This window comes from Aulostomus chinensis, chromosome 6 (genome assembly GCF_037954235.1).
Source record: "Aulostomus chinensis isolate RoL2024-O1b breed Wild chromosome 6, RoL_Achi_v1.0, whole genome shotgun sequence".
NCBI classification, from domain to species: Eukaryota; Metazoa; Chordata; class Actinopteri; order Syngnathiformes; family Aulostomidae; genus Aulostomus; species Aulostomus chinensis.
In genome coordinates this window covers 13,172,181-13,292,220 of record NC_141325.1, presented here as the reverse complement: position 1 = coordinate 13,292,220, position 120,040 = coordinate 13,172,181, and the positions used below count along the sequence as shown (strand labels likewise).

Sequence of the window (120,040 nt, the reverse complement as noted above, 5' to 3'; positions counted from 1 at the left end):
GCACACAGACACACTGGTAATGTGGGCGAGGTTACCGTCCTGTCACATGACCAAAGATAATTCTGTTACACAGGTGTGTTTCCACACGGCTGACCAGCTGCTCTCAGCTAAAATGATGAAAAATGATTTAGATCAAATCAGTTTTATACAGCACAAAATCAAGATTCTCATTAAGAGGTCTGAACCACTCAGAGTCTCAGCAACCCCCCATGAGTCAGCAAACACTACCGTCTATGTAAACATGACCAGGGAGTAAGATGTTTGGTTATTTTCTACAAGTCATGAATTAGCAAAAAGTGGTTTACGGTTAATCAGTTATGTGCAGTGTGTTTCCTCTTAAACTCACAACACACACACACACACACACACACACACACACACACACACACACACGGGGGTTGCACATCTGTGCCCTTATTAGGACATTCCATTGACTTCCGTTCATGTACGCAGCCTAACTTTAACCCTAATCCTTATCCTAATTTTACCTCAGTTGACACTTTAACTCTAATTTTATTCAGGAAAACAGAAATAAGATTGCACAGCATCATGAGGAGAGGGACTACAAAGTAAAGCAAAATAAGGGCTGCACGGTGGTGCAGTGGCTAGCACTGTCGCCTCACAGCAAGAAGGTTCCAGGTTTGAGCCTCGGATCAAGCCCAGGGTCTTTCTGTGTGGAGTATGGATGTTCTCCCTGTGCTTCAGGAAGTGGGCTTCCTTCCACGAGGTTAATCTGAGTCTCTATATTGTCTGTAGGCGTGGCTGTGAGTGTGAACGGTTGTCTGTCTCTATGTGTTGGCCCTGCAATGGACTGGCGACCCGTCCAGGGTGAACCCTGCCCCTCACCCGAAGGCAGCTGGGATAGGCTCCAGCCCCCCCATGACCTTTAACAGGATAAGCAGTAGAAAATTGATGCATGGATGAAAAGTAAAGTTTATTTTGTTCATTCACACAAGTACAGGTGAGGTATTTACCTTTTAATTAGAACCACATTCAAAAGATATACAAAAGTTGAAAATTTTAACTTAAATAAATCTTCAAACTAATATTGATGTTCAAAAGTATAGCTATAAATTGAGAGTGGGATGATATAGTTATAGAAAGGGAAAAGGAACAAACTATGGCTGCAGCTTGATAGTAAGACAAAAAGAAAAAAGAAGAGTCCGCACACATCAGCTCCCTTCTGTGCATATATTTTAGCACATCAACAACACGGCGACGTTTAACGCTCGAAACGTCGCCGTGTTGTTGATGTGCTAAAATATATGCACAGAAGGGAGCTGATGTGTGCGGACTCTTCTTTTTTCTTTTTGTCTTACTGTATTGATTTTGAGTCCAGCACCTGTTTATGGGATGTGCTTGACTTCTCTACTTTTGCAGTTTGATAGTAATAATTTCTGCTTGATAAAGTGGAGGCAAATGTGCAACGTATGCATTATAAAACAAACTTGCGATTACAGTAGTATCTGTTACACTAGACTTTCAGTAAAGCTCAGTGAACAGCAGTTGAAAGTAACGAGAAGGTATCAAATCAAGATATATCAAGCAGAGTTATACTTAAGTATGCTCGCTGCAACTGCTATCAAGTTTTTAACAGCTGTAATGCAGAGAGGAATAGATGGGGCGTCTGTGAGGTTGAAGGAATGTGATGATTGTAGTGAAGCACACTAGTTTACAAGGCCACTGTGAACATGTGACACATATCTGTCATGGCAACAACATGGCAACAGAGAACTTCCCTCTTTTTTATGAATATGGAAAAGGTGGTTGTGTGAATCAAGGGACTCTCGTAAACTGGGAGAATCAACCATGATCATGATATTCCTGCTACACTCATCCATCCATTTTCTTCCGTTTATCCTGTTCAGGGTCACGGGGAAAGCCACTGGGATAGGCTAAAGCCCCCCCCCCCCCCCCCCCCCCCGCCCAGCGACAGGATAAGCAGTAGAGAAATTGGATGAATATATACACCTGAGTAAAATGAACAAATATTCTCTGACATTTTCACATGAAAAATACTGAAAACTATGATCATAGTTTAACTTTAAAGGTTTGTCTGGTTTGATAAAACCATTCAAATAAACTTACATAAACAATTACTTTCAGTTAACCTTAACTGAACCCCTTATACGCTCATAATCAGATATTTCTGGAGGCAAATTTTAATGGCTTTTCCTTCATTTCTCTAGCTTTATCTTCAAAACTTCTTCCAGGCCTGGAAATTGACAACTTTTCCAGGCTTTCCATGACACCATGATTCCTGTGTGTTGCAGGAACACAAAGTTACCAGATGATGGCAGAGTTTGTTCAGATACATGAAGTAGAGAAGGACGTGCAGTGTTTTTTAGTCCTTTTATTTCTTTTTCTTCCAGAAATACAGCTTCCATTATCTTTTTTTCACGTAACACTCAAATTCAGTAAACTATAAAATGACAAAGTTGTTTTTTTCAAAATAAACCTCTGGGTATATTTATTTCAGATAGGTGAAAGTATCTGGATCAGATACGAAGGACATTTCTGCGACTGCGCCTGATAAAAGCTCAGTCACATCAAAAATCTGGAGTTGACTATTTCAAACACAAGACAAAAAAGTTAAACAAAATCTCAAATTATAAAGAATTTATTGCAGGCAACCAATACTATAAATAATATGTACACACTATAAAACAACATTCCTTTTTGTGAGTTCTGTGGATTGCTGGTAAGTCTTTCCGATAACATAACATCACACTGACTGATGCCAACGGTAAGATGTGTAAATTTAAAGCTAAATCAAGGAAATTTACTTCATTTAGATGCATGTCATTCTCTGAAATTGTAATTTACTTAAAATTTTGATTTGAACCTCTCTAAGGAATAATAATAAAAAAAGGCCTGCAATTATGCATGTGGCAATTATTAGTATTTAACAAAATTATTCACACATATGATGAAACATATCTGTCACTCAGGAAATAAAACTCCACAGCAACAATTCCACAGCACACTATGTCCCTCTTGGCATTTAGTTACCGCGCAAAAAAGAAGTTGCAGCCGAAGAAAAGTTTCTGAAAGCATTTAAAAACAATGAGATCTTTCACATCTAAAGTAATTATTAATACCTCAACATTTGAAACAATTGATTGTCACAATTTTCTGAACTACAATGCCTGAAAAAAAGTGTCAGAAGTGCAACTAAAAACAGCGTTGTTAAAATGCTTGTTTGCAGTAAAATAAACCTTTTTTTTTCACCTTTATGAGACTATTTCCTTTGCATTTCAACATGAGAGTAAGATCAGGGCAAAAAAAAAAAAAAGTACAATATGTGCCTGTTAAGTCTGTAAAGTTCTGTCTCCAACATCATTGTTGTCGTTTCCTCTCCGATTCTAAACAAAAACTCTCATAAGCTTCTTCTATCTCGGAATCCATCTCATCTTCAAAGTCATATCTGTGAACACAAAATAAGCAGGGATTCAGTCTCATATTTTACTTTGTGGAATAAATGTATACTGGCATTTTTTTAAACAAATAAAACAAACAACACACACACGCACACACAATTCTGAGAGAGGATCGTGTGAGCTTAGCCTTCTTTCACACCCAACTGCTGACTAAACTGAATCAGAGGCCCTGGTCGACCCTGTTGCATTGTGGGACAGTCAAACGAATTTGCAAAACTCAGGGGCCCACAAATCAGTGTTGGTCATATGATCTGTTTGCATCAGTTATCCAGTCACGTGACTGAAAACTCGTCAGCATGGTGGCACTGTTGAACCACTAAGGATTTAAATGAAATCATGAACTGTGTGTCTGCAGGAATTTCAGCTGCACCACGTCAGACAGGTGCCTCAATGGGGCTGGTGACTGAAGGGTTGACACGTGGGGGGGGGTGATGACAGTATCGATGCCTCATCATCATCCCTGGTTTATGGTCATATTTGCAGTTGTGATCATTTGTCCAAACTGAGTTAAAACTATTTTTTTTTACAAAAATGTCCGGTGCAAGAATGTCCTCCTGGATTATTATTGTTTTGGAATAAGATTTATTGTATTTGTCTGCATCAAAGGAAAAAAAGTGCTTGATTTGATCAGACAGGCTCAGATTGTTATTACAAGTGTCTCACAGAGAAATCTCATACGAAGTGAGTTCAAATTGTATGTTTTCCTATTTAATTCTGGGTTAGGATGTAAGCAAATCTGGTCATCAGAAAGTAATTGTGTGGTGGATCAATACAATCATGAAGTATTAAAGATTTCGTCATACACCGAATTAATCAATAAATAAAACTCGGGTAACAAGGCAGCGGTATGAGTGAAAGAGCAAAATAGACTGTAGTTTTGGTGACAGTCTAACCTAAAAAAAGAAAAAAGAATAGTACCAATTCATGTCAAACTTATCGTTTTACATCAAAAAGCCACTTATTACCTTCCAATTATCTAATTGAAACAGCAATGGGTGTACTTACACATCAGTGCCATTTTCTCCACAGTCGTTGAAATAGTCCTGCTTGTCCAGGATCTCTTGGTACTTCTCAGCGTACTCTGTAAAAACAGCGAGCCCAACATTCAGCAGCAAAATAGATGAAACTGTGGTGCCGCACACATCCGTTGGTAGTAGAAGACTGCTTTTCTCCAATATGTCAGTGACTCACTCATTTCTGTTATGCGTTTGCAATCAGTATGATTTACACAGTAAAATCAAATGAGGAATCCATTTATTCTAACGCTAGTTCTATAATGACTTCAGGCTAGTATTAGAAGTACATAGATTCAAAATAACACTGATCATTTAGGGCTGAAAATTTCCAACAAGCGTAGTTGGTTGAGATTTTGATTAGGTGCAGTCGAGTTGCACGCTGTAACTCGCCAACAGCCAATCAAAATGCTGATGAAGTGTCAGATGACGGTGACATCATCTGATAATGATCATTTCCACTGGAACATTTCAACTGTACAACATAAATAAACTGAACTCCTCAGGACAGTCTTCTCACAGACATCATGCATATACTGAGCAACAATATCATAGTGAAGTCTCAAGGTGGCAGTAAAGAGACGCTGATTTATTTATTTTCCTTGACTCAAGACACCTGAGGCTCATTGGGTCAAACATTAAGCCTTTGCTGGGCTGTGTTATTTCCATCAGCATGTCAAAGAGCATTTACGTACAGATAGCAGTCTTCCTAGTCTCCAGAACAGACATCATGCAATACAATTGCACCCTGCAACCTTGACCAGCAAAATGTTTGTCACAAAAATTGAATACAGTTCTTTAAAATATTTCTGAGACTTCACCTTGACAAGAACGGGATTTAGAGTGGATATGTATGTGTGTACAACCAGAAAGCACAATGCCCCCAACCCACAGCTGTTGCTGGAACAGAGGCATGAAAAAAGTCAAACTTCTAAGTGAGGCTTCATAACAATCAAAAGCAGAAGAGACTAGAAAGAGCTGCTTATAAATGAACAGCACTGGCTATATAAAGTTGTATATGCTTTAGCAACAGTTCAACACAGTCATTAATTGTGTTTGCGATATTTCTGCAGTTCCACAGTTATGTTCTCCAAACCAGTTTGCTGAACATAACTGTATTTCTAGTAGAGGACTCTCCAAACTCTCATCAATCATTTTCATTTTCTTACCTGGATCTGCTGCTGTAAAGGGAGTTCCATCTTCTGTGTAGAATGTGGGCTCGTTCTGGGAGGAAATCGATTGTTAGTAAAGTCAGGATTAAAAACAAAAGGCTGAGACAGGAGTATTTTCATATTTCAAAGTCACCATGTAGTAGTTGGGGTCATTGTCCGGTGTGGCGTTGCTGGCAGCTGCAGCACACACTCTTCCCCAGTCACTGGACCTCAGCTCCACTAGTTTCAGAAGCATCTGTCTGACATCTCTGAGGGGAAAAATAAGTGTAAGATTGATAAATGGAGGGATAGATTAGATTCTCAATAGATGTTGGCACTTCAGGCTTGTTTATACCTGACCTTTGACAGGTAAGTGTGTTAATGATTCAGTGAGTGAGTGTGAAAAAGTGTAACTGAATGCCCTTATAGTACACATCTTCCTCTTCATATCAGGGTTTTTTTAAACTACAAAAAGCTCATTAAAAAAAAGCACAAGATCAATTTCATTTCATCTTTGTCAAGAAGCATTTGTCCTTCCAGACCTTCTTGATGCTGGGTGACGACCTTCACTGTCACCTTGACAACATGACACAACTAAGTTGTCGTATACCCCCATAAATGTGTCTGTTCTCTTCACAGACTCCCAGCTGCAGAAGGCTTCATCAGCTAAACCCCCCCCCCCCCCCCCACCTTTAGAAGCATATACCTGCTGCAGGTTGCATCCAGCAGAACGGTTTCTATTCTTTGGATCAGCTGCTCCATGTGTGGTTTTCCTCTTTCCTTCCATGCATCATCCAGGACAGACCCTGTCAGCTACAGAGAGAAAGTCCATTCTTAATGTGTTTCAATAAAAACAATTATTGTGTATGTGAATGTTGCTGCTCCAGCTGATAAGATCTGCAACCTTCAGGAGCTTCACAGCACAAATGAGGTTTGCATCCACAGGGTTGGACAGCAGGCTGATCAGCAGTTCATTTAAACCAGACAGCAGGATCTCTGCTCGATTCGGAGTTCCTTTCCCACTCTTTATCTACACAAAAAAAGACAATGACAAAAATGTAAACAAACGACTGACAGAAATAATGAAAAAATGTTTTGATTTAACTGAACGGTACAGACACTGTAGAATTAGCCGACTGTCTCTGGAGGCAGTTCAGGCAGCATGTAGCAAAACAGCAAGAACAAAAAAGTAAACCTTGCCATTTCAAACAACGTCCCTGTCCTTGAGTGAATAGACTTCTGAGTTTATGAGGTGTGACTGTAACGTACCTGTCAAATGTAGATGGTGTGAGATGTCCTGCAGGGTGAAAGTGTTTTAGTGAGGTGGGCTGAGAACGAGTCTCAGTGCTGAGCGTGTTCCACAGGGATTGCGGTGCAAAGCTCCAAAAACACAAAACGACTGGAGCCTAGAGACCGCTGTGGCTGGAGTGATCATTACTAATGTTGCATTATATTCATATTTTTCAGACGTTTACCTGCCACTGTGGAAATGCGAAAGCTATCTGCATTTGGTGCTTGGTGGGTGTGAATTTCAGACCCTGTGCTCATCAGACTGACGTCACATTTGGTGTGTGCGTTGCTGATGCCTGAGGTCTAAGGCTCCAGGATCTGAGACCACATACTCATTAAGATTTTGGATCATTTACACAACCATGGCCCCTAAAAAATGGAGACATTTAGAATGAAAACTTAATGGGGTCGTCAACTAAATGAGGCAAATGAGTTTACCTCCAGGTGAAGGTAAAGCTCTCCAAGAAAGAGCACAAAGGAATGGAATTTCCTCTGAGTCTCTAGGTCTCCTCGAACAGCTACATCCCTCTGCTCATATTCAGTCCGACACCTACAACAGATTATATTCTGTGATTTAAAGGCAATTTGACTGAATAATGTAAATTCTTATCATCTTTCAGAATCTTTATAAATATAATTGTCAAGAAAGGGCTGACATACATGTCTGATACATAAGAGAATACACTCACCTTTGTAGGAGAAGCTGCCGAAAGTTACCACTGGATGGGCTAACAATGAGGTGATGGGACAGGTAGTTACAGAGCCTCGCCCCCGTGTAAGAGAAGTTTGGAATGGCTGTGGACTGCAATGAAAAGGACAGTTAACAGTCAGTGGGGTGCATCAATCAACTCCACTTGTTAATAATATTTCTGTATACCACAAACTCACTTAAAAGGACTTAAATGAGCGTATCCATACCTCTGTGTAGATCAGCTCCACCAGCTCCTGCAATAACTCTTCTGTATTAACTCTGGAATTGAGCATGCTGGCTATGTACTCGACATCCGAATCAAAAGTCCCAGGTGAGGAGCTCAGGTGGAAAAGAAAGTCTGTGACCATATCAGCCAGGGTTGGCTCACTATAACCATCTTCATAGTCATCATAAATTGGTGGATCCTAGAAAGAAAGAAAAAGCAATAAAATACTCCAGTACAAATGTTCAGAGCGCTTTGACAAACACATTTAAAGTAAAATCTAAAAGTATATGGGAAATGTGGGAGGCCAAAAGCATAAAAACATATTATACTAAGAATTATAAATCTGCAGGTGAAGTGTGACCATAAAATATCTGATTCAGAGCTAATGGATGAAAGGAGAACATAGAAAAGTGCAAATGTACATTGTTATCTTAGGAGTTAAGAAGTGCTCTCCCCATAAGGCGTCGCAAAAAATTCCAGTCAAATTTTCTTGGACCATTTTACATTTTACGACAACCTAACAATTTTTGTTCTTGCTTTTTTTAGGGCCAGCATACTGCGTGAGAACCCTCTTGTTTTATTCTTTATTTATAAAATCAGAGTGGGAAATCATATTTTTGTGGAACAGTTAACATTTCCATGGTAAAAACAATGCTCCACTCATCAGAGACCATCTGATCACGATAAGATTGTGCATGGTGGTGTAGGAGTTGTGTATGAGGTGTACAAACTCAGGGCTTCTACTGTACAGGAGCATACTCCACTGTTCCACAATCTGCTTACTTCAGACAAGTCTGCCCTTGATAATCCAGCTTCAGAACTACACGGTTGAGCCCTTTCTTCTCACCTCATACTGGTTGATTCCAGTGGGGACAAACTCTGGAGCACTGGCTGAAAGCTTTGATGATTTGACCAAGGTGTCCACATCATTACATCCTATGGAGGCAGGAGGACTGTTGGCATTTGCACTTTGTTGGGGTTTGTTCTGTCTTTTCTCTGACATTGAGAGAACAGAACATGTATAAGAAATGACACTTTTGAACCTAAAAAAACTAAATTCTCTTCTCTCTTTAAATTCTCTTTTCTCTATCTGATTTACATTAGTACTGGATGGTATTGGCCATGGGCCCAAGATCTAAGAATGTGACAAATATCAATGTCAAAGAATTTACGCTGATGCTGGTGCAGACTTTTTATTTGGAGATATCCGGTAGTTAAGACCATGACTAACAGGTGCGTTTGATGACATAGTCCTCATTAACATAAAAATAATTGTAAAAACGGAAAAATGTTTAAGTTAAGACTCAATACATCAATACTGAATTCACTAACAGTTGCTGAACAGAGTTAGTATAATACACGTGATTCTACCCTGCGTTCAGTTTCCTGCTCTTGATGAACGTATGCTAATTGGCTAACGTTAGCTCGACAAGCAAATGCCAGCTGGGTAAAACAGTCTTCAGAGAGTCCCGTTAACAACATAGTTAACTATCTGACATTCGAGTGCGAGTTTTATTTAGACGCTGCGTCACCTCAGGAAACAATAATCCAGGAGCATGGTGCAATGCCAGAAAGCTAGCTAAAAGTTAGCTCGCGTTAATGGCACTTAACAGCTAATGTGGCTAATGACAGCTCCAGATTTGGACGTGACTATCAATCTGTGCGTGACAGAGGAAGTGAAACAAATGAAGATGTTGTGGGTACTTTTCCACTGAGATAAACGTAGATTTTGCCTTTCAATAACTTCCAATGTCAGCGGGTGAAATGTGCGGGTTACTCTAAATTTCGTAACCGAATGTGCTAGCTAACTTAGCTGTCGTGTTTGTCAGTTGACAAGACCCCCTACCTCCACCAATGCCCGTCTCAATGGCCGTGCTACTGTTGTTCTCGGGAAAAGACGGGTATGCCCTTGGCTGTCTCAAAGGTTCCCTTTGGTTGAAAAGCGTTATATTTGTGTCACTGTCCCCGACGGGGCGCAGGAGCCCGGGGTCTGTTGGAAGATTACGGGTTCTCCCCGCTCCTGGAGCTCGGTCGAAATTCTCGTTCATAACTGCTCGCTTTCCAGTTAGTAGTCTCAAGACAGCATCTGCAAAAGATAGAAAATCGCCACTTTCGGTCCCAAGGTTTCTGACGTTGCTTAATGATAACTTCTTGTGTTTTTACCACAGCAAAACACGCCCCTATCTATCTTTCATGTTGGTTTTCTTTTTTTCCTTATACACACCTTTTTTGGCCTCTTCCTTTGACAACAAACCCGCTGATTATCCGTGACGGTGTTAAATGTCACTGTGGGACTGTCTCCGTCTAGTGGCTCGGAGTAGAACTTCAGCCATAGAGTGGCAGTCCAAAACACAACATAGAATATAAAAACACGACTATATCTTACATTCATAATTTTAAGACAACTACAGAAAGTAGTTGTTGTTATATTAGCAAGCATTATAATTTGGGATTATTTTGCATCATGTAAGTACTCTGGTTTGTGGTGGAGTTTGATAGTTTTTACAAGATGATCATAAATTTGCTGGGAAGAATTCTTTGTCCAATTTTGTGTTTTTGCTGAACTTTATAGATATTGACTTGAAGCAGTGGCAAACATAATAAAACCAATTTCATGTAACTTGTTTGTAATTCTACTCGTTAAGTTGCTAAGATCAATGACTGTATGATCCACGTCATGACCTCAGTGTAAGTTCTGATCCAGGGAAGTCTGTGGTAAAGCTGGTTGAACTTGTTCCAATAATCTTCAGTTCCTCTGCTTCAAATTAATCTTGAATATTTGAGTTAGTAATTATATGTTATTATGTGATATATCAAACAAATATTTTTGCATTACAGGACAGCTTTTTCTGAAGTGCGGCTCTGTCCGAGCTCATTCAGTAGCTGCCCACTATAAACATTTGTTGCCCCAGACTTCTCTGTGTAAGTATTCATTAGTTGTTTTAGCCTCCAGCCATTTTCCACTTGTTTCCCCAAAGCTGGATCACATTATGCCACAGAGAATTCCCATGCCAGAAATGTGGAAACCCACTTTGATAGAAGATTACAGCCCCTATTTTCTACTATCGCCACCCCCCCTCTCCCCCCAACCACCACCAATGCAACAAAATTATATCTGGATCTGGTTTGTCATCTTGATATGAAGCGCTTCGTAACCCCATGTGTTTTGTGGCACACAAATAAACTTATTATTATAATTACTATTATTATTATGTTGACCAGTGAGAGTGATCCATTGCATTAGTCAATAAAAGTCCTCTCCGCTCTTGTTTTCGCCGTCCAGTCCACCGTCAGTTCCTTGTTGTGAATCAAGGCAACAGCTAGAGCCTCTTACGATCCTTCTTTGACCCTTCTTTCTTCGTCTACCCTCCCAATGTTTCATGGCTTTGCTCAGATAGATGTTCAGAGAGACAGGATAAGAGGACATGAGGCAGGGAAGCCTGTGGTGTTAATGTTCTCCCCGTGGTCTTTTGATCTGGCATCAAGACAGCTGTCATTGATTAGTGCGTTTGTGCATGATTACTGAGGGAAGTGGTTGGTCAGACACAGGTCATATCTCTTTTTTTCCCCTCCTCATTCACATCTCTGCACCCCCCTCACAGATTATCTTCCAAGGCCCCTGCTGAAAGCCCCCAGGCACGCTCTGATGCAGATGACAAAAAGCTGTGTTCATATTTTGTTATATTTCTAGCAGGTGCTTTAGAGGCTACCTTTACGACACAAGCATCACCGAGGTAACAGAGTGATTGTTTGAAATGATGTCAGCATCTAAAGACCATACCAGCAAAGTCCCCCCCTCCACCCCCCCACGTTTTTGTTGTGGTCGGCTTGTATGTTTCCGGTTTGTTTGGGACCTAATCATTAGTGCAATGGTTGCCACATGGAATATCTGGCGAGGCATTAAGTGTTGCCTTTTGTCCCTTCCTACCTCAGAGAGGCAGATAAGGATACCATGACTTTAAAGTTCACCAGGGTTTCTTACTAAAAAATACATATTTTCTTCCTGCAATTCAAGCTACGTCAGTATTTGCATGTTACGGAAGTAAGACAGTCGTGATGCAGGAGAAAACTTTTTATTTTCACATAATAGAGAACCTATAAAAAGTAAAGAATGCAAAGGAAGGCTTTCCTCTTAAGTGTTCCCCTCCTGTTAAATATTTTCACAAAATAAATAAATCAATACAATACAAACAAAACACAGTGGTTAAGTATCAAACGTTTGCTTTAAATGTGTTGAATTCTCTATTATTGAAATGCTGTCATGATAAACTGACCGTCTCTGTCGCCATATCCAGTTTCTATCCCTCCCTCTATGTTATCTGGTGTCTCACTGGAGAACATGAATTATAAATAACACCTTGACGTATCTCTGCATCTACTACCATTCATTATCTGGGACAGTAGCTTCTGTGTTGCTCGTTTATACTCCAGTTGTAAACTGTTTGGCACGCATAAAGGATCAATATTGCCTCCTGTGCCTCAGAAAACACAGATATCATCTTCTCACCCCCAGCGCCCCAGCCCCCGATGCCTCCGAAACAAAGTAACAGTGTTAGTGCCTTATTTCCAAAATGAGATTTCTCAGTGAATGTCTTTATTTTACAGCTTTTTCAGTATTTAAAACCTTGCTGTCCAGTGCTGCGTATTGTCCTCCAGTTGAGGCCTTGGGCTCACACCATAATTGGAAGGAAGTGGGTGGCCGTGTTCCTCCTGCGGGTTTTCTTCCCTCTCAGTGGCTTCCCGTGGATATTTAGACCCACAAACATCTGTCGCTTCTTGTTCTTCCACTCGGCTGATGCATACGTGTTGTAGCCGTTCTCCTCAATCCGCTCCTTCAGGGTACAGTCAACGCCAAACTCTCTCTAGAAAAAAACAAAACAAAACAACAACAAAAGAAAGGGCGTCACGATTCAGTTCTATATCCCTGACATGTGTGGTTAAAGACAAAACACAGATTATGTCCTTGTTTATCGCTTGCTCCTGCATCAGAAACTAGTGTGCATGAGTGAAAATTGCACCCATACACACTGGCCTGCTCGTACTTGTGATTGACCCAGCAGCAGCAAGAGAAGTAATCATAAGATCTCCTATGATGAGCCCAGTTAGAATATCTCTCTGGTGCATCCAAATTGACCTCTGACCCAGATACTGACCGCTCCGTACAGTTCTCCCTTCCTGCTGATAGCCAGATAATAGTTGCTGTTCAGCCCTTTGATTGCCACCACTCCCACGTCCACCGATGTGATCTCCAAAATACCTATTGTTCAGTTAAAAAAAAAAAGCACAGTGAATTAATATGCGCGAACGCTCCGAATTTTCACGAGAGCTCCAACATCTTTTCTTTTTTTTTCTTTGTACACAAATGTAAAACTTAGACAACAGAAGGAAGCAGAGGTGATTAAATGTCTTCCCAACTCATTTTTGCTATAGATAAGAATCGACAATGTACACCTGTACAACTGTGACGTGCCGACCACCAGTGAGCAGATAACCACTCGGATAAATCCATGCATTTCTTCACTGTATAATGAAAAGCAGGATAGTATTCTCAGTTCAGACACACTCACTGACACATGGGAACACTCAGTGTGGGAAAATTTCTGTAAGGTCACAATTATTCTCTGAACACATTTATCATTTCAGCAAGTGATATTATAAAGTTACTTTACAACCTACACCTGTGTAACAGATTCCAGCTGCGCAGGCCATTTAGTCTGAAAATTAATAGGTGGATACCACAGAGATTCTCGAGTTGTTTATGTTCTGTTTGGTAGGTTAGGTTCCCAAGTCCCGATGCAAATAATTCAACGTTCTCATAGGCTATTAGAGGGGCTAATTTATACCCCAGTTAACAAGGGCATCCTTTTGGTGCAGACAGTTGTGGTTATTTGTGTGGTCTCGGTATCAGAGGTCAGAGAGATATAACTTCCTAACATGTCCTTTGACCACAGAACCTACTCGTCTCTTCTTCTGTCTACGTGTGCGTGTGTTTTTCATGTTTTGAGGATATACCCTTGTTATTGCCTGTCCCACCTTTTTAGGTAGTAAAGCAGAAATAATTAGATTTCTTTAAAATCTTGAAGTTAAGGTGATAAAAGTTTGGGGAAGATTTATTCAGGGTAATTTTCCTGGAAAGTATCAAAAGTCAGCGTAATGTCCTTCAAAAGAGTGTTAATTTCATAGATGAGAACTGTGTTAAAAATGTTACTCAAACACAGTTTGGCAGATTTTGTTCGCTAGAAATTAATAATAATCAAATAGAATAACAAAAAGAAGAGATGTGAATATTTTTCAGACTGAGACTAAAACAAATCTAAATCAGCTGCCTGAAAATCCCAAAGAAGCACATCAAGGCTCACAGCAAAGCAATCCACGTCCCTCTGACTACAATTAGGCTACTATCATCATAGAATTTTCTTTTTCTAGAATAAAATTCTGTTTTAATTAACCACACCTTGATTACAAAAAAATGTATGAGGATGACAAACATGATGAAAGCTCAAATTTAACAAATACCTGTCAAGGTTAACTCTGATGCGGCTGAGTGAGCCTCCCTGGTTCTCATGGGACTGTGTTTGATTTCATGCTTCCCTTCCTCACTTCCATTCCCCGCTTCCTGTGAGCTGTCATTATTTATTCCCGAACCGCACACATATGTGAATGCAAGCACATACGGACGCACACTATGGCATGGGGTGTCAACTACAGAGAGCCGAGTTCTCACTACTCCTTTGTCTGATGGCGGTTCGTGTGGCACCCTGATCTACAGTCATACCCACTTTCCAAAGGCTTTGGGGGGGGGGGGGGGGTGCTCTGAAGCTGCTAGCCACTGTCATGGGTGGACAGTGGAGGATGCAGGTGTGCTCCGAATGAACAATCCCTCTCTTAAAAATACCACAGCTTCTCTCCTTGTCCACAAGGTCTTGACTGTATCAGTTTCTAGTTCAAACAGTGGCACCTCAGGGCAGTGAGGTCTGAGGAGACAAGGCGGTGGTGGGGACTGTGACACAACGGCCATTGAAGATCTGAGAGGAGCTGGTTTCTCTATGGGATCAGATGTCGTGTATGGAGTGAGGATGTAAGACAATCTATGGCAGAGTCTGGCTGCTCTGTAAACATGGGAGGGATGAAAGGAAGGAGAACAGAGGAGGACAGAGGAGCCATGACAGTGAGACTGGGGGTGGAGGGAGGATTAGAAAGGCTGTAATGATCACTGATCAAAGTCAGCCACCGGAGGCAGGGGCGAGACAGGTCATATATACACTCACCAGGGTGAGCACATACAAATGCACGCACACGCACACTCACACACACATACAGTTATTAATGCAGCAGGTGAAGGTGCACTTGCAGAAAACTTACAAACTAAACATGACCGCACTGATATACTTTCCTTCCTCCAGATAGCAACAATAACGTGTGCCAACAATACCATGTGTATGTACATTTTGTAAATCATGTGTGAAATGTTGCCTAAAGTCAGCCAGGTACAGCTGTTGCGGGGAGGCAGCAGTTTTTCGTCTTCATGCTGGTTGCTTTTTCCTAATGTGTGGCTTATTTGATACGCTCTGTTTGGAGTTACAACAGTAAATGGTGCATTGGTTGTGGAATGGAGGCACATAATGCCAGTGAGAATTAAAGGTGTTTTTTTCCACAGTGGGATGCCAAAAACATGTGTTTTGCAGCTTGCACCATTACATGTTCTCACTCTGGATTTGCACCCTTTTTAAAAATGCATTTTCAAGGGCTGCAGAAAATAACATTAGGACAGATATAATAAATGTGCATTTTAATTGATGCCATTATTATCCATGGAGTAAGGTGTACATCCAGATATATAGCAATAACACTTGATAAGGACCACACTGGGTGAATTTACATACAGGGGATATCAATCCTGTCCTTGACGTCTGGTAAAGTTATGCATATGTCTCTCCAATCCTTCGGAGGAACACCATGTTTTTTTCCAGGACAAAAGGCTTTGATTAAAGAAGATGAATGTGTTCAAAAACACACAATTACACATGTCTACTATATATGTATATGCTTGGACTATGTCCAGGAGCATCTCGCGCAAATGGCCTGCACCCAACAGATCAGAAAGGGTGGCATGCACAATCATGGAGTGTTTACACAGACTAACATTAATTTCATGGAGACTTTCCTAACCCTAACCCAAAATTTAACCACGGACCCAAAAATCAGCATTTTATCAAATGGGGGCATGTTTTTGCCCTTGATTGCACATGTTGGTTTGTGGCCCTGGAAGTGGCTTAAGTCAGACTCACACGCTGCTGACAGACTCATCCTCTCGCACCCTCCATGCCGTGGCAAATTAACCAAACTCCAAATCTTCCCTGATATTTTGCAATATTTCATTGCTCATTCAGAGCTGTTAGTTTATTAATCACAGATATCTTAGTTACATACTTTGACCATGGAGATGCTACTAAGTTGACAATAAAAAAATCTCCCTCTCTTTGCCTCTCAGTAATCTCAGCACAGACTCCCTGTGGGTTGGAAAGCCATGTGGGACAGTTTTGTGCTGGCATCCCCATAAATCTGTGGGAGGTTGCATACTGGTTCTTTACAGACAGTGAACTGGGTCCTCACAGGGCCACAGGCAGCACCCCCCCCCCCCCCCAAAAAAAAAATCAGTGTTTCCAAATCTTACACTCCTCTTAGACAAAGCATAATAAATCTATCAATCGAGCTGTCATACTTTAAAAAGCAGGACATCTTTAGCTTACATCTTCTGGCTCAGGATGAGGCAAGTCATCCTCCACTCACTGGGACAAAAACTTGATATTTTGTCACTTCAAGGTACTATGAGGAGTCTACAAAAGACGTCAGCTTTGGGATCATGTCTAGCCCCAGGGGTCAGAGCAAAGACTGAAGCTGCTGTTGTGTAGTATCCTTTACCGTGTGAACCTGATACAAGGGCACATAATCCACACACCGTGTCCCCATACCTCTCAGGACCCAGCTTTTTGATGGCAACACAATTGATACTGAAGACGCATGGCTTTGATGTGGTCCACAATGATGTTCAGCCATGTCATTCATGAACTTGTACCTCCAGAGAGTCCTCCTCTGTTCCCTGCTCAATCCACGCTAACTGCATCTGACATTTGAAAAAGGCGCCACTCTCTTTTAAATGAGAACTTATGAGTCAGACAGAAGACAGAGGGGGTAAATCAGCTTCCCAACATACATAAACTTTAGAGTGAATGCGCACGCACACACAAAAGCACACACACCGTTATTATGATAAACTGAGTCAGACTCCCTTACGCCACTACAGTTTAACAACTTAAAAGAAACCACTAACAAATATGGCAGTAAAAGCATCACAGTATAACACGGTCAGTAAATAAAGTTGCTTCTGTCATGACCTTGTCAAAACAAAAATCTCCCCTGACATTCTGCCTCCCCATGCCATTTCCCCCTAAGTCACTTTGATTGAATGTGTGGGTTTAGCTCTCCCAAGAGAACATTAAAAGGTTCCATATACACTCACTATGGGGTTGCAGCTAGGACAAAAAGAGAGAGGGAAGGAGTGTGTGCGTGCGTGTGCGTGTGTGTGTGTATGTGTATGTGTGTGTGTGTGTGTGTAAGTAATAAGCGGGGCACATGTGTCGTTGTTGGCTGCTATATGATCACACACCCACTGGAGCATGTGATTGCATGGTGTCTGATCGGCACACACACGTAGCTCAATGGGAATGTAGGGAGACTAATGAGAACGCTATCTTACTCGACTGATACGCCGAAACATACAACATGTAATCACTTTAATCACTGAGTGAGCAAGTCAAATTGTTCTAAACAAATGTCTCATTGGTGACTGAGGGTATGTAATTTACTTGACGCTGGCTGGCAATGTGAGTGGGAGACACAGACGCAGAGAGACAGAAAGGCATCAATGACACTGACATCCATATACCCCCCCCCCACGCGCGCACACACACACACACACACACACACACACACACACACACAGAGGTCCTGTTCTTCTGTGGTTATCACTGTTGTTTACTCTAGGCTGTGAAGTCCACCTGATAATGGTTGAGTTATCTGCCCCTGCTCCTTTTTAAGCCATCTGAGAGCTACTAACATTGTGCTGAGTGTTTGGACAGGACAGATATCACTGGGATGTCTGGTTTAAAACAAAAAAGACCGGGAATGCTTCATCTAGTCTGCGCCAATGCATTACATAGGTGCAATGTTTGTTTTCTCTCAAAGAAACCAAGACCTCATTTATCAAATTACAAATAACCCAACGTGTATGGAGATTTCTTGGTCCCAGAAACGTCCCTGCCGTAAAATAAAAGTCAGATGTTTCTTGTCAGAAGAAATTTGTAAATGTCTCAAAATTGAATTACATTCAAGGAAATATCAACAGTTTAGATTGCAGGGTCTGTCAATGTCACTGTCAGCACAAAAAAAAAATCCTTCATCATGTTGCTTCTGAGCCCAAAACCCTGACTCCCATCTCATTTATATGCTTTTTTTGTTTAACGAACCATGAATTGAGTTACTTACTGAGGGGGTCATCCTTGCTCTTGGTTCCATTGACCTTTCCATTCCTATCGATCCTCAGGAAAAACTTCTGGAAAGAGAAAAGCTTCCTCCTTCGTATGTCCCCTTGGAGATGATTGTAACTGCGCACATGCCTACCCTGTGGTCCCCCAGTCCGACCCAGGGGGCCCACACCGGCCCTGGGCCAAGAGACACCCTCACTCTCAGAAATGTTCAGTGAAACCCTGAGGGTTCGCGGGTTGGTGAGCCTCAGTCTGTCTCTGTGAACCTGGTGGCACGCTGCCCCGGGTAAGCAGAAGGAGACAATTACCAGGGTCAGCAGGAGAGGCAAAGTCAGGGAGGAAAACAGTTTTGATGACCTAAACCCGGTCCCAGAGCAAGAATAAGCCCCTAACCCAGCCCTGGAGCAGGACGAGGCAGAGGCAGCCTTACTCCCTCCAGCAGCCCATCTGATCATGGTAGTGTGCTGTGTGGAGGACTAGAGGCAACCTCAGAGCCTGGGACATGCTGCTGGGGGCGAAAATAGTCTGGGAGGGCAGGGAGGGGAGCCCTCCACAGTCCAGGTTGGGTGAGATCTTCCCCCTGCAGAGTCCAAATTATTTAGCACCTGTACAAAATCCTCAGATGTCCTTCAGCCTTATGATGGATTCTTCAATGAGTCACTGTGTTTCCAGATGATATTCCTTTGAGCTCCTTTCACTGTTTAGTAGCTGATAATTATACAGTCAAAATATCTCTTTGAAAAGAAGTCAGTCTAAACAAACAGCGCTTACATAAAAAAAAACTTACGCCAATTAATAAGAGATTCTTGTCACATTACAGTCCTGTTCTCTAATCCTGGATAAAATGTGAAAACATTCACTCTTGGCTGCTGCAAGCTGTTTCTTGAAATTCCAGGCAGCTGCTACCAGAATTAAGAAAAAATTCAGAACATATATTTGCAGATATCCAGGTTTGCCATGAGTAAAATATCTCAAATCCAGTATATAAATATATATATATATGTAGAATAAGACCAAATAATATATGCAATACAAGTTGGTTACTACCTGTCAAATTCTCCACATGTGCAGTCAGACATTGTTAGATTTCACTCTGAGAAGAAGAAACGAGAACCAGGACTATGAGGAACATTGGCCAATCCAAGCATGTGTCAGATAATCCAGTTGTCTTCTGTTGCCTTCCTCCTCATCTCACTGTCTTGAGTCCTCCTTCATATAACACTGAGGTCTTGGAAGCGAAGTTGAGTCTCTCTCTCTCTCTGTCTCTCTCTCTCTCTCTCTCTCTCTCTCTCTCTCTCTCTCTCCCTCCCTCCTCTCAGAGTTGTCCACCTCTTCTTAGGTTTAGGTCCTTGATATGAGCTGATATCCTCACCTGAAGGGTGATCACAGAAAATGACTTTGGTGTGTGTAGCTGAGTGACTGTTAGTTATTTGATCCCTCCCTCCTTTACTCAACTTCCCCTCTCACATATGGGAGCAAGTACTGCTCTGCATGTGTGTATGTGTGTGTGGGTGTGTGGGTGATTAAGTGTGTGCGTGCCTACATGCAAGAAACTGTCGTACGAGTGTGGATGAGAGGTGAAAGATGGTTAATCTTAGTTGATATTGCAGGACAGGAAGAGGTCTGCTAGGGTTGGATCAGACACATTACACTAATTTATCGCAAGAAGTACTTGTATATTTACTGCGAAAGGTTGATGTCTGAATGTATTACTCCAAATATCTTTCTTTCAGCTCTTCTCTGACACATGCAACTACATCCATGAGTGCAAAGAGGTGCATTCTGAAATGGACCCACTTGTTACTCATTAAGATGTTATTATCCTGACAAGTAGCCATCTTCCTCTTGCTCCTCTGATAAAAATCATATTAAGTTACTATTACTGGTTCCAGTCTGGTTGCTGGCTTATCACAACCATCTTACCAAGACCTCTCTCTTTCCCTACAAGGCACTTTATCGTAGTGTTATCTCTCCTGCAGCGCTGTAATGCAATGAAGCTCTCCAGTTTCACTCAGCAGACTTCCTCTGTGACTCAGGTGTCTGAGCGGCCCTCAGCCAACTTCATTTTATTTATTAATTTATTTGAAAAGAGACAATAATCGATATTCAAATATGCTTTTGTGTATCTGAATTTGCTTGAATGATAGTTTTCATCAGTCCCTTTGGATGTATTGTTAGGCAATTATGATAAAAAATAATAATTTTCGATAGAAATAAAGCATTTATGTGTGTAGGTTAAATACAGAATAATACTACAGTGTGAGGAAATGAGATCTTTTTTTTTTAACAAAACATGCATTATTTGCTCCTCAAGGCAAGACAGACACAGGATGTAATAGGGGACTAGACAACAATGTGCAGTATGTACTGTGAATGTGCAAACTATTAGACATGGTTACTGCTCTCTCACGAGGTACACTGACCTGATAGATCCAAATAAATATATATAATTAGTTTCACTTCTTAAACATTTACAAACACACAGGAGAAGGTGCAAAGGATAGCAACTTGATGGCAGTAAGAAAAAAAATTATACCCTTGCTGTTTGAAATATTTCAGGTTTGGTAAGTTGGCAACACTAATAAGGGATAGTGACATTTTTACCCTTTAAGTGTGATAAACAAAACTGGCACAGGGAGTCTTATCAATTCTCCCTAATCCTTCTGTCTTTAATGTTGGAGTCTGTTCTCTTCCTGCTTTCCTTCCCTTAAGTCCTCTCTTTTTACTGCCTGCTTTAATGTCTGTCAGCGATCTACGGCCAGAGCAGCGGTCTGGTCTTAACTGTGCTCTTGGCGTGGTTTTATCTGAGGATACAAACAAAGCAATCTTATCAGCGCTTCCTTTGTGGTGGCCCCCCCACTCCACCCCACCCCCACCGTGATAATGTGGATCACTACTGAGGAAACAGAGTTGGGAAGAGCAGGCATCATATTGATCATGTTTGCAGCCATCACAAAGAAATACTGTAGCTTTTCTAGACGTAGTGATAATAAATGACCTTGATTAACCTTCAACAACGATGATTGGCCCTTTACCCATTCACCAAGAATGATTCAATGTTGTGGTTTCAGCGACACTAACAGGGGTTCTTTCTCTTTTACTGTTTTACAGTTTGCTATCTGTCTTCAATTGTTACTGTGAAAACACAGCGAGGCCCAATCAGCAGCTATCAATTTGAATTTATTGGACAGATCAGGTTACATGTTTTCCACATCAGCCAGTTTCAAGTAATTCAAGGGACACGTTAAGTCATGGTTGAACACAATATCTGGGGATACATAAACTTTTTGAATGTGATTCTGGTGAAGTTTTGAAAGTATACAATCGCTTTAAATCTTTCCGTCTTCCATATCTCCACTGACAGCTCGCACAAGTGTGTTGCACTTAGTGAAATACAACATGATTGCTTTTAAATTGATTTTACATTGAGAAGATTTGTCCCATCCCACATCACAACTCAGGGGAGACTGAAGTGTCCATTATTCAAACAGAAACCTGAACAGATGCATCTTTTTTCTATTCCACTAAGACAGTAATGTCTTCCGTAGCTGCCTCACAGGGATGGCCCGCGACGATGTAGACAGACTTGCTCAGATTTTTAGGGATTTCTTCAGAAGCCAAGGAGCAAATTCTTTGCAATGTAACCATACTTGTGTGGTTCTTCTAAATGCAATATAAGTGAGATTTTCTTCTTCTCTGCTCCACAGCCTTAGCATTTAGCGTATCTCTATCTCCCTGAATTGCATTTCAAACTCCAGATAAAATGTGCTTGTGATCCCTCCCTACAGGCTGTGGCTCTAGAAGGGTTCTTACAATACTCCCACAAATAAAAACATAATTATAATAAAGGCGATGAAAAGTCAAATACCGGATATTTATATGCGTCAGCGGATATTTGATTTCATACAGCTCCAATTGCCAAAAAGGAAAAATGAACCAAGGCAAAGCACATGGAAAGATTCTTTTTTTATTCATTTCAGTGTGTGATGTAAGTGAATTTCATAAAAGCAAACATTTGTTTTTCCACATCTGTTTTGGGGAAAAAGGGAGTTTGTTTGGTGTATATTCTGGTTATTGAGCAGTTACATTGCTGAAATTGATTTTAGCATGTTCCCATTTGCATTATTGGATCCTGTTCAAAACACAGAAGCAAGTTAGGAACACACATAAAGCAAACAGTTGATCAATCAAAAAATATGAGTGGAAATTTGTAATTAGATGCATGGATTACATCTTAATTACAGAACAACTGTAAAAAAAAAATTGATTGTACTATAGGTTTTGCCAAAGCCTTTGAACTTACAAGGTGAATTCCATCTTTATTTGTCCTTCTATCCTTTTTAGATTTTGTTTTCCTCTTTATATTTTAGCCATTCCCTGAGTTTCTCTCGTAGTTAAGTGGTTAATTCATTCGTTTAACAATGTCACAAAAACAAATAGAAATTTCCAGTATGATCTCAAGTGATATTGTTGAAGTCCCTCTGGTTTTATTTTAACCATTTCCTGTGTGACACACTTTTATTTTCTTGGTCAACATCTGCCCAAACCCAGATGTTTAAGAAGAAGACTGGTGTTGTGAATTTTATTACCAAGGACGGTCACATGTCCAAAGCTGTATCTCGAGTGTGACATACTGAGTAAATCCATATCAAACTTACTTTCGCTCTGTTTCTGGCTCGTTGTCCTGGGTTTGCCTAATCCTGGCAGCAGGTGGATCCGGGGCCGGGTGTCATGCAATCTGTTGTTCTGTCTGCTGAACATACTGCATCACATTAGCAAGCTGAACTGTGGAAATTCACCTTATTCCTGTCATGTGTCTCTGATTTTACTTGGCCTCGTTGTGAGCGTGTTAGCCCTCCCTTTCGTACACTATCATTAAGCAGATGTTTTACGAAGGAAAGCACCTCACTCCAAGTTGCTTTAACTCAAATCCATATGTGGTCTATGAGGGAATCAAACACACAAACAACTAAACTGACCTATGGGAACCATGTGTGAGTCTCTGTCTGTGTTCCCTGGGGCTCGTTCTGTGTGTGCTGGGTCAGAGGAGGCTGGGGCTTTAATAAAGGAGCAGGCCTGGTACAGGGATGCCAGTCTGACCGCCTGAGGACATGCAACCTGATGGGGTCCAGATGAGAGCCACCAGACTGGACTCCAAAACTTGTCGGTGCACAGACTGTATTCCGCTGCCTTCTTCTCTTGCCTCCTTCTGGGATTACACTTGGATTTAAGTGGTAAGCAATCAGATTAAAGTTACATTCTACTTTAATTATACTTCAGGAAAATGTGTCAAATGAGATAACATTCAAACATGGGGTGAGCTCATACCTTTCTTTTCTGCTGGTCATCAAATCTAAATATTTCATGAGTTCCTGGCTGTTGTGTTCGGAGGTGTCTGGTATCCTACAACACGAGGTTGCTGTTTCCTGCTTTACAGTGATCAATAGATGTTTGTCATGTTATCTTCCCTGTCCTGGACAGGCTTACATCATCCTTCTCTGCTGAGTGTCAGCTTCCGCAGGGCAGAGGAATTTACTTACAGGTCAGACATTGGATCAGCTGATCCGCACTGAACTGTCCTCTGTCTTCCTCTGTCACATGAGGTGACAATTGAGTAAACTGTACAATCAAATTTTTACAGAATATTATAATACAAAATATTGCATCCAAGACTAGTAGTAGTAGTACAAACCGTTTGCTTACCGTGATATAAACTCCTTTAATGCCTAGCAGACCATCCATGCTCAAACACTGGGTCGGGGTCCAACAGTGGGTCGCAGGCGATGTTATTTGGATCACCACGTAAATTTCAGGAGGAGACAGTAGGAGCTTGTTAGATTTCTCTTCTCTTGTTCATCAAACTGGGATGCAACATCAAAAACAACAACACTTAAAGACAAGCCATGGTTGACGTGATAATAGATGAGATTTTTTTTTTTTAAATCAATGAGAGATCAAAGGTTTCCATTAAACAGGTAGTTTCACTTATGATACTGAATCCAGTATGAAATGTTAGCATTCTGGGTTTTTATATTGATAAGAGCGAAGTAAACTGCCCCCCATATGTATTTACTTTCATGTTTTCATTAATACTAACACAAAATGGAGTACTGACTTTATGCTTATAAATACAGCCTGATGTGAAGCACCAGCTTGATTTCTCAGGTGTATCATTTACTTGATTAGCCTGTGACAGAACTCACAGGTCAAACCTACAGAATCAGCCTGCATGTAGGTGTTATGATATCTGGTCAATCACAGGATTTCTTTCATGCAGTAAAATTACTGCAAACCAGGCATGCAATGAACATTATTTCCTAATCATTGTATTTGTTCGCTAATGTGCCCTGTGTCGAGCAAGCTCAATAGAAAAAAGAAATAATGAAGTCAAGGTTCAGCTTTGGATCGAAACCCACAATTATTTGGCTTAAGAATGCAACATTAATCGAGGGCTCAATTAGTGAATGGATTTGGTTTCTAGAACCCAGATGGAGAAATTAAAAATAATAAATAGGCTGTAAAGGAATAAGATTTCTATGACCTCACCACTCGTGTGCTTAATGCCACTGCAAAGTCTTGAGATGTTCTGGGATTTAAAATAACTTCCTGATTCTGATTTCCATTCCTTCTTTCCGTTGTGCAACTCGTCAAATGAGGCAACACCTTGGTGACATAACAGAATGAGAGATGAGGTTAGGTAATTCAACTGGATGGTGTTTGCTTGGTCATAATAACACACAAACACACACTGATTGTTTTAGGACATGACACTCCACATTGACCCAGTATCGTGTTACTCCTTGCAATACTACTGACTAACTCCTGGTCTGTGGCTTGAATGACAGCAGCAGGGTGATGGAGCAGGGCCATGTCCCTCCGTGTCAGGTTATCTGGTCCAGAGCATCCTGGCAAATCTGGGCCAGGTGAACCCGATCCCTGAAACAGAGCCCGGTGCTGCTGATTCTGGTGTTACACAGCCTACAGCATCTGGCACTCCTGAGTCCAGAATGATCTTGTTGAAATCAAAGGTCGTAAAGTTTAAAAAAAAGTGATGCCATGACAAGTCATTATTGTGATATTTAAGCAAAGTAGTGTCCATGAAACTGATGGATTTTATACAACCGCAGTCAAATCATGAACAGATCGTACTAACACATCACATGTATTAAAAGACTTTTTTTAATTTCATGTCCAAACTACAAAGCAGTCACAAACATTTTTTATTATCACATTTATTAATGGAGACATGCAAAGAACAAATCAAGTTGCCGTACAGTGTGCCTGACAATGGTAATGTACTGTATGTACAACATCATACAACCACAGCAGCCATCCATATAGAGGACCTGAGAGGGATGACCTGCAACACCTCTGTGTCATTGCTCAGTCTCGCACCAGAAGAGGAGCACCGCCACAGGTTCCACTGCAGAGCGTGTGAACAGTTCTGCAGTGTTTGCTCAACAATATTTAAAGGATCCGGATCATGTAAACACACACAGTGCCAGCTATGAGTTCAAAAGCACAGCTCAAGCACATCGAAAATATATAAGCAGAGGACAAAGGGTACCTTTAACAATTTAATAAAAAGGTAACAAATATATTTATTTACATTCTGTTTTCACTTTGAAATAAAATATAGATTTTTAAAAAAAACTGTAAATGCAGTGCTGCAAATCTTCAGCACCTCATTTAAAAAGCACCTTTGGCCCATGAAGAGATGTACAGTAGGTTATGAATTATTGTAATGAATAAAAAAGGTGTACAGTGCACAAGGTCGGAGAATGTACTCGCTTGAATTGCTGTAAGATTCCAATTGAACTTTGATTATTTTCTTAAAATCAGTGATTGCATCTTCTCTACTCAAGAAGATGTTATTCATTAAAAAAATATTTAAAAATTGTGACAAAATCCAAATGTGTATTTTTGGCTTTTTTTTTTTTTAATTCAACAAAGGATTTAAACATAAAGACAGTTCTCATAATTCTAATCGACCCAGTTTGATTTGTACTCATTAAAGCAGAACAATGAATTGCAGGTGGGGCGTGTTCATTGTTGCACGAGTGGTCCGCACGTGATACAACACTGTTTTTGGATCGACCTGAGCGAGCAACGACCCAACAGCTTCAGCTTGTCACAGAAGCGAGAGGACATGGTGTTCTTCCTGCACACTGGACCTGCTGGAGAGGAAACAGTTTTAAACCCACTGATTATTGCCGGACATACAGACTGAACTCGGGTACAAACCTGTGTTGGTCTGGCATGCCTGCATATTGCATTTCCTGAGTGTTTCTGGTTTGGAAATCTTCTCACAGAGGCTGTTAGGCATCACAGCTAAATCCCCCTCACTCACACAGTTGACTTCACGCAGTTGTTGACCCCGTCCACAACTAACAGAGCACTAAAGGCAAAAAAACCAAAAAAACAAAAACTCATTCCGCTTTAATAAATATTACAGTCAGCATTGTGATTTATAGTAAGGAAATCTTGATCATGTGACCAACCTGTTCCCATTCCTCAGACTTCCAGCGAGTGCAGGGTTTTAGAGTGCATATGTCTGTGCTGTTTGGCCTCAGTGGCGTGCTACAACGATGAGGTTCTGGGCAGTACACCAGCCGCTCCCTGATGCCCTCACCACAACTCCCAGAGCACTGATGTAGACAGAGGCATTCAAGGAATTATCTACTTTTTGCAATTGAAAAGTAAAACAATTCAGTCCCCTTGCATTTATTTGTCCTTCTGTCTGTCTCTGTCTGTCTGCAGGATAGCATACAACAAAACCTGAAAGCAAAACTCACAGCAGATCCAGGAAAATGTGAAACAGGATAATTTAGAAATAGATTTATTAATTTCTGAGGAAATATTGAGAAGAATATGGTAAATGAAACATCAATTGAAAACCACAAGACTCATGAAAAGTACTAATTTAAAATGTTTTCTGTGTATAAATCTCCTACCGGCCCCCAGGGTGATGTCCTCCAGGGGACACAGGGCTTATGGGGACATGTCAAAGTGCTGATTGGCCTGTTGGACACGGCTTGACAGTGAAAAGGTCGAAGTGGACGTTTACTCTGAGAATCAAAACACTGGACTTCACGGTGCCTCCTTCCCACCACTGCGCAGTTATCTGAGCACTGTGGACAACATCAAAAAATATAAATGATGAGTAAAAACTGCAAATGAAACCAATGCAGTTCCTTCATGTGGAAAACCCACAACTATTTCTGATGATAAATAACACAACAGAATGTTACTCACCTTGCTCCAGCTGCCAGTCTGCCAGGTGGCACAGGGCTGTAGATGACATGTTCGTGCAGGCTCGGGTCTCTTCATGTTGGCGCAGTCGTCGTCCCTCTGGGAGCTGCACACTACGGCCCTCCATATTGCTCCAATCCCACATGTTGTTGAGCACTATTGAGAGAAAGGGGCACTTTTGAATAACTCTCCGTCGAGGGTTTCATGTTCATCCTTTCTAAACAGAATAATGAAAGGAGATGTGACAAAATAAAATCCTTCTGTGAAAAATCCCATGTAATATTTGATTTGTAACGGTTCAATGCGTAATTCTGCTGCTGCTCCTGATCATAATTTTCAAACATAAAACATTTTCATTTATCTTTTCAAAAGGCCATCAGAAATGTTTCTTTTCAGTGGATCATAGTACTAAAACTGCATGAGTTCTTCCTTCTTTTATTTATTATCTAAGTTAATACAGTAGGACGTGGGTCCTGGGGTGCTCCAACATTGGAGATATCTGCCAAATACCACTTTTTCTTAAGCAAAAAATGTCAATATATATATTTCTTTATTTCAAAGTATGTGTGTACCTACTTGCGAACATCCTGTATCTCCTGAATATGACTGTGTGGTATCATAACTCAAGAATTATTTGGATCTTTTGAACTTCCTAAGACAATTTTCAGTCCCCATTGATAAACTCACCTCTATGCAACATTAATAAAACTTAATGGTAGTAATATGTAAATGGTGATTGATAATAAAACCTCTATTTGCCTGGGGGTTGGAAAAAAATTGTCAAGCTTTACAAAATTACCAGAATTATCAGTAAGTTTATGACATTTGTACTCAAAAGGCTACAATTATATAACAATGGAAAAGCACTTTATAAGGCCATGTATTGTCCTCACTCACCTCACTCCAGTTCCCCACCACCCAGAATACATCCATACTGCCTGATGGCTCTTTGGTTATCGGGTTGCTGTGGTCACTGGTGGGGCTGCTCCGGGAAATCTCAGGCGGCTGGTTCTGGCTCTTGGAACGATCGTTTTTGGAGCGGGGAGATGTTTTTTTGGCATGAGTGGCAGCATTGCTTTTTTTCTGTGTCACAGCAGGTTTCTTCAGTTTAATAACCTTTACTGTGGTCCGAGATGATGTTGAGGTGGTCGATGGTTTTCTCGCAGTTGTAGATGGAGCTTTTGTTGAGTGTAAGTCAGTTTTTGGTAGCACGGGAGTGGTTAGCGGAACCCTACGTGTCCAGGGGCTGTAGGGGTTGCTTTGAGGGGTCGTGTGAGGCTTGGTGAAGGAGTAATGAGTGGTCTTTTCCCACATTTTAGTACGAGTCTGTGGGGCAGAGGAAGAGGGAGTTGTGGTGGGAGCTTTGGTAGTAAGTGTAGATGGAGAACTTGTTCGTGAAGTGGGTGTAATAATTACATGTGGCTTTGGTGTGGTTAATTTACGAGGATTTTTGAGTATTGGGGCAATAGTACTAACATCCAGGTCAATGATCTCCTCTTGTTCTCCTTCCCTGTCCTCAGTAACATAATCATATCCTGGAGTATACATCACCATGTTTGGTGTGCTCCCTTCCTCTCCATCGTCCTTTTCCTCAATCCTTTTCTTTTCTATATCATGTGATTTGTTGTAATTTTTAGCAGAAGTGGATTTAGTTGGGAAAACCTTCTTTCCCTTATCCTCTGCATCCCCGTTTTTTACGATATTGAAGCCATAATCATCTTTATCGATGATTTCTTTTGCTGTTGTTTTGGGGGTTGAAGTTGATGTTGGGATGAGAGCTGTGGTCTTCCTCACAGTGACTGTACTTGAGGGTGTAGTTTTAGTGGCGGTACTCATGGGAGGCCTGGTAGTAGAAACAGTATGAATGGTGGTATTGCTCTTGGGCGGGAAGATGCGGCGATATTTAGGGGGAGGGCCCGGTCGTCGACGAAGACTTGAGTTAGGGCAACTCTGCAGGGCACACAGCGATCGGGACCGTGGTTTGGTTGTGAGGTCGCAGGTTTTTGGGGGCGGTATTGCACATGTGACTGTACGTGAGCGCACACCTCCTCCGCATGACACAGAACACTGCAAAAAAAGTAAAACAACACAAAATACACATGAACAAATCCAAAAATTTGAATAAAGAGATTGGTAGGAAAAAGATGGATGGAAAAACAAAACACAGGCTTACCTCCTCCCAGGGACCAACAGCCCAGTCCCGTCCACAGGGTACATCTCTGTTACACGGCACTACAGGTTTGGGTTTAAGGAGATGTTTGCACTCCACTGGATGAAGAACCCTTTCCTCCCCTGAAACTGTGCGGACACAGAGAACTGTTCGCTTCCGTACCCCGTCTGACCCACAGGTGGTCGAGCACTGCTGCCAGCCTCCCACCCACCACCTGGGGAGGAGGACCACCAGGGGAAAGTATATGTGAAAAAATATCAGGAACACATTATAAAGATTACTAAGATTTTTGCTATCATAGCCAATTGGCTATGATGTGTGTTTGTGTGTGTGTGTGTGTGTGTGTGTGTGTGTGTGTGTGTGTGTGTGTGTGTGAGAGAGAGCTGAAGAGGTATTAAACTAAGACTCTACACTCGCTCCACATAGTTTTATCTTACTTGTAAATTAATGGATAGATAAACAATTTGTGCCTTTTGACATTTCGGGGTATATTTCCTCTTGTACACTAATGTAGCATCTTATATCTATAGCTAGATACGAGATTGTATCGTGTTATTATCATGGGCAAAACATCGAAAAAGTATCTTCCCCTAATTTGTGATTCCCACTTAAACTGTCATTGTACTACGCAAGTTTTGCACGGACACTAAAAAAAATATTTTCAATTCCTTGATTGTTTATTTGACAAAACAGCATTTTTTTGGCTTAAAGAACAGTGCCAAAATAAAACTGAACAAAATAGGCAGATACTGAGTCTCTCGCAAGACATTCAAAGACAATTTTGGACAATTGACAGCTTTTGGTATGAGCTGGAGACACATGTTGGTCAGTACCAAAAAAAGTCTCAATTAGCTACGATGGCTGATTTCCACTTTGTATTCATGTCATTATAGCAGCTAGCTAGATAGTGGGGCTTTTCAATATGAAGACTGCTCACTATTATATTGTATGTTTATACTTACACAAAAACAAAGTACATCCATTTAAAGTTATATTAATGGTAGAAACAAAATAGCATTTGGATGTACATACCTTGCAGGACAATCAATAGTCTTACACTTGCGATGTCTGTCTTCTGGGCGGATCTCTGGGTCACAAAGCGACTCATCCACCACCCCCACATCCATCTCAAAACAGAGCACAGGCTGATGCTGCTCACCTGAAACATACCGAGAGTAGATAAGATTATACTCAAACCTACAAGAATAAAGCACAATAAAACCAAATGAAATATAAAAATCTCTACTAACCCACTCCGCAGGTGGTGCTGCAGTCTGTCCATGCCCCGTGTCTCCACATATAAATGGGTTCCATGACCTCATTTCCTGTCTCCTTGGTCTTTTTGACTGTGTACTCATACTTTAAACCTGGGTTCTTCTCCTGAAACAACAACTGACAAAAACAAATGACTTATTATGCAATGAATCCCTGCTGAACTGTTACTATTATATATTTGAAAACTGTCAAGTAATATTTTTCTGTTTCATCTAATCTTGTGTTTTGTCTATTTTTGAGAAACAGTCTACACACGAGAAATTTCTGAATTGGTGGTGCAAAAAAACCCATGTTCTGTATTTTTAATTTATCCATGAACGTTCACCTCGTAAAATGGTGTAAAAATGGATGTCCATCACATCGCTTTGACCTCAACAGTATGCAGACCTACCTGGAGCATAACTGGCTCTTTGGTGGGCCCAGGAGCAGTGAGGTTCTCCATGTTCCCAGTACGCTCATAGTAGAACGTCGTCCCACCAGCCTCATACTCCCCATTCCACTGGATAATAAAGTTTCCATTTAGGAAATACTCCTCCGATCCCTCGCTCCTGAGAGCCAGGAAGTTACCTGCCTCCTCCATTTCCGTCACCAGGATATCTCGTGCCCCCTCAGGTATCACACCCACGTCCACATACCCTGGGAGAGACAGGAGGGGAGTCAGCGAGGTAATGGATGGCCCACCATGTATGGCTGCTGCTGCACTCATATCCAGACTACCACAGTTTCTCTCTGATCTTTAATAGAGGGTGGGTTCAGTCTGCGGGGCTGGTTGGCATGTGTGTGTGTGTGTGTGTGTGTGTGTGTGTGTGTGTGTGTGTGTGTGTGTGTGTGTGCATGTGCGATCGGTGTGGGGGGCAATGCCCTGTCTGTGTTTTTTATTGTGTGTGGATGGGGGGCTGAATGGGGGAGGAGCATGCAACTATGAGGGGGTTTCTGGAGTTTAATGATGTTTGTCAGAAGGTGTGTGTGTTTCTGTGTTTGTGCAGAGAAACCTCTGTGTGCTTGTGTGTGTGTGTGTGTATGTGTGTTTGTGGGGCGGGGGGGTATGCCCCTGATCTAGGCCTTTTGAAGTCTTACACATCTGGGCTGGTTATCTGGAAAGGATACACATACACACACACATATACACACACACACACATACAATGGTGGGATGACACAGGGTAGAATGTTTCTTATAATTTCAGTGCCTCATTTCTAAGAATCTATCAGCGCCGTTTGTTTACTCTGCTGAGTGAGTTCCATTCTTCCAAGGACAGTATAATCAGCCAAAGCCAACAATATTTTTTTAACATGAGCCTCCAGACACACACACACACACACACACACACACACACACACACACACACACACACACACGCACATTACACCAGCCAAGTAAAGCAGGACAAACAGCTGTGCTGTGTGGACAACAGGGTTGCCATGACAACAAAGAAACATAATGATGGTGTAATGCTGATGAAGTGTCCTGCAATGACTTAATGCCTCAAGGCATACATTTGTATTTTTCACACTCTTGATAGGTGCATTAAAACTTGTCTGTTTTGTGTTAGGACAATTTTATTTTCATAATTTATAAAATTCAGATTAAGTGTCGTTTTTATAGCCATGAACATCCTTTGTGCTGGACTTACCAAAACCTTCTCCCTCATCAAATGACTTATAGACCGTCTCACAGCTAGTGCCATCACCCAGACAGACTCCACAACGATCCTCTACTGCGTTTGAGTCAATGCCGTAGTCACAGCCTACCTCCTGCAGACAAACAGGAAGAAAAACACATTAAACTCTCACAACAGATACATTACAATAAAACAAAAATAAAAGCAACACTCCTCCCTCCCTCCATTATACTGTAGTAACTCTGCAACATCTCACATGCCCCCAGTCTCTTACCCAGCCACACTACCTTGCACACTCCGTTGACACAGATGTTTCTGGACTTGTTGTTCATGAAGCACGGCGTTCCATCAGTCACGGTGTCAAGCATCTTCTCCGAGAAGTATTCATTTACCGGTCGACAGTGCAGCTCACAGGGATTTACTGAAGATGGTGGGTAACAAGCAGAAGGGAGACTCAAATCTGTCAGTGCCAATATGTATAAGGAATTGAAAATACCAAATTATCTCGCACAAATTTACCTCATGAGTCCAAGACATTAAAATCTATTTGACAGAAATAAATGTCTAGACTTGAAAAAAATGTCTTGACTTCAAAAATAACAATTACAGCATGGAAGTGATGTTGAATGTTGCACTCTTTACGCCTACTAAAGGCTTTCCATTGCGAATGCTGCCCCCTGTTGGCAGACAAATGCAATACATCGACTTGTCTTTCTGTGGTATCTAACTGTGCAATTGAGCTTTTGACCACTTACAGGGGTTAGCCACAGGAATCCACTTGTAGAGCTCATTTTGGTAAGGCACAGTGTCAAACTCGCTGCACAGCATCTCTCTGAAGCTCGGTGTATTCATCTGGCAGGGCTTGGTGTTACAAGTACGATAACGCTTCCTTTCCCCAGTGCAGTACTTGCCACCGAACTCAGGTCTATGGAAAAAAAAAACAAAAGAAAGTAGTGCACTTTAAATCAAACCGGTGATCAGATTTGTTGATGCCAAACATGAAAAGGTTGAATTTATATGAAAGAAAGGAAATATTTGCATTTCATGGCGTAAATTCTTACTTGGGGTTGTTACATTCCCTCTCAGCTGACTGGACTCCAGTTCCACAGGTCCTGGAGCAATAAGACCAGGTGCTCCATTGTCCCCAGCCTCCATTCACTGTCTCTGGGAGTTTGCCCACAATCACACACTCTCCGGAGATACACCACTGTAAGATCAACCAAATAACACATGTAATGTGACACATATGGTATTGAAGTCTCCACCAGTGTCATCTAGTGTCGCAACCCAATACCCCTAACATGACTAAAAACCCTGGCACCTACCTTCTCTGGACCACAGCGAGTGCCATCTATAGGGGAGTCCAGTTTGGAACGACAAGAGCCATTGACTGAACACCAAAGAATCTGGCAAACGTTCTGAAAGACAGAATATAAATCAACAACAGTGAGAGAATGAACTGCCTTCTTAAAGAATTCCAACTTTAGTTTTACATGGGTGTTTATTACTTACATCCACCTCGGGGCAGAAAGTAGCATTTGGACCATACTGGAGTTGGCACTGGTGGTGTGTGGTGTAGCGAACACCAAGGCGTGCCAGAGGCGTGGTTAGATCTCTCTTGGAGGGGCGATCATCCAGACAGAAACCCCAACCACGACTAAGGGAGAGAGGCAAAGAGCTGTAAAATTTCTACAGATCGAGAAACGATGAGCGAAGACCTCAGAGAGGAGGGATGCTTGACTGAGATGGGTAAAGATAATATTTCTAGGAAAAACAATCCAATAAGAAGTGGCAAGTTTGTGGAAGATCTTAAAAGCTTAAAACTGCTTTAAACTCATGCTCTGCCGATATTATCACATATTGCCACAAATCCTCATGATCAGAATTTTTCTTATTGTCAACATTTAATGAAACTCTTTGTTTAATCTAAACATTCCCTCCATTTTACCAGAGGACATTACATTTCCTTTTGTTTAATCCTGGATTCTGAATCATGTCACCATTGGTTTTTGTATCTTCACTGACAATTCTTTTTTTTTTTTTTGTCAAATAATGATAGCTAGGATTAAGTATTATGTCGTTGCATGGCTCTCACGAGGGCTGTACGTTGCTGATTAAGGATTTTAAAGGATAGTACATTGATTCTTTGAACAAAACAAAACTTTCTTATGTCACAAAGCCTGTCAAAATAATATTTTGATTTGATTCAGAAGTCTGAGTTGGTATGAGATGATAAATGTTGGTTGACACACTTACCTGGACGCGCCATGGGAATTTTAAATATCACAATATGGATCAATACAGGGCTTTTGCAGCACTTAGGTTGGATCCTTGGAGTTGATTTATTGATACAGATAGATGTATTGTTAAAGTCCTAATGCATAAATATACGCGCTTTAAGGCATTGTTTTCATATTGCCATTCATGCCGTTATCACAGAAGATACCAAGGAATAGCGGTCCAGTTAAAAATCTACTGCACTCACCTCTACTTTCCTCTACAAATACAGGATGTACATAAAGTTTAATCTTGTGTTTTGAAGGCACCTACAGTATAGCAGTCTTGAAAGGAGACGGAAAAACCAGAGAAGCCTCATTTTAAAAGATAATACTTGAGAAATCAGTTGTGTCTGTTTGCAGGAGCTTTGGTTGGAATTCTTGACTTAATGGCTGTCAGTGTCAGCAAAGAGAAATTACAAAAGCTAAAGCAAACATAGGTGCATAGGTCCTCTTAAGGCTTGTCTGACACGTGTACAGGAATGTCTGGCTTCGTCTGAACTGCGCTTGTTAACCGCATTTGTACCTACAATCTTTCTAACTTAAGTTTGACACAGTTTGATAAACATCAGTGTTTATATAACCAGTAGATTCCACACCCATTGTGTTTTTTTGGACAATTTGCAATGTTTCCATTCACATCTGTACCACTATATCCACTTATCTACCTCCAGGAGGAGTCACTCTAATGTGGAATTACTCTTATCTTCACAGCAATTTCCCAACCATTCGCAAATCCCACAACTTGTGTGTTCCACAGAAAGAAAGAAAAAACCAAATCTGAACAAAACTGTGTTATTATTTCAAGATTAACAGCCTTAGAATGAAGCATGAATTCAGGCTTACTCGAGGAAGCGAGTGATGTATTCCTTGGAGCAGGACGACCATGTGAGAGGTGAGCTGTCATACATCAGCTGTCTGGACATGATGAACGGGTGCCTCCCTTCCAGCTCACAGTCATTCCCCTGGCCGTCATGATGGATTCCAAAGCTGCATTCAAACACAACCAACATGACTGAATGTAACATTTTTATTATATTTCATGCTGCGACAATCAGTTCTAATTTCTGCAGAAAGCTGAAAAAAGAAAAAAAAATGGAGTCCCGTGGTTGGAATACATGTGAAACTCTTATATTGATTACACATTGGTGCATACTGCATTTTTTATAGGTTAAATAGGCTACCAGAAATGCTATTTAGCCACTTACAAATGCTACCTTCATCTTGCTAAATAGTGGCCCCACACTGATGTATAGGGAAAAAGTTATGTCATTTATAATTGTCAATTAATTTTTAGAATGTGTTAAAATTCAACTAATAACACACTTACAACCATGAATTAGTACTTTACAAGAGGAGAGTTGTTGTAAAGCTGTACCATTGCTTGTCATTAGCAACATGTAGTGAAAAATTTGATGTCAGGCTTCTTTTGTTAAATTAAATAGTGGAATTTCAATCAGGCAAGTTTATCTATTGTTTTGCTTCTTTTATTATGTATTTTTTAAATTTGATACAAAATACACCACTTGCTTCTATTCAATGAAATCATACGATCCTTATAAGTCAGGGGTGTCAAACTGATCCAGTGAAGGGCCGTACAGCTTCAGGTTTTCATTCCAACCAAGCAAAAGCAACGCCTGATCCCACAAACACAGCTTGATTGATTGAAGTAGAATCAGGTGTTGCTTTTGCTTGGTTGGAATGAAAACCTGGAGCCGCACAGCCCTTCACTGGATCAGTTTGACACCCCTGACTTATAAGAGATAACCAGCATTCGCCCAAACTCTAGACAGACACTGAAGCTGCAGAGCACCATTTCTCCAGAGCAGAGGTGGAAAACCTAAAGACAATAGTTTCCAGTGTCACTTTAACCTATAGTTGAAAACATGCCTAACTCTATATTCTAGTCCTTTTGCTTTTTTTTTTTTTTTTTTTACAAAATCACATCAATCCTCTCAGGTATCTATTATTTCTAGGTCTGGTTACAAGATACTTAGCCATTATTTGTTTACAACCAATTCAGTGACAGGCCAGTGAGCTTATGCTAGGAGATTTTATGACACAACTATAGTAACTGATCATGGCACAATACGTTTTCTCTTTCAGGAAACCTTTTGTTGTATAATTCCTTTATTCCAAGTTTCAAAACAATTCCAAATTAAAACACACACCATCACCCCCTCACGCACACGGACCTGTGACCCATCTCATGGGCGATGGTGAAGGCGACGGGCAGGCCTGAGTCCTCGTTGATGTTGCAGCTGCGGTGTGGTTGGCACATCCCAGACAGATGGGACAGACCAAGGGTCTCGCAGGGCTGGTTCATTCCAGCACAGATGTCTTTTCTGGGCGAGAAACACAAACAACATATCATGCAACTTTTTTTCCTTCATACTGTAAGCAGCACATCAGCGAGTGTTACTTCCACACCATAAAAACCTGGTTAAATCGCAGACAACCTTGATAAAGCAGGTGTGTTACTTGCCTGGTGACCAGTACAGCCACGTCATGATGAGCTGGATGGGTGTCACTCTGTGGATTTAAGTTTTTCTGCCAGGCACAGAAACTGGCCAAAGTGGTGTCTGCATGGTGCACAATCTTCAATCCTTTCTGCAGTAATTAGCAGAATTAAATACAGAACAACACACATTTTTGGCACAGTTTTGACCTTTTCACATACAGTCACATCGGAACAATTTGTAATATTTCGAACCTTAAAAGAAAAATCTTTCGTTTTCGTCCTTTCACACAGAGTTTGTGACTTGGTGTGCAAAGATACCCAAAGTACTGAACATCAATACACGTAAAGGGAAGTGTTAAGTCCTTGTCACAGAATTTACCTGAGTCATTCTCACGTGCATTTAAGTAGAAAACATCGATGTCTAATTTGCTTGTAAGTTTGGCACCAAAAATCCAATTTGAAAGAACATTATAATTCGCCCAAAAATGGTTACATGGCATGTACTTGCATACTCATTCATATTTGTACAATCTCCTATTTTTCAAATTGCATTCACATTTTCACATACTTTTTGACCATAAAAGTATGTGAAGGGGTATTCCAGTAAAAGAATACTATTGAAACAAAGGTTTGCAGCAAATGTAGAAGGAACAGTTCCTCCATGTAAAATGGAATGAGATGAGCAGTTAATGGCCCGCAGCCGACTGTGATGCATCTTCTTCTGTCTGAGTGTATTTCTGACATTGACTGACTTGCATAACTTACCTCCTCTGCCTGCAGCAGAATCAGACGAACCAAGATGACATGAATAGCGTTCCCAATACTGGCATCATGAAAGATGCCGGCCACCTGTCAACATAAATATAATTTACTCCTGAAAAGTAGTTACACATGTGCAAAATTGTTATCAGTGTCTAAAAAAGTAGGAACAAAATCAACACTCACCATGTTCATTATTGTGAAGATGTAGGACTCCACATTGTCGCTGCCATGATATTCGATCAGTTTGGAATCTGCCACCACCATGGTCTCCACCCAGCGCTCTCTGCTGACCGAACGCTGGGAGCGGGATTGTGTCTGATCATCCCCCCTCTGCTGTTCCCGCTCCCATTCCTCCCTCTCCCTCTCCAAACGCACAGAGTCGGCATCTAAAGCAGAGAAAGACATTGACAAGAGGGAATAGCAGCCTGTCAAAAACCAAGACGGAGAAAAGTGCTCATTTGTATATGGGGGGGGGGGGGGTAGTGCCATTTTGGATTCGGACAGTAAAATAAACCTGGGTTTGTTCAGCTCTAAAACTATCAAATCTCCTATGAAATCTTGTCCATCTCTGGAGCCTCTTAAACATAAACCGGGTATTTAGGAGCGGTTCATTTGATCAAACTTGATTTGATTGAGCGTTTTCATGTAGAGGGCCGGTTACAACGCTATGAAGTGGGTTTACCGGTACAACTTAATAGTATATTAGTAAAAGTGGAGGAAAAGGCAAAAGACAACATGACATACAACAGTAGTGACTCTCTGAGGTTGCCTCTCCACTCGCTGCACCCATCAGCTTGATTTGGGAGAAGATTGTAATGACACTGACTTAATCAAGCAAGTGAAACTTATCATCAGACGAAACAAACCTGCAATTATTAGCTTCTGGAAATCATATCATACTGCTAGAACATTCACCTCAGGGCGACTGGTTTTTTTTTGGCAGCCCCTAAATCATCTCGACCACCTGCGTTGAAGTACTGCTCTCAACAAGTGAATACGTCATATATGTTTGATCAACATTTCATACGGTTACGCTGCTCATCTCATTTCATTTTCAGATTGGATGATCAGGCAACACCTTTTGTTTCTTATGTTACTCTTTTGTAACTTAAAAATGTTTGCGAATCATTCAGATTTGACGAATGTATAATTACAGTGTTAAAATGATTATTCATCATTAAAACCCAACCCTCCGTGTGAACATTTACATAAAAGTATGTACTTAAACTCAGAGATACACACCTTGAACTCCACAAGGGCTGGGTTTCTCTTTGCCCTCAAGACTGCGTTTCTTCCTGTGAATTTCTGTGGTTGCTCTTGGAACGATGATGTGGGGCTCTGGAGTCCCTGCAGGATCCCCAGGAGATGTCTGGACTGGCTCAATAAAATACTGTCCTTCAGGCAGGGTAAAGAAACCTCTCTGTTGAAAAAAAAATCCAAACAAACAGATTAAAAGGTGTTAAATGGATATGAGGCTTTATTAATTAATTAATTCATCGATCAATTCCGTTTCAACATTTTACTGCATCTAAAAATCTCCTCTAAAGCTGATTCAAGTCCACCTTTAATGTCGAGCATTCACAGACTGTTACCAGAATAGGAATGCAACAGCCTGATAACTAGCATGCTAGTTGTTGTTTTTACTGGCAATCATAAGCAGTGGCCTATGACTGCAGCGCTTCATTGATTATCACACTGTAAAGTTTTGACGTTCTCCCGAATAGCCGGCTGACACAGTCATTCCTCAGTTATTTCCATCATGGTGTGGTATCCATCATTAGTCAACAGATCAGTATAGGAAGTAGCAGGATCCCTCCCTTTCTCCTTCCCTTAGGCACATTCTCAGTCTGCTGCTCCAGCAGCAGCAATAAAGAGACTTTTTTGACAAAGTATGCCATGCATGTTCTTACTGGTGCAGCGCTGGCTGATCAGTGGTGAACACACACACACACACACACACACACACACACACACACACACACACACACACACACACACACACACACACACACACGGAAAAGTGCATAGACATACATACAAGTACATGAAAACAAACAAACATTTATGCACACCAAAAAGGAGTTCTGACACAACTGTGAGTTTTCTTGGTAAAAACAAATAGTATGAAGGTCCCAGCTCGAATTCTCTTCATTAAGATGATTGTGTGTGCATGTGTGTGGGTGTCAAGCTGAGTCCAAACAAGCCTAGACTGTTCTGGGATAAATCCCTCCCTCTCTCTAAACCAACCAAAAAAAAAAAAAATGACATGAAAGAAGGATGAATAATTCTTTCAAGAGGCAAACTGATTGAATGGAAAGAGTTAGTACAACTGAGCAAAGGAAGAAAATATTCACAATCTTTTTGGTTAGATATATAAATATTTATCACGCATTCAATTTTAGTAAAGCAAAAAGGACATAGTTATGAATGTTGTGCCCAGTTCTTGGATTTCTCCCCAGTTTGAGGAGTTAAAAGCAGATGTGAAAAATTAGGCCAGTAGTGCTCACTGTTGTTCACTGGCCAGTTGTGGTTCCAAGGGTCCATCCTGCTGTTAACAGCAGTTATGTACTGTTCAGTTTTCTAGGTCACCCTGGCCAGTCTTGCATGTGGCTGCTTATTGAAAGAGAGAAAAAAAAAAGTTCATTCATCACTTTGCAGAGATCTAACAGGGTGTCCTGTTTCTCCATTCAGTGGGTTCAAAACGTAGAGGCGCAGTCCCTCAGATGAAAAACTACAAAAAAACAACATGGTTGGTATTTTTCATGCAAAAAAAAAAAAGTTGAACATAGCCAGTTCTAATCATAAGTCTCTCTATACTAGAGGTATTTGATACAAACGCAGATTAAATAAAATAATAAGGAGAGGATTCTCTGCTGATTTAGAGTGTAGCCTTTGGCTACAAGCTGTGATGGACTCATCCAAAAAGCCTGTAAGCTAATCTATCTGCAGTCAGCTGGGGAAGCATCCCAGGGGCCCTGCACTGATTCTGATTTCTGCTTTGCTTCAAATTATCATTCACACTCTGTTTGACAAGCGTCTCCTGTTATCAGATAAAGGTTTGTTTAAGACACGGGGACTCAAGTCGCACTTAACTTGCAAGCGATTGACATAAAACTTGACTTGGACTCGTCCCCAAGAGACTTATCTGACTCCTCTCAGCCTTTGGGACTCATAAACAATCTTTATTTGGCACATCCTTATGGGGCTATCTGATGAACTGAATGCCATTCCCTTCCGTCAGACATAAACTGCAAACAAACTGGTGGTATTTCTCATAGCTTTTGGTTTCAAAAGTTTTTCTGCAAACAAACTAAAGATTTTTTATGTGCAAGATTTGTGAGGGCAAAATAAAAGTTATAGGATTAAGTACATCAAACTTTTTTTTGGAAATATGACAGTTAAGGTAAAGGTTAGCAACCATGTTAACGATTAGCTCAGCTGCATCAGCTACATGAGCTCGCTGCTAGCTGAGTGTGAAACTACTTCTGGAGATGTAAATTGTTTGTAGCTTAATGTTAGCTTTGCACCTCTAAAGACTGTGTTTAAACTTCAAAAAACACAAATGCGGTATTCATCTGTGGCAATTATTTTGCAGCACAAAATGTATTAGCCTCATAAAATTTAGTTACCCATAGAGCTCATGGATGCTTATTTCCTGGGTTAGCCTACAAAAATATGTCATCTATAGTCATAACTGCTAAATTAATTAAATAAACCTGACTTGAACGGCAAACTACAGACATGAGACATAAAACACATCAAATGTACTGTGAAGTTTAAGTCCAATTTCTCTGTATTTTCTGCGATCGAACCTCCTTGCCGTTTTCTCTACATGTTCCTCAATGCCTAACTTCCAAATTTGTCTCAGCAGAGAAAAGCAGGTGGTGGAGTGAGGATCAGAGAGGAAGGAATGCTACCGAGAGGCCCATCCAAACATACAGACCATAGCTCTGCTTGATCTGTATGATCTGCATAGCAAATGCAACCTACTGTGCAACACAGCCAGCAAGGATTTGCTTGTACAGCGTGGTTATGGGGTTATCTGTGATTTTCAAATTACCATGTACAGATACTGTGTGGTTATCAACAGAGACAGGCAACTTGAAAGGATATCAACTTGGTTATAAGAGCAAAAATGGGCAATTATATATCCGGGTTTTGCTCTAAATCCTGAGTGCCAGCCAATCCGTCCCCCCCCCCCCCCCCCACCACCTTCAGCCCTTCACCTCCTCCACATTAATCCCCTCCATCTTACCTAGAGGAAGCATGTTTGGGTGTGAGGTGCCAGGGCCAAGGGAGGTTACCATAACACAGGTTTGTGTTCTAAATAGAGCGGCCATGTGGAACTGCTTTACTTCTGTTTCCTGCTTCTGTGTAGTGCAGGCCAACTGGGCCTGGACTGGAATAAAGTCTCTGCTGTTTCACGAAACCTGTGACCTTTGCAATTATTAGTGGGACAAAAGAGGTGGGGGCAGGGGGTGGTCATTACTGCAATAAGATTAATCGCAACTATTTTCTCCCACACAGACTTGCATTTAAACTCATAAAACTGTTCCTTGATCATAACAGGTTTCACTACATTTACACGCCGACATCACTTTTTTCCTACACAGGATGATTCTGCCTGGGAGCAATTTTCCTCCTCAGAGGTCAAAAACATTATCATTTTTCAGCTGCATAGTGTGAGGAGACACGCATTTAAATGATGGAAATAAAGGCATAATAGGTCTGAACCTGCTTGTTCTTGTTTTGCGTTGTGCCTCAGGGATTAGCGAAGCCTATGCTGAGAAAACTTTACGTTTTCATGTATTGAGGGTTTTCCCAGAGAAACAAAAAGGGACAGTGACGCCATCCTTCACTGCACAACCCTGGTAGTTTCACACGTACAGTCAACAACAAAAGTGATGGTAATTTGAACTGCAGTGCTACAACTCATGAATGTATCAGTGCAACCATTCACCTGCCAACAAGAGTAGCTCAAGGCCAACAAGTTCCATAAGAATATTACGGGATGATTATCTTCTATATCAAGGCATCACTTCAAAATCAGCTATTTAATTTATAAATGCGTGGGGACTTCATCTCACCACTTCTACTCTTGGAGTCTTTCAGTAACTTATTACACCATCTTGAAAATAATGTGCTCAACAGCATGTCTGTTTGTGAGCAGGATATCTCAAAAAGGGAATGTTGATGAAAATGTGGCGGAAACATATGACATGGAACACGTAATTAAAATGAGAAAGATCTGGATCAAACTGTAGATCCTGGATCCTGAACCCTGTTCGTGGCCATGATCGTTAGCGGTATATAGTTATTAACTGTATTCTTCTATCTTGAACTAATTCTGATCAAATTCTTTGAGTCTATTTGAAGCAGTTGAAAGAAAAATGTTTTCATCTTCAAGAAATGATATTGATGGTAACCTTTTTTCAATGTAATGATCATATCCTTGGAGAAAAACAAATTGGCATATTTGGATCACATTTCAGGTGATGTGGTTTCATTCGATAAGCATCGTGCTACTATGTGGGTAGTGTTCTGGATCGGTGATATGGAAGACTATTTTGGTGGTTTGGAAGAATATTTTTTTTCTGTATCCACATAGCTACTTGGCTTGTGCTACTCTCTGAGAGCTCTCTATTTACCTGCGCCAAGGAGTTAATATTTTCTGTGGCGTTTGTTTGCATGTCTGGCAACAGGATTACGTAAAAGCTATGAGGCGTATCCATTAAATTTTGGGGCAGATTAATGATAGCGCCACCTCGTGCCGACAGGAAATGAATTTCTTTTTTTCCAGTCTGAAGTGGATCCACTAGATCCATCTCAAACTTGATCAAAAAGGCCAGAAGAGCTTGCTGATGGGTTTCTGTAAAGACTGAGATTTTCCATTAAACTGTGTTATGTGGCAAGGTGGCCAATTTTGGTATTTCACCATATAACAGTAAATTGTTATAAATGGACTCCACATGGTCACGTTTTCTAAACTTCATACATTTGATGAGAGTCCAAGCCTGAAGAAACGTGCAAGTTGAATTTAAGTCGAAGTGTCACCTGGTGGTCACAGCCTGATGTAGTGAACAGATTTCCATCAAAATTACACTACATCGTTTTAACGTGAAGGGGCAGCATGGCTCGGAGGTAGCGTGGCTCGGAGGTAACGTGGCTCGGAGGTAGCGTGGCCCTCACTATACCCCATGACCATGTCAAAGTGTCCTTGATCAAGATAGACTGGCGACCCATCCAGGGTGAACCCCACCTCTCACCCAATGTCCCAATGCCAGCTAGGATAGGTTCAAGCCCCCCCATCACCACCACCACCATGTCCCCTAATGGATAAGTGGTATAGAAAATGGATGGATGGATGTTTTAATGGATGTGCAGCTACCTAATTTACTGTAGCACCACCTAGTGAAAGTACAAAGAGGTACCAATTGGCACCATATTTGCATTGATCTTCCCCCAAATGCAAAATCCAAATATCATCAAGTTTCTACAACATGCAGTGTGTGCAGGGGTGCGAGGGCCCGCTCATCACTGCTGCAGCTTTCATGAGGGCCCAAGCAGTAAAGCACCAGGGGCCAAAAGTTTGCCTGGGTGGAGTAACACACTCTCGAGTGCTTTCTGGTTCTTTGTGTGTGTGTGTGTTTTATTATTTTAGATTACAATTTAGAACTTGCCAACATTTGCAGAGCAGTGGTAAATGCCTCATAATTCTATGCTTTAAATGAAACCTAATAGCCACATTTTACGGTCCTCATTTTTAACACTTCACAGTTTTTCTTATGTATCCTGTTAGTTTAGTGTTTAACACAGCTACATAAACAAGCTATTGGACATCTTTTTAAAGCACTCTATCTCTCTGTGTTTCCTGAGGGTGAATGACCTCCACTGCAGCTGGCAGGGCTTCCCTCCCACATCTGTCTGGCTGCTCATGCTGTTTAGTGGTCTCTTTGTGGTTTTGGTTGCTATAAACCGTCTTCCACTGAAGAAGAAAAAAAAATCAGTGAAATATATCGGAGTGATTTCCCTGTAAGGTTGGAGAGAAAGGACAAACTGGAGCTGCAAAGATAGTTGTAGCTGAAGGGGGGGGGGGGGCACACACATTTTTGCGTTGGGAATTACTCGAGAGCACGTAAAGTGGGTCAGATATAAATTATAGCACTGCAGGAATGACCGTCATTTTAATTCTCCTTGTTATGAGTCAGATGTAACAAATGAACTTAGTGGAAAAAAGGCAGTTTGACCCACACAAACATGACACAGAGGCAGGACGCAAGACTGTGCATGAGAGTCATTCCCGCATTCAAACAGAGAAACAAGACATCCCATCATTTAAAAGGGGAAAACACCCCTCTTTTTTGGTTTTACTACTTTTTTCACATACTCTTCCTATTTGATTGTTTTGAAAGTTATTATTCTATGTGCAGCTTGTCCTGTGCAGTAAGAGAACCAGGAAAATTCTCCTGGAAATGTCCATATGGTGCACATCTCTTTATTATTAAAACTTCATACATTGAGTTGCTTGCTTGTCTTTTTGCTGCCTGGTTGTCCTTTGTAGTTAAAATCATGTCTTATTAAAAACATTGGCGACCAAGTACAAAAGAAAGTTTCTCAGAGCCTAACGTATGACCATATTTCCTGCCTCTCCATCTGTCAAACTTTACTGTTCCAATCTATAAAAATGTGTCATAATCTATTACTGCGGCCATGTCTCGGAGTATATCAAAGTATATGAGGGGGGGGGGGTGCTGGGAAGGATTTCCTCTGCAAATATAGAAGGCGAATGACTGGGTGGGGGGGGGGCAGTTGAACAAAAAAGGAAAAACATTCAAGAGACAAAGAAAGAAGACAGAAAAGGTTTCATGGTTGGCCGAGAGGCAGCAGCCGTCAGCGGGTCTGCAGCACAGTCAGTCTGCAAATAGTGTCAGGAAGTCTTTGAAGGGCAAACTAACAGACAGGGCACTGTCAGATGGAGGGGTTTGCTTAACAATCTATGACTCCCTCAACCACATACCAGCTTTCCTAGAATAATCCCCCTCCTCATCTCTCCTGTGCCCTTAAAAACATCCTCCGGCCAAAAGAAATATGATAAAGGTTTACGGAGGAGGACCAAAAGATGAATGAGTTCAATTTAGTTTTTGTGCGTGTAAGACAGTGTCGGTCCTTACCAGTCCTTTGCATGTACTGATGGCAGCAGTTCCTCTCACATCAGAGGCCACCACAGAGCCAAGGAGGTGGCAGGTATTCCCCTCAGAGAGACGATGCTCGGTCCTCTTGGCGCTACCGTTCCGCCTCTCCAGGATGTAGTCATTTGAAACCAGATGATTATTGGCAGTCAAATTGAACATGAAAGTGCGACCCATGTAGTTGACATTGTAGTAAACCTGTCCCTGCTGACCAAGAGGTCGCAGGTCACGCCTGACTCGCCCACCCTTGAAATGGTGAGACAGAGAATGGGAGATGAATTCTCCATCAGCATTGGTTTTGACCGGGTGGATAACGGACAGATCTGTCTGACCTGTGGAATAGAGTTGAATATTACAATGTGGAATTAGGTGGCTGCATGGTTGAAAATGATTGCACAAACCTGAAGGGAACAGTGACGTGCATTTGCAGATCTGCAGAGAAAAGAAGCAGCGCACTGACCTTCTGCAAAGAGGGAGAGGAGTCTGCCAGAGTCGGGGACCTCTTCATGGTCGGCTGCCAAAATAAAAACAAAGTGCAGCAGCAAAAGAACCGGGCGCTCCTGCGACCATCGCATATTCATGGAACCAAACTCAAAGCACTGACAAAGAGTCCTGGAAGTTGCAGTGGCGTTCCGGGCGACCACTGTAATTCAGAGCTGCGCTGTGTCATGACATGAACAAGCTCAGAAAGTTCTCTTTACGACGGGAAACATGCAGCGGGTAGAACTAGGGGGCCAGCTCATGCTGCAAGGAAGGAGAAAGCGCCGGCTCTGCGGAGGACGGAGAAAGAGAGCGAGGGTGGGGGGAGAGAGGGAGGAGTATTCCTCGGGGCCGGTGTCTACTTTCCTCACAGCAACGAGGAGGAGAAGGAAAAACTTTTCATTGGTTTGAATGCTAGTAGACCAACGCAGAGGTCCAACTGTGTCCAGACTTGCAGCTGAGCGCTTCTCCAGGCCGCAGCGCGTCATTCATGCGCAACCATTTATTGTCTCTCTGCAACACGCTCCATAAATTCAACCATTACACCAGAATGACTTCATTGCACCATGCAACCTTCTAAAATCCCACTAACCGGTGTTATTCGAGTAAGGGATTGTTTTAAAATAGACGCTCGTTTTTAACTAGCTTTATTTGACAGAATCAGCTTGATTGGATATAATAAGAAGTCAAACAAAAGATATATCCAGTGCAAACACATGCATGCACAAGATTTATTTGAGATAACTTGCAGTGAAGGACAAATATTTGTTCATTCCACATCCTCCACACAAAAATCTTCTGAATTCACCTTATTTTTTCTGCAAAAAAAACCAACAACAGATTTTACCTTCCATTAATCGTGCAGATTCAAAGACTCAGACACAAAAAATACCCCCCAGCCTCTTTCCTAGTTGGAGAAATAGGACTCTGATGTTGGTATAAGATTCGTTATTTAATATTTCCAGTGAGTACTTTTGTCCCAGCTCAGCGTAGCATACTATATTTTCAAATTAAAAGCGTCTCTATCCTCTGGAGACCGTAACCCCTCTCAGTAAACACTGCTGTGGTTCATTTGTCTGATATTTATCCCTGGAGCAAATTTACGAGTAACTTAATAGCTACTGAGACATGACACATTCCCTCCTGCGTTGTTTCAGTCTGTAGGACACACAGGAGTAGTGAACTTGGTAGACTGGGGTTGATTCTGAGCCTTCTATGGATGTACTTCCACACCTATCACCTTAGGTTTTTCTAGGAGTTTCATGAATATGAACATACCATACATACATACATTATCTGCTGCAGCACTTGATGAAAAACTGGGTCAAAGTCCAAAATGAAGGGGGATGTTTTGGTTTTGGGTTGTTGTTTTTTTTTTTTTTTGAAACAAAGCATTTTCAAGTCCTGCAGATTTGGTTCCACATAAGACTGTAGGATAATGGGGAAGCAGCTTACAAATAAGGAGATTTAGTTCAATTGTTGCCAAAATGTAAATTTTGAAAATGTAGCAGACCATGAAAAAAGTTTTCAAAAGGTTTATAGCGCACAGTGAGTGTTGGGGTTATCTCTGAGGATCCCAACCCCTCTCTCTCCTTCTCAAGCCACACTGGGGTCTTTCCCATTAAAACCAGTATTCGGCTATAGTAAATTACCCACTGAAAGAACCAGCTATTCTAAGACATACACCAACACTAACTTAATGGAATTACCAGTCTGTTTTTCAGTTGTTCTCTTTTTTTCTTCTTCTTTGCTGTAAATTTTAAAGTTACAGGCAATTTATCGGATTTTTAGCAACATTCAACACCTAATTGCTAATGGCCTCACAGTTGAACTCCAGCAGCGTGATCAGAGGTTGTGCTGCACGTGAGCTAGATGGACGTTACTGACGCAGGCTGAAATGCTTCCTCTCCGAAAACGTCACCTTTGCTAAGGATTTTATCTGCTGTCCTGAAAGCTCTCTAGATTAATTACAGAATGAATGGCTCTCATTCTCATTCCCACAGACATTACCCAAACTTACCCCCTGATGTCCCCCGTTACAGTAATGTGCATCAGACCGTGAAATGTCTGAACCTGGAAAATAATCAGGACCTTTTGTTAGTCTTAGGTGGCAGAAAGAGGCGTTTACACAAAGATTGTGGCTGCAATTCTCATAAAGGCTTCCCTGCGTGGTGGTAACGTGTGACAAGTTTGGGGGTGTTTCTTTATAATTTCTGTGCCATAAAATGCACTGGAGCAATGTCACAGTGACTCACACCAATCACGAGACAAGAGAACAAATACCAATTGTTAATGCATCAATATAGCCTGAAACTTGTGTTACGTTTTTCATAATACATTTTTTAAAAAAAAGAAGAAATCCTTCATTTCCAGGTTGCTGTTTATTTTAGGATAAGAGATTTGTTGACTGTCTGACTGCATTCTATTTACAGGGAGTAAAAGAAACAAACAAAACAAGATAAGAGGTTCTTTTTGTCCAAGCTTGACTTTTTCAGGCTTTATTTGCATTAATATGTGTGTAGCATAAAATTCCATCAGAAACTACTTAAATTTTGAAGTGTTGTACATGCTTCACAACTCTAAATAGAAAAGCCTTTTTAACAAACTATACAGTATTTTCCCTCCCGAATAAACGACATATATATTTATGTGTGTATAAAATAATATACACACATATATATACATATATATATACATATATATATACATATATATACATATATATACATATACACACATACATACACAAACACATATATAAATAAGTGTATAAAATATATATAAATATATACACGCACACAGGTCATCTATTTTGCACAAAATGGGAAGATAACTGAGGAAATCTACATCAGTCTGTTTTTAAAATGACTTGAAACATTTTTGAGAACATAAATTTAGTAAAACCTAAACTGAGGTAATCAAGTGAAAAGTTGAGTTACTTTTACACAGACAGCTACTACAATCAGACTGAGTCCTCCCCTGCTGGTCATTCAAAAGAATGCAGGTTTTAAGGCATTGGATTCACTTTTCAGGCCCGGAGGCTGCTTCTGTTCCCTTAAGTCTGTGATTCTATTCCCGCGTTCACGGACGCAGACGTTTTTTTGGTGTGAAGACGGTTCCGCACACATTACAGTCCCACATTTATGATAGCCGGGTCTTCATCTTGCCTTCCTGTCAAAATGTCCAGGTCAGACTCGCCACCAACAGAACTCGTCCACCTTTGTAAAATGCAAATGGTGTTATTTTGTGAATTTTGAAGCGGTTTTGAAAAGTGCGATCAAATTTTGTGAAGAGTTTAATTTCTAAAAAAAAAACTTGTTCTTAAAGTATTGCAATAAAAATAGAGAGCGGGATGCATTTCATATCTAACCCTTTATTTTCTTAATGTTTGAAATAAAGAAAGAACGATCCTTTAAAAAAATACCTCTGCAATGTATGAGGATGGGGGAGGTGAAGATGGAGGGATTCTCTCAGGTAGTTGTACGCCTTCGGACCTTGACGGTAGAGAGTGTGGGCGAACTGCCGCTGGTCTTTCGTATAATCACTGCCATGTTTAGATAGAAGTTGTACAGGAAGATCTGAAATCCGGTTACAACGGACTGATTGTTACACATCCTTAAAAAATAAAAACTAGGAAGTCTAACAAAGATGGATGTGTTTTATTGGATTTTACCTGAGTATAAATCCAGCTTCTTTTTCAGCTCTTCATTTATGAGGTTCTTCCCCTTCAAATCTTTTAGAAGTCCAGACACCATGCTCTTCGCCCTCCGTTCCCTGTCCTTCACGTTCCTCAACTCTCGCTCCAGACTGGCCACCCGAGCTATGGCTTGACTCAGTCTGGCTTTCAGATCAGATGGAGACCCGGGCAAAGCATAGGAATGGTCCTAGTGGAGACACAGATGGAGAGCATTTCAGGCGTACTCACACTCACAGCTATTTACTGCATCCTTGGTCCACTTCACTGCTGCCAACCAGCAACAGGTGTGTGTGTGTGTGTGTGTGTGTGTGTGTGTGTGTGTGTGTGTGTGTGTGTGTGTGTGTGTGTGTGTGTGTGTGAGAGGGATCCACATTTAACAGGGACACGTTTAAACAGCAGATTCCCTACTCTGACATTAGAACGACTCCTAATTCTTCCTTCCCTCCAAACCAAGGATGTAGAGAGAGAACTGGATCCAGCAACACTGACCAGACCCTACCTGTTCCTGTGAGAGTTGACTGTCAGCACATGAAGCCCCCCCAAAAAAGTTGGAATTCCAGGCAGAATTGAACAACTGTGCTACAGACTTCCTGTTAATCCCTCGACTGATGTGAATGGGGTTTAAATGATCTAATCTGGAAACGCTGACATTATTTCAAAATGTCCCTGGACCAAACGGATCAAATTCTGATAGCTGGAATGCTGCAAAACTACGGGAAAATTCAAAGTTAGAATGTTTCCATGAGAATTAACTGGAATAATCCGGACACCTTGGGGCGTAATTTAAACTACGGTAGCTATATTTACCAAGTCATGTACAAACATAAGTATAAACTAATCACCACAAAATGTTCAGTTTAAGTGAACCCACCTTGTCTAGAAAATGTTATTTTCCATAGGTAATCGGTTAAATGCCTGAAATAAGATCAGTGGTTCAAATGAGCTGAGATATGTTAACATGTTTTCAACCATATCATGAATTTTAGAGCGTTTATGTTTCTTGAGAAGCGGCTAAACGAGACTAAAGGGGTTAATGCGGACGTTACGGCTTATCATGAGGTCACATGACGTCTGTGTGAGCGAGGACCAGGGGACATGACGCTCAGAGGTGATGAGCTCAAATACTCACAGCATGTAACAGCAGATGTTTCGGTTCTTGGAAACGAAGAGGCACACCAGGGTTCAATAGCAGGCTCTCTGCAGCTTTTCTTGAAGTTTTTGTTGTTCTTGTTTTCACTGGCTTATGTGAAGAAAAAAACAAAGGCTTGGAAAAAAAACTTGAAAGATTACATTGGTTCAGCTCGTATTAATGACTACACCTACTTTCTGGAGATGTGCTGGGAAATTGAAGACCGATGGTTTGACTCCTTCTCTTAGTCTGACGGTCTGACCCGTCATGTCAAAGTCCTCCAGTTTGAAGTGTTGACTGCAGAGAACGGAGCACTTACTGGCTGAGAAACCTTTCCTTCTTAGAGCCACCTCCCATTGCCTCCTCAGCTCTTTCTTTTTGGGAAACCTTCAACGAATGAGAAAAGTTGTTGGTATGCTGGGGAACAAAGGTCAGCTAGGCATAAAAGTTAAAAAAAAGAACTGGTGAAACTGACTGAATTATATTCCTAATTTCATTGTATTATATTTATCAATAGTTTCAGTTGCAATTTATTTACATATTTTGATGTTGGTCTGTTTTTTTCTGATTGTATTGTTGAGTATTTCATTTATATCCCTTTTTCTGAGGATTCCAGTAAATCTCGATAAACTGTGGTAAATATAATGTTTTATATACCTGTGAAAGGTAATTCCCTGAGACTTGCTTTGGTTTGTGTGACGGCTCCCACAACCCCAAGCTGCACACCAGCTGGGCATTTTTCACTTCTTCCACCACCCAATGCAATCTAGGGTAACTTAAATGGTTAAGTTCAATCAGAAAACATAGAATTGTCTAAGGAAAACAAGCTAAATCCATGGCTGACAAACGTTTTGTTTCCTATTCCAAGTATGTTGTAAACCACTCAAAGACAGCACTGTAACAGTCTCAGAGGCAACGTCTCAGCGTTATCTTTTTATCCAGAAAACCCCGCAGCTCCCGCGTTCACTTGTGACATCTCCAGGCCACTCTTTCCGCTCCAATATGGCGGCGGTGTTGACGTACGATCCAACATCTGACTCCCAAATGTTTAACTTCACTGCTCACGCAGACTTGCGGACATGGGTGGCGAGCTCCCGAGAGGTCTGAGAGTACCGAGGAACCCCCAGACCTCAACCGATCCGTTCTACAAGATACCACAAGCGGACTTTATGAACACTTCCATGGAACACCACTACTGAGGCGCTTCTGCTCTTCTTCGTCTATTTCTGTTGTTGTTGTTGTTGTATGGTTGTTACTCCCGCTTCTTCCTCCCCGTATTTCGGCGTATTGACACTGCCGTTTGGAGGTATATACCGCCATCTACCGTACAGGAGTATGAATTATGCTACGTGTTTAATTTGATGTAATTTTTAATTTTAGTTTTGTTTATTAATGCAATTCGACGTTTCAAGTGCAGCTGCTGAACAAAAACAAATTAAAAAAATTCCTAACCATAAAATAAATGTTTGATTTTTCACATTTTGGTAATACATTGAATAATGTTTTAGGACATTTAATAATCTGACATGGCAAAATATGTTAAAATGATAAATTTTTTGTGTGAAATATATATCCCAGGCTGTCTGTTTTTTTGTTTGTTTTTTTACATTTTCTGTTTTGACTATATTCTATGTTGTGAATTTTATATATTATGTTTTTTTTGGTAAAATAAAAAAGTCACTTATTGTGGATGTTAAAATTAACTTTATTAAGATGTTATATAAAGTTTATGGGCAGAAATACCTTATGATGCAGTCCAGAAATAGTAAAGGTTATCAAAATACATATTATTGAAGTTTTTAAGTGAATTCTATTCTATTTCATTGGTCTGCTTCTTTGTGATATTTTGTTCACCTGTTTCCTATAGATGAGATAAACAAACGTTAGTTCAAAAGCATCACAAATTGCAGCCCACAAAATAAAAAAAGCAACTCTCTCAAAAAAAGATGAACAAAAAACTAAATCTTGGTATATTCGTGAGAGGAGGAGTCGTTATTGGGGCGCTGGATTACAACAGGAGGATGGCGCCCCTCACAAACTGACAATCCATTCTGCACTTTCCTCTCTGGCCGCAGGGTGGCGGTGTTTATCCCTACGGGTGGGGGTGTGAACTTTGATCTACTAGTAAATGGGCGTGTTCAGTTCCTTGTTGAAAAAAAGCAAGTAAGGACATGGACTGAAGCCGACAGGTAAGACGAGCTGGTGCAGTTTGGAATTGTGTACGTTTTTTGTGATAGAAAACAACGATAATACCGTCTCGTACACAGTCTTCTTGTCTCTTGGCTTGTTTGGTTCAGTGCATGGGTTTTCTGTTCACTTCTGGAAATAATTAATGTGATAGTGATCGCACAGTTGAGGTGGTTGCTGTTGTTGTTTGATTGTTTTTAACCATTTTGCGTAATTAAAAGGGGAGGGTTGTTGTTTCTTTTATTTCTGATTAAGTTACCTGGAGTATTTAAACTTTAAGTTGCTCCCGTTGTCATTGTTTTCATTTTAACTATCATACATAGAAAATCAGTTCTTTTATTTATTTATTTTTTCCTCAGTCTACTCCTACTGCCTTTCTGGGCTTCACTCAGGGAATAAGAGACAGAGATGGAGGATTTCTGGGCCATGGCTGCTTGGGCTCTAAGGATCTGGCTCTTCCTCGTTGTCAGCCTCATCATGATCCCGGCCATGTTCGGCTTCTCACTGGGCATCTCGGAGACCTACATGACCATCCTGGTCAAAACCTTAGAGGTAAAACTTCAGAGGTATACTTTCATTCATACTTCAAATTCACACCGTATCCTTGTAGATACAGGAGTCTAATGCGAATATTCCTAGAAGACATCAAAAATTCAGATCTCTCTCTCTCTCTCTCTCTCTCTCTCTCTCTCTCTCTCTCTCTCTCTCTCTCTCTCTCTATCAGTGGGCCACTCTGAAGATACAGAAGGCAAGCACAGATGAGCAGGTGCTCAAAGCCTCTCCATCTAACGGTAAGCAGATACACAAACAGATAGATGGACAGAACTGGGAAATGTATTGTGAAAGCCTGAGGTTTAGTGACAGATATATGTGGTTTTGCAATGTTCTGGGCATGTGTGCTGCAATGATGTCACCCAGTTTTGAAAGACATTTTCCCACTGCTCACAGAAAAAAATTAAATAAATAATTCTGTGGACTTGAAAAGCTGGTAGAAATAGTCATAGCGAACTTTTGTCCCCCTCACACTTCGTGTATGATAGGAGACAAGGTGAAGGTGCTCTGCGAACTCTGCCTACTATCTGTCAAGTCGCAGCCAGTCTTCATCGTGCTGCGCTCAGCTGTGCAGAAATGAATCAGACAGGTCAGCTAAAGACCCCACCCACCCTGGCATATAAGGACTGCACTTTTTACACAGTAATTCTGCACATTTTTGTTTGTATTACATGTCTACATATATACAGATATGTTTTTCTTTTTCTTGAGCCCCGGGAAGCAAAACGTCCTTCACTGTGTTCCTGCCTGCTTCAAGCGATCTTGAATGTTCTATCTTGAATAAAGTGGCGTCTTCAAAAGCCAAAGTGTGTCACTGTTACATTGGAACAGTCACTCTAAGTAATAAGTGAATAGGCCTCATAAACAGATAAACCACACAGTGTCTCAATGTTTTGATTGACCAGCGAATACAGAGCGTCTTATCCGGTGTTGTGGATTTTGCCCCCTGTGTTATCAAAAGGCATCCAGCCAAACTCTTCTGAGACCAGTTAACTATTTAGACAAGAGAGCTGTCAGGACTTAGAAATGCTCCAAGAAGTGAAAAATGGTTTGGCTGCTGATTTGCTGGTTAAAGAGAAATGGATGTTCTTGGGAAGTCAGTGCAGCACCAGTTTATTGTCTCATGTTAGAATCTACTGATGAGTCTGACTGTCTTCTTAAGTGACATGTTTAACTTCCGGTAGGTGATGAAAGGTTGGTGTTAATCATCTTTCCTGCTCTCCTTCCTCTGCAGTGTACTGTCAGTTGTTTACCCAAGCGCAGGAAGTCCCATCCTTCCTAGATACACATTTCTGAATGAACTTTGATTTTTGTTTTTCTCTTGACACTAAAAAAGATTAATCTTACAGTAAAGGATACAGCAAGCTTGCTTTAACTCTGAGTGTGTGTGTGTGTATGTGTGCGTGTGCGTGTGTGTGTGTGTATGTGTGCGTGTGCGTGTGTGTGTGTGTGTGTGTCAGGTCTCATCCAGAGGGAAGGTGGCTCTATGGAGAAAGAGTTAGAGGAACTCAGACGGAGTCGTCCCAAACCTCCATTGGGCGGCGACTTTACACTCAGTGACTGCTTCTATTTCACCCGTAGAGGAATTGAAAGCATCGTCGAGGACGAGGTTATTATCGCTCTTGATGTTACAGAAACAAGAGGAGGAACACAATCTATTGTCAGAGTTCGTGTTGTTTGTGTTCGTTGAATACGTAATTTAGGTGACGCAGCGGTTCACCTCAGAGGAACTTGTGTCATGGAACCTGCTGACTCGCACCAACAACGACTTCCAGTACATCAGTCTGAAGCTGACGATGGTCTACGGCTTTGGCATCTTTGTGAGATACTGCATCCTGGCCCCCCTCAGGTATATACAGATACTGCATCCTTTTTTGAAGTGTGTTTTTTATGTAACCTTTATTTTACCAGGCAAGACATTAAAAACCCTTTCATCTGCAATCAAAGTCTTTAAAACGCAAAAGCAACTTGAGAGAGGGGAGGAAGGAAAGGGAGACTTATAGACTCATCAAATGAAAGGTTAACAAGTAAAACTTACACAATTTTTTTTGACAAGAAGTAACATTTTACAATGGTTGTGTAGTGGTCAGCACTGTGGCCTCACAGCAAGAAGGTTCCAGGTTCGAGTCCCGGCTCGGGTACTGGATCTTTCTGTGTGGAGTCTCCATGTTCTCCCTGTTCCTGTGTGGGTTCTCTCTGGTACTCCAGCTTCCTCCCACAGTCCAAAGACATCAAGAGGGGACGAGGCTGATTGATACTCTAAATTGACCGTAGGTGTGACTGTGAGTGTGAATGGTTGTCTGTCTCTATGTGTTGGCCCTGTGATGGACTGGTGACCTGTCCAGGGTGAACCCCGCCTCTCGCCTTTTGCCGCTGGGATAGGCTCCAGCGACCCTTAATGTGGGAATAAGCGAAAGACAATGGATGGATGGAACATTTTACAAGTGTCATTAAAAAAATCATGAGTGGGATCTTTTAGCAGCTGTTGGAATAAAAATGTCCAGATGAGTGTTTTCATCGGGGGGGTTTTGGAACAGAAGCTGCAGACTGGAATGACAAGAGAGCAGGAGATGAGTTGGAATTTACTCTGATAGTTAAGGAAGACTGAGTGTTCTCCTTAGTCATAGTATTGACTAACTTCAAACTATAGACACTAATATTTATTTTTATTGTCTGTTTTTTTTTTTATTGTTCCCTCTTGAAAAGTGAGCCAGGTGTGTGTCTTCCTTCTCTGCAGACTGACGCTGGCCTGCATTGGCCTCACCTGGCTGGTCATAGGAACATCTGCGGTCGGATTTCTCCCTAATTGGAGGTGACTACGAAATCTAGTCATTTTGTTTGCATCTCTCCGGTTCATTCCGTGCTTACTTGAACATACTTGGTCCTGTAGGCTCAAGTCCTGGCTGAGTGAGTGGGTCCACGTCATGTGCTACAGGATCTGCGCTCGAGGACTCTCCGCCACCATTCGCTATCACAACAGGTGAGCGAGAACTCATTAACTGCCTCTTCTTGTAGATAAGGAGTGACTACTGAATTCTTGTTTTTGAATTGAACAACAGAGAGAATAAACCCCAAAAAGGAGGAATCTGTGTTGCCAATCACACAACTCCTATTGACATCGTGATACTCTGCAATGATGGGTGCTATGCTATGGTAGGCAGCCAAACCTGCTTCCCTCCACATTTAAAATACTTCTAAAAAACAGCACAACTTTTTGTTTCTTCATGATGTGCCTGTCAGGTGGGTCAGGTACACGGAGGTTTGATGGGAGTTGTCCAGAGAGCCATGGTAAGGTCTTGTCCTCACGTCTGGTTTGAGAGAGCAGAGATGAAAGATCGCCATCTAGTGACCAAAAGGTGTGTTCTTCCATTCCTTGCTTGTCATTGCACGTCTAAGAATGTGATTCCCTGCTTCAGGTAGAGGGAGAAAGCTGCTACACTGGCTCATACATATCCTGTCTTCACTCAGACACATTCCAGATGTTTGATGTATTATCCAAGATGAGACAAAAAAGTATTTCCATTACCGTGTCATGTTGCCTCCAGGTTAAAGGATCATGTGAATGACAAGAAAAAACTCCCCATTTTGATATTTCCAGAAGGTGAGAGTGACCAAGGAGACAGACGGGGTGTTTAAAATACACCGGTTCGATGTTTTTCACTTTGTTACTGTAGCTCAGTGTCTTCATGTGGTTTTGGACAGACATCTTACTCTTCTGTCTCATGTGACATCTACAGGAACCTGTGTCAACAACACATCAGTCATGATGTTCAAAAAGGGAAGTTTTGAAATAGGAGCAACAATATACCCCGTAGCCATTAAGGTACGTCGATCCTGTTTTCATTCAAGTATCGTCCATGATTTAAAGGAGTTTCTCGCTACAATTTTGTTTCTAAAATTTTCCCAGTACGACCCAAAGTTTGGAGATGCTTTCTGGAACAGTTCCAAGTTCAGCATGGTCAGTTACCTACTGAGGATGATGACCAGTTGGGCCCTCGTCTGTAACGTCTGGTACCTACCAGCAATGCACCAGCAGGTGTGTAGAAGTTGCATAAAAAGCCACGTATACATTCCACAGGAGCCAACCCCACCCTTTCATATATGTATCTACACACACACACACACACACACACACACACACACGTAGGCACGCAAACACACGCGCGCACCTTGACTTCATTGTTTATTCAAAACATGTAGGAGGGGGAAGATGCTGTTCAGTTTGCTAACAGAGTGAAGTCAGCCATCGCTCACCAAGGAGGGCTGGTAGATCTACAGTGGTAAGTCTTGAGTCTTTGTCCATGGTTTTTCCAATTTGATTTCATGAAAATATATCAAAGCTTCATCTACATATGGCAGTGAGCGAGGGAAATTAGAATAATTAACTAAAGCTAACTGCTATCTAGGTTTTTACCTGGCACACTCTGCATCAGAACTAAGCAGAATTACACACATTTCTCACGTAAGCACTTGTTGCTGCTGAGGACTGTTGGTATAAAATTATAGTTGTTTGTGGATGGTTGTTCCGCTCCTCACTGAATACATCTATTTAGAATCCCTTTTTTTCATGTAAGAACACAATCCTTTTTCTATCTTGCCTCTGACAAATACCCCATATTGCTAAATAAAAACTAAACCGAAACTAAGAACTAAAAAAAAAGATATATATTATATATATATATATAATAATAATAATAATAGTTTAATATATATATATTAAACTAAACTAGCTAACTCGATTTCAAATTAAATGAATTAATTTAGTCAAAATTTGAATGTTTAAAAAAAAAGGGCAAAATGAAACACAATGAAAAGTAATGGCGGGCCAAACTATTATAACCCTGTGGAGGAGTTGGACAGGCCCTCTCAGTGCTGTGCTAAAGCTACAAAATATACTCTGAGTTTTCAGGTAGCACTCGCCGAATAGAAAAAGAACAGAAAAGAGCTCTGTTCAATGTGTCTGTGTCCTTTCTTTGTTCTTTTTTTGGAGGTAAAAATATAATGTCTTCAGTCCCATTATGTAAATTTGAACCCCCAGAAATGCAACCTAAATAAGCCTCTAGCTATGCGTGAATAGGAATTGTACAGTTTGTTGCGAGTGTGTGTGTGTGTGTGTGTGTGTGTGTGTGTGTGTGTGTGTGTGTGTGTGTGTGTGTGTGTGTGTGTGTGTGTGTTGTGCGTGTGTCTGCATATTGATGACGGTCGGCGCCTCTCTTGAGTCAGTCCTCTATGTCCCCGCAGGGATGGAGGCCTGAAGAGGGCGAAGGTTAAGGAGACTTATAAAGAGCAGCAGCAGAAGCAGTACAGCAGCATGGTGGTGGGAGACGACAGCAACAGTGACTGACCCAGAAGTTCTGCCACTCTCTCCTCAGCTGACCTGAGCTCAGATACTGCCGCATGGACTAAAACACACTGTGATCACTCTTAGGTGCAATATTTAACTTTGTGAGGAGGCTGACTGTAAAAATGGAAAAGACTTTCACTACTGCTGCTGAAATGTGTGGTTGCACAGAAGAAATTAGATAGAAAAACTATAACGAATTAATCTGACTCTCCATTTCTTCATTTTCATGTGTTGCTCATTTAAAAAAAAAAAGCTTTTAAAATGTTGTGCACCTGATGTGATTATGTAAAAAAACAAAACAAAACAAAACAGAGCCCTGAGGTATTTTCTAGTTAATATAACATCATATAATTTAAGATGCAAACACATGCAAAGAGAAAAATACTATAATTTAAACATTGGAGTATTGATTTATGTGTTTAAATCGTGCAGTGGAACACAGCAAAATAATGAACACTCATAAGCACGTTAAATAAAAGCTGGTCAGCTTAATACATTTTGGTTAACGTTCATAGAAATTATGTAGACAAGAAAATACATTCACAGTTTTTGAAACTCTTCATTCCTTAACGACTTTTGCAGATCTACTCTTTATAACTGCAAAGAGCGAAACATGAACAGAAAGATCAAACTTTGGCTCTGGAGATAATGTGTAATGTTATTGACATTGCGAAAGCTCAGTTCATTAGAGGACGACACACACTAGGGACTTTTTCAGTCTCCCTCCTCTTGATGGCATCCCTGAAGTTTCCGCTTCACTGTCTTCAATCCCGCGTGCGTTCTCTTCTTTATCACCTTAAAACATATTGAAGAATTAGTGATTGGAAGTTCACTTAATTTAACAATATATTCTTCTCAGCGTTCTCACCGTCAGTCTCCCGTTCACTTAGATCTGTATTGGCTCGGGTTCCCTGTGTTAAAAAAAACAATTTTGATATGTTACTTAACTGCATTAAGAGACTGAATTACAGTGTTTTAAATCTTTTAAATGAGTTTCTACATCGACTTACTTGAAACGAGTGACTCCCGTTGCTTTTTCTCTGTTGCTCCAGGTAACTGCAAGCATGAATGAATGAAAATGGGTGCAGATGTTGTCAAAGGGACATTCAGCTCACTTTGATATGACTAACAGAGGAAAAGTGGACATGGTGGACGTGAGAGTTTTCGTCTCTTCTTTGAGCCATCAGTGTTAAACCAGTCTTTCCTCTCAACACTTTGACTTTCTGTTCCCGCTGCTCTCTGAGGACCTCTAGTGGGGAGACTTGGTTGTACTTAAAATCCCTTTTTTAGCCATCTTGAAGAGTTCTTTAAAATAACTTTCATCTTGCTTCAAAATTTGAAAACGTCTTTGATCTGAAGATCTGTATCTTAGGAGATACCAGTGCTTAGTGTTCCCTTAGGGTCTGGGTTTGTTGTGGTCTTTGTCTTGAGTGAATGTGTGTAAGAGTGGCTATGTACCCCCCGTCCTTCTTCTCCTTTTTTCTCTTTTTCTTTTTCTGCTCAGGAATTACTACAAGGAAAGATCCAAGTTATGTGTGAGAGGTAGGAACATCCAGCTCATTTCCTGGAACATCAATGAGGTAAACAAAGTCACTAAAGCCAGCAAGGTGATATCCCACTTATTACATCTTAAGGGGGGAAGTTTGCTCCCTTCAGGAAACACACCTTAGCGCCTCTGAAGTTTCTCGTATTAAGAGACCATGGATGGGGCACTTGTTCCAACCGAGGTACTCCAAGAGGGTCAGGGGGACGGCGACCGTTAAACATAGAGACCTCACCTTCAAACTTGATACGTCTATCCTTGACGCTGACGGCCGATACGTCATTGTTTCAGGTAAACTGCAAAATACTTCCGTAGTCCTGGCCTCACTGGATGCTCTTGCATGGGACGATGATGAATTTGTATCCAAATTCCTTTCCTCTGTACCTAATTGATCACCAGATCATTATTGGTGGCGATTTTAATTTAGTCCAAGATACAAACCTTGACAGATCATCAAGGACAAATTTTTCTGTCCAAATTTGCCAAGGTTCTAGAATTCCATGCCAGTCAGCTTGGTTTGGGGGACCCCTGGAGGACCAAGTTTCCATCTAGTAAACTTTCTCTTTTTTTTCACATGCCCACCGCTCGTACTCCCGCATCGACTTTTTCTTATTGGATAAAAAATTGTTACACGTCATTTCCAGTGAATACCATAGTAAAGTCATTTCAGATCACGCACCGACCTCTGTTGACATTGAGATTTCTACTTACAAACTGCCCTGGAAACGCTGGAAATGAAGCTCTCATTTGCTCTCAGAAGCTGAAGTTAAAGCCTTCTTTATGTATGTGTGATACTGTTTTAAAATATTAAACCTTACATTCAGAGTAAAGGTGTAACCCTCCAGCTCCTACATGACTCGGAGAAACCTACCCACCGTTGCAGATAAGAGTTGCAGTTCCTGTTAGCAGACGCGGCCTTCATCTTCAGTCCTTCTGGCACTCCCACATCCACCCTGCCTGACGCTCCAGATGCAATGGGCATCTTCCACTAAAACCACAGATTTCAGAAAACAACAGCAACTCACAGTCATTTGGATGCAACTGTGCTCCCCTTTGCAGAATTTCACACAGCCTTTTATCCTCTTGTTTGTTTGGATAGGCAGGAAAATGTGGCTGTGGAGTTTTTGTGGTGGTTTGTTGTTGTGTCCATGGCAACTGTCAGGGGCGCCGTAAAGAGGGGGTCAGAACTATTTTAAAGAACACTGCACATATTAGAACAGCACATTTGATGGGGTCCGAGAGCAGGTTTTGAAATCTCTCGCTGCGGTCCTGGAGTACTGTCCCAGAAGAGCGTGGCCTCACGTCTTACTTGGCAAAGAAGATTCTGTTTACGAAGATTCCTCCAACTGATACATCGAAAGAATCTCAGAAATGATCTTTGTGTCAGTTTTCCAACATTTTTGTGAAAGCGTTTCACCCTAATTCAAAAGTAGAGGAAGAATTACACCAATAAATTGTTCTTAACGAGCTGAAAGTAGAAAAATGATCTAAATTTGAGTCCTAGTTGTTAAATATTATTTACTTTTACTGGATATATTGTTATGAGTCTTTTAGCACAAGACTTTTCAGACTGACATTTATTTGCGGATCTTTTATTCATGTAACGTGAGGCTTTCCTTTTAAAAAAAAAAGGAGTTTTTGATTTGATATGATTGACAGAAGAGTGTGGCTTGACAGTGATTCCCAGTCACATACAGAGAGGGGAGTCATTGGTCAACACAAACATAACATTTATTACAGATTCCCCAACTCAGCAAATCACCAGTCATTAATGCATTGACATCCGCATGTTGTGATGACCCGTATGACCATCTAAGTCTTGTTAGGATTCCTCCTTCTCGTCTCCGTGTGTGATAGTGTAGCAGAGAGACTTGTAGTCGATGTTGCCAGTCGGGTCAATGGGAGCAAGAGCGAAGGCCTGATCCGCCTGTATAGAAGGAGACTAAATTAATTTTTAAATTAATTATTAGATAAATATGGAAAGTGAGAGAGAGGGATTTACAAAAGCTGTTACAGGTTTATAGGACGAACAGAAAACACAAACCTCCTCTGCTGTGAATTTATCAGCCTGGTTCATCAGTAATCGCCTAAATCTGGGCAGGACAAGCCAGAGATAATTAAGAATAAAAATAATCGGATACCGCTAACGAGACATTTTGATTCAATGAGCTTGTCTTACTCTTCCTTGTTTACAAATCCTGTCCCATTGGGGTCAAAAAGCTTAAAGGCAGCGAGAATGGTGTCTTCAGGGTCCGTCCCTGCAGGAAAACACAGTTATCACTGAGCATCACCTGGAAGAGCGTCATGGAGAATTGTTCAAATCTCTCTCACCGTTGAGTTTCTCTCCAAAGAGAGTCAAGAAGACGGTGAAGTTGATGGGACCCTTCCCCTCATTCAACATCTCATCCAGTTCTTCATCCTTGACGTTAAGCTTTCCTGGTACATGGCAGCGCGCGCATATAACAGAGTTAATTGATTAAATTAGATTTTTGTCATCAATTCTGATCGTTCATTTCAAAGGAGTGGAACAGAAACACACCCAGTTGTCCGTAGGTCTCCTTCAGGTCCTGTTTTTTGATGACACCATCTCTGTCTTGGTCAATGCAGCCGAAAGCCTGCAGAAACATCACCGAGTTGAAATAATTATAATAAATATAATGATCGCGTCGCAGAGTTGAATTAAATGTGCTAAACATACATCTTGCGTGTATTATCAAGAACAGACTGCTATTCTAGACATTTTAATAGGATTCCATGCAAATGTCAATAAATTGTGCTGTGGGAACAAAAAAACTTCCAAGTCAGGCCATCCTGTCATCATACTTATTTTTCCATTTTTTAAAAGTTTAAATAACCAAATTTAAAGTCAGTCTAATTATCTAGCTAAAGGTTTAGATGAAGCACAGTTTATTTTCTCCTGGTAAGGGCTGTTAAATTGTTATCACTGAATTATTATCAAACTAAAACAGTAGAGCACAAGCAGTGGATGCTACTTCAAGAGTATTTAGTACCTTCAAATACTCTCGGCAAGTTAGAACTTCATCAGACTGTCTTTTTCTTGCATGAAAACCTTTTTTCGTACACGCCTCTTTCTTGCTTCTTTTCTCTTCTTCCACAATATTTTCATCTGCCTTTTTTGGTTTTATTTTTATTACTTTGTGAAGCTTTTTGTAACTTCATACAATGCTTTTAAAATATGTAACTGGTACCGATTCCCTAAATATTCTTGAATGAGAGTAATTTTCCCAACCTCCAGAAAGCCAATTCTTTGCTATGGCTTTTTTTTTTTTTTTTTTTGAACGCTGGCCCTCCGAGAAGTACTGTACCTCCTTGAACTCCTGTATCTGGGACTGCTCAAACATGGAGAAGACGTTGGAGCAAGACTTCTGTCCTCCCCTCTGTCTCTTGTTGGAAGCCTTCTTGCTCGCCTAAAACACAAAACACATCAACACAATGAAAATAGCAGCGATTTTCACTACATAAGAGAGAAAGAGTTGCCAAATTAGTTTTCAGCGAATGGTAACATGCTCTGATTGTCTCACCATTTTGGAGTGATCGTCTCCCAGCCGAGGTGTGATGCCGGGGTGGGTTTTATGTATGACCCTTGTTATCTCCTGCCTTCCTATAATAACCTGTGGAGGGAGCACAGTTCCCTTACATGGCCAGAACTGCTCCGTGTGTGTGTGTGTGTGTGTGTGTGTGTGTGTGTGTGTGTGTGTGTGTGTGTGTGTGTGTGTGTGTGTGTGTGTGTGTGTGTGTGTGTGTGTGTCACCAAAGGGACCAGATAAGAGGTGAAGCAAGCAGGATTCCTGTGGGCTGGAAAATAGAGATAGGAAGTGGAGAGCTGGGAACCAGCTGAGACCACATTTGAAGATTTCAACCATTAACATTTACAGTGATGAAAGATAGATAGATAGATAGATAGATAGATAGATAGATAGATACTTGATTGATCCCAGAGGGAAATTCAGTACCAAAGGCAGCACCAATAAAACACAGCACACATTCCACAAATACTGTGGCAAAATTTAAACTAAATAATAATAAATCTATAAACAAGTGTATAAAACGATAGGCTCCTGCCCCCCCCCCCCCGCGACCCTTAATGTGTAGGAATAAGCGGAAGATGACGATGGATGGATGGAAGTGTATAAAATGGCAATAGTGCAATGTTAAACTGGACATAATGAACAGTGCAAATGGAAGCAGTGGTGCAAAAATGCAGATGTAGATGGATTGTTCATGGGTGGGATATATTTTATCGGGGGGGGGGGCAGAATGGTCTGGTTAAACCGAAACATAAGTGAAAATGATTAATTTTGCTGCTATAAGACACAAATTTTTGCGGGGATCTAGATTAAGGATGAATTCCAGAGCTATCTAGTACAATATGAAACAATCCATAAAAATAATCCAAAGAAATTTAGAATTAAGCAATTTTATTTACAGATATTCACATTCAAAGCACATTTCTATATTTATGTACATACGAAAACTGCAAGGGAACTTTGTTGATACACAAAGAGTTGCAAACATTTTAAATACTCCTTATTTCAGTCCTCACACACGGAATCCAGAAAGGTACTTTGAGCCAACACTAAAACCAAAAGGCCACTGCAAATTTGCAACAGAAACCATATCAAATGTCAGGATCAATCCCAAAAGTATATTTTATATTATTATTATTTTTAAGTATTCAACTTCTATTGTGCATGTTGAAGAATCAAATCTGCATTAAAAGCTTTTGGTTTTGTCTTGGCTAATAGTGATCCTGTTGACGGAGGGATAGAAAGATAAAAGAAATACCGCAAAAAAACAGAACCCTCCTGGCTGACATAACAACCACACAATAAAGCAGCAACTCTGATTTATTCATACAGTTTATAAAATTTACAAAAAATAAAATAACCCCTGTCTTTGCACTGGCATTATATTACATATCATCACCATTAATATATCAGGCATTTTAACCTGAACAGCAGTGGAACACCGGTTTTAAATAAGCTTTCATAGTTCAGAGACATATTTGTTAGCTACAAGTTGCTGTTTTTTGTCTATTACTACCTAAACTGACTCTAGGGAACAAGATGCCTGCTGCTTTCTTGTCTGTACATCTTCCTGTAGTGAGGATCCATCCTGATCACTCTGGAAAACTGCACATCTCGGGGATGTAAAGTCATCAGCAGCCCTGCATCAGAGTTCAGCCACACTTCCTTCAGTGCTGCTGGGAGACAACTCTGCTCCCTTTAATGTGTCAGCATGCAAACGGCCATCTTGCTGGCCACAGCTGAGATGAGGGCTGCTCCGCGTCCGCTCCCCTCCTCCGACTGGATGAATGTGATCTCACAGTTAGGCGTCAGCTCCCTGACAATTTTGTGGAACTTGTCACGGAAACTAGAAAATATGTTTCTTTGTGTTATTCAATTGCTTCTTACGTACTTTAACACATTAAGATATGGCGTTTAAAAACACCTAAACTTTGCAGTCCTCACCACGGGTGCAGCTTGTAAACGGAGCCGTCCACCCCTACTGTGATCTCCAGGGTCTCTTGGCTGCGTCGCTCCCTCATCAGGTTGAGAACAGCGGCGAGACCTGCGCCGCACATGTGGGCAGAACGAGTGGAGACACTCTCACACACCAGACGGATGATGTCACAGTCCAGCTCTGATGGCAGCACACCCAGCGATGACAGGATGTTGTAGATCTGCTTCCTGTCCCCTGTGTCACTAAACATGGCGGGATGAAAAGATCAGTTGTTGATTTTTCACATTTTGGTTTATTGATGTGCTCTACCTTTAGATTCTTGCTTTATTTGCTTTTAATAGGGTTCTAGTGTTGTCATGATACTGTTACTACAGTTATAAATACGCATGCAACAACATCATTTAAGTTTGCACTCCAAGTTTAATAAATTGACTTTAATTCAAATCAAACGACTGCTGCTGGTCCTCGTGGAAGATCTCTTAGATATTGAAGCTTGACTTTGTCATTTTGCATTTTGTCTTATTTAATTAAGGCATCATTAAGATGCAATGGTTTCTTTACATTTATGTTTATCTCTCCCCCACCTTTCAACTTGCGAGACGTAGCGCGTCTCAAAGCTTCCACGTGTCCTCAGCGTCTCCGAGGCTTTTCCACTGAACAGCAGGTCCTCGTTGACCAGCTTAATCAGAACCAGCCTCACCAGCTCGCCCATATACTTCCCGCTGATTAACTTCTCATACCTGCACGGTATAGAGGGAGGAAGTGATGTTAAATACAGAGTGGTGGTAATATCGTGTGGGGGGGGGGGGGGTGACAAAAGAAGCAATGCAGGAAAAACTGTTAGTTGCTCACAAGCTTCAAGAGCAAAAACCCCTGTCTTTTCTACACAGGTTGCTGATGAGAAAAGCGACGTCAGTGCTTAAGAGGCTGAATGACGCTGGGCTCAGCAGTTGTCAATGTGAAGGACCGGTCAGTGTAAAAGGTAAACAGCCATTAGGCCGCAGCAGAGAAGCATCATTAATCTGCCCCCCCTCACCCACCCTGCGCCTGACCACTGACGTATGAGGGCTCCGATCATTTACAAACATCCTCAGGAAGAGCAGCTGGTAGCTTAGCAACTCCACAAAGACCTAATGTGAGAGTTAAGTGAGTATTGCCATGGAGGAATGATTAATTCAGAAAAACGGTGAGGGAAATTTCAAACTGTAATGTTAATGAATCACTTACACGATATAATGAAGGTTGGGGGCCTGATGACTAAATGATGGAAGTTACTGGAGGACATGTTAAATTAGGTCAAACGAGCCTATGTGTACAGTTTAATGCACGTTTGAATTGAAAGCCCCCTTTGACTCACAGCTGCTGCCCAGGGTTAATCGAGGTCTCGTCCACCACTCTGTCATACTCCAGCCTGAAATCCTCCAGCTCCCCGTTGTCTCCAAACGCCCCCCACTCTGTGTTGACACACATCCGGCCCTCCTCCCCTTCCACCAGCTCCACAGTCCGCATCTCCTCCATGTAACAAGCATTGCAACCTGTACCTGGAGAAGAAGCACAAACACACACCTTGTTTGAAACTGCACGTCTGTGTGGTCCTTCTATCATATAGTTCTTTAATGTAAAGGCTCACCGACAATCATCCCAACTTCACAGCTGCGATCCTCGTAATAGCAGGAAATCATGGTGGCTACTGTGTCATTCACCATGGCAACCACATCCATCTCAAAATCCTGAATGACATCAATATCAGAGTTATCCACAAATATCTTTTTTTTTTTCCTTTTTACTATTTTGAATATCCCCCAAAACTTACCCCTCTTCTCTTAATAGCATCTCTGAGTAAACCCACAACATTGTTTCCCTCTGCTCCAGAAGCCTTGAAACCTTTGGTCCAGTTGAGTAGAATTCCCTGCCAAGACAGTACATCGATATCAAGAGAGAGCAAAAAATCATCTTTGACTTAACTCCTTCCAGCCTAGTGTTAAATCCTACCTTGTCAATGTCTTCATGACGTACTGGAAAGGAGAAAGTAAAACCCAGAGGAAGCTTCTTGTGTTTAATGTGGTGCTTGTCCAAAAAGTCCGACATGCACTCTGCTATGTAGTCAAATAACTGGAAAAACAAAAGAGAAAAAAAAAATGTTTAGATTGATGCTGATTTAAAGGGCCTGTGTGAAGGATTTAGTTGGATCTATTTGTCATTATTAGGTTTTCATTGGTGTGGTAAACTAACAGTATGCTCATGGGCAAGCATAAATAAGTCTATTCCTTGTTAATAAAGCTCACACAAACATGGATTTCTTTTTGTTATCTTGGTAGTATTTCAATCACAGACAGAAATGAGTTGAAATATCTGCTTCATTTCTTTTTGTTTGCATGACACTCTTGTTTGACACTTTTCAGCAGAGATAGAGAAGATTTTTTGGGGAGTGGCCATGCTACTTGTTAGCTGTCCCTATGTGGACGCTCTTTAAGGGGAAGTAGGACCCTTCCAAAAAGAAACCTTTCCACTTCCCAGCTGCATGAGAGTACTATTACAACAACTGTGCTGTCATTAGCTTAGCCCACCATGTCATGCTACCATGTTTCTAAAGTCACTGAGAACAACCATGCCAGTGTTTACAGAAGACATTTCTAAAGTTACTTCCGCACGAATATATTTTCATTTTAAAACACTAACCATTTCAGCCGTCCCTGTCATGGCATCTTCAGGAATGGAGTACATCTGGTTCTTGGTCTCCACCTTCCAGCTTCTCTCCTCATCTGCACCCACCTTCACAAGCATCACACGGAAGTTTGTCCCCCCTAAGTCCAGAGCCAGAAAATCTCCCACCTCTGTAACAACACATACTAAATCTGAATACTTGTACTATAAGTATTCATGGCCCATGTAATAAGCACAAGTTTAGAATATAATTTAATTTCTGAGGAGTACATACCTGAACCCTCAGGGGTGGAGCAGACATAAGTGGGAAGCATTTTGACACTGGCCTCTTCATGCGTCTCCAAACGTAGTCCTCTGTCCATTTCTTGCTGCATCCTCTTCAAGATTTCTTTTAGTTCTTCCTTATTCAGCTTGAACTCTGACAGGATCTGCTCTACCTGCAGGGACAGATGACAAGATGTTAATGATGGTGCTGCAAAAACCAGAAGGGAAAATCAGAGGCAGGGTGGAGCAAATAGAGAAATCTGTATTCAAGAACAAAAGCAACAAAATGAATATAAAATCAGACAGAACAATAAAAGACAGGACATCAATTTCAAAAACCTGCAAGTACAGTCCAAGAGGTGCGTGTATATTTTAAAGTGCAAGACGAAAAGTTTCCTCACAAAATATTGCCAGCTATACGTGACGGATGGCAAAATAAAACCTGAAATAACAAATCAATTTAATAAAAGTCTTGTTTAAATAAAAACATATCTTACCATGAGAAATTGATCAACCTCAAAGCTGTCACTACAAGGCATCTTCACTATCTGGTCAAGACAAGGGCTAACACAAGGCATCTTCCAGAGTAAATGTGTTTCTAAGTGTGCAGAGAGTGTGTCCAACGTGTGTGTGTGTGTGTGTGTGTGTGTGTGTGTGTGTGTGTGTGTGTGTGTGTGTGTGTGTGTGTGTGTGTGTGTGTGTGTGTGCCTGTGCATGTATCTGCAGAGCTAGTCAAGTGTGACCACTGAATGGGAACTTCAGCTGTTTTTATGCTCAGGTGAAGTGAGCTGGCCTCACCAAACATGCCACAACTCCCACGCTTTCCCAACACCCCACCCACCTTAAAAAACAGTAGAAGTCAATGTGACCTGATTTCAGAAATGAGCTTTTAACTGTTTGGACAGTTCATCCTTGGTCACTTTATCAAAGAATCATCTGTGCCAGAAGCCTCACTGTGACTGCGTGCACACACACACACACACACACACACACACACACACACACACACACACACACACACACACACACACACACACACAAAAATAGTTATCTTGTCATGAAAAAAAATTACATTAAATCATTATGATGTTTATAACAGAACAACATTCAACGTGTGCTTTTTCTTTTCATCAGATTATAACAATCCCATTCTATTGTGAGGTTTTGAAAATATCTAAAAAATCACATGTAGCAGTATGTAACAGTGTGTACCAAATGTATTCTTACCTGTTTATAGTTTATGTTTGTGCTTGTAACTTGTAGTGTTTCTTTTTTTTTCCCTTTGTTGAATGATGTTCATTACTGTAACGGTCCCTAACAAATAAATATATAAAAGACAAGCAATAACATAAAATTTCACCTTAATTTTAAAAGTGAGAAGGTCAGAATAGGACACTCGTTAAAGTTAATGAGTGCTATGTGGGGTCAGGTCAAAATTTAACCTTGCAAATAAGACTTTACATAAATTGGGTAAATAATTTTTTGCTTTCATGTGACATTGAACTGACCTGACAAATTTCGATCTATTGATCGATGCAAATTACATGTTGCAAATTTCCAAAACTCAACTGTTCAAAATAGGCAATCCCAGTCCATCTCAAGCTATTAACAAGAAAAAGAAATGTAACTCCATTGCACCAATGCATCATGAGAACACTTCAGTTTTGAGAAGAGAAAATAAATTCCAGGTTAAAATAAGAATTTGGTAAATTAGATTAAAAGCAAATTTTTGAAGGGAGCGTTGGTAGAGAGTTAAGACATGGCTGAGGTCTCTTTTTGTCAGTGTTCTAGGATATTTTTTATTTGATATTATATCATATCCTCATTATCATCATATCCTCAAATCGCAATTAGTGCCCTGCACTTGGCTTGATAACAGAATTAAGTATTTAGATTATTCCGATTCTTTTAATGCATATTTGTGCATGTCATGTTCTAAGATGAGGCAGCACGGTGATGCATAGGTTGGCACTGTGGCCTCACAGCAAGAAGGTTCCGGGTTTCAGTCCCCGCTCGGGCACGAGATCTTTCTGTGTGGAGTCTCCATGTTCTCCCTGTTCCTGTGTGGGTTCTCTCTGGTACTCCAGCTTCCTCCCACAGTCCAAAGACATCAAGAGGGGACGAGGCTGATTGATACTCTAAATTGACCGTAGGTGTGACTGTGAGTGTGAATGGTTGTCTGTCTCTGTGTGTTGGTCCTGTGATGGACTGGTGACCTGTCCAGGGTGAAACCTGCCTCCTGGGATGGGCACCAGCCCCCCCCCCCCCCCCCCCCGAACATAAGTGGTAGAAGATGGATGGATGTTCTGAGAATAAATAAAGCACCAAATGATGACAGACAGACAGACAGACAGATTACTTTATTAATCCCTTTTGGATGTTCCGCCAGGGAAATTGCAAACACCCACAAGTTTGCTCAATGAGGGAAACTTACCCAATAATTTGTATAATCAGCAACAAGTCTAAAATTAGCAACAGAGAGGGATGAATGACCTGTAACTCTAACAATGGTAGGTGGCAGACTGCATCTGTACGTATCAGCTCCCGCCATTCACCTGACCTGATCAAAGGTCAGAGCTAAAAATACATTTCAAAAAAAGGCTCTGACTGTCCGCAAGGTGACCCTCTATCAATTCCCCCAGTGACCTGACAACCATGAACCTAAAGATGGAGACACTGACCTAAAGACACAAACGTGTTGACCAAATTTGCTCATACATTCATTTCTTTGTTAAATCTCTTTAACAATTTTTTTTTGTTAACTGTCCCCTCCCTATGTCACTCTGTACAGGTTTCTACAAAAATTCAGCCTGAGAGATGGAGAAACTTTAAGATGTCTGCCACGATGCTCATCTTTACAACATGTATAGGAATGTTGTATGAGAATGTTGTGTTTCCAGTTCTCTTTTTTTGTTTTGGTCTACTTTGACTTTGATCATTAAGAATGCATTGACTGTTAAACTAGGTTGGAAGTAGAACTGTGATCACTGGCCCTGGCGACAGAGGTCTGTTTGCGGTCCGTCTTTTACAGACAGGAGCAGAATGTGTACCAAGGGCCTCTCAGCAGCTGAATATCCAGTTAAGTCAACCTTCTGCGGTTGTTTGCGCATTGAGACCTGCCAGATAAATCTCCAACCACATCTCTTCACAAAGCAAACTTAAAACATCATGTTATGTGATTACAGGAAAAGGAAATATAAAGGACTTCGGGGTTATATCCAGCATTAGCCAATATGTGAAGGACTTTATGTCATTGCACCTTTCCTGCTGCTCATGTCAAATCAAAATTAGCACAGTGGATGTCACATAATGGAAATATTTCCTGCTAAACCAAAGACGGAATCAATGCTAACTGGTTTTAGTCAATGAAATCATCCTTTAAATCTCCAAAATGTCTAAGGAAGATGGAATTATCTGTAAAAAATACTCACAGATAGATAGATAGATAGATAGATAGATAGATAGATAGATAGATAGATAGATAGATAGATAGATAGATAGATAGATAGAGTATTTGAAACTAAATATTTTATATGGATTGTAATATTTCAAGCAATTTAGGGGAGGCAATGTGTGTGACGTTACAGGAAGCTACACAGTTCCTTGACCGAATTTTGTATTTGTTTGTTTATTCTATTTTATTCTATTTTACCTTTTCCATCGTATAACGACGAGGACATCGGTGCCCTGTGTGGAAGTTCTCTCGTCCTCCAGGAGACTTGTGGAGACCTGATAGTGTTTCGATACGTCCGTTATTGAGGTGTGAAGACAAAGTTATCCTTTGATGGGATATTGCCCGGCCATTGTATTCCATAGACGGCTCATCTACATCATGTTCAAGAGCAGGTCTCAAACACATTTACATAACTGAAGGAACTGAATAGCTAATTGCAAAATAATAAAAAAAAAAAAACCTCTCGTAAAGCAGTGCAGATTTAAAAGCGATGTTTGATAGCTTATTCTTTCCCTGCGCACCTGTCTGTGCATGTATCGCTGTTTTCAATTTAGAATATTACCCAACAAATGAAAAAAAATATGAATTCATCTTCATTTTTGTTGTTGTTCACGTCCGGTGGGGTCTATAATGTCCGCATAAGCCCATAAGAAAATACTGTAACAAAAACAAATAAAAAAACATCAAATTCAATTTTCAATCAAAAACCTGAATTCCAGAAAAGGCAGAAAAAATGTAAAATATATAAATATTATTAAAAAAAATTCAACCCTGCTTTTCTACACTGGCAATTTACCTCAATATCTAAACGCAAACAAAGCTGAGTTCCAAGAAAGTAAAATAATTTCATCCTTCGGTGCTGCCGGCCTGTCAACAAATGCACCAAAGTCTTAGCGGTTTCCATGCCAAAACGATTTCAGTGTGTTGCCTTGGAAATGAATTACCTGCACACTTCTGTCGTGGAAAACATTTACCGCTGAGTTAAGTGGCCAGGAGGGAATTGTTTAATGGAGCAAGATTGCCAGAGAAAACATCTATTCAGAGTGCCATTTGCCATGTCAAACAGTTGATAGACCCACGGGCCACTCACACACGCCCAGCACTTTACCAGACTCCAGTAATGATAACTGTTTATAATAATTTCATTTTGAATATGTAGCGTATGTTTACCAATATTACAATATCGTAGTCGTTGAGGATGAAGCGTATTAAAATCAGACTCAAAATCAGAATCAGAATACTTTATTCATCCCTGAGGGAAATCAGTTCGTTCCAGTGCTCCACTCAACAACAACAAACAGGGAATGAAGAGAGAACAAGGTTATGCACATAGTGTACATAGTGACAGAACAAGACTATACACAAAGTGCAAAAGAGCAGTGTGCAAAAATAAGTGGATTGTACAATAAGTGGGTCATTTACATGAATTAACCCAAAGACAGTGCAGTGAGTGTGGATGGTCGACGGTGCATTTACAGAGATGTATTGTACAGTTTTATTGCCGTTGGGAGAAAGGAATGAAAAATTACTATTGGCAATAGTTTCATAAGTCTCATTTTATTATTATCTTGTAACATCCTCAAGAGTCCAGTCTTCTCATCCAACAAGTGCTGTTCATCCCTGAGGAGCTCAACAGGTTACTGAGCACAGGGTGAGTAAAAAGAAAGGGAAATCATTTCCTTCGGATAGGAAAAACACTTGCTTCATGTTGAGACTATGCTATGAATATTCAGCCAAAAAATTTTGGCTTCAATGTGTTAATTTAGGGTAGAAAAGTTGACTGGAAGGGATGTAGGCGGAGTCTTTGACTTTAGCCAGACGGAACAGGTACGTTTTCGGCTAGCTTGTTTCCACTGGGACTAATATCACGCTGGACCTGTAGGGGATCGTGACGTGGTGATTGGTCGCCTAATGACATCTTGCTAAGTTCTTCAGTGTGATTTGGACGCTCGCACCTCTAAGCTGAAGACCAATTGTTTTGGTTTTTGTGGGATATAACATTTATTCAGTTGTGTTACGGCAATCGAACGCTTTGCTGCGGAGTTATCGGGTAAGTTAGCAAAGGCCTCTCGAAGACCGGATAGCATCAGTAATGTTAGCTAGCTCAGCGTAACTTTGTAAATATATTCAGTTTTATACACATTCACAGTATCATTCCACCGTTTTAAGATATAAACTCTGATAATTAATCGTTTTAACCACTTAATATTAATCCTTTGAAAGAAAGATTTACGGACAATGAACATTTAATTGCTAGTTAGCTAGTAACTTCCAACAACAAGGCGGCTACTTTCACTTGTTAGCTAACGGATTCAGTTCCTTAGCTGTGTTTTTGTTAGACAGCTAGCTGAGCTGGATCAGTGTTAATGCTGTCATGTGCTTCAAGCTTGTGTCATCTTCCAGACTAGGTCATCAGGCAGGATTGTCTGACTGTATATTTGCTGGGACTGACTGGGCAGAAGTGATTCGGTGGCAGCATGAAGCTCTACAGCCTCAGCATCCTTTACAAAGGAGCGACCAAATCCAACCTTCTCAAAGCGGCCTACGATCTCTCCTCCTTCAGCTTCTTTCAACGCTCCAGGTTGGTCCGACAGAATTATGAAACAAAATACTGTTATTGTGATACTTTCATTTTCCACGTGTTAACGTGTACACCATATCCTTACTCTGACTTAACTATATCTATTATTTTACCCTAAAGCTGTATTATTCTCTTGGTTTCAATCAGTGCTCAGGAGTTCATGACATTCACCAGTGCCTTGATTGTGGAACGGTCAACAGTTGGGAGTCGTGCCTCTGTCAAAGAACAAGGTAAAAACAAGCAGGTGTAGTCCAGTTTTAGTCTGTCAAACTTTTAACAAGAAATCAATGATGAGAGCTTGAATTTAGTGTCCAAAAATATTAGTATATTTCATTATTACCACACAGTTTCAATTGAGGTATCCTCTCAGTAGACTCAGTTTGATTTTACCATGAATACAACTGTCAGTCAATGTCATTCTCACAATGTCCTTTTCGTCTAGAGTATCTGTGCCATGTTTACGTGAGAAACGACAACCTCGGTGCTGTGGTCATAGCAGATACCGAATACCCACAGAGAGTCTGCTTCACATTGCTAGAAAAGGTGAGTACAATATACCTAAATAAACACATGACTATTGAGTTTTCACGGCAACTTTTTTACGGCGACTGATTTCTGTTTTTGTTAAGGTATTAGATGAGTTCTCCAAGCAAGTGGACAGTATAGACTGGCCGTCTGGAAAGCCTGAAACCATAAACTACAAAGCCCTGGATATTCATCTAGCGAAATACCAGGTTTGTAAGATTTTTTTTTTAAGAAAATAATTTAAAGAGAAAACCTGATTGTTTTTGACTTTTTTTTTAATTAGACGCTGAAAACAAGACTCGCTTTTGTGGATCACCAGTGTTTCCAGTGACTTTTGTTTCTAGCGATTCAATTCTATATGAGCATAATTATGTTAAAGTAAATCTAAAGGAGAAATAGTGACATGATATTGAACTACATATGTATCTTGTTATAAAAACAGCGGTTTACCTCAAAGCTTGCTGTTATTCTTATTTGTCTCCAGAACCCCAGAGAAGCAGATGCAATGACCAAAGTGCAGGCAGAACTGGATGAAACAAAGATCATTTTGGTAAAGTACTGAACTAAAATGAGACCAGATACATGTATGAACACGGTCTTCCTTTTTAGAGCAGCACACACACATATGGAAAGTAAAGCCGGTCTATTTTTCGTTCGCTGACTTAATCAGACAACTTATGGCCCCAATGTCATACATATTATGCGGCATTTCCCCGGCTCTCATCAAGCACTGTTGTGTTAATCAAATATTTTTGTGTCCGTAGCACAACACCATGGAAAGTCTTTTAGAGAGAGGAGAGAAACTGGATGATCTGGTGGCCAAGTCAGAACACCTGGGAACCCAGTCCAAAGCCTTTTATAAGACTGTAAGTACTGATTGACTGAAACAACAACAACATAAACCTGTGCGCCCTGTTTCTCATGTTTGTGATGAAATTATTGGAATCAGTCCACTATAGTCGGGTCGCCTGTCAGACGGCTGCAACAAAAATCCCTGTAGCTGGGTGAAGCCCATTGTAGACCGAGGGAGGTCAAGTCATTAGCTGGCATGCAAAAAGAATCACTTACCCGCAAGACATGAACTGTAATTCGACGGATTTATCTTTGTATAAATCTTTTACCTTATGTTGTCTTAACACTTGTAATGATCTGAGCCTTTCAGTGGCACAAAGGAACATTTTGGTGGAGGTCTTTTCTTTAGCACAGCCGCCAAAATGGTCGGCAGTTATTAGGTCCTTAACAACTGACCATTTTTGGCCCCAAATCTTTGGAAAATGGTTGAAGAATGCAGAAATGGTGCTTTCAAGCATTCATTTAATTGACCTTTTAAGTTTCGTCAAGCCTGCATTACTCATTTGTGACTCCAGAAATCAGAAAATGCCATCTGTATGTCATTAGCTTAAAGCTAATGCAGGCAGACGACAGCGCATCTTCCAGGATAATCCAAGTATCCTTTATGCTGTGATGTCAAATACTTTGGTTTGAACAAAACATAAACAAATTAGCACTCTTGAGTATTTTGTTTGTTTTTGTTATTATTATCAGTTTGTACCAAGTGATGTCTTTGAGGGTTTGAGCAGTCTGGCTGTTGTTAGTTATCAGTCTCCACCAGCCTGAAGCTGGTAATATAAGTTCAGTTGTTGTCTGATCACTGGAGTCACCAAGAAGACCTGCAGGAAGGAGTTTACGCTGCCTGACTGTGTGTACTTGATAGGCAAATTACAGTTTTTGGGGGAGTACTGCTTTGATACTGGACTAGCAGGCCATCGGCCGTCAAGATCTGTGACCATGTTATTCCTCTAACCCCCCCCCCCCCCAATACCACCCACCCATCCCTGTCGCAGGCACGGAAACAGAACTCATGCTGTGAAATCATGTGATGTCGCTGCCTTGTCCTCGTGGACACGCCTCTGTCTGCCTTTCTGCTTTTCCTACAACCCCCATCATGCACCAGCCAATGGATGTCAACACAAAGGACAGAGCAGCAACGTCTGATCCCCCATGGGCTTCCAGGATGAGAGCGGGGACCTGGTGGAAGGTGGCGGCCAGCCTACACGTGACCTATTTAGACTGATGGGGGCTGCAGGAGTGATGGGGTTGGGTCAGGGGAAGAAATAGCACCTGGATTAGTTTTAACCTGTCTGTGGGGTCGACATCTGTGTGGTGTTTCAATACCAGCGGAGGGCGTAATAAGTGTGACATTGTATATCAGTGATGTGTCGTTGAAAACCATTTAATGTTATTCAGATCTTAAAAGCTTGATCTAAACATTTTTGAAAGAGTGTTATGTTGTGATTTTTCTTTTGGCTTCATTTCAAATCTGACAATCTCAGTCTTCTATTGTAAATTCGTTCAGTGAGTCATTTTTCAGTCAAATTCTGCAATCAGTTGTTGTTGCAGGCAGGACCTCGTTTGCCCTCTAGGTGGCACTGAGCCTCCATATTGACTCCAGTCTCTAAACTCCAGAGCCAGGGGACTGCTTTGACTTGTGATATCAGTACCTGGCAGAATTTTACAGATTTTTTTTTTTTTTAAACAATCTTTATCATTATGGATTAAGTTACATTTTTTTAAATTATTTTTGCTTCTTCTGTCTTATCACGTTAATAACTAATTCTGAAACATTCCCATTTTGAGTGACAGTGTCGATGAAAGCATCTTAAAGCTGATTTGTTTGACCCAGGCATTCCTCCACAGATGCAGCCTTACTGCTGTGTGACTACCTTCAACTCTCTAGATTTAAAAAAGAATAAATTCCCCCCCCCCCCCAAAAAACTGTTTTTGTTTTTTTTAGCCCATAAAGACCCCTTTATTACTCAACATTTTTACCATCATAGTCAGTGTGCCGAACCACTTGAGTGGTTTCACAACCGAAGCGTATTATAAAACTACGGGAGGGTATTATTGCATTCACTTGGGAGAAAAGAAAATGTCATTCATTTAGAAAACTCGACATTAAAAAAAAAAAAAAATCCATTTCTTGTTATTCTTGAGAAAAACAATCTCAATTTTGAAAAACAAAACTTCTTCGGAAAATGATTCCCCTGATTCAGAAAAACAACTGCTCCGTATTTCTGAGTTAACAACATAATTAATTCGTGAAATCAGAAAAACAGTATTTTTTTTTCTCAAGTGAATGCAACATGCATGTATTTAACACTCCAATGGTGACTTTTATTTTCGGTCCACCTTCTTTTCTTTTCTTTTTTTTTCTGTACACGTAATTGTGAGTGGGAGGGTCTTCTTTCTTCAAGAAAAGCTGATCGGTTGGAAACATGCCTTTGGTTGTGTATTTTACTCTGCTGTGTGTACGTGCGTTTTGCTGATACATCCAACATTGTCAGCTTGCGTTAATGTTTTGAGTGCCTGTGTGAAAGGAATTGTGTGTGTGAGTGTGTGTGTGTGAGCGTATGTGCACGCCCTGTCTGCTTTTACAGTGAATTATTAGGTGCAATATCTCTGCAGACTGTTGTCTCTCTTAAACTTAGAGAGGATAAATGGTTCTCATAAAGGACACTAACTTGACCTTCGTATGCTATTCTTCTGACTGATTCCCAACGTGAAGATTGTGCGGGTTTATTCTGAGTTGTGTTTCTTTTTCAAATTAATGTGCTGAATATGTCTGTCAGGTGTATGAAGTCATGCTGTAGCTATTTTGCAGGTCAGGGATTTCTGGCCATTGTGTTAAAACGGTCTGCATTCGACGTTTTGATCCTGATGTGGTCTACAAATTTAAAACAACGACTTGAGATAATAAACGGTTCTCTGTCCGCATTAATATTTTTGGAAAACTGATTTGTGTCCCAACACACGCCATGTAATCTTGCTTTGGTAAATTAAAGAAAAGGCCCCATGCTGTGCCATCTTGTCTTTTTTTTTTTCTCGAAGGTCTATATTTTTGTCCTCTTTTCAAGTTAGATTAAACTGAGTAATTCGATTAGCTCACATCCTGCAGTTTATTCTGGCCAGTTGCTGACAGTAAGAACATGTAGACGTCGGTGTAAAATTCATGCAAAGTCACGTGACTCCAGATAGACCGGACAAATAAAACGCATCTCTTGTCGAATGTTTTTTTTCCTATGAATATTTGCAATAGCAACCATGTCATGTGACCTAGAGACTCTAAATCAATAGCAGATATTCTTACTAGAGCCACCTATTTGTTTTATTATTTAACAAAAGTAATCCTTTAATCTGTTTAACTTTTGGTCTTGTGGCTACGTCATGTCACCTAAGATCGGTAGATCGGTATCAGATATTAGGCTGGACACAAGAATCACCGATTTATTTTTCTTGTTACATTTGTCATATCTTTACTATTTTAACGGGAAATTCATTTTTTTCCTATAGTGTCCGTATCATACAACCCAGGGACACAACCATTTATTGTATTTAATTGTTACAAGACTTTGTACAGCTTTTATTTGTATCTTAATGTTCTTTCTTCTTGACTCCCCAAAAAGTTTCCATGTCACGTGACACATTGACTCCATACCAGTTATTGCTAGGCTGGAGACTTGAAGAACAACTTCTTTTTTTTTTTTAATTGAATTTTTGTTAAAAAATCTGTACGAACGCGTTTTTGAAATAGAGACCAAGTATTAGCCAGTCACTGATCAGAAATAAAACCGACAGGATTTCAATGAAAAGTAAGGTTTTTGAGGAAGTACGTGAACGCGTCACGGCGGAGGCTTGTTTGGCTCACAGCTGAAGTGAGAGGAAAACACGTTCTGATGAAGTTTGACCGCAGACTCCAAAAATGTGGACGAAAAACGAGAACAGTTTCGACAACAGCTCCAAGGTATGAAGCTAAATGGCAAAACCGGCGTTATCTTATCACTTCGGTTGGACAGCAAAGTAACTTTGTGTCTGTGTGGGAGTGTAAAGTCTTAAAAGTAATCAGGCGTCTGAATTGTGTTGCATTAAAGATGTAATCCTGCACGCTGCAAGTGTTCAATAAATATTTGAGCGGCTGCATGGTTTCCTCTCTTTGCTGGACTTCCGGCAGCAGTTTCATATCCTGTGTTGCTGATCCACTTGCTTCCCTGGAGTTCTGTGTATTTCTCTACAAGCCGAGCCGAGCCGCAGTGGTGTTTCTACTTACACACTTGATGATCCAACACAACTGTTGTGCTGCGTTTCAGATGGTTGACCCAGATTTGACATGGCGAGCTTTACATGTTCAACACACAAACGGTGAGCTGCTGCTGCTGCTGCTGCTCCTTCTTCTTCTTCTTCTTGGGTTGTAGTTTTAATCACACGAGAGAGATTCAAGTGTTTCTGAGCTAAAATGCCTAGTAATGTATATATATTTTTTAATCATATCAAATCCAGTTGTGGTTTAAACTCATAAATTCCAAACGCACTTGTAGTATCAGTGTGTACTAACTTAAGAGGACTGGAAACTAATCCTACTTATTTCCCTCTTGAAGGTTCAACCGCAGCTTCTACTCATCCGTCAGGTACAGAGGAGTCGTTAAGCGGGAGCAGCAGTGGAATCGTCCCTGGTGAGCCTGGACTGATTGCGTTAGAACCAGAACCAAAGTCCAGAATCAAGATTCCAACTACTGTTTAGTTGAACCTTGGTACGGACTTACACAGGAACAGTTAGACTACTGTGTGTGCTTCCATCACTGTTAAAATCTTGCAGGAATTGGTGCATTCAACTGAGTGAAAAGTAAATCATGACATCAGGTTTCCAGATAACTCCAGCAGTAGTGTGTGTGTGTGTGTGTGTGTGTGTGTGATGTTTACTTTTGTATCAGCATATGTGTAACTGTGTTTATATGTGGTATATATCTGTTGAGTGTTTTGCTGCTTGCAGGAGTGATAGCAGCTGCAGTGTTCATCACATTTTTATTGACCCTCTACGCTGTCCTGTGGAAGTGCATGGTGTCTCCACCACAGAGGTAAATAACACACACGCACGCACACACACACACACACACACACACACCCTTTCTGGTTTTAGTTTGCACAGCATTCCTATCAGTGTCCCCATGTCTGAACTTTGTGTCACAGCTCATCCAAAAAAAACCCACATTATCTCCCATGATCCACACCGGATAATGATTTTTTTTTTAAAAACCACAATAATTGTAACAAAACAACAATATAATTTTTGTTTCTCTTTCAGGAAACGTAGGAAGGTGAGAGTAAGACCACAGCCAAGAACAAGCGTGTGAAGATGGGTCCTTCCCTGCATCAGTTTAGCGGGGCCTCTTTGTATATTTGGGATTAAAATATGGATGCACCTTTGAAGATCTTCCATCTAAAATCAAAGAACAAACCATGAAAGATGAATTCAGACGTTTGCTGCGATACTCAAAGGCTCCTGTTGGCTGACTGAACACAAACCACGGGAAAACAAGATTTTTGGCTGCTGCTTCTTTCTATGTTGATCTGTCAACTCTGCACTCGTGAGGGACGAGGCAGCTCCCGCCAACAGCCTGTGTGTGTGTGTGTGTGTGTGTGTGTGTGTGTGTGTGTGTGGTACCTTCACCAAAAACACAGTAGCATTTTACACTCTAATCTAATCTACACTGTAGTTTTTCTGTATAATTATTTTAGAAAGCACATCTTGCAACATCTTAACCAAAGTCTTTCTAAACAACCCTCCAGAAAAATGTCAGAGCTCCAGAAAGTGAACCACTTATTTCTACTACTTTCTACTGAAAATCTAGAAGGTGACTTTCTACTTTGTACACAACCTTTGATTGAAATTCAGATTATTTTCTTCACTCAGGATATATCGACTGCTGTATGACCTTTGACCTTTTTCTAATATACTGTGACTTTTTGTTACCTTGTTTTTTGGGGGTGGGCGGGCTCATAAATTCAATCATAAAATCAGTGATAGTTTTTACTTGGTTAAAATGCATCTTGGCTGTGTGCTCTTCAGTCTTGTTCCTTGGGGGGAATTGGAACATCCACATTGACAAAAGGATGCACTGATTAGGTTTTTTTTTTTTTTAATATTTTATCTTTCAAAGTTCCTAACTGTCTCTCATCCAGCTATTTCTGGACGCTGCTTCCTTCCATTTTAGCAACAAATAAGTTAATTAAAAAAGAAACCTCAGCTTTTCCATTCAAATGTCCTGAAGTCTGCACTACATACAGTTTATTCTGAGTCTGGACGAATGTGGATGAAAAAATTAAGCCGGACTGGTTTGTGCAGTTGTTCAAACAAAAGATGGTCATTCTAGTTGCACTATGTTCTGTTTTTGGTTAATTTTAGCAGATGTCATTTGCTGTGTGACAAAAATTCACCATGTCCCAGAGATCCTTCCAAGATCCCGTGACGGTTGAAACAGGTCAACGTTCTCCTTCTTTGCTGAACTATCTCTCAACCCTTTATCGAGCACTCATTGAAATATTTGGACATTTAAAATTTCAACCCTAGAAGGTCATCGTGGGACACCACAGGACTTTATTTAACTTTTGGGACAATTTAAAAAAAAACATTCAATTTTATGTCATGTTGAAAGTCAAGCTCAATGAAGTTACCATGTATGGTTCCGCATCCCTCAAGAACAAAACATTTACTAAAAGGTGCACGTTGCTGGCGACACGGTTGGGGATTTATTCTAAACTGAAGGCACGCTGAACCAGCATGACGACCACAACATCCTGCAAGGACACGCCATCCCGTCCGCTTTGTGTTTCGTTGGACCTTCATTTATTTGTCATCAGGACAACGACCCCAAACACACCTCCCGGCTGTGTGAGGGCTATTTGACTAAGAAGGAGAGCGGTGGAGTGCTGCACCAGATGACTTGGCCTTCGAAGTCAACTGACCAAACCAAATCCAGATGGTTTGGGATGAGATGGACCGCAGAGTGAAGGCAAAAGGGCCAACAGGTGCTCAGCATCTCTGGGAACTCCTGCAAGACTGTTGGAAACCATTTCAGGTGATGACCTCCTGAAGCTCATCGAGAGAACGACAAGAGCGAGCAGCGCAGTGATCAAAGCAAAGGGTGGCTGCTTTGAAGAATCTAAAATATAAAACGTGTCATTTTGTAATTCCTCCATAATTCTACATATGTTCATGAATAGTTTTGATACCTTTAGTGCGAATCTAGAATGTAAATCGTCATGAAGATAAAAACAAATATATATATAATACATCAATAACAACCAAGAGAAGTCACGTGGTCCAACCTCACTGAGCTGCATAGCAGCACCATTTTACGTGTCTGCTGGAGTTACCACTCATAGTTCTTGTCTAGATAAAAGGCTTAGTTTGATATATCTAAAAAAAAAAAAAAAAAAGGTTTTGTATCTTTAAGTGTGCTGGGAGCAGGACTGGTGCTTTCCTCTTCCATTTTATAAATATGACAGGCTTGAGTGCCCTCACCTGTCCTGCTGGTGGATGTTGTCCAGCAGTGCCTCCATGTACTGTATCATCACAGTCGTGGTGCTAGTTTTCCAAACCAGTCTAGTTACTTCTAACAACCACTGAGCAGACCTGGCAGGAGGGAATGTGGTTTGGTTTTACCCTCGCAACTCAAACCTAAAAATGTCTTGACTACACAACAGTGTATTTCTGATGTGAAATCCAAGGAAATAGTGGAAGCAGCTGGATGGAACCAAATATTTAACAGTGTATGGCAAAAAAAAAAATAGAAATAAAAAAAATATATATATCTGTTATACTTAAGTTGTTTATTCATTATCTCCAACAAGATAATTCATTTAAAAGATGAATAAACACGTCAGACTCCAAATGTTTAAGCTTGTTAAAAGAAAAACGGTAACATAACTCTTCCAACAGTCAAATGTGATGAAAATCTTCAACACTTGAGCCTGTTTCTTTTTTGTTTTGGTGCAGAATGCAGACACTGGTGCTGGTTGTTGACCTATATTTAGAATAAGGATATAGTTTATATCACACATAGCAACAGCAGCAGGGTTGTTCTAATTTCTGTTTGGATGACAACATGCAATAATTTATAGCCATAAACATTTCCTGCTAAAACCGGTTTGGTATGTTTCTTCATGAGGTTGCTATTGTGAGACTGGCCAAGGTCTGAAGATGCTCTTGAATACACAGGAAGAAAAGTCAATGCTATTTTTATTTCTATAGCGCATTTCAAAAAGAGAGTCAAGAGACGGATTACAATTATTGGCAGCAATTAAAGGTGAACTTAAAAATCTTTGTTTAGCTGGAGTCAGCGGCTTACATTTAGCCAGTACTGCCTCCCGATGTTCATATAGTGGTAGTACAACTGATGGAAACCAGCTGTTGCAGTGTATGTGTGGACCGTTGTGTGTTTATGTAATATTAAACTCCTCTGTTGCTCTCCTGGTTTCAGCTTTTCCACCAGATTGTGAATCCTGGCTGCAGGATCCAACATCCCAAAACAAGTTGGGCCGGGCTGAAGACAGTTAAGCTCTTTCACATCAGGATGCAAAAACATTTACATAAAAAACAGCTTTATGGGTGGGGTGGGGGTGGGGGGCATGGTGAAACAAGAAACATAAGCTGTTGTATTTTTCCTTTATAGCTGAAGGGGAACATCATGATCTTATCCTTTGCCTCAGCTCCTTGACATCACACAGAAGAGTTTTAAAGTACATTCTCAAGAGCATCTGAGCTGCAATCTCAACTTCTAAACTGTTGACAGTGCTGCTGCAGGAGATAAAAGTCATATTCTATAAATGGAAATCCAGAAATCTCAGGCAATATAATGTTAACCCTCTGAGAGGGTTGGTTGCGGCCTCGCTCTTCCTGAGGAGAGAAACTTGTTTAATATGATGTCCTAGTCCTCCTGTTTGAGTCCTAGTCTAGTTTCATACACGTCCTGTCATAGTTGATTATCCAGTAGCTGACTGAATCATTAACGTTAGCTCAGATCAGATCTATGAGGATGTCATCATCCATCCATCCATTTTCTTCCGCTTATCCTGTTCAGGGTCATGGGGGCTGGAGCCTATCCCAGCAGCCTTTGGGCGAGAGGCGGGGTTCACCAGTCCATCACAGGGCCAACACATAGAGACAGACAACCATTATCAATCAGCCTCGTCCTCTCTTGATGTCTTTGGACTGTGGGAGGAAGCTGGAGTACCAGAGAGAACCCACACAGGAACAGGGAGAACATGCAGACTCCACACAGAACGATCCAGTGCCCGAGCCGGGAGTCGAACCTGGAACCTTCTTGCAGTGAGGTGATCGTGCCAACCACCACACCACCATGCTGCTTGTCTCAACAACCCTTTCTACAATTCTCGTTAAGAAAAAAAGCTTTTTAAAAGCAGTTATATCTTGAAGGAACAAATCAAGTTATTGTGAAACACATCTATATCCCCTTCTCCCCAGAGCTGGACAAAAAAAATAGACTTAGCTTTGCGCGATGAATTGTAGTGGATGGGAAGTGTTAGCATACCCCAGCCAAATGTCATCAAATACTTGTTTTCCCTAAGATATTCTTACCTGAATTAATAGAGAAAAGGTTGTGCATGAGATTTCTTATGGAAAAATTAAAAATTTTGTGACATTGCCATTTAAAAACAGAAACATAGTCTGGACTATTTTCCCGAACCCAAACACTGGGCACAACTTTGACTACTAGAAGATGGTTAGACTGTATCTGGGAAATATGTCATGTTACAGGACATGTATGGAGAATTAGAAAGTCTTGCCAAGATTTAAGAGACTCAAAGTCAGCAGTGTTTCAGCAGAACCAAAAGTAAATATTAGATACAACTCGGACAGGTTAAATAAGGATGCTCTGAAACTCATCGTCTAAAAAGACAATGAATTAATAAGACAGAAATGACAAATACAAATAAGTTTGCAGCAACCTCTTTATATGCAGCTCAATATTAATATATGGCACGTCACAGTTCAGATTACAGAGTACACATATCAAATTATAACTTTTGACAGTGCAAGAAGCCATTTATACACAATAAATTACAAACTTGTCAGAAAAGAAGATAAACAAAGAAATACAGACGTTCTTTTTCAGAAATTACTTACAGTATCAGATAGCAAGAGAGTTTTGGCACTTTTGTGGAAAAAAGAAAGGACTAGAAGAACCTCCAGGAGAAAATAGTGTGCATAGGTAGCCCTTCCATAAAATTATACATACTTATATTTATCTTTCTTTGAATCCCTTATTCCTTACAATCCCTTATAAATATGGAAATCTCTTCAGCCCCCCTCAGAATAGAACCTTTATTCTACACCCTTATAAATAGAATTAAAAATCACAAGGAGGAAATAATAAGAAAGCAACAGTACATAGTTTGGGGAGGGAGTTTCCTTTAAGTGCTAACATCCATCCTGGCCTCAGTGTTTGGAGCCAATAGGTGCCTCTGCCATCAAGTAAGCACCACAGACACCAAGTTAATGAGCTGAAGTTGAACTCAACATGTTTGTCTTCTGATATGAGGAGTACAAATAATAAAAGCTGATTTACAAAGAGCCTTTTTTCAGTGGGGGAAGAAAGGCACGTTGGTTTGATTATGCAGGAGGATGATTAATGGCCGTCACATACAAGGCACGTATATCTGTGTATACTTCCTCCCAGCAAGTACTCACTTACTTGATTATCAAAGGAACAAATTAAAAAAAAAACAAAAAAAAAAACAACTTCACATCCATCACATTTTGACAGATGCAAACACAAACACATACAAGCAACAAGTATATTATTATCCATCCAGTTATACATCCGGAAGCTTCCATTGTTCATATTATCAGAGATAAACAATGTTCTCCTCGCCTCCCTCCTCCCCATTCTGTCCTTCGAGAGAGAGGTAAGACTGCGGGGGAAGGAGCGGAGCAAGAGAGGGAGAGGAGGGGTAGTTGTCCTCATAGAGTCCTTCACCTGTGACCTGCGGCCTCCAGGGTCCCAGGGATCGTTGGTCCAACTGTGGACTGAAGTCTGACAGGAGGAAGAAAGATCAGGGTTAGGAGGACTGGTCAGAAATAACCATTGATTTTTATTCACAGTCTAATCACTTACTCTTATTGGTCTTCTGTGGTTGTGCCGTGACCCTGCTGCCAAAGGAGTCATTCAGAGGCCGGGTGCAGCCATGGCTGTTGGTGTAGCTTGGGTACGTCAGGCCATCTGAAGGCTGTTTTCTGTGTGTTTGACTCAGCAGGGTGTTGAGGCTGTTGTAGAGGCTAGCAGTGAGACCCAGGTTAGTGCTGTAGCTGGGGGCCTGTTGGGGATCATCCAGGTTCTTCTTTGGTGCAGAATGCAGACACTGGTGCTGGTTGTTGTTGGTGGGTTGTTGGAGGTGGTTCTTCTGGAGGGAGGCGAGTAGTGCTACCTCGTTTTCATATACTGAACAGTTTCCATCCAGGCTGCCTGAGCGGCTGTGGCTAGAAACCTTGGCGATTCAAAAAAATGAGGTGAGATACCCATCCCTCCAACTCCACTCTTCATTCCTGTATCATCTTCTTGCTTCTGCACCCTTTGCGGTCTCTTACCTTGTATCCATCCAGTGGTATGGTAACAGGCAGGCTGCTTTGGCGGTTGTGCCTCCAGCTCTGAAGCAGTCTCTGCTGGGCTTCAATCTTCTCCCTCTCCCTCTCCACACTCCTCTGGCCCTCTGTCAGTCTATCTAGGTTTTGCTGGTATTCCAGCAGCTGAGCCTCCAGTTCCTTGCGTTCGCACCGCAGCCGCTCCGCCTCTAGGATGCACTGCTGCTCCCGTTGCTCCAGTGCATTTTCCTGCTCACTCTGTAAACAGTACAAGCACATCATAAACATTGTACTTTTGGTTTGTTAGATTTGCAGGGTTAGAGATAATCCAGGACTTTAAAAGCTTCTGGTGAGCTGTATGTCCTGGTTCATTTAAGATAAATGTGGGATTTGTGGGATTATCCTGAGAGTCATTGATTGATGGGACCAGAACATCAGAATGAGGCTCACCTGTTGTTTCTTTCTGACCAGACACTCTTTGTCCCAGCGCTGCTGATCTTGCTTGAGCCTCATGTGGAGTTTCTGCACCTCATCCATCTCTTCTTTCTTCTTCTCCAAACTCTTCTTCTCTACTTCTTCTTTCTTCTTGTCAAGACTCCTTTGCCTCTCCTGCTCCTGCACAACAACAAAAACTTAATCTATCATGTTGTTCTTTTAAAAGGCAGCAACTTCAATCTAGTTAAAAAATATGCCGTTTGTATGAAGTTTAATAATATTTGCAATAATAGTCTAATGTGACGATACCAGGTTGTTTTGGAGGGAAGTTAGAATCCTGAGCTGAGGTTTTTCTCCCTCTTGTAGGAGGAGTTTCTGGACCTCATGAAAGCTGTCCTGAAGGGTCACAGCAGCCTGCAAACAAAACAAAACTGAACCAGGTTACACTCAGGCTACTGCATGTATTTTAACCTATTTCAGAAAAATGGTACTTTTATTCAAATCATTCCTTCAAATCCTTTCAAATCTGCAGTTAAATCTATTTGACTTCCAGAAAACCTTTATGAAGTTAGAAATGACTTAAACTTAAACACAGAGCAAAACAGACTGAAATATTATTTAACATATTCACACTGTGTTTTGTTCTGTGCTGAGAATATATTAGGTGCAAACTTGGAACTGTGTCTAAACAGGAACTAGAAACCAATCCTGTTCATCATCCTGTACAGTTTTTACCATCTTTGTGCTCCTTCTCACCTGCAGACTGTAGAGAAGCTGCGTCAGGCTCTGAACACTCTCTGCCACCTAGAGAACACCATGTTGTTACTGATGTATATTAATCCACCACACCAATAAACATTTTTTGGCAGCAGGAACTAAAGTGCTAGAACCTTTAAGAGAGTGTCTTTGGTATCCCTTCTTCTCGGCTCAACAGCAAAGCTCCACATGTTGTCCATCCCTGTCAAGTCACTGTCGGACCCAAGAGAGGTGGAGCTCATACTGAGCGTGCTCAGATAGTCTGCTACAGGAACGAGAGAAAAAATAACCACACAAACTGTCTTTAACTGCATGTATTTCAGAGTGTGAACTTTCACACGAGAGAACATTCAAATTGACACTGGTGACTCACGCTCAGAGGGAGACTCCTGGATGCTGCTGCCATGGCTGTTGTAATTGCAGCAGTCGGGTCCTCTGACAGGAGGACTCAGACTGTCATCGCGAGCCTGCAGGAGGCTGATCAGGTTCTCTGCTACAATGCAAGCAAACAAGAGTCAGATTTTTAATTCTAAAACACAATTGTAATTAGATTCTTCATTTATTACAGTACTGATGTACATTACACAGCTCATTCTAAACTTTTTACATCTACGATGGTGATTCCATTAATTACCTATTCAAAGAATTACCTGATATTGAACTCTGCAAAGAAATTAAAGTTTTGATGGTGAACATAACAAAGCTGAAAGGGCAGTGAGGAAATTGCCAATAAAATAACGTCTTTCCATGCCCTCAAGGCACAGAGAAAACATCAAGTCCACCATAACGACTGAAAGCATGTGTGATTACATGACAGACAGGCTTTGAGAAATTGATACATAGTGTTTAACATGAACAAAAAATGAGTGAAAAGGGATGATATATAGGGCGGCACGGAGGTGCATAGAGTGGTACTGGAGCCTCACAGCAAGAAGGTTCCGGGTTCGAGTCCCCGCTCGGGCACGGAATCTGTCTTTGTGGAGTCTGCATGTTCTCCCTGTTCCTGTGTGGGTTCTCTCTGGTACTCCAGCTTCCTCCCACAGTCCAAAGACATCAAGAGGGGACGAGGCTGATTGATACTCTAAATTGACTGTAGGTGTGACTGTGAGTGTGAATGGTTGTCTGTCTCTGTGTGTTGGCCCTGTGGTGGACTGGTGACCTGTCCAGGGTGAACCCTGCCTCTCGCCTGAAAGCTGCTGGGATAGGCTCCAGCCCCCCCACGACCCTTAACACAATAAGTGGAAGAAAATGAGATGGATGGATGGATGGATGGATGGATGGATGGGATGATATATAACATTTCAAAATTAGAATGTCTAAAAACAGTTAAACTTTGGTTACATACTTTGTTAAGTTGTGTAAATAAATTATATCAATTATTTGTAATAATGTCCAAACCCTGAAAAAAAATCAGTCATTGTTTTCAGGTTAACATGAGTTTCATTTAGTAATCATCATGTCAAGAAAAAACTAATATGTCACAAAGTTATACTAGCAATGTTTTACAAAGTCACAATGTAATTGTACTGTGACTGTTTGAAGAATAATAGCACTGAGCAACGCCATGACTGAATTTGCCATATAATGTTTGCTCCATTAGCTGTATGCATAGTGTACTCATGTAATGCTTAATAAGTTAACGCAGGATTAGATAATTTACCTGTGGGGCTTTTCTTTAGAATGCTGTGATATACCTTTACATGGTAACACAAAACCCTTTAATACATAAATTATTTCTTAAGTAGTCATGTCTCACGATCCAGGGCGAATTCTCTTTTTCATGTTATGGTTTGGTTTGTTACTCTTGTAATGAATAGACATCTTGCAAAGTAATTACAAAATGTTTAAACAGTTTCCATTTCAAGTATTTACACGTCAAACCCCAAGCGCAAAACAATGTATAAATTGTTTCAATGGTATTTTTCCAAATTATTTTTTCACTGTGGCCTCACAGCAAGAAGGTTCCGGGTTCGAGTCCCAGCTCGGGCGCGGGATTTTTCTGTGTGGCGTCTCCATGTTCTCCCCATGCCTGCGTGGGTTCTCTGCGGGTACTCTGGCTTCCTCCCACCGTCCAAAGACATGCAATTTGGAGACTAGGCTGATTGATACTCTAAATTGACCGTAGGTATGAATGTGAGTGTGACTGGTTGTTTGTCTCTGTATGTTGGCCCTGCGATGGACAGTCACCTGTCCAGGGTGAACCCCGCCTCTTGCCCGTTGATGCTGGGATAGGCTCCAGCCCCCCCACGACCCTTACTAGTAAGGAATAAGCAGAAGACGACGATGTTGAGGATGGATGGATTTTTTCTCACCTTCTCTGAGTGCCGCTGAGAGCAGTGACGAGGCTGGTCTTGGTGACTCACTGTCAGTGTCTGGTTGAACCAGCAGATGGCGATGTGGTAAAGCTTCCGGAGAGCAGAGGGTTAATTCCGTGAGCTCAGCATACAACTGTAATTTTTCCTCCAAGCCGTTGCAGATGCGCTGGTCCTGACCCAACAATGTCTCTACACCAAACAAACACTGAGATTAGGACTTTATTGACATGTATCACAGGCTTGTTTCATAATTATACATTGAATTATTTTTCAATTAAATCCAGTAACAGATACTTTGTGCTCAACAATGTTTTCATACCTTGAAACTTGGTGATCTTTTGAACTCTCACTTCTGCTGCTCGCCTGGCCTCCTCTGATTCAGCACTTCGCTCCTCCAGCTCCTCCTCCTCAGGACAACTGCCATGTAGATTATTAGGAATAGGTTAGATAATGAGTAACACACACACACACACACACACACACACACACACACACACACATTTCCTTGAACTACTATGCACGGATTGTCACTTTGGGGAGAAGTGCCAAATGCAAACAAGTAAGAAGGAAGTACTGAACCAGGCATACTTTAATATTAAAGGAAAAAAAACACCAAGAAGTAACTTATGAAGGACAACATGCACCGCCATAACAACTTCAATGTGCCTTGGAATAGACTCTAGGAGTCTCTGGAACTCTACTGAAGGGTTGGAGCATCTGATTCATATTATTTTCATATTAATCAAACCATTCAGTGTGACCTATTTGGTTCTGCGTGTAAGCATCTGCATTTGTTATACTTCTGTACTCAATTGACGAGATTTTCCAATGAATTTGTCTTCATTGTATGCATTTATGTGTGCGGGTAGATGACTTGAAACACAAACCTCTCTACAGCTTGTCGAATGTGTCTCATCCAAGCATTCCTCTCCTCCCTGCTGGTGGTGTGAACTTCATACATTTCTGGTCCCACTGAGGAGGCAGAGATGAGGAACATCCCTCTTTCCTCATTGGCTACTTCTCTAACAATGAGTTTCTGCAGCGGAATTACTGGAGGCTTTTGGTCCTGAAACAGTGGATAAAACAAATAAAAAAGTGAGAGAGAATACAATAAACAGCTGGATAAGGTGTCAGATTTTTTTCTTTTCAGGTTGAGGCTTTTACCACTGCTGCAAAAACAAAGCGCTGATCTTTCTCTTGCAGGAAAACCAGAATGTCTGTGAGCAGGAGAGCCAATGTATCTGAAAAGAGAAGAGTGGAGACATATGAACACTGGTTGTTTACCAAACTAAAAATCAAGTGGTGCAGATGCTCTTCTCCATACCTTTTAGACGCCCCGTGGCAGTCTTCCAGTAGACCAGGCCTTTGTGCTGTAGATCTCGATGTTTGCTGTGCAGGTCCTGTTTACGAAACACCTTGCCATTCTTTAGCTTGGCAAAGCTCTTATTCTCCAGCCGGGCTAGCACTTCCTGCAGCTCCTGACACCTCTCATACTTATTTACAGTAAGGTCCACTGCTGCAATGACATCACGGATTTGAGCCAGAGCGCTGGACAACTCTGAGTGTTCTTGACTTCCCTCTGTGAAAGAAGAGATGCCCTTTTATGTTGCACCTCATGATTTTGTTCATAAAAGTGTGAAGAGTTTCATATATTTTCAGTTTTTTCAGGAAACGTTAGAGAAGACTTACCTTGAGTGTAATGTAAAATCCTCTCTAGCAACACTGGATACTTGGTGATGCGCTGAGTGACTAACAGAATGAATTCTGGCACTTCTCTCCGCCGGACTAGTGATTTACTGCTCTGTTGCTGCGAGAAGAATATTAGAACATTAACTTCTTGAAGTGTCAAACATTTTACAAGTCATATTTTTGAACAATGTACAATGTTTTGGAGCAGAACCTTACTTTAACAAAATTTTGGAGTTTCTTGTTCTGTTGCTGAAGCTCTTTGAAGACATTGACAGCTTCTGTGTGATGACTGCAAAACTCTCCATACACCTGCTTCATCTTCTCAGCATTTTCATCTGAGAACTGAGAAAGTGCTTGTAAGGGACTGTGTGTTTACATGATTTGTGTGTGTTTATGTACAGGCATCCATCTTTACCAACCTGCTGAAGCAGAATGTCTCCAATCTGATGGATGAGGTAATTCCTGTGGTTCTCGGGTTGGGCTGAAGCTTGTCGGCGCTCCTGCAACGCTCCAAAGAGGTTCCTGTGGAAGAGTAACAGGGGGTCCAAGCATGGGAAGATCCGGGCAACGCAATCCCAGTCCAGCTGCAGCTCTTCCAGCATGCCTCTTCTGAACACTTCCGACATGACGGTCAAGGTTTGGATGTGGTGCAGCTCTGTCTGCATGAGTTCTATAGAAAAGTGGATTATAGGCACTAAAATATCTGGTGTGAATGTGTGTTAATAATCTAAATCTAAACAAGCCTTTTCTAGCTCACCAATTTAACTAAAAATAAGAGAAACAAGTCTCTTTTGAGATTTTGCATGGTGTATGCAAGCTGTCGGATCCATCTTGGCCAAAGGAATAAAACATGTACTACAATGTCATCATACATTTTGAACTGAATAATTATATTGGTATTACTCATTAGTTTTCTTAAATTATTCTTAGCATGTTTTGTTTTATTTGGCAAATTAATTACACTGAGTGTAGGAGAGGTAGAGAAACACCAGGAATGATTCCTGATATATGTATCATTAACACAATATATTGATATTGACAACTCCTCAGAATTGGGAGAGTGCTGCAGAGCAGAGAGTGCTGCAGACCATCTACCGACTCCAGACATAAAGCGTCGTCTCACCATAAATAACATCCTGACGTTTGATGGTGTGTCTGTCGTGCTGCCTGCAGAACTCTGGACTGACTGCAAGACTCCAGGACTCTGAATCAAGTCCAAGTAGGTCAGCTGACAGGTCACTCATTAAAGGAGCTTCAGCAGCATCTGTAACCATAAAAATAAATCCACTTAACATTAAAATCCCAGTAAACCTTGCAGTCATGAAAGTAGCACATGAATACAGCATTCTCATTAAGTCTTCACCCTGTGAGGTGATTGGTGTTTCCACAGAAGGTGGCATCACTGTGATAGGAGTTCCCTCATCAGACAATAAGCTGTTAGTGCAAATTGTCCCACTGCAATCAGCGTCCACCAGTGTTACATCACTCAGCCGCCTGTATGAAAAACAAAACAAGAGCTTTAATATTGAGTGGTGAGAAGATTTGAAATATGGTTTATTATTGAAAAAAATCTAACATTTGCTTTTAAAGTCATTGTTTGAGACTTTTTTTTTATACAGGGGGTCAAATGCATCCAATGATCATATTTATGTATTGGTCAAACTAACATGGAGTCCTACCTGCAGTCTGTAGTGGTAGACAGACTTTTAGATAGGGGGGCAACTGTTTCTCTCTTTTCTCTGGTCATTGTTGGAAGTGAAGAAGAGGAGGATGTTGAAGGTGAGAAGAAGGAAGCAGGAGAGCTGTCCTTCACAGAGTCTAAAAATTAAACAAATACTGTTACAATCAGTATGATGTGAAGCTGTCAGGAGCTTTAAATAGACATGCAGTTATGACAATCTTGCAGTCATTCTAGTTGATTGTGTAACAATATGACAATTTTGTTGATGCCAAACACACACACGCTTCCATTTAGAAGTATCCTGTCAAAGCATGAGAAAGATTCAACCTCTGTGCTCAAGCACAAACACACACATAAACACAATCTGGTCCTGGTCCCCCACTGAGGCAGATTAAAATTTAACCTTTATACCACAGAAAGTACAACAATGAAAAGGGTAGAGGGGGGAAGAGGATAAATGGCTTACTTAATGTACAGCAGCAGGAGGAGGACAGGTAAAAACTAAATGAATCAAAGACAGAGGGAGGACACTACGGGAGGGGAGCATACACTAATTTCTGACTCACTCTGTGGAAGAGACATGGTCTTGCTTTTCATCAGCACTGCATTCCTCTCCAGCAGCTTCTGAGGAAACATATTTATATTAACATAGACAACTGCATAAGACAGTATGTGGCGAAAGAGGGAAATAAACACCAAGTTATTGTCATTTGCAACAACATGACCAGTTGAGTTAAGCCAGGACAAAACAGTGCTCTCATCAATTTGTAATGCTGATAACATCACATCATTCCAGGAGTTCCTTTGTCACCAAGTACTGGAATTTATTCTTGCTGTTCTATATACTTCCTCCAGTCTATCTGTGTGTCAGTAATGATACATTTATTGTATTTGGCATTCATAACACCACACAGTAGAGTAGGACAAGAGATACAGGGAGACAGAGAATGGGCATGACCTGCAACAGATGTAATCCTGGATGTTGCGGCCACACCACACATGTCACGCTGACAAATTCCAAAAATCCCACCTGAAATTGCAAGGGATTGTGTTCAACTAATTAATTTATGTTATTATTTTATCCCCAATTTTTGTCACCCATTTTTTTTAAACACCCGGTTACAATTTGCTACAAATCCTGGGCACTAGCTATGCCCTACAGACACTTTACAGGGATAGTCTGCCAACCTGGGGAGAGCCCAGAACTGGACTCATGTGTCCTCCTACCTCCTGTACATAACCTGTTAGCAGACTGCTTCTTGTCACAAGACAGGGGGGGCTTTTACTGGTAGGACATAGAGCGTGGGAGGATCACATTATTCCCACCGATTCTTTTCCCCTCTCGTTAGATGCCTTGATTGACAGGAGGAGGTGCGATAGTGAACAGGATTGTTGTATGTTTTTGTGAGGGGTTTCTGTTTTGGAAACCCCTGGGGATATGGGGAGATCATGCCAACTCCACACAGAAAGGCCCTTTTTGTCGAACCTCACCCGAGGTGTGGTCACCGGTGACATGGAGGAGAGGACATGCCACACTGTGCCAACAGCATCCTCTGCAGGAATCAAGCCCAGGACCTTCTAACTGTGAGGTGACAGCACTACCACTGCGCCACCGTACCCCGTATTGTCTTTAATTTATGACAACATGAAATATGTGTCTGGAATTGGCCATCTAGGCTGCACTTTATCTTTATCATCCATCCATCCATCCAGCCATCCATCCATTTTCTTCCGCTTTTTCCTGTTAAGGGTCACGGGGGGCTGGAGCCTATCCCAACGGCTATGGGCGAGAGGCAGGGTTCACCCTGGACAGGTCGCCAATTCCATCACAGGGCCAACACATATAGACAGACAACCGTTCACACTCACAGTCACACCTACGGTCAATTTAGAGTATCAATCAGTCTCGTCCCCTCTTGATGTCTTTGGACTGTGGGAAGAAGCTGGAGTACCAGAGCGAACCCACACAGGAACAGGGAGAACATGGAGACTCCCCACAGAAAGATCCCGTGCCTAAACCGGGACTCAAACCCGGAACCTTCTTGCTGTGAGGCTCCAGTGCCTACCACTGCACCACCGTACCCAGTATTGTCTTTGATTTATGACAACATAAAATATGTGTCTGAAATTTGCCATTTAGGCTCCACTTTATCATTATCATTCTATGCATATTAAATGCAGCTATTAGGGAGTGATGATCAAATATCTTAAACCCCTGGCTGGAACCTGCAGGTGGATGCTGAGGCAATCGTCGATAGGCAGGGGGAGATATGGGAAAATTTTGAAGCTTATGTACAATAGTCTGCCTGACTAGGAGGGTGAGTTTGGTAGATGAGGCATGTTACATGTGTAAGGAAGCGCAGCTCCACTTGACTGCTGGACTAACTAACCATGTTGAATACTGAAAGCATTATTTTACAGCATTTTTAGCTTCAATTAACATTTTAATCAACTTTTGTTGCAATGAATTGTGATAATGATTCTATCAGAAGGAGTGGGATCCAAGTGCATTACAGGAAGGGGGATTTCAAAGTAACCCTCAAGGAGTTACCACTAAAAGGCAATCCCAATGGGAAGGGGAAATAAAACTATATAAAGAAATCATTGCTGCCATGCAGCTGATAACAAGGGAAACTTATGCCAAAGACAACAAATACAGCTGGCTACTGAGAAGGTTGCAGAAAGTCGAACTACTAAATAGAGCTAAGGAGGAAAGGGGCAATCACAACACTTTGAGCAGGGGAAAATAAGGGTTAAGATCACTGGGATGCTTTTTCAAGTTCTGGTGGAGACAATAGAATATAATGGAATGGAATAGAATAGAATAGAACAACATAAAAGCAGAAAAACAGCCAGTAAGAATAGAAAAACTTTAGGACAGGGTCCCATTATACATTAAATGACAATTTATGTATTTATTCATTCAAGTGACTTAAAACTTGCCAGTCACTCTGCTGAGTTAAGAATACTGTCTGCACTTGGGGTAAAGGACTTCAATACATTTCTAATGAGTCCTTCTTCAATGAGTCAGCATAGATTGCTGGATCGCAGGACTTCACATAGCCTTCCCATACCACAGCCTAAACTTGGAGATCAGGCACACCTGCCCCTCATCAGGGATCATCACTCCACACAGCAGACCCTAACCAGTCTGAACAAGATACATGTACCCCTCACACGTTCTTCCAGAGTACTCTGTTTCTGCACTATGTAATTTGAGCTGACCACACACAAAACACCTGCTAGTTTGTATCGTTTGTAGTTCAGGTACGTAGAGCTGAATGAGAAACTATGACAAGGGCAAAAGCGGAGGATGAGGATGTTTATGGACAAAGAAAATAAAAACAGGGAAAAAGAAGATTCTTGCCTACTTTTGAGTCACTTGGTCAGTGTAATGCTGCTTGTTAGCGACTGCATTTAAACACATACACAACTTCTCTGGTTCCTGATCAAATGTAATGACATCAATCAGAAGCATGAATGATGTGAGAGCAGAACTTAAAGTCTTTAACGTTATGTGAAATAATGTTTCAGCGACCTGTGTGTCTGTCAGAATCTGCCAGTTGTCAAATTAGTAGATCATGATGCACTGGCATCCTCTATTTCACCATTTGTTTGGGACAGCAAAATTAAATAATGCTGCTTTAATGGGCTTTATTTACCATCCAAGAGTGATTTTTAGTTCAGAAAGTGATATAATACATGTTTTGTTACTGCATGCCTTCTGGTTCACTTGGAAAGTAATATAAAAAAAATAATCCCAACCACTCCGAGCGGCAAACAACTTGACATGACACTGAAGTATTTAAACTTGAATGACAACAAGAAACACATCATCAAACATCAAAGTAGATCCAGACATGCAATGTTCTGTGAGTCATCGTCAGACGTCTGTAAGGTCTTTAGGAGTGGTTTTCAACCCCAAAATTGAAATGATTAAGTCTTATTGCTAAATGTTTTCTGGTCTAGAGTAGAATGCATGATGTTTACCTTTCCGCAGGCTGCAACTGACTCTCGACAGTTCTTATGGACATTCAGGAAACAGTCTACCGACAAAAGCAGATGAAATCCCAGTTAATTAAATCTGTTAACCCATGATAAACAAAATCTCCACATCTCTGGACTCCAGTGTCCAGATGGCTGTCAGACTGCCCTGCTCCTCACGATCAATACTGACTTTGTCAGAGGAAGAAAACTGACTGCATGTCTTCTGCTAAACAAAACAGTGTGGTAGCACATGCAACAAGATTTACACAAACCCTCAACAGTTGAGCCACAACAGAGCAAATAATGGCAACAGCACTGACAGTATAGTACTTACTCGAACACTGCAACAGGTCTTTCCCAGAAACAGACTTATCGCAGGCCACACAGAGAGAAGGGCCAGACGGAGACATGGGAGCAAACTGGTGTCCATTAGTCGCTACTGACTTTTCCTTTCCCTCCTTCACCTCTTTCCCTTTCACCTGAAAAACATGCAATATTGAAAATCTAGCCTTTATTTTGTGCCATCAAAGTAAAAAAAAACAACACGTCTCTAAGTAGGGTAAAGAGAGAGACATAAAGCAGTCATCGCCTTGCTGTAATACACCTGTTAAAGGGCCTCTGAGTGAGCTTCTGTTTACTTTGTTAAGGTCCACAGGGACACTGCTGTTGTGGTGGTTCATCCTTAGGGGGCATTAGGGGGGATTCCTTTCTGTGTGCGTGAAAGAGGAATGTTTATTTTCTAATCCAATTTTACAAGGAAGTCTAAGAGTTCATGTTTGTTTGTTTGACTGTTCATGTGCATCGTGTATCTGTGGAGACATGTTCTTCAACACAAGCACACATGTTGTTAAGATCGAGCATATACTATGGAATGTGTTTTGGTTCCTCATGCTGCGTTGGGGGTCTGTGTGTTATGTAAGCAGATATTTTCACTGTGTCCCGTTGCTCAGACCTGAGGAGAGGGAATTTTCTCCTTCGCCAAATAAAGGCACCATGCACAGACAACAGCTCCCTGACACAAGAATTTTGACCTGGCCTTTCTGAGAGGTAGTTAACCTTTTACAGAGCTACTTTGGGTGGGAGGCTTTTCAGCTCTGTTTTTTCAATATATACATTTTTCAATCCTGTTTTACACGTGTGGAGGTAAAATCACAAAGGTGGAGTTATATGTTCCACTGGAGCAAAGGAAGATGAGATCACCTTGGTTTTGTTGCGAGTGCTTGACATCCTGTTCTTGAGGAAGCTGAAGGTCCGGCTGACTTTGTACTTCTCGGATTCGACTTTAGATGGGATTATGTATTTATCCCATTCCTCATCCTCAATCCTGTTCCAGTGGGAAAATTTCAGTTGGCACAAAACATCAAATCACTAGCCTGTTGAAAACTGTGGCAGTCAAAGTCAAGATGCAATACATTCGAAGTACTTATGAAGTTAGTGTTGAGTTGAAATATTTAGGACACTGGCATCATGCTGAAAGTTAAAAAAAAAAAAAAAAAAGCCCAGTCTTTCAGGACCCCCGTCTACAGTCTATTACTCCTGACAACATGCTTGGCATGCTTGGAAGTCACTACGGACTCTAGTGGATGCTATTTCTGGAATGACCTTGACAAGATGCAATCAATAATGAGTCAACTATTTACAGCAAGTGAAGCTAGTTCCAAAAGATACTAGGCCAAAAGCAACAATGGCAGAATGTAAAGGAGAAGACATGCAACATCACATCAAACCAATAACGTGACCTGGAAATGAATTTGAGGATTTCAATATAAAGAATCTGTTAATCGGTTAATGGATGGGAGGGACAACGATGTTAGGATGGGTTAAGCCACACATGCATGGTTGTGAGGCTGTTTTGGTGAACACATACTCTTTAAGGAACTCTGTGAGGGTGAGGTGTTGGAGTGATGCGCTGCTGTCTTCCTCTGCTGACTGGGCCCGCTTACGGAAACCCAAAACCCTGCATGGATATAACACACCTCAGAAGCTGTTGTTTGATCTCACAAGGAGATTAAAAATGTTAATAATGTTTGTTATTTATTATTCATGTTTTTTTTCTGGATCTAAGAAAGAGTTAAATGACTACAGGTTTAATAAACCATGTAAAATATTAGCTACATGGCAGCACTGGATCAATATTGTGAGTCTTTTCAGCCTGGAGTTGTAAAAACAAAAGGATTTATGTGATGAAATACAATAATTTAATGTTCTATTATGTTAAGCTAGTGGGCTAAAATGATACATATGTCCTCTGTTAGCAATGCATGAATATTAGCAAAAATGCAGTAGCGCATGATACATTTGTGAGGCAATGAAATTAAACCATGAAATGAATATGCATTGTAGCATGTATGAAAAACAGCAAATGGGAGCATTAAAAGCAGATATTAATCCAGCTAAACAGTTGAAATACATCCACACAAACTCTAAATTCATTATCAGTGATGTGGTCTGAACATGAGCGAGATGATCCTGAGGTCAGGAGTCCAGGAAAGCCATGAGTTTTTTCTGTTTACTTAGGGTTATTTTGAGGTTGCAATCAGAGCATATTCTGGCTCCAGCCTTACAAAAGGAAGTATGTCACATCCTGCCCAGTCAGACCCCAACCACAGGTTTAACACTGAAGACACACAAAACCTCACACATACTGTATACACACATGCAGGCCCATCTGAGCCAATCTCTAACTGCTGGCCAACACTGATGCCTAAAAAGGGTGGAAGTCTGTTTTAACATCTGCACAGTTGGGTAGATCTTTCCTGATTCCATGAGATGACGCACTGGTTTTACCTCTTTTCTCTAGGACTCTCTGTCAGGCTGATTGTGCTCTGCTCTGTAATGTAGAGGAAAAGGGACACATAAAAAAAATTAAGCTGATATAAATATGTCAATAAAGTTTGAAAGTGAATCAACCAAGCGGGAAAACCCCCATCATCCTCAATCAGAATTGAATCAGAAATAAAAACAAGAATCCCTGAAAAGATGTGGATTTGGCGAACCCATGGAGAGAAAGTCCAAACACAGCAAAAGATTTTTGGCTTGATTAAACGGATGACAGTAAAAATTGAAAATCAAAACCAAGAGTGAAACCAACCCAATGTACCCAAACTGAAGCAAAACAGAAACCCCATCTTCCCCTTGAGACAATCAATGAGAAATCTGTGGCAAACATTTTCCAAGGATTCAACATACTTTTAAAACATTCTGACATCTACTTATCTGTCATTACATCATGTAAATGGGTATTGCGGATGACAAGTTTTTATTATTAAGGAAGAGACAACATGGCATCAAGCCTTGGAGAAAGTCTGCTCTCGATCAGCCAGCAATTGAAAATAATAAAGGCTTTACTCGTCATGTGAGACACTGGTTTGTGAATTTCAGAGCACTGTACTCACAACCGCAGATACAGTGCTGCACAGTTTGGGCTACAATGAAAAGTTTTGCATTGTGATGAAAATATTTGGGTTAATCTTTTTCCATTAAACAGGATTTTCAGGCTCACTTCAGTATGACTAAGTCAATTTTTTAATCCAGTTTTCCATTCTGCCAATACACCAGTATTTCAGTAGTAATACCCGTTTAAGTGTGCAGCTCTTGATGATTACCAGATTCCCCATGAGAGCAAATAGAAACATTTTAATGGAAACACCAGCCAACCAGCAGCTTTAGCTTTGTTTCTCTATGTTGGTTGTACTTACTAACTTGATGGAGACGAGAAAGGGATTTAGAGAGAGATAAAGCTTGAAGTAGAGAACGACCACTGCTGCTGAATGCACCATCTACACAGGATAAAGCATGACCTTAATGCTGGGCACTCACTACACACACACACACACACACACACACACACACACACACACACACACACACACACACACACACAAGCCACGGTGCTGTACCATAGCAAGGCTGACACTAAGCACACATACACTTTATAGAGGTTTGGTTTATTTATGACACCTGTCTGGTTCTGCTGTCAGACATGTAGTACTGACTCCATCCAGTTGGGCCCTGAGAACAGAGAGGTCACAGAGCAAAGTGGTCAAAGTTCACTCACCTTCTGCCAGGTCAGTGATGGCCGTGTCTCGGTTTAGCAGTGGGCGTGACGGCTTTGCTTTGGGAGAAGAGTAGGAGTAGGAACGCAGGCGAACCTCAGCTTCCTCTGGGTTCTGGTTGAGAGCAGAAACACATCAGACAGCAGCATGTAAAGGTTCACAAGTTCAATCCTGAGAACAGGACATGTTTAAAGAATGCTGCATGGCTGAGAAATCCACTCAATATGTCTGACCTTTCAGCAACATTGAGCTGTTGACAGTCTGGGCTTAACAAGTTATGCTTGTATGGCAGGATATGTCTTCTGGAGATTTGCTTTGCATTTAGAGAAGGGTGTCTTAAAACCTCATTGTTTTTGTCATCCACTGCACAAACATCTATCACTACCTTAATTTGAATTTAAAGTCAAATATTGTGTGTCCTTAATAATGTTGTATAAAGTACATATTCATATCAACTTTCTGTCTATATCTTATCTATAAAAGATAGCAACATCTGGAGTTTGCAGGATTCTGTATGCATGTAGAAATAGAGACAAAAAAAAATCTAAATATTCCATGCAATAGGTATAATGATGGTGTACCTTGGTGGATTTGTGTGTGCTGTCAGAATGTGTGCGACTGAAGTCTGGAGAAGTGTCGAAAGAGTCTCTCTCCTCTCCTGAACTGGACTGCAGGATTGAGCTCTGCCTTAAAGATGAGCTAGGATAGGAATGTCCCAAAATGTCCTCCTCCCCACTGTCACACTCAAGACTAGGACTGTTGATGAAAAGACATAGGTAGGTTTGTGATTATTATTCAGTTTGTTGAAATACTGGAAAGAGTCTTATCATCACACATAATATTCATTGATAATCACACTTGGTTCAGATTTTTCAAACTGCTCTCGACATCAACCTGTTCTGATATGTTGCTCCTAACTCATCCGAAGCTTAACATGATGTATAAACCCTAAACTACAGCATCATTTTACACAAGTGAGGACAGATGATCTTCCAAATCACCATCCAGGTCAACAGAGGGTTAATGAAGGCAAAGCAATATTGTTTTTATTTCAAGGACGATTCAAAGCAATACCAGTTTTGGAAGTGAAAAATTCTTACATTGATATGTCCACTACCATTTCTTTTATATTAAGTTAATATATAACTGCTATCAGCAAAATGCACATTAGGGGAGTGGTTTTGTAACTGGAGGCACGTCAAAATCATCTTTGTGAGTTCAAATTAATGTTATAAACCAATAATACCAATAATTATGCAAAATGGCCCGATTTAGACTTTTACTTACATGCACATCATTTTAATGTCATGGTAGAGCTGATTTCAACACATTACCGCACTACATAAACAATGCATCTACCAAATTGGTCATTTATTTAAATTTGATCTGAAAACCTTTAATATCAGCCAAAATATATGCCCACACCAATACATCTCTAAAATAATAAAGTCCACTGATATACAGTTCCAAGCTATAATCACTCTTCTGTGTTGATACAGAAGATCCTGCAGCACTGAGGAAACTGGAAGGAATGTAGAGAGAAAACTTCAAGACACAACCAGCTCAATTGTTTTCAGGCTTCCTGTCACTTTCCGCACCTTCAATGACTACAGTCACAAAATGTTGAATAAATATGTGCTCACTTTCCAAGCAGACTACACTTTATGTATTTTTATGGCTTAGTCAAAACAATGCTCTCTGTTCGTCCAAAAGTATAAAAGGAAATAAAGTTGCACAGTCAGTTTTTTGTTTTTCATTTTGTTTGGATAAAGTGAACAAAAACGCTTAAAACAACGAGCAAGACAATCACATTAAGAGAATTACAACTAAATATAAAAGTTCATGCTTAAAAATAGAAGAAGCCAACAGCAGTATTGTCCTACCTCATGCCGCGGCTCGCCACCAGCAAGCTGCATCCCCTGCGATTCAAAGTGGGAGAGATTGGAAGGCAGGGCTGCGTCTGTCGCCTCTGTCCTCCTTCAAACAAACGCAAGGCGGAAGCAAGGGGGGAGGATGGAAAAGATGGGGAGGAAGCAAAGGGAGAGGGGGGAGAAGAGGGAGAAACACGAGGGGACATCTCCCTGTGATTCTCAAGACAGGGGACTTGGTTTCCCTTCTCCAAATTTTGGGTTGGCTGCAGATTCTTGGGGCATTTCCTTGAGCTAGTGGGTGTCATAGAGAAATTTTCCCAGTATGGGCTGCCAGCATGGGGTCTGGAGCTCACCTCCTTCTCCCCTGGTGAATGATATTTAATGTCAACCTCATCCACCTGGAATAGAAAAATAGAGGTATCAACAAGGAAAATTTCAAGTATCATATCCTGTTACCAGATCCTGTAGCAGTACATTTTACATGACCCCACCCACAAAAAGCTATATACAAAACACATCATATATTTTACTTCCACACACAGCATGGAAAGAGAAGATCATGTCTTTACATTTTCAGTCTCACTCACCTGGTCCACCAGCATGGTGTTAGCATACACCCTGTCTTTGCCATGGATCATCGCTGACAGTCGGGCAGCAGCAGCCAGTGTCGGGGACGAGGCCTGGCTCTCCCCTATGGACTGGCTTTTCTCTACAATGAGGAAGGGAGCCGCAGAAAGAGGCAGGATTTTTCAATATTACATTTGGTTTCCACAGCAACACTAAATAACTCCTCACAAACACAGGACGTGACATAGACATCCTGGCCGGTTGATGTCATTCATCAGAAGTAGCAGTCTCTGCATGAGTGTGTGTGTGTTTGACTGAATGGCTCTTTGCACACACACGTGAATGGGTGTGCATGGAGTTGAGACTGGCCATGTTTCTTGCCCCACCCTGCTTTCAATATAGCGGGTGAGTGGAGATAACTCCCGGTGAGCACACAGTAGCATTGAAGGGAACCCTTTCAGCATAGTGGAGCCACTGTGAGCAGAAACTGGCTTTAGCTGTTCAACAGGGGAAAACACTCCTGCTCTCAAAACACACACACACTGGGATGTTGCTTTTTGGAAAACAAAGCTACTCTATAACACTATTTCTTGGAAAGTATTTAAGGGAGAAGTTAGGAGAGGCATTATATACACAAGAAGTTGGAGGGAGAAAGGAGGTTAATAAAAACAATGTGGGCTGATACTGCACAAAAATATGCCTGCAACTAAAAATACTAATAAACAAGAACTAGGACACTAACATTCCATGTTTTAATAAAATTACAGGTTTTTAAATCAGCTTCAAAGAAATGTGTCTATGTAGACTTTGGCGCCCCCTCTGGCCAAAAGCAGGGGTGTTCACTAATATCTGCACCACCACCTCATGCTGTAATGGTCTGCCAGGCTCAGCTGGATAGAGACAGAACCGGATCCAGATCTGATGGTGTCATATCTCCTTGGCAGAGGTATGCACTCTCAGTTTGCAGTACCAAGCACTCTGCACTCAGTTTGGTCTGACTTTAAAGGAAAATTGACCCGAACACAGGCTTGAAACTCTCTATAGAAGTGGGGAATTTTGTAGGTACAGGAATCAGTATTAAACTGGCACAACCACATAATTCATTAAAACTCATAGTTGCTGCTTTTAAGTATGAATAAATTCCAATGACCTAACATTCCCATGTAAAATTAGAATCAGGCATATTTGCAGTTATGGAAAAATCATGACAGCGATGACAAGTGAAAGGAAAAAAACATTATTAAGAAACCATCTAAGTAAGGTAAACTACTTTGAGCCTTCAGAGTGGCTTCAGAGATTGTCTCTACAGCACAGAAAGATTGCATCATCATGAGTTCTGTTGATGGTAGACAGTATTGCCTGACACAAAGGTGGAAAAATCCCGCAAAACTCTTGACTATGGCTAAGATTCGCTGACTGTAAAGGCCATATGATTCACGGTTTCAATAATCACTGAAGTAATCTGTGATCCCTTCTGCTCCATCTAGAAGCATTAGCATTTTTTTTATGTATCCCTACATATTCTGTCAGTTTTCTTTTCATGCTTCAGCAACATAATTATGTTGGTTTAAATAGTTATGTAAAATATAGGCTGTATACAATATGATATGATATACTTTTCAAATAAAAGAGCATGTTGACATTGAATTAAGAAAGGGACATTTAATCAAAACACTGGTCTACTGGTTCTGGCATGAATGAGTATAAAAAATGTAAGTTTTGATATATATCTAATAAAGCAATGAATCTTCTGCCTTTAAGTCCCACGATTATAATAAAACCATTCACTTGATTGGTGCCAAACATGGCATGCTCAGTGCTGGTGCCTCAAGAAAGTGCCCTGCCTAGTTTTAAATATCTTGGATGAGCTGTTGTCATTCCTGGCTGCTGTTCTCAACTACCAGAGAAACCATCACTACCAGAGAAATGTAATATTACTTAAAATCAAGTCCAAAAAAGTAAGTAAGAAGAGACACCCTTGATACCAAAATTCAAAACTCATCATTGCTTTGTAAGAAATGTGGTACATTATTTGTAAAACCTCAAAGTACAACTAATTAAGAAAACACTCCAAAAAGGTCTCATAAATCTGATATTTTCCAGACATTTTACCCACATTTCCTCCGGTGTAGTTTCAAAGCAATCAAACCCTAAATTGGTGTTTAGTCCTAAAGTGTATTCTGCATGTGCAATATTGAGAAAGAAATCTCATATTCTGAGAAGTATTTCCCAGAAACAAACAGTATTTTTAACCACATTAAAAACTGTCTGTGGCCGTTCAGTGCTCATTACATTGACCAGCAGCAATGGCCTCATTAACTCATAGTACTATCATGTTCCTAATGATAGCCTCATCTTACATCAGCTGAGCCACGCTTTCAATGATACTAGTAGTGCAATAACATGCCTTTCCTGCTAAATTCCTCCTGGAGATATTCAACAGATGTCCTCTTTAAAAAGCAGAAAAACAATTGTTTATTTGCGTTTCCAAGCTGCCACCACCACATAGTAGGATGGAAGAAGTCCAGCTTTGTAGCAGAGAATAAATCAGACCAACAAATGGCCGTGCTTCCTGTAGGCAGCGAGTCCAATAAATCTGAGAGGCAACAGGGAGTATAGCAGACATAGACGAGGACACCAGATGATTTGTGTTCCATCCACACTAAGTAGAAGGGAATAGACTCAAATCAAACCTCTAAATGATATACAGAGCCCACTCCACACTAACCATTAAAAATCCATCATATCTCACCAAATTTCTCTAAACTTAAATGTAGTAAAAGTAACTCCAGTCTAAAACTAGCAGAAAATGGCACATTAGTAAAGCTGCAGTCTGACTTTCTGTTGAGAAAACACCTCTAGATCCTCTTGGTTCCATGAGAGAACATAATATAGTGTATTATATGAACCTGAATCCAGATACATAATACCTACACAAAGTCATGTTAGACCTTCTGCTATGTATCGTAGCATTTTTTTTAAATCCAGCATCAAATCTGGAGAGGTTCAGGTCTTGGATGTGGGTCAAACCACTGTTTGAAAGCAGATACTGTTTCATATAAACCAACTTCAGGAACTTGACAGACGGGCCTAATAATTCAGATTCTGGGCCAGGTCCGCAGCCACAGCTGGCTTCCACAGGCCTGATCATTCTGACACCTCTGACCCATAAAGCGCTGCCGCAGTGAACATTACTGTCAGCCACTGCAATCTGTGTTTAACATTAGTTAACTGGGGGAATAAAAGGGAAGCAGGGAGTTCGTATTTCTAACACTTTAGAGCTGCACAAAATCAATCTGGCTGTTTGAGAGGCTGTCTTTATCGCTAAGACAGAGAACGCTGTCTGCAGGTTGTCATTTAAAAGAAACCTTTAAGGAATGCGGAGCAGTGTGTGGGGCTATTTATGTAAGATTTTGCTCACAGAAGGTATATTTGGAGTGATGTGATATTCACAGTGTGTCCCTGAGTGAGAGCCAACCCTATACAGTAGCAGTGCCTGGAGCAGGAGCAGAGGGAAAAAGAGAGAGTTGGAGCTCTTTCAGAAACTAAGACAAAGACTGTAGTCAGTGCCAGGTCTCCAGACCAGGGCAGTTAAACACAGCAAGTGACCCTTCAACCCGTGCACACCCCTGGGAGAGGGAGATCGAGGGAAGGCAGGATAGAAAGGGGGAGGCAGGGCTGTTACAAGGGCCCTTTCTCAAGGTTTACTCTCTTTGGAGGCTGCCGGGGAACTTAAATAGCAAAAAAAAAAAAAAAAAAAGGGTTAAACAGAATCATTGGATCAACTGGGTAAAAACAAAGTGAGTATAAAACATTATTTGTCCATGCTTTATGATGTCATTTTTGTAAGCACCTCCCTAAACTACTGTCACTTTGGAGAGAGCTGGGAGAAATTAGAAGCCGAGTAAAATAATAAACTGAATCTTAAAAAAGGAGAAAAATAATCAGAACAGAGGGTGTTATTATCCTATAAACACAGAGAGATAATTTAACTCCATTGCTCTTGAAGGGCTGTTAAAATCATTAAAACAATTGTCCGACAAAATCCACAAACCCACTTGGAGATACGACACCTGCAGTCAAACATCCCAGTCCAAGCATCACATTGTGTGTTCCCGTTGTGTTTACATTTCAGTGTGTCACCAAGCCTGAGAGATCCAGGAGGAGGTAAAGTGTTGGAGAACACTGATTAGCTCTCAGGGTGAAGAAATAAACTTGTGGCTCTGAACACCTGAAAACACACGAGCTAAGTGCAGGTGCATTATATTCACTTCCTATTCTTTCATTTAAAAAAAAATAGGCAAATCGGAATGATTGACCCCTTGAATTTGAAAGTGATCTACATCATTCAGAATATCTTCAAAAACAAATAATTTGGATGATAAGAATATGACCAAGGTTACAATTTAAACAAGCAAATGAAAAAGTAAACAGAACTTTGATAGTAGTGAAATAACACAAATGTGCCCCGGACACAATTATTGGCACCTGTCTAATATTTGGTTGTAGAACATCTCGTAACAATGCTGGCTGGCAGGAAGAATCAAGAGGCGTCATGTAATTGTGGCCCATTTTTTCCTTTTCAACTATCTTTTATGCTGCTTTTGGTTGATGTCCCACAGAATGACTCATGACCTTCACTCAAACCTGGCTTTCTTAAAATAAATGATACATTCACATACAACCATGATGGAACCTCCACTGTGCTTTACTGTAGGTAGAGTTTTCTTTCCCTTACAACTTAATTTTGTCACCTATTATTATCCCTGAGTGACTGTGGACTTTTTGTGCTTCTTGCTATGGTGGTGGCCTCAGCTGCCTTCGCCCATGAAGCCCTGCTGTACTTGGTTAGGTATTTAAGGGATATGAATCCACCATTCCAGATTGTATAGCTCAGCCTGAGTCACTTCAGATCTTGTGAGGTGTTTTTTTCCACAAACTCTAACAAACTTTGTAGACTCTCATCCTTGATTTTGAAGCATTTTAACAGTTTAATGACTTTGAGGCCTTTTGTTAACATTTTGGACTTTTAAAACAGAGAATTCTAGATCATCAGGGATTGTCCTGCAGCTTAATTGTTATGTTGTTGGTTTTTTTTGCCATATCTTTGAAAATAAGCAGTACAGTGGTGCAGTGGTTAGCACTGTCACCTCACAGCAAGAAGGTTCCGGGTTTGAGTCCCAGTCCAAAGACATCAAGAGGGGACGAGGCTGATTGATACTCTAAATTGACTGTAGGTGTGACTGTGAGTGTGAATGGTTGTCTGTCTCTGTGTGTTGGCCCTGTGATGGACTGGTGACCTGTCCAGGGTGAACCCTGCCTATCGCCCGAAAGCCGCTGGGATAGGCTCCACCCCCATGACCCTTAACAGGAATAAGCAGAAGAAAGTGGATGGATGGACATTCGTATATATTTGAACACTGACAGTGACTGTGGAAGCACAGGTGTTTTTTTTTTAATTTTCTGTCAATCAAATATATGTCAACAATTGTATCAATGTACTTTTTAATGTCAATAACTTAATTTCTTAATGGTTATTAAAAATCTTTGGTTATTTTACACAATACTCCAGTTATAGAAAACTGCTTCACGCTCTACTTACAATTCATGGGTGCCAATAAATTTGACTAGCGCTATATATGGCTTGTTTGAAAGGTTTGGAGCTCTTATAGCCTCATTTGCCTTAGCAACACAGACAGGCTGTGTGTATAAAATTTGCTGATGTCAATCATAATTTTAGAAGCAATAACAGGGATAATCTAGCAGAGGTTTCTGGTGAAAGATGAGGAAAAGACTACTGGAGTGAAGCCATGACACAGACATGGCAGTAACTTGATCTCCCTCTGTGTCTTGTCTCTCTTCCCGGCAAACACACATATACACACTCTCTTTTTTACACAAAGCAATGAACTCTTTAAGCACTCGGGTGTCATTTTGCACTATTTTAAGAGGTCAGATTAGTTCTCTCATAACTAATGGTGAATCAGTAGAGCCAAATTAAAGCTCCAGGATTAACTTCAGTTTATCATGTAACAACAATAACCTGTGTCAAATGCTGAACTCAGCCTACCAACAGTCAATCACAGCTCAATAGAAACTGATTAGAATTACTGACATCAGGACCATGAGCACAGATACAAGCTTGACACCAACTTTTCTGCAGACACATGAGGCAAGGTACATAACAGTACAGTCTGAAAATGCTGAAAGTCCTAAACCACTCTATCAGCCTGGAGAGGACATCTGACATTCCCTAACACACTGTCAGATATCAGGTTACATCACTGGCAAACATGTCATGATCTCACTATGACCGACTCAGGGAAGCAGTGAATGTTGAATAGGAATTTAATTGTTCCACACGAACAGTCTGCCAAAAGTGCAGTTTACGGTGAAGTCTGCCATATTCCATCTGTCACATGATGTAGCTACGGATGAATAAGTGTTCTTGAGAAAGGAAATGGTAAAAATCACCAGCATTACTTCTGATATGATTCAAAATGTATCTTACACCTGTCAAATGCTGGAGAAATCAAATTGCCAGTAACTGTATTTGTATCTCAGGGAAATTTGTGAAATGACCTTACTTGTATTCTTAAGACTCTAGCTGCCAGTGGCTGTATTTCCACATCTACTCTGTGTTACCTTTTTTGCCCATCTTCTTGCGCATCCTCATCCTCGGAAAAGAAGGCCACGAGTAGTTAAAAGGAGAGTCAGAGTCAGAATCCATAATGTGCTGTCTTCAGGAAAATCTTAGTCCAAAACAACTCAAAAGATGTACAGATGATAGACCTCAGTTTATATCCATTTTCCCATGGCTGAACAGACTGTGGACAAGCTGTAGCGTTCTCTCCTTTTTTCCAAGCCACGCTGGAGACACTGACACTTTAGGAGGGAGCCAGCATGTTCCCCCTGTCTCCCCCCCAGCCACCCCTCCCCCTAAGGTCCTCCCCCTTCCCCCTTCACAACTCTGAACCAACTGTCCAACAGAGCCAGGACCAATCCCTGTCTTCACTCTCTCTCTCTTTTCTGCTGTCCTTTCTTGGGTTTTCTCTATCAGTTTTTCCTCTCTTTCCGTCAGCTTAAATCTTTGCCAAATCGGGGTCTCTTTGTCTTTCTCAGTCACTCATCTAAACCCACACACATAGCATGGAGAGACTGTGTTTATGTGTGTGTGTGTGTGTGTGTGTGTGTGTGTGTGTGAGAGAGAGAGAGAGAGAGAGAGAGAGAGAGAGAGAGAGAGAGAGAGAGAGAGATCAACACATGCTGACAGAGACAGGGGGAGGAGGGTATTGACGGCCGGAAAGAGTGACTGAAGGAGGGAGAGAAGCAGAGAAAGTCAAACATAGGAGTGACTTCAGAACCTACATAGAAGACAAACATGAGAGCAGACAGCTTAGTGGAGGGGAGTCTCAGACATGGGAGAAATCATTAACCCTGTGAGTTCATGATTGTCTCAGAGATATGGCAGGCTGCAGAGCTACACACTCCACATGCTGCAAGGTACAACCCATTCACCCAAACTATGCCTGCCACCACATCTGAAGAGAGTCCTTCGCAATCACTCCATTCTCTCTGCCTCTTTCTCTATATTTTAGCATGTCAAAGCCATGCATGAGTGGGGAAGAGGGGTTGGAAGGGGGGGGGGGCAGACTGCCAGGTCAGCAGCTTCACCATGGAGACAGCACAGAGAGCTTCTGCTGTTTTCTTCCTCTATGTCATTTTACCCCTTTTTCCTACATTTGCCAACTTGCTGAGGGAGTACAGTGCTCCACTTGTACCAACAGGAAGTTTGACTAGATGTGGCAGAAGAAAGATAATGGGAGAGTGAAGGTGATTCATGAAGACAGATTCAACAATAACATTCTGAAACCATGTCAACCTTCAGTTTAAAATGGATGAATGTGATAGAAAAGGAACAAAAAAGGGGATGAGAAGGGTTTTGTAGGTAGAATGCAACGAAAGAACGTTACACTATGTGTGAGAGTGAGTGTGTGTATGTTTTTGGAGGGGGTGTGTGTGGTGGGCACTGTACTGGTGCACATTAATGCTGCCTTTGTGGGGTCTGTGTGTGGTATAATCCTTTTTTCCGCTCACCAATTAGATCCCACAGCCGGGGTCGGAGGCTCTCGTTAGCATTTCTGGTTTAACTCTCATCATCTGTTGTCACTATGCCAAACTATCCATATCATAAATCCCTTCCTCTTACTCCCTGTTTCCCTGCTTACACACACACACAAACACACACACACTCACACTATTCTCACACTACTTCTCTCCCCTCTCCCTGGGGATCTCAACAAGCTGCTGGAAAGCAGCATTCAGAAAAGCCTTGGCAACCCCCATTCAGCCAGGAACAGCCCTTTTTTCCATACCCTATACCCCTTGCCCCCTTCAGAGCAGTCTTCTACTGCATTCTCCCTCTTAAACACACACAAGTGGACGCGCACACACATATGCACATCATGTACACACAATCATCAACCTCCTTCCTTCCTTCAGCTGCAGAGAGCAGAGCCCTTCAGGATGAAGTGTCATTGGCTGTTTGTTCACTAAACTCACATTAAAATGCTGACCTACAGAGATGGGACTTGGGGGGCATGGGTGAACGAGTCTGTTTGTGTGTATATGTAGGTATTTGAGGGGGGGGGAGTGTGTGTTTTGGGTGGGGTATTTGAATTTTGGGGGCATTAAGAGGGCAAAGGTGGGGGAATATGGGGTACAAGGATGGAATAGGAGATAAAGTACAAAAATTATATTGCATTACATCGGAAGGCATGTATAACCTGCTTTGGCTGTTCGGTATTTAATTATGGTCATGCCAACAATGCAGATTTAAATTTGTGAAGCCAAGAAGCCCACATCAAGAAGACATGGAGAACATCACAGCTACATTCAAAATTCCTCATCCCTTTGCTCCTGTTGCTGAAGCTCTGACTGCAGAGGTCCAGTCTGTCTGTGGGATGATGCATTACCTCAAGTCAAGTGGCCATACTGCACGTGATATAAAACAGACAGGAAATAAAATAAATTACAGGAAAAAACCACGACCGTCTTTGGAATGTGTAATAAGGAATTTGAATGTCCTCAAGGGTCAAATAGGCAATGTAATCCAAGAACAATTACATGATTACAACCTGAGTCATGTTCAGTCTGAGCTATTTTTATTCAAACATGACATTGAGGGTAAACTTGACAAAAACAGGATTCAAGTGACCACTGTTATTCATCACCACAAAAGGCGTTTGAAGGGATCAATTAAGGTTACAGCAAGTGGACATCAAAGATTATGCAGCGAATGTGAAAATCCTGAACCAGCAAACACACACACACACACACACACACACACACACACACACACACAGACGGCACAGCTCAAAATGGCTAAACCATATAGCACGGAAAACAACACCAGACAGGAAGTTAAGATTGCAGATGTCTAACGCCAAGTGTTATAAAGCCTGAAGCCTCAGCTTGTAACCGCAACATTCTTAAACTGAGGCATTAGTCTGCACTGCAGCAATTATTAACCCGCAGGATGTTCCTTCCCACTTTCAAATCTGTCCCTTCCCATACAGAAGCAGATCAGAATGAAGACACCTTTTGCCACCTAGGTAGGACTCATTGATGCGAGAGTTAGCAACAGGAGCATTATCTGTGTGTTGTCTTAAAAAAATTCATTCTGAATGTCATTAAAGTGGTCAACCAAGTTACAAGCCTCCAAGCCCCCCCAAAAGAGAGGGTCAAGACAGGCCATGGGGCTGAAATGCGATCCTTCAGTTCACAGTGAAGGTATACGCTCAGTTCCAAGCTCTCCTCAAAGAAATGTTTCCTGCTGTTGGACTCACTTTGAAATGCTACTTACAATATAACCGCAAATAAAACAACAACGATGTGTGAATCTACACAATACATGATCTTAAACTAAGACACAAAAAGCTTTAAAATGCAGTAAAACTCAAATAAAGATGCTTTTGTGAATTTTGACTTCTAACAAGACAAGCTTGCTTGTTATTGTGTTACTTAAAAGCCTTTAAAAATATTTTTAAAAAGCCCTCTTACCCAAGTCCAACGGCAGTGGGTCGTCCTCTAGGTCCTCTGGATTCAAGCAAAACATGAGCGGCTCCTCGTAGTCCTGTGCAGAGAAAAACCTGTCACCACATAACATGCACATTTCTACAATGAGGCTTTTCCATCAGGTTACCAGCATACCAAGAAAACAAAAACAAAAAAAACCCCACCAGCGTTTGGTAAGTGCTTGGGAGTGTGACAGACAAAGATCAATTAGGTAACCATCTGTATAGCATACAACTCTACAGAAACATGAACACACACACACTTGACTGCTCACAAAGTCAGCTATTCAGCAAACTGTGCCAGGTGGCGCCTCCAACACCTTAACAAAGAGAGTAAAACAATGTCGAGCATTGACAGGCAGCGAGGGAGTGAGAGTCTTGAGTCCGACAGATGTTCAGGGAGGTTGAAGTTTGAAGCTGACTGGTCCAAACCACACGATGACTTTCACTATTGTATAGAATTAAAGGTATGTGATATCCCCCTCCCCTTTTTTTTTGTTAATCTCAGTCAATAATAAATGGATTCACCCTTTGTGAAGCAGTACAGTTGTTCTGTACCAGAACAACATGGACATGTATAAGAGAAACTTCCCTGTTGTGAGAGTAAAAAAAATGATTTTATTAACAACAACATATGATTCTCATTCGATAATCTTATTGGAACAAAAATTTGTTGATATAAAAGAAAATGAAATTCATGGGTATGTAAAATAACATGAGTAAATCTATCATCCTTCCAAGAAATACTCACATTTTCTTCTGCAGTTGAATTTTCTCCATTCATGTCAGGATACAATCCTTAAAGAAAATAATTATTAATAATAATAATTATTATTAATAATAATAATAACAATAATAATTAATAATATTGCTAGTGCTATTTCCTCCTTGTATTTATTCAGTGATTTGTATATTTCTGCATGTTTGATAATCTCACAAAAGTCTGTCATTTATTATTATTTAAATGCACAAATCATTTGTTTGATAATGGTTAAATTCCTTTACTGGGACTGTTTTGGTTCCCTTGTGATTTTTTGGTCATGCACTTGAAGTGCCCTACTATTCCAGATGAGGGCAGTATATATCTATCACTAGTGTAACTGAGCTGAAACCAGTGCATCTGGCCACAGAAACCACCTGCGTAAAATGGCACCATAAGGAGTATAGTAAAGGTTGAGAGAATAGTTAAGGCTGCAGGATATGATACCGTTCTCAGCAGGGTCATCCACTAGTTCTTCCTTGTCTAAAATGGTCTCCACCTGTTCTCTTCTTAGTGCTTTAATCTGGGGGAGAATAGGTAAACATCAAAGAAGGTCATTGTTACTTAACTTGTAAATTCAACTTTATTTTGGTAGTATTTTTATTTACATCAGTTTAGGAAAAGAACTGTCTCTGTTTTTGTATGCCCTCCCCCAAAGTCCATATAAATTCCAGGGGCAATCATAACTGAGAATGTGTTCATATTCATTCAGCTCACATCTGAACTGTACTGAAACAAATCTTTACCAGTGTTAGAGAAGAGAATAGGCACTGACCTCTCTAAGGAAGTCCTCATCTCTAAGTCTATCTCTGAGGAGCAGGATGTCAGCATGCCGGCTCTCCTCTGAGCTCCACTTAAGGTTCTGTCGGATTGTTAACGTCAGGTTGCCTGTATCATGACAGAATCGCAGTAAGCGGGATCTGTCTGCCCACACCTGAGACAGACCAGCAGGGGGTGTGGCCAAAGGATTGGGTGGGCTGTAGAAAGGTGAAACAATATGTGTTTTATTCATTCACAAAGATTATAAAAAAATGTAACACATGCTATTTAAGACCACTCTAATAATTGTATACAAGAAAAACATGGCAGGTTTTTCTAACTTAATTATTTTCTTGGTTTAAAAATTACCCTGCAATAACAAGCACTGCTACTCATCTATTTTTTCAGGCCAAGTAAACAGGCTTGTAAAGCTGTGTTAAAAGATTTATGGATCCAGATTTAGACAGATTGAAGCACAAAAAAAATTCCTGCCTTTGACAGCCAACAGTTACAGATGTTTAGCATTTTTTGTGTTCATCAAGCGTTCTTCAAACTATATACTTACAGTTTTGGAGAAATTCAAAGAATGCAAATTATCTGAGAAAATAACAATCGTTAAAAAAAAAAAGGTCGCTTGTCTATTCAAAGGAAAGATTTCTCTTTCCTTCGAGTGTGGGAAAGCTATGTACAGTAGGCTCAATATTGCAGCAAAACAGTGCCTTATTTGTCAGTGTCTCTCACTGAGGTGCCCTGTTGGAGTTTATAATCTTACTGGGTGAGTAGCTCCAGGAGTTCTGTGTTCCCTGCTGCGTTTGCCAGCTGCAGTGGCGTGACTCCCTCCTCATTTGGAAGACTGACAGCCAACAGACCCCCGGGCTGGCACAGCAGTAGCTCCGCCAGGCGACATAGACCCCACCGCACTGCCAGGTGGAGGGGTGACTCTCTAGGGCTGTGCTCTGGAGATAGCAAGAAGAACATAAATGACATTAAAAAATGTAGCTGGACAGATAGAAGCATGTCCTCTCATCCTGGGATCTCAGAAAGATGCTAAATGAAAGAGAAATTAGATGAATTATAAGAAAAATGTCCAAGCTAAAAAAACTATAATGTTGAAAATCTCCACTTGACAACCACATTCTGATGATAATTAACCTAAATGTCACAGATTGGTTTCTTTTTGCACTGCACTGGATTCCTCTGCCCCACTGACCCATTTTAAGGCAATAAAAGCTCTTCAACAAAGCAGTGATGGCTTTTTATATTGTTTCCTTTTACACAATGTGGCCCACTAAGGGCTGTATCCAGGTAACTGACCTGCATCAAATCACCAGTGGGGGACGTACCAGCTTGAATTCTAAAATATGCTTCATAAAGTCAAATGAAAAGTACAAGTTAAAAAATAATACTAGTACTATTTTATTTTTAAACCTTTTCAGCCTTCTCAAGGGAAAATTGTTGGATAATGACATATAAAGCCAGGAAATAGTAACTACAATATGTAACAATGCTGTACAGCACAAGCCCTGCCGTCAATACCAACAATGTGTACATGTATATCTTACATCTCTCATATTACATTTTCGAAATAATTATGGTAACTTTATTTTTGGCAGTCCAATTAATTTTAATAAATGTTTTATTTTTCATTTCTCTCTATTTTTCATTTCAGGACGATAAAAAAAAATGTCTTTATTTGTAGTTTCATTTTTTTTTCAACTTCTGCCAAATCAAAAATAAGATAAAAAAGTGATTGATTTTAATTACCTAATCTGCAAAGAAGTGAAATCGTGCTGTTAACATTTCTTGAAATCTTAAATCTTAGATGTTATCTATAAATTGATTGTGTCTTTTAGTGAGTGCAATTCATACAATGGGATCTCACAGTCACGAGAGCAACTGGAAAGTCAACGCAGAGTGTGAGAATTTTCATTGAGGTCCGACAGTCGGCGTTGTCATACAGGCTTTTCTCTGCAAGACATTGATGATGACTTGAACTGACTCACTGAGAATCATTTAACATACTTTTGGTTTTATAGGATGCCATAAACTATCCTACACTTTGAATAAAGGCAATATATGAATACAGTCCATTTACCAAATTAAAATCATGTACGTTAAAACCTTATAGTATGCAGTCAGATAGGGGAACAAAAAAAATACATGTATTAAGTCAATTTGAAGGGTATCTCCTGTGTTGAAAACATGAAAATACAGTTATCTTAGTTGTTCGTGAGGTTACAGATCTTCTTACTTTTACCAGTTTGTCAAAATCTGCCCATACCAGATAAAAGGTAATTATTCCCAAACCACAAGGCAGTGTAATCACATTATGACAGAAAAACATAAGTGTTTTCTGTAAATTTAAATTAGCAAAAGACATTATAACTA

General features: G+C 40.9%; 11 protein-coding genes across 20 annotated transcripts in view; 3 read left to right on the top strand and 8 right to left on the bottom strand.

Annotated features, from left to right (window-relative positions):
* Positions 1–2,438: 2,438 nt before the first annotated feature.
* Positions 2,439–10,025, bottom strand: paip1 (poly(A) binding protein interacting protein 1). The gene is made up of 11 exons (XM_086206617.1): positions 9,658–10,025; positions 8,659–8,807; positions 7,813–8,010; positions 7,584–7,696; positions 7,333–7,444; positions 6,509–6,634; positions 6,311–6,417; positions 5,759–5,873; positions 5,623–5,677; positions 4,446–4,521; positions 2,439–3,427 (listed from the first exon to the last, which is right to left on the bottom strand). The coding sequence occupies exons 1-11, from the start codon at positions 9,857–9,859 to the stop codon at positions 3,340–3,342; spliced, it is 1,341 nt and encodes a 446-aa protein (XP_086062743.1). The 5' UTR covers positions 9,860–10,025; the 3' UTR covers positions 2,439–3,339.
* Positions 10,026–11,904: 1,879 nt separating this feature from the next.
* LOC147260174 (fibroblast growth factor 10-like) lies at positions 11,905–19,653 on the bottom strand. The gene is made up of 3 exons (XM_086205376.1): positions 18,357–19,653; positions 12,965–13,068; positions 11,905–12,673 (listed from the first exon to the last, which is right to left on the bottom strand). Exons 1-3 carry the CDS (start codon positions 18,808–18,810, stop codon positions 12,482–12,484), a joined length of 750 nt encoding a protein of 249 aa, XP_086061502.1. The 5' UTR covers positions 18,811–19,653; the 3' UTR covers positions 11,905–12,481.
* Positions 19,654–25,594: 5,941 nt separating this feature from the next.
* On the bottom strand, positions 25,595–47,150 carry adamts12 (ADAM metallopeptidase with thrombospondin type 1 motif, 12). 2 transcript variants are annotated; one of them, XM_086206611.1, is made up of 24 exons: positions 46,822–47,150; positions 46,344–46,693; positions 39,415–39,592; positions 38,356–38,558; positions 38,176–38,259; positions 37,435–37,559; positions 37,145–37,294; positions 35,796–35,939; positions 34,186–34,330; positions 33,999–34,091; positions 33,735–33,880; positions 33,429–33,598; positions 32,961–33,094; positions 32,686–32,806; positions 31,444–31,688; positions 31,028–31,169; positions 30,810–30,936; positions 29,781–29,991; positions 28,505–29,674; positions 27,611–27,763; positions 27,310–27,486; positions 26,857–27,003; positions 26,600–26,753; positions 25,595–26,532 (listed from the first exon to the last, which is right to left on the bottom strand). In XM_086206611.1, the coding sequence occupies exons 1-24, from the start codon at positions 46,940–46,942 to the stop codon at positions 26,402–26,404; spliced, it is 4,821 nt and encodes a 1,606-aa protein (XP_086062737.1). In that variant the 5' UTR covers positions 46,943–47,150; the 3' UTR covers positions 25,595–26,401. The 2 variants fall into 2 exon arrangements, with proteins under 2 accessions (XP_086062737.1, XP_086062738.1); XM_086206612.1 differs by having other exon boundaries at positions 25,595–26,529.
* Positions 47,151–49,187: 2,037 nt separating this feature from the next.
* LOC147260172 (THAP domain-containing protein 6-like) lies at positions 49,188–52,413 on the bottom strand. Its single transcript, XM_086205374.1, has 6 exons — positions 52,325–52,413; positions 51,862–52,054; positions 51,668–51,778; positions 50,515–50,725; positions 50,266–50,419; positions 49,188–50,059 (listed from the first exon to the last, which is right to left on the bottom strand). Exons 1-6 carry the CDS (start codon positions 52,402–52,404, stop codon positions 49,969–49,971), a joined length of 840 nt encoding a protein of 279 aa, XP_086061500.1. The 5' UTR covers positions 52,405–52,413; the 3' UTR covers positions 49,188–49,968.
* A 1,362-nt stretch (positions 52,414–53,775) lies between these two features.
* agpat9l (1-acylglycerol-3-phosphate O-acyltransferase 9, like) lies at positions 53,776–61,420 on the top strand. 3 transcript variants are annotated; one of them, XM_086206613.1, is made up of 14 exons: positions 53,776–53,856; positions 54,214–54,406; positions 54,579–54,645; positions 55,867–56,015; positions 56,110–56,255; positions 57,144–57,218; positions 57,297–57,386; positions 57,466–57,559; positions 57,647–57,762; positions 57,952–58,007; positions 58,144–58,229; positions 58,314–58,442; positions 58,607–58,686; positions 59,648–61,419. In XM_086206613.1, the coding sequence occupies exons 2-14, from the start codon at positions 54,263–54,265 to the stop codon at positions 59,748–59,750; spliced, it is 1,335 nt and encodes a 444-aa protein (XP_086062739.1). In that variant the 5' UTR covers positions 53,776–53,856; positions 54,214–54,262; the 3' UTR covers positions 59,751–61,419. The 3 variants fall into 3 exon arrangements, with proteins under 3 accessions (XP_086062739.1, XP_086062741.1, XP_086062740.1); XM_086206615.1 differs by having other exon boundaries at positions 53,856–53,886; positions 59,648–61,420; XM_086206614.1 differs by lacking the exon at positions 53,776–53,856 and adding an exon at positions 53,905–54,024 and having other exon boundaries at positions 59,648–61,420.
* On the bottom strand, positions 60,028–62,407 carry LOC147260170 (uncharacterized). The gene is made up of 4 exons (XM_086206616.1): positions 62,169–62,407; positions 60,761–60,806; positions 60,619–60,661; positions 60,028–60,545 (listed from the first exon to the last, which is right to left on the bottom strand). Exons 1-4 carry the CDS (start codon positions 62,273–62,275, stop codon positions 60,436–60,438), a joined length of 306 nt encoding a protein of 101 aa, XP_086062742.1. The 5' UTR covers positions 62,276–62,407; the 3' UTR covers positions 60,028–60,435.
* Positions 62,408–63,061: 654 nt separating this feature from the next.
* myl7 (myosin, light chain 7, regulatory) lies at positions 63,062–64,956 on the bottom strand. Its single transcript, XM_086205372.1, has 7 exons — positions 64,836–64,956; positions 64,620–64,721; positions 63,833–63,908; positions 63,625–63,729; positions 63,473–63,551; positions 63,338–63,386; positions 63,062–63,220 (listed from the first exon to the last, which is right to left on the bottom strand). The coding sequence occupies exons 1-7, from the start codon at positions 64,836–64,838 to the stop codon at positions 63,116–63,118; spliced, it is 519 nt and encodes a 172-aa protein (XP_086061498.1). The 5' UTR covers positions 64,839–64,956; the 3' UTR covers positions 63,062–63,115.
* Positions 64,957–66,100: 1,144 nt separating this feature from the next.
* gck (glucokinase (hexokinase 4)) lies at positions 66,101–70,318 on the bottom strand. The gene is made up of 10 exons (XM_086205373.1): positions 70,203–70,318; positions 69,716–69,878; positions 69,457–69,611; positions 68,770–68,889; positions 68,591–68,686; positions 68,408–68,507; positions 68,135–68,318; positions 67,362–67,517; positions 66,786–67,019; positions 66,101–66,687 (listed from the first exon to the last, which is right to left on the bottom strand). Exons 1-10 carry the CDS (start codon positions 70,281–70,283, stop codon positions 66,540–66,542), a joined length of 1,437 nt encoding a protein of 478 aa, XP_086061499.1. The 5' UTR covers positions 70,284–70,318; the 3' UTR covers positions 66,101–66,539.
* Positions 70,319–75,019: 4,701 nt separating this feature from the next.
* ykt6 (YKT6 v-SNARE homolog (S. cerevisiae)) lies at positions 75,020–79,027 on the top strand. Its single transcript, XM_086205371.1, has 8 exons — positions 75,020–75,209; positions 75,563–75,740; positions 75,888–75,970; positions 76,183–76,283; positions 76,370–76,474; positions 76,750–76,815; positions 77,030–77,131; positions 78,110–79,027. Exons 2-8 carry the CDS (start codon positions 75,637–75,639, stop codon positions 78,143–78,145), a joined length of 597 nt encoding a protein of 198 aa, XP_086061497.1. The 5' UTR covers positions 75,020–75,209; positions 75,563–75,636; the 3' UTR covers positions 78,146–79,027.
* A 1,600-nt stretch (positions 79,028–80,627) lies between these two features.
* LOC147260166 (uncharacterized) lies at positions 80,628–82,846 on the top strand. Of its 2 annotated transcripts, XM_086205370.1 has the most exons (5): positions 80,628–81,066; positions 81,410–81,461; positions 81,698–81,772; positions 82,090–82,174; positions 82,402–82,846. In XM_086205370.1, exons 1-5 carry the CDS (start codon positions 81,025–81,027, stop codon positions 82,448–82,450), a joined length of 303 nt encoding a protein of 100 aa, XP_086061496.1. In that variant the 5' UTR covers positions 80,628–81,024; the 3' UTR covers positions 82,451–82,846. The 2 variants fall into 2 exon arrangements, with proteins under 2 accessions (XP_086061496.1, XP_086061495.1); XM_086205369.1 differs by lacking the exon at positions 80,628–81,066 and having other exon boundaries at positions 81,214–81,461.
* A 4,213-nt stretch (positions 82,847–87,059) lies between these two features.
* LOC147260165 (rho guanine nucleotide exchange factor 28-like) overlaps positions 87,060–120,040 on the bottom strand; it is a 41,270-nt gene continuing 8,289 nt past the window's right edge. The window contains exons 6-40 of one of the 6 annotated variants that reach the window (XM_086206609.1): positions 118,425–118,608; positions 117,669–117,870; positions 117,341–117,416; positions 116,885–116,931; positions 116,120–116,192; positions 106,078–106,199; positions 105,503–105,888; positions 104,201–104,375; positions 103,622–103,733; positions 103,263–103,343; positions 102,352–102,394; positions 101,432–101,521; positions 100,765–100,888; positions 99,899–100,043; positions 99,568–99,623; positions 96,144–96,201; positions 95,576–95,714; positions 95,260–95,390; positions 95,020–95,160; positions 94,316–94,566; positions 94,113–94,238; positions 93,897–94,014; positions 93,532–93,786; positions 93,372–93,448; positions 93,095–93,273; positions 92,527–92,624; positions 92,205–92,396; positions 90,266–90,385; positions 90,027–90,157; positions 89,893–89,940; positions 89,446–89,550; positions 89,152–89,316; positions 88,708–88,959; positions 88,238–88,607; positions 87,060–88,156 (exon numbers count right to left, since the gene is read on the bottom strand). In XM_086206609.1, coding sequence (XP_086062735.1) covers positions 87,969–88,156; positions 88,238–88,607; positions 88,708–88,959; positions 89,152–89,316; positions 89,446–89,550; positions 89,893–89,940; positions 90,027–90,157; positions 90,266–90,385; positions 92,205–92,396; positions 92,527–92,624; positions 93,095–93,273; positions 93,372–93,448; positions 93,532–93,786; positions 93,897–94,014; positions 94,113–94,238; positions 94,316–94,566; positions 95,020–95,160; positions 95,260–95,390; positions 95,576–95,714; positions 96,144–96,201; positions 99,568–99,623; positions 99,899–100,043; positions 100,765–100,888; positions 101,432–101,521; positions 102,352–102,394; positions 103,263–103,343; positions 103,622–103,733; positions 104,201–104,375; positions 105,503–105,888; positions 106,078–106,199; positions 116,120–116,192; positions 116,885–116,931; positions 117,341–117,416; positions 117,669–117,870; positions 118,425–118,608 — 5,060 coding nt within the window. In that variant the 3' untranslated portion in view covers positions 87,060–87,968. Of the gene's footprint in view, positions 88,157–88,237; positions 88,608–88,707; positions 88,960–89,151; positions 89,317–89,445; positions 89,551–89,892; positions 89,941–90,026; positions 90,158–90,265; positions 90,386–92,204; positions 92,397–92,526; positions 92,625–93,094; positions 93,274–93,371; positions 93,449–93,531; positions 93,787–93,896; positions 94,015–94,112; positions 94,239–94,315; positions 94,567–95,019; positions 95,161–95,259; positions 95,391–95,575; positions 95,715–96,143; positions 96,202–99,567; positions 99,624–99,898; positions 100,044–100,764; positions 100,889–101,431; positions 101,522–102,351; positions 102,395–103,262; positions 103,344–103,621; positions 103,734–104,200; positions 104,376–105,502; positions 105,889–106,077; positions 106,200–112,702; positions 112,886–116,119; positions 116,193–116,884; positions 116,932–117,340; positions 117,417–117,668; positions 117,871–118,424; positions 118,609–120,040 lie in introns of those variants that run through there. The other 5 variants (XM_086206604.1, XM_086206605.1, XM_086206606.1 and 2 more) reach the window with 5 other exon arrangements.

What these genes read in the sequence shown, in the direction of transcription:
- paip1 (XM_086206617.1), bottom strand. Translation starts at nt 9,859, where the DNA reads ATGAACGAGAATTTCGACCGAGCTCCAGGAGCGGGGAGAACCCGTAAT. An exon ending in CTGGATGCAACCTGCAGCAG is followed by an intron (nt 5,874 to 6,310) that starts GTATATGCTTCT and finishes TTTTCCCCTCAG; the next exon opens with AGATGTCAGACAGATGCTTC. An exon ending in CTTTACAGCAGCAGATCCAG is followed by an intron (nt 4,522 to 5,622) that starts GTAAGAAAATGA and finishes CTGTTTTTACAG; the next exon opens with AGTACGCTGAGAAGTACCAA.
- LOC147260174 (XM_086205376.1), bottom strand. Translation starts at nt 18,810, where the DNA reads ATGATCAGATGGGCTGCTGGAGGGAGTAAGGCTGCCTCTGCCTCGTCC. An exon ending in GAGCAAGGATGACCCCCTCA is followed by an intron (nt 13,069 to 18,356) that starts GTAAGTAACTCA and finishes ACTGAACAATAG; the next exon opens with GTATTTTGGAGATCACATCG. An exon ending in AGGGAGAACTGTACGGAGCG is followed by an intron (nt 12,674 to 12,964) that starts GTCAGTATCTGG and finishes GTTTTTTTCTAG; the next exon opens with AGAGAGTTTGGCGTTGACTG.
- agpat9l (XM_086206615.1), top strand. Translation starts at nt 54,263, where the DNA reads ATGGAGGATTTCTGGGCCATGGCTGCTTGGGCTCTAAGGATCTGGCTC. An exon ending in TCCTGGTCAAAACCTTAGAG is followed by an intron (nt 54,407 to 54,578) that starts GTAAAACTTCAG and finishes TCTCTCTATCAG; the next exon opens with TGGGCCACTCTGAAGATACA. An exon ending in GGGCTGGTAGATCTACAGTG is followed by an intron (nt 58,687 to 59,647) that starts GTAAGTCTTGAG and finishes ATGTCCCCGCAG; the next exon opens with GGATGGAGGCCTGAAGAGGG.
- LOC147260166 (XM_086205369.1), top strand. Translation starts at nt 81,242, where the DNA reads ATGGTTTCCTCTCTTTGCTGGACTTCCGGCAGCAGTTTCATATCCTGT. An exon ending in ACATGTTCAACACACAAACG is followed by an intron (nt 81,462 to 81,697) that starts GTGAGCTGCTGC and finishes TCCCTCTTGAAG; the next exon opens with GTTCAACCGCAGCTTCTACT. An exon ending in CAGCAGTGGAATCGTCCCTG is followed by an intron (nt 81,773 to 82,089) that starts GTGAGCCTGGAC and finishes TGCTGCTTGCAG; the next exon opens with GAGTGATAGCAGCTGCAGTG.
- ykt6 (XM_086205371.1), top strand. Translation starts at nt 75,637, where the DNA reads ATGAAGCTCTACAGCCTCAGCATCCTTTACAAAGGAGCGACCAAATCC. An exon ending in TGCCTCTGTCAAAGAACAAG is followed by an intron (nt 75,971 to 76,182) that starts GTAAAAACAAGC and finishes CTTTTCGTCTAG; the next exon opens with AGTATCTGTGCCATGTTTAC. An exon ending in TTCATCTAGCGAAATACCAG is followed by an intron (nt 76,475 to 76,749) that starts GTTTGTAAGATT and finishes ATTTGTCTCCAG; the next exon opens with AACCCCAGAGAAGCAGATGC.
- gck (XM_086205373.1), bottom strand. Translation starts at nt 70,283, where the DNA reads ATGCCTTGTGTTAGCCCTTGTCTTGACCAGATAGTGAAGATGCCTTGT. An exon ending in CTCCACCCCTGAGGGTTCAG is followed by an intron (nt 69,612 to 69,715) that starts GTATGTACTCCT and finishes GTGTTGTTACAG; the next exon opens with AGGTGGGAGATTTTCTGGCT. An exon ending in ATTAACCCTGGGCAGCAGCT is followed by an intron (nt 67,518 to 68,134) that starts GTGAGTCAAAGG and finishes TATACCGTGCAG; the next exon opens with GTATGAGAAGTTAATCAGCG.
- adamts12 (XM_086206611.1), bottom strand. Translation starts at nt 46,942, where the DNA reads ATGAATATGCGATGGTCGCAGGAGCGCCCGGTTCTTTTGCTGCTGCAC. An exon ending in AGGGAATGTAACAACCCCAA is followed by an intron (nt 33,599 to 33,734) that starts GTAAGAATTTAC and finishes TTTTTTCCATAG; the next exon opens with ACCTGAGTTCGGTGGCAAGT. An exon ending in AGACTGGCAGCTGGAGCAAG is followed by an intron (nt 27,487 to 27,610) that starts GTGAGTAACATT and finishes TGTTGTCCACAG; the next exon opens with TGCTCAGATAACTGCGCAGT.
- LOC147260170 (XM_086206616.1), bottom strand. Translation starts at nt 62,275, where the DNA reads ATGCCCATTGCATCTGGAGCGTCAGGCAGGGTGGATGTGGGAGTGCCA. An exon ending in TGCAACTCTTATCTGCAACG is followed by an intron (nt 60,807 to 62,168) that starts GTGGGTAGGTTT and finishes TCATGCTTGCAG; the next exon opens with TTACCTGGAGCAACAGAGAA. An exon ending in ACGGGAGTCACTCGTTTCAA is followed by an intron (nt 60,662 to 60,760) that starts GTAAGTCGATGT and finishes TTTTTAACACAG; the next exon opens with GGAACCCGAGCCAATACAGA.
- myl7 (XM_086205372.1), bottom strand. An exon ending in GGAGACCTACGGACAACTGG is followed by an intron (nt 63,730 to 63,832) that starts GTGTGTTTCTGT and finishes GCCATGTACCAG; the next exon opens with GAAAGCTTAACGTCAAGGAT. An exon ending in ATAAATTCACAGCAGAGGAG is followed by an intron (nt 63,221 to 63,337) that starts GTTTGTGTTTTC and finishes CCTTCTATACAG; the next exon opens with GCGGATCAGGCCTTCGCTCT.
- LOC147260172 (XM_086205374.1), bottom strand. Translation starts at nt 52,404, where the DNA reads ATGCCCAGCTGGTGTGCAGCTTGGGGTTGTGGGAGCCGTCACACAAAC. An exon ending in GAAGCTGGATTTATACTCAG is followed by an intron (nt 50,420 to 50,514) that starts GTAAAATCCAAT and finishes ACCGGATTTCAG; the next exon opens with ATCTTCCTGTACAACTTCTA. An exon ending in CATCCTCATACATTGCAGAG is followed by an intron (nt 50,060 to 50,265) that starts GTATTTTTTTAA and finishes CATTTTACAAAG; the next exon opens with GTGGACGAGTTCTGTTGGTG.